Source organism: Triturus cristatus, chromosome 12 (assembly GCF_964204655.1).
Source record: "Triturus cristatus chromosome 12, aTriCri1.1, whole genome shotgun sequence".
NCBI lineage: Eukaryota > Metazoa > Chordata > Amphibia > Caudata > Salamandridae > Triturus > Triturus cristatus.
In genome coordinates, this window is record NC_140595.1 from 656687289 (window position 1) to 656831467 (window position 144179).

The 144179-nt window shown below is 43.4% G+C and overlaps 2 protein-coding genes and 1 long non-coding RNA gene across 4 annotated transcripts; 1 reads left to right on the plus strand and 2 right to left on the minus strand.

Moving 5' to 3' along the window:
• Positions 1–26528: 26528 nt before the first annotated feature.
• Positions 26529–45133, minus strand: COX4I1 (cytochrome c oxidase subunit 4I1). The gene is made up of 5 exons (XM_085638219.1): positions 44999–45133; positions 42978–43051; positions 36688–36855; positions 30358–30489; positions 26529–26820 (listed from the first exon to the last, which is right to left on the minus strand). The coding sequence occupies exons 2-5, from the start codon at positions 43048–43050 to the stop codon at positions 26684–26686; spliced, it is 510 nt and encodes a 169-aa protein (XP_085494345.1). The 5' UTR covers position 43051; positions 44999–45133; the 3' UTR covers positions 26529–26683.
• Positions 45134–45650: 517 nt separating this feature from the next.
• EMC8 (ER membrane protein complex subunit 8) lies at positions 45651–97955 on the plus strand. The gene is made up of 5 exons (XM_085638220.1): positions 45651–46649; positions 65838–65914; positions 88655–88724; positions 90325–90419; positions 94943–97955. Exons 1-5 carry the CDS (start codon positions 46446–46448, stop codon positions 95100–95102), a joined length of 606 nt encoding a protein of 201 aa, XP_085494346.1. The 5' UTR covers positions 45651–46445; the 3' UTR covers positions 95103–97955.
• Positions 97956–121016: 23061 nt separating this feature from the next.
• Positions 121017–143123, minus strand: LOC146776487 (uncharacterized). 2 transcript variants are annotated; one of them, XR_014972119.1, is made up of 4 exons: positions 142881–143123; positions 136761–136881; positions 123323–123414; positions 121017–121416 (listed from the first exon to the last, which is right to left on the minus strand). It is a non-coding gene; the product is annotated as an uncharacterized LOC146776487 (long non-coding RNA). The 2 variants fall into 2 exon arrangements; XR_014972120.1 differs by lacking the exon at positions 142881–143123 and adding an exon at positions 140238–140362.
• Positions 143124–144179: the final 1056 nt, after the last annotated feature.

Consider the following 144179-nt stretch of genomic DNA (forward strand, 5'->3'; position numbering starts at 1 on the left):
GATGGTTACTTCCGATAGCGAGGGACGATTAGATTAGATAAGGATAAGTGATCCTTGAGGCCCAGAGACGATAAGTGATGGTGAATCATCAGATGGCGAGCAGCAGACGGCAGCAGATGAGCATCGACGACGAGTAGCGGTGCGGCAGAAAGCAGCAGTTCCAGGAGTGAGTATGAACATAATGAGATGTTGTAGATTGCGGTGTTGATGTGTATGTTGTGTGATTGTGAGATCAGGCTGTGAGCGCGCGCAGCCCGGGAGTTGTGGTGTAGAATACACCTGAGATAGGTTTTGTTGACCACCCAAAGGGGATCGTGAGGTACCATCGATCACCTGGACCGAGATAGGGGGAGCGAACGTGTGTGTGTATGGCAACTTAACGCTGGTCGTGGGTTGTTGTGTGTGGATCGCAGTGTTAGTAACCTATCAGTAGCGATCTGTCTGGTCGGACGGGGGCAGACGGTCGCCAATCGAGGTCAACAAGGTCGAGAGACTGTGGACGAACAGTCAGAGGCTGTGGATGGACAGCCAGAGAAGTAACTTAATCGGTTATTTCAGTGTATGAAAGGGACGAGAGTAGGCGTGAAACGTGTTTGGAGAAGGGAACTGCTGCGAACGGAGGAAGGTGACGTCAGAGAGTGTCGCGCTGTGATAGGCCGGTTGGTGTGAGTCGCTCTGTTATTGGAGGATTTAAGAACAAGAAGTAAACAGAGCGCGAGATCGAAATTCACTCGTCATGAAGTGTCTTAGGGTTTTGCGAGAATTGTGTAGAGGCGATAAGCATGTGGTTGTGCGAGAGGGAGAAGAAGCCCCTCCCGAGGACACCCCAGCACATTACATGGCAAAGAATGTGGGGTTACATACTATAGTTTGGATCGAGAATTGGCACAAGATTACACAAGGTGAAGGGGAACTAGCTTTCCCGAGGTATGGCTCATTTAGACTAGCGGTGCTGTACCAGCTGAAGTCGGTGATGGGGTCCTTAAGACCCTTGCCAAGACCGGCACAGTTCGAAGCATTACATGCGTGGATTAGAGCAGCGCATGATAAGGAAAAGGGAAGAAGCCAGGAAAGGATGTGAAAGTCGATTAGGGCATTTCAGGATGCCAAGTGGGACGCAGCGGAGAAAAGATGGAGAGTGCAGACAATTGAGGAAGAGAAACTGTATCCCTTATTGATAGACTCGACGGGGATAAGGCATGTGAAAGCACAGGATGAAGAGAGTGACTCCGATGATGGAGTATTGCAAAGATTGTTAGACGAGAGACCACCTCCTTACAATCCAGATGAAGCAGATGATAGGTGGGGTGAGAGAGGGGAAACTAGAAGAGTAACAATCCAACCCGAGACCCGAGTAGAAGGGTTGGTTTCGTTTGAAACAGAGAGTTCACGGAGTCAGTCTGAAGTTAGTGGGAGGATTGAGAGGGAGATGAGGTTACCGGATGCATTGAGGATACCGGTCACCATTGGACCGATTGTGTCGATATACAGTCCGGAATCGGAGGAAAGAGAGAGGTCCGAACAGGTGGCAGAAAGAACGAGGAGAGAAAGCGAGGAAAGTGGGTTGGAAGGGGCGATGGCCCGACCTCCAAGCCCTGTACAATGGAGTACACCATTGGTAGCGGTGTCAGATACATCTAGGGGCGAAGAGGAACAGAGACCGGTGAGGCCGAAGAATCTGATGGAGTCGAGATCAGATTTAAGGTCATGGGTACCGTCAGAGAGGCATCTGAACCCGAATGTGGTCCAATCGGAGAAAGCTCGGGATAACTTTAGGAGTTATTCTGCTCCTATAGAAGCACCAGAAGAGAGGAGAGAGAAGAAACTAGGGGTGGGCGGAATTTGCATAATCGCGTTCCGCAAATCTCCGCGAAACAGTAAAAAATCTCCGCGAGCACGCAAAATTCCGCGAACACGCGGAATTGCTTGTTTGCGATACTTTTTTCCTGTTCGCGATCGCTGTTTGCGTGCTCGGGGTGAAATATCTCGCGAACACACATATTGAGAACGCGAACAAGCAAAAAATTTCGCGAAGTCGCAGAACGCAGATTTTTGGGCAATTTCGCGTTCTCCGCGGAACGCGAAATTACCCAAATTCCGCAAATTCCGCGAACGGAACGGAATTTACTGCCCAGGCCTAGAAGAAACCAGAATGTGAATATGACGAGAGACATGGAGCAAGTTGTCAGGTGTTGAAAGGAGCCTTGAAGGCAGGCATGATAGACATAGTAAGGCTCAAGGCGGAGGTAGACGAAATCATATATGGACGTCTACCTCTTGAGAGAATAGTATCCTACAGTCCAGATGAGCTGTTTTTTGTAGCGAAAGATGTGACTCGGAAAGCACGAATGGCACACGAAAAATTGAGGGGATTGGCGAAGGAATATGAGGTAGATTTAACCAAGACTAGGGTGTTGCAAGGAAGTCATAGGATGCATTATACCGAGCGAGAGTTGGAGGAGAAGAGGGTTGTTGGATTGAGGTCACATGCCAGAGAACTGGTTCTAGCCATGCGACCATGGCTGATGCTCGAAAACTGGGAGGAGAAATGGTCAAAGAAAAAGACCTCTAAGGGAGCGGAAGGAGGAACTCCGGGTGAGGGGTTGTTACTAGCAAAGACATTCCCTTTGAGGGAAGTGGCGAATGGAGGCTATGTGCATGTACCATGGAGCAGGGGGGATTTGGCATCATTCACAAATGATTTTCCCAGACTCAGGGAGAAGCCTGCAGAGTGGTACAAGCAAGTTGAGCGTTTTGTCGAGATTTCGAAGATGTTGTGGATAGACCTAAATACCTTATTCGATATTGTGGTTCCGGGAGATCTGTGGAACGCATGTAAGATTGCTGTTGATTGGCCGGACTATGAGAGGAATAGGATTACAAATGGTCCGTCGCCAGCGGTGATGAGGCTGTATGAGAAAGTAATTACCTGGTTGAAATCGAAGGTTTCACCCCAAGACATTGATTGGGTGAAAATAGACAGGACGGTGCAGGAGCCAAAGGAGACAGTACACGAGTTCTATGAGAGACTTTTGAAGGCTTTCAAGCAGTACAGTGGTCTAGACGAGTTAGAGACGAAAGATATGGGACAGTTTGTGTCTAAGTTCGTGCTGGGTTTGAAGCCCGAGGTTAGTCTCATGATACAACAGCATTTGATCTGTTGGCAGAATAAGCCCGTAGATGAAATCTTGCGGTACGCCAGGTACTGCACGGATGAGATTGAGTGGAAGCACAAGAAGATGAAAGATAATCTATTGCTCATTCAGATGCAAGCTGCCCAGGGACTGCCGAATGGGGGTCCAGTAGTAAGGAGACAGGGAAACTATCAGACAGGGAATCAGAACGTGCAGGGTCTGGGAAGGCCGAGGCCCGTAGACCCTAGGACAGGCATAGACGTAGCAATACTGAAAAAGACGACTGCTTGTCACCAGTGTCACCAGGTGGGACACTGGAGGCGCGAGTGTCCCCTGAACCCCTATAATCAGCCACAGATGGAGGGAGGAATAGTTCAGGTCCCTGGGGCGGAACAGGTACAGACGGTGACTACACCGAGAATGATGCAAGGGGGGACTGGCATCCCGCAAGTGCAGATTCCCCAGCCACCCAGGATACAGAACATACAGCAGGGAGCACGAACTTATTTGCAGATGCCCATGTTTGAAGTAAGCGAGGAGAAGGATATGGATTTGCTGGCCCGGTTGAGTTTGAGCCAGGATGATGATTGCATATTTAGGGCCATCTTAGAGGTAGATCAGAGAGGACCCTTTGTGGAAGCAGAACTCGATGGACACCCTACTACCTTTTTGGTTGATACGGGGGCTACCAGGTCAACTATAAGATCAGCGGTAGTTCCGGGTGTAGCCCTTTCTGGAGAAAGCATACAAGTGGTTGGAGTGGTGAACAAGAGGCTAGTTAGCCCCTTGACAGAACCGATTCCAGTCAGGATAGGAAACTTTAGGGATCGACATCAGTTCGTGGTGTGCGATTCTAGTCCTGTTTGTTTGTTGGGAAGAGATTTATTGTGCAAGCTCAATTGCACAATCTACTGTACCCCGAAAGGAGTAGAAGTGCAGACAAGGGATGATGATGCGACCTTTAAGGTTGCAAATCAGCGGGTGTGTGTGGGAATGTACCCAGCTTTGACAGTGGAGGAGCTTCCACAGGATTTGAGGGAGTCAGTGTCGGCTGACGTGTGGGACCTAAGTGGAGAGGAGATTGGCTTAGTCAGGGGAGTGGAACCGGTGAAGATACAGGTTAAGCCAAACGCGGAATTCCCGAGAACACCTCAGTATAAATTATCCCCTGAAACGATTGCAGGGATTAAACCTGTGACCGAGTCTATGATTAGGCAGGGAATACTGGTGGAGATCATGGGTAGTCCATGTAATTCGCCCATTATGGGACTGCAGAAACCAAGTGGGAAGTTCAGGATAGTGCAGGACCTGCGGAAAATAAACGACATAGTTGTTCCATGTTGTCCAGTGGTACCGAATCCATCTGTGATATTGTTTCAGATCCCATGCGAAGCTGAATGGTTCACAGTGATTGACTTGTGTCAAGCATTCTTTTCGATTCCTCTACACGAAGAGAGCAGGTTTCTTTTTGCATTTAGACTAGAAAATTGTGTATTAACGTGGTGTCGTATCCCACAGGGGTATACAGAGAGCCCATCCATTTTTAATCAACTCTTGAAGAAAAACCTAGAAAGCCTTGTGTTGCCACAAAACTCTGTTTTGGTGCAATACATTCATGATCTGCTTGTTGCGTCCGAAACAGAAGACGCTTGCAGGACTGATACAATTGCGCTGCTGAACTTCTTGGGAGAAAATGGTCACAAGGTGTCCCCAAACAAGCTGCAATACTGTTTACCTGAGGTACAGTATTTGGGGCACAGAATTGAGAAGGGTAAAAGGAAGGTGTCTCCAGATCGCATTGATGCGATTCTGAGAATGCCAGTTCCCTCGACGCAGAGGCAAGTTAGAATGTTTTTGGGAATGGTGGGCTATTGCCGCCAGTGGATCCCAAACTTTTCCTTTGAAGCGAAGCTTTTACAGCAGCTGACGCGAAAGGATGTAAGTGATCCGGTACCATGGGACGACGACTGTTTGAAATCATTTCTGAGGCTGAGAGAAGCCTTATGTAGCGCTCCTGCGTTGGGAATGCCGGATTACAACAAGGCATTTGCGCTGTTCTGCTGCGAAAGAGAAGGTTGCGCGTTAGCAGTGTTAACTCAGAATCATGGAGGTGTCCGTAGACCAGTTGCCTATTTCTCAGCTACTCTAGATCCAGTAGCTTCTGCGTTGCCCGGATGTCTTAGATCCGTTGCGGCAACAGGTGTCAGCATCGAGAGATGTGAGAGCATTGTGATGGGTCATCCTCTTACTGTACATGTGCCACATTCTGTTGAATTGTTGATGACTAGGACTAAAACACAGCACCTCACGAATAATAGGCTGACTCGTTATGAGCAAGTTATTCTTGCAGCCAATAATGTGATATTGAAGAGGTGTGCTGTTTTAAATCCTGCTACATTGTTACCTGTTCCAAATGTAGATGATAATGAAGATTGTGAGGACCATGATTGTCTCGACGTTACTGAACTATGCACCAAACCGAGACCTGACATTGTCGATGAACCGCTCCAAGTGTCAGATGAGATTTTCTTTGTGGACGGTTCATGTTTAAGGGACAGTGTCGGTCGACTGAGAGCAGCGTTTGCTGTATGCACCATCACGGGGGTGGTTGAAGCCGCTTGTTTAGAAGGAGTACACTCCGCGCAGGTGGCTGAGCTCATTGCTTTGACTCGTGCCTGTTTGGCAGCCGACAAGATCCGTGTAACGATTTACACGGACAGCCAGTATGGGTTTGGTGTGGTTCATGACTTCGGACAACTATGGTCCCAGAGAGGGTTTATGACGTCTTCAGGTTCACCCATAAGAAATAGTGACCATGTACGAAAATTGCTTGAAGCATTGCAAGGCCCTGATGAAATTGCCGTTGTTAAATGTGCTGCTCATACGAAGGGAAATGATTTTGTCTCATTGGGTAACAATTATGCCGACAAAGTAGCTCGGTTTTGTGCAGAGCAGGGATGTAATTTCACAGAGACTCACATTGAGGAAACTGAGGAGGAAATGGTGTATGATCAGATGTTAGCAATGGCAGACTCATGGGAGGAACTGAAACAGCTTCAGGAAGGGGTCTCGGATCAGGAACGAGACAGCTGGATACGAGCTGGGTGTGAGAAAGGAGATGTGGATATATGGGTTTCGAATGAAGGACGAGCAGTGTTGCCGGAATGTTTATTGAATCCCATGGCGAGATTGATACATGGTGCTGTACATCTTGGTAGAGACGCAATGATGAGAGTGTTTCGTCAGACTTGGTACAACCCGAAGTTTCGGGCAGTGGCCGAAACCGTGCGCCAGAGGTGTGTCACTTGTCAACAGATGAATGTAGGAAGGAGGACAGCTGTGACGTTGAGTCACATAGGGAGGTCAGGGGGACCTTTCAATAGGATGCAGCTGGATTTTGTTGAAATGCCGAAGTGTAATGGGTTGAGGTACATATTAGTGATAGTATGTGTCTTTTCCAGGTGGGTGGAGGCATACCCTACACGCAGATGTGACACACTCACGGTAGCAAAACTACTATTGAGAGAACTCATTCCAAGGTACGGGTTCCCGACGTCCTTTGAATCGGACAGAGGAACTCATTTCCATAGCGAAGTTATGAAGTTGCTTTGTGCTGCCTTGAATATAGATCAGAGGTTACACTGTAGCTATAGACCAGAAGCTTCAGGGATAGTGGAGCAGGTGAATGGAACTCTGAAGGCTCGGATGGCGAAGCTGTGTTCGTCTACGTCCCTGAAATGGCCTGACGCATTACCTTTGGTCCTTATGAGCCTCCGAAGTGTGCCTGATAGAAGGACTGGGTTGTCACCCCATGAAATCCTCATGGGAAGAGCGATGCGTTTGCCTGCAATACCTGCTACAGCTCTGATAAATATCACTGATGATATGATCCTTGACTATTGTAAAGGCCTTGCTGACGTGGTCCGTTCTGTGTCTCAGCAGGTGCAGACAGCAACGGTTCCAGCTGCGACTGACCTGTGCCACGACTTATGCCCAGGCGATTGGGTCCTAGTCCGAAAGCACGTGAGGAAGAGTTGCTTGGATGCGAGGTCCGTTTCAAGTGATTCTTATCACGAATACAGCAGTCAAGTGTGGAGGTTTACCGAACTGGGGGCATGCTTCCCATACCCGTAGAGTTCCAGCACCCTTAGAAGATACAGCCCCTCTCGAGAACGAAAATCCAGCTGAGCCGACAGAACCACCAGAGAGGGCCAGTCAAACTGTAAGGGTTGCTGAAGCAGCTGATGGTGCACTGAATCGAGCTAAGGAAGGACGTGAAAGAAGTACTGACCCAGAAACAGGCGAAGGAGCAAGAGGTGCAGTGGGCAGTACAGAATCGAGTTCTGCCGAGGAGGAGGCTAGTGCACAGGGTATCGAAGGGAAGACCGGAGGTGCCACAGAAGCAGAAAGGGTTTGGCCCGCAAGACAGAGACGGGTAAACCTGAGGTTGGTACCGGACACAGATCTTGCACCAGTTTCGGAGGAGCCAGAAGAAGAATCAGGCGACGAGGAGTATCCTCAAGGTACTCTGAGAAGGTCAAAGAGAACTAGAGTGCCAAGTCGGAAGTACGCTTCACCAGAGTGGGCATATCCAGTGACTGATGCCAGGGTTACCGAGCACGGGAAGATTGAGGTCGATGACATTGGTCAACAGTGTCCCGCTCCAGAGAGTGGAAGTGTTGCTGAAAGTTCCAGGATTGGAGATCGAAGGAATTCTGACTATCCACATTCCGAGTCCACCATTTCTGAGTGTCATTCGAGGCATGATCTTGGACAATTTGGAGTTCCCGACGTTCACAGCTGTGCCAGATCCACAAGAACTGATCATCCTTAAGCTCGAGATATTGCAGGGGGTCCTGGAACTGTTGGGACCAGCAGTTATGTTGGACTGATTTGAGAGGGTTGCAAACAGGGAAGACGAAAACTTAGATCCAAGTGGAAGAAGAATAAAATTAGGGACTTTCCGTTGTAGAACGAAGAAAAGTTAGGGAGGTTTTGCTAAAGTTCACGAAAGAGACATTGATGAGAAAGAGACTTACCATTTCAGAGACTGTATTGGACATTGAGTATATTCCGAAGATGGCAGATCCTGCAAACACACATCGTAGGGCTAGATTGATAATAGGCACATTGGTAGGAATTGTGATAGTCACTATATCTGCAGTAGTGATAAGTTCATACATGGCGGCTCACAGGCAGGAGGGGAAGGTTCAGGGAACACCTACACCTATTACCCCAGGACAGAGAGGTGTCAGTATCAGAGAACAGGGAACATCAAAGTTAAGTGAGGATCGCAGACTCCACATGGATTTGTCGAAGGGTGATTTTAAGCTTAATGCTTATGCAAAGTTGTTGTATGAATATGTTGATGCGATGGATGTGAAGGATTGTTATGTGTGCATGCAGTTGCCCGCTTCAGTGGATGAAGGTATCAAGTACCATCATCTCCCATTGACATATGGGATTTCTTGTAGTTTATTGCTCAGTTTATTTTACAACAGGAGGCAGTTCAAGTATTTCTTTTCAAATTTTGATACGGTACTTCCTGAAGTTCCAGCAATCAAGCATCTGAATAAATACGATTATTATAAGAAAGAGGACAGACTCCAGAAGTATTTTAGACCGACTGTGAAGTTGGATACTGCGCATGCTCACAGGCATAACCTGACATGTGCGTTATCTGGGACGGAGAAGAAATTCATTGATCAAGTAGGACAGATATAGAAAGTTGACCCAGACACGAGACACCGGAGATAGTTCAGTAGATTGGACTGAGGAGGAGAAAGCTCACAAGTCCAAGGGAAGCTATGGACCAATAGCGTTCGATGAAGTACAGAAAGGGAATTTGTGTATTGGGCGGCCTCAATCGGCCACAGAGAAGGTTGCAGTAGGACATAGCACCTGTTCTCAGACCTTCACCCTGGAAACTTTTGTCAAGGACTTTATGCAAGGGGTGGTACAAGTAATTCCGACAGTGTATTATGTATGTGGGAAGAATGCTTATGTCAGACTACCTGCAAATTGGTATGGCATATGCTATTTGGCTATCATATTCCCGAAGATTTATCACACAGAGGACTTGGAGTTGCTAGAGACGAGACAACATTTTAGAAGATGTAGGGCTGTAAATACAGGTGCAGTGATTGGTGATATATATGGAGCAATGATACCTAGTATGGGTGTGGTGTTGAATGACGTGAAGATCAGGAGGTTGGCGACTGTAGTTGATGAGTTGTCTATGAATACGGCGAGGTCATTGTTGGTGGCTGGAGAGATGTTGTCGATACGAAATATTGTTATGCAGAATCGCCTTGCGTTAGACGTGTTATTAGCCAAGGAAGGCGGAGTCTGCAAATTATTGAAGGTTCAAGAATGCTGTACATATATTCCAGACAACACGAAGGAGTTAGGGAAGTATATAGAGAACATCACAACTATTCACAAGGAGATTATGGACTTAACGGAGGAGAATGTGTGGGAAAAGATTGGACAAGGATTTGGAAGAGTGGGAACGTGTTTGCGAATTTGGGAAGAGGATTTCTTGGATCAGTGTTGAAGCAAATTATCATTGCTGCGGTTTGTGTGATTTGTTTGTGGGGATGCGTGAAAGCGTGGAAGTGGTATCAAGGAGGCAAGGTTGAGAGAGCTCTTAGAGCAAACGAGAAAAGGATGGCGAAGTTTCAGGAGCAGCAATACGAGAGTCTTAAGAGAATGGAGGGAGTTCGACATGGCAGAGTCATGACTAGTACGGTTTAAATCAGTTCTAAAGAAGATTGTAATGGTGTGATGACCGATGTCATCAAAGGGGGGGAACTGATGTAGCGCTTAAAAGGTTGAAAATCGTAGGGGTGCGTTATATTCACTGTTAGTCGGCACCCGCATATAATCAAATGTGTACTCAGGTATTTCGTGTGCAATGCATTGTATAATCTATATCGATTTCAATAGAAGTGTTAGCTATGTACAAGCATATTGTGAATGTATTAGAGAAATGCATAGAGTTAGTTTATTTGAACATAATGTGATGTTAAAAACGTGTAGTTTAGAATTCGTGTCTGTAGACTGTTTAGTTTGACCACACATGAAAGAAAGACGTAAATGTCAATACTGCGATTTAGTCATGCTTGTGTAACCGAAGTAGTGGCCAGAATTCGCATATATCGCTGAGGCGAAAGGCCTGGTATTTTCTTATGTTAGCCGAGGGCAATAGGCCAAAATGGATTTATTCCAGTAGAGGTTTTAGGCTGTAGTAAATTGCAAAGTTAAAAGATGCGAAGTATGTCTGCCTTGCATGATCTCACCCCAGGTGCAAGGACAGTTGCTCGTTAGTAGAGAAGCTCTTTGTTCATGAATTGACTTATGTAGTAAAAGCCAGACATGGGAGTGCATTGGAATGTGCCAATCGTAACTCCTAGTGCGGATGGTGTCTGGGACTCAAGGCCAGACGATGGAACTGGACAGCGCTCTGTGGAAAATTACTGAAAGACGACCCCGCTGAAGAGGAGGTGCGAAAGGGCGTGTTCTGGGACTTGGGGTTCTGTATTAGGGAAAGCGCCCCGAGGGTGGAGGCAGAACAGAGCAGCCCAGAGCAGAGAAGAGCTAGGCGAAGAGCTAGAGGGGGCAACTTAGAACAAGCTCTCTAAGTGAAGACTTCTTAGGAAGTTTCACTCTGACACCTTTTACTCGACTGAGGGTCTCAAGGGATTGCTAAGTAGGGATGTCATCTAGTACAGAGTAGGGACAGAGATGGTATGGTCCAGTGTCCCAAATATCGACATTGGCTTGGTAGTTTTCTACCTCATGCTTTTAGAAATTGTGCTTTTAGTTATTTTTAGCCGTATGCGGATTCTTCGTAGAGTAGCATTTGTGTTAGTGCCTATGTACTTGTTGTGCCTCGTACTGAGGAGTTTGTATCTTCAAATCTTTATGCTGATAATAAAAGCCAGAGAGCCAAGAGATTAAGTCTCGAGTCCTTGATTATAACAAATTGCGGACAGGATTTTCTGATAATTGTGTTTATTCCCTCCACGCTATTGGGCAAGTAGAAAGTTCCATCTGACCAGAGTGGGTTCTAGTAGATAATTGCGAGATACTAAGATGGGCCGGAGCAACAACATTGGATGGAGGGACATGCTTCAGCAAGGCACTCTGGGCAGGTACCTCCCTGCTGCGAACAGAAACTGTAAAGACATTGCATGAGCTTTCTGCAATACAGCATCATCTTTCAGTTGTAGGTCTAGAGTTGCTGGTGAGACAGGAGAGTTGGAAGGGAGGTCAGGTTACATATTAGGAGTGTATCACACTCAAAGATCATAGGGGCGGGCGGAGTTCCACAGAGTCAAATATAAAATACAGAAGAATCAGCCAACTTCCACCAATGGGCGAAAAATATGCTGCTCACGGTGCAATTTACCACCAGTAATACTGAAAAATCGGTGTAAATGGCACCATGCATTGCGCAAGAGCATGCTGCCATTTGAGTTTATTTTGCTGCCACTCGAGTAGAAAATGTACTTGAGTGACAGCAAATCTACTCGAGAGGCAGCCCTCTGGACTGTGACCCCCCCCCCCCCCCCTCATTAGAAAATCGCACTAGGGGCACTGTTCCCAATAAGGTGCGCGCATGTGCACCTCTGTTCCTCCGAGTGCATAGTGGCGTGTGTGTAGCACACACACACAGCACATACCGCGAGAGCATTCGCTCCGCTGCTTTTAAAAAGCGAGCTGCACAGATAAACGGGTGTTTCCTGGTTGCGGAATAGGCTAACTTGAAAAGAAGACGAGGGAGCAGCAGGTACGTCTATTTGGCAATAGAAATGCAGCAACTCTACAAACACGGCATGTAAAGCACACACTGTTTGTAGACTTGCCGAATTTCTCTTCTTAACAGAGCTGGGCTGCGGAGTGATTGTGTGACTTTGTTAAAGTTTTCAGGTTAATCACAGCACCCGTCAGGAGCTCAGTTAACCTGAAAACTTTAACAAAGGCACACAAGCACCCCGCAGCCCAGCACTATTAAGAAAAGAAATGCAGCAACTCTACAAACACAGCATGTAAAGCACACGCCATGTTTGTAGACTTTCTGAATTTCTCTTCTTGATAGAGCTGGGCTGCGGGGTGATTGTGTGACTTTCTAAACTTTTTTGTGCTTGGTATAGTGTGCCGCCCGACTTGTATTTCCCTGTTTCTGTCATAGCATACAGATATATGAAGTAACATCAGACCAACAAGTCAGACTATTGGCTTTATCAGTGGTTGTGAGTTGCATAAGATAAATAAGCAGCAACAATGGCTTGAATAAATTAAATCCATCTGAATTTGAAAACAGTGAAACGCCCCAGCCATCTTTCTAGTTGTGATGAGGCTGCCAATGACAGAGACTCGCTTGAGTGTCTGTTATGGTCCCGCTGGTAGTACAGTTATAACAACCCCTTTATACAAAATGTGACATTTTAACAAGAAGCAATTTGACTGTTAATGAGATTACCTTTTTGTACTTCCATATATTAAGGAGAAAGGGGGTGATCCTCTGTACAAAACTCAGCTCTGAAGTTCATCAGGTTAAGCAGACTGTCTTGTGATGGGAGCTTGCCATACATCCAGTAGTGCAGCTTCCGAACTGTGGTTGGGACAGAAAAGTGACTGAGGGGAATTCAACAGTTGGCTTGCTTCTAAATATTGTTCAAATTGTAGGGTGATTATTCTTTCCAGGTTTAATGGGGTCAGAGGCAGGAAGAAAGGGAAATATATGTATTTCTTTGTTTTTTTAATGTAGGTGCTCATTATGGCAAGTCTGAAAAATAGACGAGATGAACCTTGACCCAGTGAGACACTGATGATGGTAACTGTAGTCTCTCGAGCAGTGTCTTTTTTAGGGTCCTAATTGTTGTTCCATAAATCAATCAATCATGTACTTGTTAAGCAGGACTACTCACCCGTGAGGGTCTCAAGGCACTGGGGAGGAGGGGAGGTGCAGGTTCCAGTCCATCAAGGAGGAGGTCTATCGAAGAGCCAAGTTTTGAGGTTTCTCGCGAAGATGGGGAGTGATGTCGTCTGTCTGAGGTGGAGTGGTAGGGTGTTCCAGGCTCTGGCCGCGAGGAAGGAGAAGGAGCGGCCTTCCGATCTGGTCTTTCTGGTGCGGGGGATCATGGCGTAAGAGAGCTGGGCTGATCATAGGGTCCTTTGGGGTGCGTGGAATTTGAGTCAGCTGTTCAGGTATGCAGGTCCGGTGTTGTGGAGGGCTTTGTTTGCATGGGTGAGAATCTTGAAGGTGATTCTAGCCTCAATGGGGAGCCAGTAGAGTGTGCGCAGGTGCTGGGATATATGGCAGTGTCTTGGCAGGTTGAGGACCAGTCTTGCGGCGGCGTTCTGGATGTTTTGTAGCTTGCAGGTGAGGTTTTTGTTTATTCCGGCATAGAGTGCATTGCCGTAGTCAAGTCTGCTGATGACAAGGGCGTGAGTGACTGTCTTTCTGTGCTCGAGGGGGATCCATTTGAAGGTCTTACATAGGAGGCAGAGGGTGTGGAAGTAGGAGGATGCGACGGAGTTGATCTGGCGGTCCATTTTGAGCTCAGAGTCCAGGATGATACCGAGGTTGCGCGCGTGGTCCTTGGGGGTGGGTGGGTTTCCGGGGGCATGGCACCACCAGGTGTCGTTCCAGGCATCAGGGTGTGGGCCCATGATGAGTACTTCTGTTTTGTCAGTGTTGAGTTGTAGGCAGCTGCTTTTCATCCATTTGGCGACAGATTCCATGCCTTCTTGAAAGTTGAGTTTGGCTGCGTTGGGTTCGTTGGACAGGGAGAGGAGGAGTTCGGTGTCGTCTGCGTATGAAACAATATTGAGTCTGTGGGTTCTGACGAGGGGGCGAGCGGAGCCATGTAGACGTTTAAGAGCGTGGGGCCGAGGGAGGATCCCTGGGGGATTCCGCAGGTGGTTGGTGTAGGGTCCGAGAGGAAAGGAGGGAGTCTGACCCGCTGCGTTCTAACAGAGAGGAAAGAGTTGATCCAGTCGAGGGCCTTGTCCCGGATCCCTGCGTCATGAAGTCTGCGTGTTAGGGTACGGTAAGAGACTGTATCGAAGGCCGGTGAGAGATCGAGGATGATGAGGACTACTGTTTCTCCTCTGTCCAGGAGGGCGCAGATGTGGTCTGTTGCGGCGAGGAGGGCGGTTTCTTTACTGTGGTTTTTTCTGAAGCCAGATTGGGAGGAGTCGAGGATATTTTGCTCTTCGATGAAGGTGGCGAGTTGGCCGTTGATGGCTTTCTCGAGGACTTTTGCTGGGAACGGGAGCAGGGAGATGGGTCTGTAGTTTTTAAGGTCAGTGGGGTCCGCCGAGGGCTTCTGCAGGAGGGGGTTGACCTCAGCGTGTTTCCAGTCATCAGGGAAGGAGGCGTTCGCCAGGGAGCGGTTGATGGTGTGGTGAAGCAAGGGTGCGATGGTGTCGGCGGCTCTATTGAAGATGTGGTGAGGGCGGGGGTCTGTTGGGGCCCCGGAGTGTATTGACTTCATAGTCTTCAGTGTCTTCGGTGGTGAGGGCTCTCCAGCTGTCAATCATTGGCTTCAGGGTGTCTGGGTGGCTGGTGAGGGTTCAGTGTGTTGGCTGTCTTCGTTGAAGTGGTCGTAAATGTTCTTGATTTTGTGGTGAAAGAAGGTGCTGAGTTTGTTGCAGAGGTCTTGAGAGGGAGGGATGTTTTAGACTCACTGGTGGGTTGGGCGAACTCCTTGATTATGCTGAAGAGCTCTTTGCTGTTGTGCATGTGTGTGGAGATTCTGTCTTTGATCGCTGTTTTTCTCGTATTTCTGATGAGTTGGTGGTGGGCGTAGGTGGCAGCTCTGAAGTTGTTGTGGGCTTCTGTAGATTTGAAGTTCCTTCAGGCCTTTTCGAGGTGGCGGTATGTGCGTCTGGACTTTCGAAGTTAGGCGGTAAACCATCTGGCTTTCTTGGCATGTGTGTTGTTGTTCTTCTTGAGTGGGGCTATGGTGTTGGCGCTGTCAGAGATCCATCTGTGCAGAGTTCTGGTTGCGGTGTTGGGTTTGCAGTCTTCCACGGTGGTTGGGGTGGGGTTGCCGAGTGAGGAGGTGAGCTGGTCGTCTGTGATTTTGGTCCAATTTCTTCATGGGAGCAGGTGCTGGTGTCTGTGGATGGTGGGTGTTCTGAAGGTGAAGTGGATGCATCGACGGTCTGTCCACAGGAGTTCGGTGGTATGGCTGAAAGTGATGGAGTTTCCGGTTGTGAAAAGGGGGTTGAGTGTGTGTCCTCCTGAGTTTGTGGGTTTGCACACGATCTGGTGGAGTCCAATGTTGTGGAGGTTGTTCAGGAGAGATGTGGTGTGGGGGTCTAGTGGTTGTCGAGGTGGAAGTTGAGGTCTCCCAGCAAGGTGTAGTTGGTGGACGCGATGGCTTGCGGGGAGATGATGTCCGTGATGGAGTTTAGTGAATGGTCTGCGGGGTCCAGGAGGGTCGGTAGATGAGATTTCTTCAGAGGGTGGTGGTAGGGCTGGCCTGTATCTTGAAGTGTAGGTTATCCATCAGGTCTGTGGGCTCGTCAGGGAGTGTGCTCAGCCGGAGGGTGGATTTGTGGACAATGGCGATTCCTCCTCCAGGGCGGGTGGGCGGTCCTTCCAGGAGATCTTTTATCCTTGGGCAATGGCGATGTCCAGTCCAGAGGTGGTGTTGGTCCAGGTTTCAGTGAAGAATGCCAAGTCCGGGTGGTGCTGTTGAGGAGATCCCAGATTTCGGTGGCATGTTTGTGGAGGGAATCAGACGTTGAGGAGAATGCATTGCAAGGGTCTTCGGTTCGGTTGTGTTCTTGCGGGCGGGTTATGCAGGATCCGTGGTGCTGCAGGAGTGCCGGCAGCGGTGACAGTTGAAGGGTCCCTAGGTGTCAGCTGGTGATGCTAGCTTGCAGTTGTTGCGGCCTGTGTTCAGTGCATGGAGTGCCGGTGGGTTGTAGCGTTGGCGGTGTGGAAGTCCAGGGTTCCTGGCACTGGTCACGTTCGGGCCGCGGACGGGCGCAGACCAGGCCTTTGGTGCGCCAGCGGCCACCATTAAGTAGGGGTCGGGAGGGCTGGACAGCTGGGAGGCTGGAGTGGGGAAGGGAAGAGAAGGGCCGCAGGGGCAGCAGCGGCGGGACAAACAGGGAAAATGAAGCAACAATGATGAAGACGAGTGATAGAGTAAAATGGAGAAAAAAGATAAAAGGGTGAAACGGAGCAGAAAGCAGAAGAAAAGTGATAGAAAGAGAAAAAGGGTTAAAAAGATAAAGGGTGAAACGGAGCAGAAAAGACAGTATGAAGGGGGCAGAAAGAGGAGCAAGAGAAGGAGTCAGAGGTCCACTGGACCACCAGGGATGAGGCGCAGATCTAATCTGTGGGTGGAGGAGGGCCTCGAACACCAACACTACGGGAGTGCAGGGGCTCAAGAGGGCCTCATTTAATAGTGGAGCTGCAAGGGTGTGAGAGCAGTTTCACTGACAATGAATCAGTGGTCTGTTCTATTATATTCTTGAGAAACTGACCTCTAGAAAGATTGTTTTTTATGCATCATGAGCTGTGACCTGAGCATTCCATGGGACTAGGTGAAATACCAGTGCAGTGATGGTGCAGGTTTTCACAGATCTCGTCGGCATTGTAATGTTGGTCTAAGTTTGTATTTAATCAAGGATTTGAAAGTTGCATGGCAGTTCAGTCATCACTTTTCTCACCTATAAAAGCCTCTAAGTTATCCAGTTTCACTTCATCTGAACGTTTTCTTGATAATTTAAGCTCCTGACGTGCGCTGTGATTAACCTAAAACTTTAATAAAGGCACACAATCACCCAGCAGCTGCGCACTATTAAGAATAGAAATGCAGCAACTCTACAAACATGGCATGTGAAGCTGGGCTGCGGGGTGATTGTGTGACTTTGTAAACTTTTCTGTGATTGGCATAGCATGCCGCTCGACTTGTATTCTCCTGTTGTGGTCATTGCATCCAGATATGATAACAAGTAACATCATACCTACAACAAGTCGGACTATTGGCTTTGTCAGTGGTTGTAGGTTGCAGAAGATAAATAAGCAGCAACTATGGCTTGTATATAATATTGAAAAAGCTTCCACTTAAAGCCCTGGTGACACCATGACAATGTTGCAGCCCCCGAGTTTCAAAAAGAGAAGAGTAATCCAGAGAGAAAATGGCACTCTTTAAAGGATTTCCCTTCCCCTACAACGCTCATCTGGCATAACGTCATGCCGTAACTTCTCCACTAGTGAGAAGTGAGCAGTGTGAGCACGTGCACATCCATGTGCCGGTTATCACTGCAGTCCGGAAAAAAAGGACCTCCTGTGCCAGGGTACAAAACAGAGCCCGATAGATACCAGTTTCCAGGCCCCCTTTTAAAAACTGCTGGTGCTCAGCACCGGTGGGACCCGGCCCACTTAAAGCCCTGAACGGAGTGTCAATCATAAGTCACCCACTGTCATCTAGGAAGATCACACAATCAGAATGTGAGGAAGGGCACTTTAGGTGCTGATTAACAGAGTCTAAACCTGCCAGTTAGCACATGAGGCCTGGCACTCCATGTGATATTTGGAGACTACCAGGAGGAAATGTCACGAGCAAGGGAGCCTTCTCGGTGGAAGCCAAAAGCTGCAGGAAGCATTGGGTCTTGCATGCAGTTGGGTCACTCTGAATAGACTCCGTGCCAGTGCAAGACTAGTCCATTCATAGCGCCCGAGCTCGTGCCTGCCGGAAGTGGTTTGGAGAGTGTTGTAGGAAATGGGCAAGTGTTAATGCAGAGAATACTCTAGAAAGATGGAGCAGTCATTTACACACTTGCAGCTTCCATCTGCTCAGACCTGGATGTTGGCAAGATTCAAAATCTTGGCAAGGTCTAACCAGCCTTCCACCCTTCTTAGTTTGTTCAAATGAGCAAGGTTAGAGAGAGCGTTTAGAAATGAAAAGATGGCAAAAGAGGCTCCTTATAGAACCCCAACATCGATGTGCAGACGCTACTTTTGAAGCCTTGCCATACCACACTCGCTGTCTTCTCTGACATATCTTTTGTCCTTTTTGCTTCCATTCCCGAGCTACTCCTGCTGTCTCCTTCTCTTCTTTTTCCTCTTCCTCATATCTGTCCTGCTCCACATTTAACCACTTTCTCCTTCTCCCCATCCCATTCTTGTCTCCATTACCCTCTCGTTGCCTGTTCTTTGCTTCCACTTACCGGTTTTCCATTCTACGTTCTCCATCCCAGTTCTCCAAACCCTCTGGCTGCCTTTCTCTTTCAGTTCTTCTTACCAATTTCTCCATTACCCCCTTCTCCATTTCTTGTCTTTGCGCCCTGACTTTTTTTCTCCTTTGTTCCTCTCTCCCCCTTTCTCCGCCACTAAATCCTATTTCTCAACAGTCTCCTCTCCTTTTCCTTCTGGCTGCTATGTTAGAATTTTGAAGACACGTATCACAACCCCTATATATTAGATGGAAGCACATTTAGAATTTGGACCAGAGTGCCTCTGCAGTGTCGGTGACCTGGCCAAAAAGGAAATGAAAAAGCTGAAATTGAATAATACAAAGCTGTTCTGATCAGGGGCCCCAGAAATAAGTTTGGCAAAGAGCCCTCAAAACCCTTAAGATGTCCCTGTGCATTTGTTAAAGTTTTCATGTTAATCGCAGCGCCCATCATGAGCTGCAATTAACACGAAAACCTTAACAAATGCACACAACCATCCCGCAGCCCACCCCTATTAAGAAGAGAAATGCAGCAACATAGCTACCACGGTTTCAAATTGCAATGTGGGACTTTTCATAATTTCACTGTAATTTGAGCAGGGCCGGCTTTAATGCTGGTGGCGCCTGGTGTGACAATGTTTGTTGGCACCCAAATGACCCCCTCCACCACAGATACTCATTACCAACCTTTAACAGTGCCCCTCAAGTTTCCATAACCCCTCTCTTTCATATTTATTCTGTTTAATAGCGCCACTCCTACCAGTGTAAGGTGTAAAGAACTTTACATTGCATACACATTACACAGACACTGAATCATAGTATGTAAATCAATGTATAGGAAATGTTACCTCAGACAGAGAAATACAATTTGTAGGAGTCACAAAACATCAATACTGGTAGACCGTATAGTTTAAAAGTTTTTAAGCAAAAGTTTGGAGTGATATTTGGCGCTGCACACATGCACGGTCTGGTTCCTGGCACACATAGCCATGGCTGCAGCGCACAGAGACCCCACACTGCCGCACACAAAGGAAAAAAAGTAGAGGGAACATTGACTAGGGGATGCAAAATTGCGCTCGCTTTTCTGGAGCTTTGTGAGAGAAATTCTGCCATACGGCAATTGGCAGAATGTGCCCGGAACTCCACATTAAAGAGTAACGCCGAGTGACCTAAATTCCACGTGCGGAACAAAATATTTCACCCACCCCTAACTAAGGCTAGGGTCTGGCTACTTCAACTGAGTTTCTGCACAAATCTTATTCTTCAGTATCACGTTACTCATTTCTACCATCTCTGCTGATTCTGGGTGAAAGACAAAGTGATGATCTTTTCCTAGGGCAGACTACATGTACAACTGTGGGCACAGTGTGTTGCTCAATTACTGCTGACCTGGCTTAGTATTCTGAACCTAGGGATTACATCTCTAAGTAGCTGGTTACTAACAGTGAAAGAATCTCCACAGGCATAGGGGTATTCATTTACCTGCCCTGTGAACTTGCAAACCACAAATAATGCATAAGAAAAATTTGCACATTTTGTTAACTGTATGAAATCCACTTGGATGTGCACAAAGCAGCCCTGGGGCTGGGTGGATGAGCAGTGGTGTTGTGTAGATCCTAAAGATACAAAGGATCTGCACATTTGTTGGACAACATAAACTAAGGGATTGGTGTCTAGACTGATTCCCACAGCCCCACAGGATTGTCAGCCTATAAACAAGCTAGCTCACAGAGCCACTATAAGTCCACAAACCTTACCAGGGAACGAATAGTTTCTGGCAATCAGTGAACACGACAGCCCAGGACCCTTCAGAGATCGTGGAAACCGTAGAGTACTTTTCTCTCAGTCAATCACGCGCATTCAGTCTCGGAGAGATGCACAGAATAAACGTTGGGTACGTTTTCAATAAGCATTTATCGAACCAGCGTCATTCTTATATAAAACTTGTTTGCTGCGACAATCAATAGAAAGAAGCTAAAGTAAGATTACAAGCACCAAGAGAAATAGAAGGTAGAATTCTACCATGGTAAGAGTGAATATATGCAGGCATATAAAAATGACAGTAATCCAGTGTACTCCTACGATGCGACCCAACCAAGTGTTCCTAGCACATGGATGTGCAACCTTTTCTATGACAAGAGCTACTTCTGATCAATGAAAACAGCCCCAAGCTACTAAAGACTTAGACAATTGTTACAGTAGTGACCACATTAGAGACGATCTCAACAGTGGCCGCCCCGTGCAGAATTACAAGTAGTGACTTCCCATATGTAGGTCACAATACTGAGTGATGTAAAAATATAAAATCCAGAATATTGACTAATAAATCAAATATCATAAATGAACATATAAAGGAAAGTATAGATTTTCCAATTCTAAACTCCACACCAAATACCTCAAAGATGCATATCTTCAAGGTAAATAGATGTGGAGTCAAGAACGCACATAAAACTATACTCACCTTTATTTACTATCCTTCAGGATACTGATCTAGTCCTAGTATGTATGTGGGTGTGAAGCCAAGAATCCCCAAGGAGAGAACCAACCCATTACCTGATGACCTCCGTGTCTTGTGTCAGCATAGAAGCATCGCCTCTGGATACCTAGTGAAGGTGCGGTTCCGTTATACCACAAAGGTAGCCTCCGGGGTTATACCACAATCGATATGTTGATAGTACGATTATGATGATGAGCCTAAATCAGTAATTGCAACTATGCAAAGTAGCCCTAGGATGAAGATAGCGATGACTTTTGTACAGTGTAGGTTAATCCGGTTATGTACGTCATGTGCAAGGGATTTTACTAAGAATCCTCCTGCATAATAAATTAGGCTAGTTTCAAGGAAACCAATCGAAATTTATTCAGCACATAACTGGGTAAATGGTCAGTGCTAGAACCATTATTCAGAGCAAAGTAGGACAAATGGAGGTAAAAGGTCACTTTGCTATTTAAGCCTAGGTTAGGTAACATAACAGTGGGGTGGCCTTGATCCCTTTTCCTGCATTAAATGGCAGGTTGCACAAGATTGGCAATAACTGGGCTATAGAAGAACTGGATGGCATTTACCAAAGAGTTGTAGCAGCAGAGACATGCCATCTCTACTAACGTGGGCTGATCCATGATACAACCCGGCGAGTAGACATTTTGGTGCATCCACATGATCAGTGATATTTCTTCACACCCCCTCAGGGTCAATTTTACTTTGATGCTTCAACTAGGCTTATTTTTCAACTTTCACAAGCTTGCTCCTGGCATTGAGAGAATTCTTTTAGAGAAGGTACACAACCCAAGTTGGGTTTTCTAGCAAATACAGTAACAGCGTATTAGACAATGCAGCATTTATATCAGCAGAGTTAGCTAAAGCATTTCCTCTAGAAACATCATTGTGAGGATGTTGATGGGAAGCACATTTCACTACAGCTATCTTTTCTGGCAACTACAAGGCATTTAAAAGGTTTTGGACATACTACCCATTTTTGATGGTGGTCCCCATTGCATCCAAAGTAGCCCAACGTCATGGGTGACTCCAAAGACATACTTTGAGTCTGCACACAGTGACAGTTTTTGCCTTGGCTAAAATACAAACTCTGGAGAGCTCTACAAGCTCTTCAATCTGGGCAGGTTACCGCTCTCTATAACAATATATACAGTACAACCAGCATACCTGGCAACTAATGTACCAGAGTTATTCCCGACACAGTCTACAAAACAAATGAATTTGCAATTGGGTAAAGGCACGTATTCATTAAATATGTGACTTAGTAACTAGAGCAGTTGATAAAATACAATCGTGTGGTTGTCCCTCCTCAGTTGAAGGTGCCAGAGAAGCAGGGTTCAGCGTTGAACAATATATAAATTCACTCTGCAAAGCAGATGGCGGCAACATTTCATAACTCTCGAGCAGTGGATAAGTGCTGTATTTTCATGGTAAGGAAAAAGACAACCACAGCTGTAGGTAAATCAAGTGTTAGTGGAGAGCTGAACACAATATTTTCAGATGCTTCAAGAAGGCAGGCAGCCCAAACAACATGGCTTGGTGCAGTGTAGAATAGTAATAGGCTACAGGTCTTTTCTAATCACCATGTGTTTGCACCAATACACCAAGTGCAAATCCATTAGGTTCATGACAAAAGTGAACACAATGCAGTGGCAAAGCTTTAAACCCTACGGTGCTCATGACAGCACCAGTGCTCGTGTGCGCATGACAGAACCATTCCACCATGTGCACTAAATCCCGCTGCTAAACAGCAGAGGGATTTTTCTTTTGGGCCTAGGGATGTGGGGAAGAGCTTCCCCCAACCTCCCGAGGCTTTTTAAAAATGTCAGTGTAATGACAATCGCATGCATGGCGTGCTGACGTCATTACATTGAAAAAGAAACTTAGTTTCACAGTTTTGGTACTCGTGGGCCTCTCAGTGCCCGAGCACTGAGACACACAGGAGAGGTATCGTTGGAAAGGGGAGAATCTCCACTTTCCAATGGCATCCCTCCCTAGATGATCCCCAAGCAGGGATCTCCACCCACTAGGCACCAGGGGGGGGGGGGGGGGGGGGGAATGGGGAAGCAGACCCTTGGACAAGGGTATTTGCTCCACCCATTTAAAATTGGACACTTTTTTGCAAGTCAGGGGTGGCGGCTGCCCAGAGTGGGCGTGCCAGCACCCCCACTCTAAAAAACAAACGTTTTTCTACCTCTCCCCCCCATGAGGCAGATGGGTGTAATAGCCCCTGGTCTGCTCCCCTTTATTATACATAGGGGTGGGGCACGCCCAAAATGGCCATGCCAATGCCCCCACCCACAAAAAACATTAGCCACGCTCTTTGCCTCCCCTGGGGGGGGAAGATGGGGCAGTAGCCCCTCATCTGGCCCCCCGGATGGGGACAGAAAGCCCACTTGTCACCTAGGATTATACCTTTTGTTTTATATGTAGGGGCTGTCCAGAATTGGCACGGCAATGCCCCCAGCCTCCCACCAAAAAAATGCCAGTCTGTGCTCTTGGGGGCATATCTGGGCAATAGCCCTCAATCTGACACTCCCACCAGGTGGCAGAAAGCCCACTAGGCACTGACTTTTTTTTGCAGTGTGCCTAGCTGTGGATTTTGAACCCTCTCGCTGCTGGCAACTAGGGATACCTAGTAAACCTGTACATTTTGAAGACTAAAACCCAGGTGAATCCAGGATGGGGTGACTTGAGTGCCTCTCCCTAGTTTCTGTTACCCAGAATCTTTTGCAAACCTCAAACTTTGTATAAGAAAAAAGAAAAAACATGTTCCTCACATTTCTGTGATGGAAAGATCTACAATATACAGGGAGCCACAAACTTCCACCTACCCACCTTTCCCCTAAGCCTCTCAATAAAACTGGTACCTCACTTGTGTGGGTAGGCCTAGTGCTCGCGATAGGAAATGGCCCAAAACGTACTATGGAGACTTCAAAATTATCGATAAAAAAAAAAAAACTCGGTTTTGCAAGGGAGTCGCCTGGGTTTTTGGTCCCGGGCTCAGTGGACATCTAGGGAAACCTGCCAAACCAACACATTTCTGAAAACTAGACACCCAGAGGAGTCCAGGGAGGTGTTGCTTGCTTGGCTCCCACGTTTTCCTACCCCAAATTCCCTGCAAACCGTAAATATAGCTGGAAATAGAAATATCACATTTTTCTTACGTTTCTGCCTGGGATCACCGTGCCGGCACAAATATCCAACCACCCAGCGTTCCCCTTGGTCTCCCCATACAAATGACCTCACTTGCGCGAATCTAATGCAGTCAGCCCAAAAATGCATATTAAAAAATATAGCGCTTAGAGCTCGCCGTGCTAATCCCTATGTTTTTAGCCCTTCCAGTTGCAGGCCCTTGGCCCACCCACACAAGTGAGGTATCATTTTACTCAAGAGACCGAGGGGGAACGCTGTGAGAAGCTCCAACCTGTTGGTGAGCTTCTTGTGTGGCGCAATAGGCAACTCTACGAAGAAGCCACCAGAAAGATATTTGCTGCAGTTTCCTCACTTAGTATGGTAGAAGTGGGAGAGGAGAAAAAGCATATACAAAGCTCTCAGACCAGTTCATCCACAGTGCATTGCCCAAGGACTGGGGGTATGGAAAGCTGGAGACGAAGTTTAGGAATTCGCACAAATGCCGAAGAGGTCTATGCCTGAAATACCCCACCAATGGAAGTAAGGAAGAGGGATTTGTGAGTGAAGTTCCCACCTGTGAACTTGCTGCTAGGTCCTACTGAGCAGGTCAGCAAAGTCATTGTCCACCTGGAGGACTTCCACTGGGAGATGTACTTGGTTGAGGGTCGCCCAGTGCAAAATTCACTGCACCAATGCCAACAGCTGTGGACAGTGTGTGGTACCTTGCTTTTGGAGATAAAACATGGCGGTGATGTTGTCTGTCCAGACCAGAACTACTTTGCCTTGAATGTCTTGGAGAAAGGCTTTGAGGGCTAGCAGGACAGCTAAAAGCTCCAGATAGTTGGTTCGGACACCCCATTGAGGAGGTGGCCACAGACCCTGGACGGTCATGTTTTCTATATGTGCCCCTAGCCACCATGCAAGTGTACCTGGTGACGGACACCTACAGAATTGGATCTGCTAAGGGCCTGCCCAGCAGCAGGTTGTTGCTGTTCTACCGCCGAAGTAAGCAATTGGGACTGGCCGTTATCAATAGATTGTCCCAGTGACCCTCCGCTGGGGACCACTGTGCCAATAGGCATTCTTACAGTAGACATTTAATGCATCGTCCATCGTCTCTTCCTCAGCTTTGATTCACTCCTCTTTCTGCTCCAAGGACTCAGTACAGATCTCTGGACTAGGCTGATGAATCCGCACATGGGAAAGCTAATCATATTCCTCCTCTTCAGTGCCAAGCAGGTCCATTTCACTGAAGACATCCAGCTTCTCCAACGATAAGCAGTGCATTTTGTTATGGGCTCAGCCCCAGTCTCTCCACTGCTGAACAGTCTGCTTTCTCCTGAAAGCTGAGAACATGTCGAAGTAGGCCTCCTCATGCTCTGGGGAGAGAAAGATTAGATGCTGTGGAGGTCAGCCCAGGGACGCTTAGAGTGACAATGAAAGCATCTCTCAACTGGCATACATTCCACTACCCTCTATGCCTCTTTGTTCTCCAGAGCCGGTAAGGAAAGTGTGTTGCAATATTTTTAGTAATTACTTTGGGTAGGTTTGGGCTGCTGGTGACATTTAAAAAAAAAAAATGTAGAGCTTCCACACTGACCATCGTTGCTGATCTAGTCTTGCCCAGACGCTGGTTTAGCAATTACTCTTTGAAATGGTTACCAAGAAATCTATACGACAAAAGTGACGTCCATGGATATGGGAGCTATTGCACCCGAACTGCTAAATTAGAGACAATTTCAGGATACCCACCACAGATACCATGCCCATGGAGCAGTGATCAGAGAACATGGCCCAGAGATCAGCATATGTCTATAGTGAACATGGACCACAGGAATCATTATTGGAGCGTACCACCTAGACATGGTAATGCTACAGCATTTGAGTTTAAACTCTGCTAGAACCTTCCAATCTGCTTTGGAGATCCTTTATACTGTCTTATTTATCTTTGGTATATATTAAAATGTTTTCTAAACTGTGGCTCTAACTGGACACCTTAGAGTGTAGCTAGTCAAGGTCTAAATCTAAGTTCCTATACAGAACCACCTCATTCAGGTTGACCTTACTCCAAGGTGTCTGCATCCTTCCAGGTGGATCAGACCTGCTATCCGGCCAGTCCCCTGAAAATGGGACACTGCAGTCTGTTTGGCGCATTAATACTGGAAGAACGAAGGTCAGACCGTTGCTCCATTACAGGCAATATATGTGGATCGTGGAGGAGGGAATTAATTACCGTGCACCTCATTCTCAGCAGTAAACTACATGTCAATTACGATGACCACTGTTCTTCCTCAGCAGAAGAGCAAGCATTCCTGGGTGGGCATAAACACCTAGCCTCACAAGTAACAATACTATACTAAAAAAAATAAAAAAGATTAATGCAACTCTGCAGCCTAGAAATCACGTTTCTATTTTCTTCATAGAATGTAAATGGTTTAGCAAAAAGCTAGCATTTTATAATTTTTAAATGTTTAGCTCAATTCTAAACCTTCGAATGTACTCGCAAAAATTGTTGTGTGTGCACTCTGTGGCGGGAAAAAAAACAAAGAACTATTCAAGTAAAACAGAAATTTTATTTGCCATGTAATTACAGGTGATGACTTACTCCTGTATGCCCTCGATGGTGTTACAAGTGGACAGGCAGGTTTGAAATGCAAGCAAACACAGGTTAATTCTCAGATTAGCACAACTATTCCCAAATGTTCTTTTTATTTCTTCCATTCATTCTTCTCGTAGTCCCATTTGGAAGAGAATCCTTCAATTGGGTTCACTCTCATGTCCAACATTCTCTTGGTCTGCTTCTCGATCCAGTCGTCGGAAAAGGTATGAGGAACGTCACCAAACACTACAAAAAGGAAGATAAGAATAGTTACTTTCTCTTGGGTTTCTCTATATAAACCCTTTGGCACCCAGGCCTCATCTCCCATAACGAGGTCTATCCAATATATTATAATCCCATTGAGCGGCGAAATGTTATAAATGTACCCTTTCACCAAAAAGAAGCATGATGAGTTTGAAGAGCTAGAAACAGTCTTTAAATACTGTAGCTCGGTTATATCAGCTGTGGTTAACAACCACCCTTCTTCAAGTTAACTTTATCACAATTGGAATTAAAACCTATTAAGCGTGCATCATCGAATTAGAGAATAAAAACTATTCAACGTTTAAGTAAACAGATCCAAATGCAGAAAATCAGGTGAATTACCACAAATTAGATGATTTACAGAGATTTAAATAAAGTAAATTGTGTACCCAATACTTTTACAACTTTAAAGAATAACGTGATATGAAATCTAGCATTTCAAATATTAAATCAGAATTAATTCCAATAAGTTTATGAACAAGAGTTTGGTAACGTATTACGAGGAATTTACCAACTGAAACCCGAATTTCATTTGTAGCTCCTTCCAAACAAAGCCTAAAGGCCTCAGACACAGTCCCGATTGTGGAGCTCAAATACATTTCTAAGGTAACCAATTACATGTAGAACCTAAGTCTTCATAGCTACTCATAACATTTCCTTGTTTATTACGCCACTTTCCCACAATAGCTCTGAGACAGACATACTGTAAATGAAAGAGAAAAATGTTGCCATCTCATTTTCAAAGTCTAAAAGGTAGCACTGAGGTGACGGCCTAGCAAAACTGAAAAGTAATGATCAACCAACCTTTGATTTACTCACCAAACATAACAGGCATTCAAAGTTAGTTTTAGTTTGGTGCTGTGGAACTTTACTTTTATTAAATCGCTAAACAATGCCATTGGCAGACATTTTGGAATGATGTTGCTCACAAAGAAGAAAAAACATGTCACCATGATCATGAGCGTGTCAAGAAGCATATGAATGCAAGAGTTTAATCACAAAGAAAAATCCTTCTAATATGGCTTAAATCAGGACCACGGTCCTAAATGTAGTCCTATATCTCAATACATTCCACGAGCACGAGAATTCTGAAGGTACACTGCGGGTTAGCTAAAGTTCTGGTGCAAGTAAGACATGGTGCTAACCCAATACTTGGCTATTTATAGAGGGGGATGTTTAGGAGAGTCGAAGGTTTAAATAGATGCAACAGATCAGACTCTAGCTCACCTATAGTCCATGTGGGCCATAGTCCTGATGAAAGCCTTGTGACGTCAATAAACAATAAAAATAGACAGCAACAAGTCAGCACTTTTGTAGATATGACAATCATTTTCTTTAGGTCTGCCCTTTGAGGCAGCTTTAGCAGTCTCAGACTATTTTAATGGACAAATTCATACATATAATTTTATACGTAGAGGGGCTTTTGGTCAGAGGACTTCATCAAGTCATCTGTTGAACTAGCAATTACAGTTTGATTCCACCCACCACGGCATGCGACATCAGTCTTTGACTCCCTTCACTTAGAGTGGCGGCACAAAAACTGTTTACACTGCTCACTTCCTCTTAAAATAGTACATTTGAAACCGCTTTGTCAGTGAAAAGAAAGGGACTTAGATAGTTTGTATATTTACTTTAAATACCAGATATTTATTTTTACTGCAATTTTGGAACCCACTCAGATGGCGGTTCATGATGTTCTCTCGTTTTTAATTTAATAAAGTGTTTAACATTTCAGCTGCCTGCAAATTGAATGCTTGGTTATGCTTGGATTTGTTCTCAACTCCTTCACAAATAAGAAAATGCACGGCACAACTGAAAGACTTAAATGGCCACATAAGTGGATTACTCTCAGGTATGTGACAGCCACATTTTTTTTCTTTTAGCGGCATATGCTTCCGATAAACAAATAACCATGGTACAGCTTGCTAAGGCCAGACCTATTGGCTTTGCCAATGCTTTTTTAGTGTTGTGAGAACTGGATACATATAAAGAACCTTTCAACCCACAACTACCTAATTTTAGATTCCCGATGGTCCCTATGAAGCAGCTCACCTAGTGCGAGTGAGGTTTAATTAAAAGTAACCTTGGTAAACTCTTTAATGGAGTGACACAGAAAACACTTAACTCCCTCTTTCATAAGTATAACTAGGTTATTCTATGCCTAGATATATACAGTTATCTGGGGAGTACAACCTACTATACCAGTCTTCCTTTCCTCTCTATACAGCATAGAGATGGTGCAATAGATCATGTATTACCATAGAGCGGTTCCCTAGTGACACAAACCATTCAACATTTGTCTCAGATACAGAAAGGTCACTAGAACCCAGGGATGTCAATTTATCACCATATTACATCGCTCCCAGTTAAGAAATATTAGAGTTTTATTTTTTAGGAGTTAGCTTGAAAGGAGAACTCGTCAAACAGACGAATTTCTATTGAAAACAAAATGAAATACTGGTCTATTGTGTTTAGTTGTTTTCAGCAAAGAGAAAAATATTTACAAGAGTTTTAGAAAAATGCTTTAAAAAAAAATCTTTCTATAGAAAACAGACATTGTTCTGGTTCTCTGCATGAGCAGCCAACAATCAGCAATGATCATCCCAACGTTTTTATATTTTCAATATCTAGAAGAACTTGACGTGGAAACATGCTGCCATGTATACGTATGAGATTAGCCGAATGTTTGCCACACCTACTACATAGAGATGTGGGCAACAATAATTGTCGCTGAAATCGCCTGCACTGGGCTGATTTACCTTTGAAGTGGCAAGATGCAATGAAATAGCTTCAGCACAGATTTCAGTGAAATACAGAAGTCTTTCACTGATATCCATATCTAAATCACGAGGCCATTGCTACTCAGTATGTCATCTAGTGCTGTAATTCGAAGGCCTAAACTAAACTCCAAAATAGATTAATTTTCCACAGAGACTTGTGCAGCAGGAATTGATGAAAACAAATGTCTAATGCAGCATGTATTTGAAGAAAATGTATGTGGGGGCTGATATTTCTGACAGGGCTCGCCATTAAAGTAATTATGACCCTCATGGACTATAGCCAGAAACCGCTGCACTGATTCACACCTTCAATTAACAGGATGTGTGTGTGTGTGGGCGAGGGGGGGGGGATTAGTAATTATTTGTTGTAGATACAAAGATCGCGACTTCAGATATGCATCTTTAAATAGTTTGTGCAATGCTAAAAGTAACTAGGGAGTAGTATGTTTGAATAATATTTTGTTAAGACTGGGTTCAAAATTCTAGACCCCCCGAGGATAATTTTATATCTCTGGCTACTTGGTCTCCAACAACTGACAGCACCCAGTCTTTGTAAGTAATGGTAAATTTAACCCGAGACATATGATCTTGTGGATCAACATTCGCAAATAACATGATTAGGCAACACAGAGGAACAAGGATTCAAGCAGAAAACTTATTTGTGTATATCAACAGAAGCCACCCAGCAAGCCTCAGTACTAAAAATAAGACCCGTTTGGTGGGCAGCTCATTGACTTACCATATTTTCTCTGCCACATGACAATTAGGGCAGTGAGCCCAATGAAGAAAAGGCCCCCTCCACAAACAGTCTTCCACTCGCTTGATCCCTGATTCATTTGTGCGTAAGTTGCGTTGAATTTTATACGATACACTGAAAAGAAAAAAAAATGCCATTCATAATTCACATCGCCTTTGTTGTGTTTCTCTAGAGTACTGAAGTTTCCAGATTAATAGTCTCAATCCAGCTGCCAGTTTCTTCCCTGCTCTCACTTTAGCATTTACTGTAAAAGAGGTTGAACTTCTTACAAACCCTATTCCTACAGCATACTGACAGACCCAGCCTGGTGTATTCTGGAAATGTCTGCTGTGCCCAAAGTAGGCTGTAAGCCGGGGGAGCGCCCGGATCTTAATAATATACTTTTTTTAGTGGATGGACTCGGCCAAACTAATGAGATCCAAGAGATGTGCAGCAGAAAGGGAGACTGCTCTCTTACGAAAACCATTGAGGACAAGAGGCATCACACACAAGGTAATACCCTAGATCGCGGTTCTTAAACTTTTGTCTTCTGTTGAACTCCTAGTGAATCACTGTTGAAGATGGAATCCCGGCCTAAGCAATTTCTATGGTTTGAACCATTTAGTTCACCCATCGTCCATACTATAGTGGAAGAGGTGTGGCGCCGTGGCCAGGGCGACTGACTACGGAATCTGGGGATCGCGGTTCGATCCCCAGCGCCAGATTAGCGCAACACCATGTGACTCTGGGCAATAGCTTGCTTTATCTTCCTGACGGCCCCCGGCGCCCAGAGACCCTTACGGGTGATTGTTCGCGCTTTACAAATGTGGATATTATTACTATTGTTTGCTTTACTTCAAATTCTTTCGCATTTAGAGAGTTTACAATTTTTACATTAGGCTTTATTAATCTGCTAATATTCAATCTTCTAAACAGCTAAGAGCCACCTGAGTAGGCAATGAGGACCCCCTAGGGGTCCACAGACCACAGGTTAAGAACTGCAGCCTAGAAGGCAACGTGCTAAGCTCTGCCGGCATACTCTAAACTGGTGTGTAGAGCTTGTTGGTCACTTCAGAATGATGGACCTAGGGAATAGGGGGTCCATTGCTATCAGTCATGCACAACACTCTGAAGGTTCAAAGCGGAAAATGCTCGTGTGCATGGCTAGTAAGAGGGAAGGCTTGCCGTACTTTAGGGTTTTGCTCCTACCCAAACTGATATTATGTGGTCTATTGAGGCAACAAAGTAGTAACCAAAGCAGGTGAAATGTATAAGCCACCGGTTTGTTCATCTTGTCAAAGGGAAATTCTAGCCTAAATGATATGGTAGGTAGACATGTCAAATTGTCACATGGAAAGGGCAGGAGGAAGCCCAACAACTCACTCACACTCCTAGAACTCAGCCTTGAAAAGTCTAGGTATGTCCTCAAAGGTACATGTTCAAGGAGAGAAGAGGAGAGCCTGCATTGGGCTACATACACCTTAAAACTGTGGATGTTTTTCTCACTCTACAATCTTCGGCACGTCAAAGAAAAAGAATATGCTTGCGAACCTGGCTTTCCCTGTGACCGGACGACGCTAGTTAGAACCTGCTCCATTTGTTGTGCTACTCTTGCCTTGTGATAGGAGGTCAGAAGATGGCGGTTTTGAATTATACTGTAGGATACTGCACATGACCTGATAATCTACCCAAGTGAACTTATTGATCAACCGCTTCAATGTGAATCTTTGAGTAAATTATTGCTAAACGAATAATATAGACTATTGTAAAAAGCATTAATGTTAAATAATTTTTACTAATGGAGTAACGCCCTGGTGCCAGAATTTCAGGAAGGGGATGTGGAGAGCCTACTCAATAAATGCATCTTTGCTGCCAAATCCTTAGTGCTAAGCACACAACCAACATTGCATCAAGAGCTAGACTAAGCTGAATCCTCCCTGGCAATGCCCCTTCACCAAACTGAATACCCCTGGATGAACACCGCAAGCAACAAGACAACCAACTACAAGTACGCGTAAAGGCCAGACAGGTTGTAAAGAGGTCTTTAACAGTTAACAATTTCCCTTTATTGGTAAGTCTGTTCAGCTCGTTAGCACAAGAAAGCAGAACACGGAGGAGAAAAGGATAGGGCAGCAAGGTCTATCTGATAGATAACAACAACAAGTAGAATGGTACATAAACCATGACAGCAATGGGTTGAGAGCAGAATAGGGGTTAAGAGCGTACACAACTTCATCTTCCTAAGCTAATACAAAATGCATTATCTGTCTATTCCAACTTAAGGTGCTGAAATAATTCGGAGGAAAAACATACCAAGAATAATACAAAGCCCCTTTTTTAAAAAAATAAATTAGGAAAGATTAAATAGCAGCTTCATATAGAAAAAGGCTTATTTTACTCGCATTTGAACTCTAGCATGCAAGAAGAAAAAAAAACACACTACTTTGACTTCTATGGATAAGAAAATGAAGCTAGGCAGATGGGCCTTTCCTTGCAATGCAAAAATGCTACCCGGAAGATTATAATAAAGGAGTAAACACTATATCTAAAGTGATTGTCATTTGTGGATAATAGCAGATGTTAACCCCTTCAGCGCGGCGTGGATTACCGCGCTGTGCTGAAGGGTTCGTGCGCGGGCGGGGCCGTGACGGAGAGGTTCCGTCATCCGCACAGCGCGACCGACGCGCATGACGGAACCGCTCCGTCACACGCATCGAAGGGGTTAACGGTGCACTGCACTGTCAACTAAGCCACACATGAAAATATTCTCATTTGAAAATGAGTGCTATGGGTAAAATCGACAATGAATCCTCGTGTAAATAGGTATGCATTCAGTAACTCATTTAAATTCTAACTTAAAGAAAATGGCTAAATTAACTTTTTTCCTCAGATCTATATTCCTGTATGTTCAGGGACCAATGGGCCATCAATGTCCATATCCGTATTTTACTATTGTTAATGGAGGGTTTGTTGGTAATGTGATAGTGGTGCAATACATTTCAAGAGCATTGCAACCTGCAGCATGCACAGTCCATAAGGACCTTATCAGGCATTCCAAAGGGGTCCACCCACATGCATGGAAAGAGCGTGGTCCTCAGACAGGACCCGATGAGGATCAGTCGTATATAAAAGATATAAAACGAGAGGGGGGAATCAGAACAGTTCAGTTTGAGACTATTGAATGTCTCCATTCAAGGTAATAAAATGTTTGCACGTCCCATCTAGACACTTACTCAAGTAACAGGGCAGTTTGATCACTAGTATGACCCTATCCACTTTGGTCGTCTACAAAACAAAGATTCGATGTTTACACCAAGGCCAGCTTTGCCAAGGTAGACACAGCTGTCAACTAAGTGGAGTCCCCTTTCATTAAGTGGCAAAACAACTTCTTCACTCACCCAATCAATCAGTGTCTTAAGAGGGCATTTTGCAAAACTTTGGGCCCGATCCACAAAGTCAAACTTAAACTTACAAGTTTTTTTTTTGTTATGTTGAAAAGTATTTGTAAGGCGCAACTTTCACTCCGAGGAGCATCATGGCGCTGAGCGGATGGTTTAGCAGACCGGGAGGTTGAGGCTGGAGGGATGGTTTAAATGAGCGCTCTACATAGTGCATCTGGGGCCCTGCAAATCCAGGTTTTCAGGGCTTTCCTGAAGAGAGTTTCAGTTTGGATGAGACAAAGGTTATTGGGTAGTTAGTTCCAGGCTTTGGAACCTATCACTGCAATGGATTCCCCCCCTTTTGAGACATCTGAACGCTGGGGGTTTCAAAAGATTTGAGTTCGATGATATGTGGGTGCGGCATGGTGTATAGAGTGCGAACCTGGGCCGGAGGTACTGGGGGCCTGAGGAGTAAAAGGTAATTATGAGGATGTTAAACAGCAGCCAATGGAGTGCTTTCAGAGTTGCAGATGCTGATGACTTCCTAGGCCATTTTAGTACTAGTCGGGCTGCAGCGTGTTGTACCATCTGTAGTTTGTGAAGGACCAACTAGTTTGCTCCTGCATAGAGACTGCTGCAATAGTCAAGTCTAGATGTAATTGAGGCCACTGCAACTACCCGTCTCGCCGTGATGGAGTGCAAGTCAAAGAACATTTTAAATGATTTTATCAAGTGGAAGCAAGTGCCAGCCACAGCTAGGGATTGCTGGTGGAAGGACAGAGCAGAGTCAAATTTGACCCCCAAATTTCTGGCTACCGCTACTGTGTTAGGGGGAATGTTGGCCGGCCACCATAGACTGGTGGCGAAAGTATTCCCTTTCCCCAATGGCATGATTTCAGTTTTTTCTGAATTACATCTCAGATGATTATCTTTCATCCAATGAAAAACCGCTGTATGACATTGATGAAGATTTTCCTCAGCTAGTGTAGTATTTTTATCCAGGACCAGGATTGTTGTCCGCATACGAGATGGTTTCGATGTTAAAGGACCATATCGGGCCAGAGGGGCCATATAGTATTCACATAAATAAAGTAAGTAAATAGCACGTTTTCAACGGCAAGGAACTCCTCACATAAAAAAGTAGGTCTGTCCACATCGTAAACTTACTATTACCTCATAGTTTGTGAATACAGTATTTTTTTAACTTGGAAAAAGTGTAAATTTACCTTTGCGAATCAGGCCCAGAAGTCTGCATCCAGCAGTGAAAGTAGCCTACTACTTAGAATGATACCCTTTCTTGAACATGGTTATGAAATGCCAAAGCTTGAAACGGTTAAACTAGTGTCGAGCTTTGGAGGAAATGAGGCGGTCTGAATTGCTATCCAAAAATCAGTAAATGAGGCATCAAAACCATGAACCCCTATATTAATTTTTACAAAATGTCTAAAACACTAATGTAATAAAAACAAATTGAACGCCACCTCAGAATACAAGGGATTGTTGAGTTGGTCAGGGTAAGCAAATGGTCTTCAAGTACAGGAGTTTACGTAGCTTTATCATACCATTTCATGAACTGACTGTGGGCCATTTACAGGGCTGTAGGATATTACACAGCGGAAAGTCCACCATCACATGAATCATGGAGGTGTTCTTCAAGATAAACGTGCAGCCTCACATTTTGCCTTCCTCTCAAATCATATCATTTTTATTGCTGTGCTAACCTTCCTTGTGCCGGGGGAAGAGCGGCTTTGCTGGAGACTAAATAGGAATGGGCCACGACTCAGGACCAAAAGTGGTGATGAGCTCCTGGGTTTGCCTTTATATTCAGGTATGCTCTTTTTTGGTTTTACTACCCTTAACCCCACGTGCCCAGTTTTCTTTTTCTTATTCGATTGAGGAACTGATGACCACACTTTTTATTTATCTGTCGCAACTGCTGCATTATGTTACCTCGAGAAATAGTACAGACACTCCAGGCAGCATGTACTAATAAGTAGAAAGGCACATATACAATAAAAGATGACTTCCAAACCAATTTTGTGGAGAGTGCATATCGTTTTAATCCAGCTTCAATTCCAATTCCAATTTAATCCAAACCACAAACGAAGCAGAAGTGTTTTGTGACTTTTTATTTTAAACAGCTTACATCACCTTTTTATCTGAGAAAATAATGCTCAGTCTGCATGAAACAAGGATGATGTTATGGCAAGCTTTAAAGTTTGATACAATGGAAGAATCTCATTTAATGCAAAGGTAATGAGAACTTGTTTGAATAGATCTGGAGAAAATTCTTAGTGGTCTATGAACAAACAAATCGAGGGTAATTCTAGAGCAGTGATACTCAAAGTGTGGCCCTCTGGACCTTTACATGCTGCACCGCACCCTGCCCGGCCTGCAACTCCAGCTGCTGTTTAGTTACTGAGCACAAATATTCAGAAAAAAAATGTTAAATAGGCAAGCATTTATAATCCTGCAAATAATAATTTAACACGTTTTTAGACCTACTTACAGCATGCTGGACCCACCCCAACCCCTTACCGCCACCCTGCTGACATCAGTGCGGCACTCGGTCACACCGCAGACCGTACTTTGTGGCCCCTGGGTAAATGTTTGTGAGTACCCATGTTCTAGAGCGTCACAGTCCATGGTTAATTCTTGGAAATTTCATGCAGTGTTCAGGGAAAAAAGGGGGTGGAGGGTGGTAAAGACCACACTTAAGTAATTTACTTGATCATTTTCACATTTGCCTTTTTCACCTTTACAAAAATGTGGTTAATGTTGTTTAAACCTATGTTATTAACCCAGATATTGCTAAAATAGTACATCACTGTCACTATTGACATGGATGATCTGTATTATGAAACATTAAAATTGAAGTGCTCCGCCAGCAGAATATTTAGGGATTTTTGCAATTCCTAACACAAGAACATTACCGAGTCAGCAGGATACTTACATTCAAGCTTCTCGCTGTTGTTGAGAGAAGTCCATGATCCCATCTCTTTTTCTTTCAGTGCAGTCTGCTCAGCAGTTAGTTGACTTACGAAGGCAACCTCTGGTAAGGGAGTAGCACGACTGTCTTCATACATAGGCAGGCTGTAGGCCTCAGTCTTTATAACGCCCGCTGCAGAAGAAGGTGGGGAAAAAAAGGAAATCAGATCCACTGCAGGCCAAAATCACTGCTCAGGTACACACTACATTGTCAGCTAAAGATATGAGAGGTTATTTGTATTATAGTTCTCTTTTGGTAACCTCAATGAAAGCAAGCATTATCAATGGAAAGAAGTCTCGTGTGAGACCTTTTAGATTTGCCAACACAACTTTATTTTTATTCTAGAAAGCTGCAATGAATGTGCGAGCATTAGCGGAATCCATTGCTGAAACTGTGCTCATTAAAACATAACAAAATGCACTTAAAGATGCCAGCCACGATGTGCATGCATCCGCTGTGGCCATTTTTGAATGGATTGTTATAACAAATTCAGTTCAAAGATGACCGATTTAAATATGTGCATCAATGTTAAGCTATCTTTGAATGCATTTCATTTTAAACAAATCCTGTTCAAGGACAGCAGCCCTGAATGTTTATGCGTCTACAGTGGCTATCTTTGAATGGGATTTGTTCAAATTAAACAACATGCATTGAAAGATGCCCGACGTTCGAGTGGCCATTTTCAAAAGGTCAAAAATAAAGTTTTTAAGAAAGCTGCCCACCAAAGGTGCAACGGGTAGCAAAGAATTAGCACAGGCAGAGTAAAAGGAGATGGTCTCGAGAATTAAACAGAGAGGAAAGGGGGGGGGGAGCAGAGGGGAAGAGGAAATAGTGCCTTCCATTCATTGCACAGCAAGATCTGACATTAGCAGTGGAAGGATGCATTATGCAGTCATAACACAGAGACCGGGGAGGGAGGGAGCCACTGAATAAGGAGCAGGGATCCGAGATAGACCAAAAGGTCATTCAATCATAAACAAGGTGTTCATCCAAAACAGACTCCAGATATTTTAGCCAACAGATCTTCAAAAACAATTACATTTAAAAAATGTAGTTTGAAAATGAATTGTATAGGGGAAAAGCAATACTGAACTTTGTTGTCCATGTTTACCATGAGACTATCCAAGCCTCAAATATGTAGCAACTGTAATAAAGAATGAATTTAAAGAAGCTGCATAACATTATAAAGTTGTTTTAATACACTTCAAATATAGTAGTGCGTCAATGCTTTGTAAAAGCACTTTCCATCAAAACTATATACACTTGAAGTTGACTGTGGACCTATTACTGGCTAAATAATCAAACACCATTTATTTGAAATACAAAAAATGGTAGTAGTTGTATAGAAGACGGCACATCTCAATCTACACAGTACAGGGAATGTATATTTAATTCTTTGTCGTTCTTACACAAATATAAATGGTGCTATAACGGTACACAGGCACCCTACTACCGTAGGTGCCTAAAACATGGTAGTATTAAATACTTTCGGGTAAACATAAGAAAACTACCCAAGCACTCAGAAAGAAGTCCAAATAAAGTACACAGTTATATAAACTGGCTTGTCTTAAACAATGCAGGTTCCAATGAAGGACAGGATTCAGCAATATTTATTGTTCCGTAACATATATTCCACATAAAGACAGCCAACACGTCTTTCGTCACAGTGAGGTGACTTCTTCAGGGCTAAAATGTAATTCGACCGACAGTAAATAAACATCCAAAGTAGTCAATAAAGTAGTCAGGGCAGTTGGTAAAACTTCCGTAAGTTCCACGGAAGCACTGGCTCGTGAGTTCCGGGACGTTAAGATACGCGGTTGAAATTTTCTTTGCTCAGGAAACTTATCAAGGTTACCAATACTCAGGATGTCTAAGGATTTATATTGACAAATTAAGAAAGTGACATATGCAGATCTGACATATGTTTCTTTGAATTGGACTCTTTGGACTCAGTCACTCAAGTGACTTCACATATTTCGACAAGTACCTTTTAGACATCCGTCGTATACATTGGAAGTCATTAACTGGACTTACGGAAGTTTTACAGACTGCCCTGACTACTTTGGATATTTATTTACTGTCATTCTAATTACATGTAAGCCCTGAAGAAGTCCCCTCACTGTGAAGAAACACATGTTGGCTGTTTGTATGTGGAATATATACTACAGAACAATAAATCTTGCTGAATCCTGTCCTTCATTGGAACCTGCATTGTTTAAGACATGCCAGTTTATATAAATCAATTTACTTTACTTGGACTTCTTGGGTACCTAGCTTTCTTATGTTACCATTTATTTGAAGCAACATTTACAACTAGTTTTCGAATATCCACATGTGCTTCCATTACATCTAACAGTGACCAGCTTCAGGCTAAAAAAGGCAAATGTTGCAAGTGCATCAATATTGTGCAGCAACATTTATGATGGGAAGAGCTAGTAAAAATGCTGTAGCTGCAAATGCTGTATAAAAAAAAAAAAAAAAAAAGAAGAAATACCAGTAGCGTTTACTAAAATGAGTAACATCATCAAGATGTAAAATCATCATCATTCTTAACTCACTATAAACCCTAACATATGGAAGAAATACCAGTCTACTTCTATTTTTTATTATAGAACCGGTAAAGAAAGCACTCAATTACCCATCGGCGTTAAATTTGATGCTTCTGAAAGATTATACCATCAAAAAAGGTAAGCACATAACAGAACTGAAATTAAGGTGTCATCAGCAATCGTAATCCCGAGAGGTTCATGCTATGTGAAGCGAACAATGAAAGCAAAACTTAAAGATTTTCAGTTTAGCACAATGAACACTAAAAACTATTCTTCACGCTACATTCTCATAAGTATACCACATTGAGCTATCAGACTCCCCTCCACCTAAAGTGAGACCAGGAGCTTGACATGTAAATGAAATGATGAGAGGTGCCTGAACAAACAGAAGTGGAAAAGAATGGCAGAGACAGAGATTGAAATCATTCTCTCACTCCTTGTTCTCACCAGTATTGCTTCTCTTCCTCATTTCTCGTCCTCAATTTAGGCGAGATACAAGGCAATATAGGTACAGGACTTAATAAAAAGAAAATGAGAGATGTGTTCTCTGAGGGTAAATTGATCTTCCTCAAGATCAAACTCTGGCATCAGTGCCTCTTTTCTAGACAACCCAATCTGCCGAAGTGATGTGAGAAACAGGGTCATGGGCCAGTCCTCCCTTTCATCCACAGCACAGTAGCTGCTAAAAGGGCAATGCATATGTAAGCTTGAACAGGTATCAAACTTATACAAAGGACCTATGGTTTAGGCCAGACCATTGTGGATGCCTTTACAGAAGCCAGGACACAGCCATACCAAGTTCGGGATAATACAACACAGTGGTTTGTGTAAGCCTCATTTGAGAGGCTTACATAAGGAACACTAGACTCACTATTGAGCTCTATTATTAACCAGTAGTTTGCTAACATTTTAACTAGTGTTAACCCCTTGCATGCCCGCCCCTTTCCCCGCCCAGTGCCGCACTTTGTATTAGCGGGCGGAGTTCATGACGAGCTGGACTCGTCATGGGCACAGCGCCACCGCAGCCCATGACGAGTCCAGCTCGTCATGGGCACTGAAGGGGTTAAACCAACTTGCAACTAACGCTTACTCCTATGCCTGGTTGGCAAGCCTAGAATGCCTACATTTGAAACCCAAATATTACAAAATAAAAGCACAAGTTAAAGTTAGGGACATAAGATATATTGATGGAATTGCATTTTCAGATCAAGAACCTCCTGCACCCGTGACTACTGGCAACCAACCAAATTAAATCAATGATGGCACTCTCAGTCACACAGATTAAGCAATGCTTAGGTGTCTTTACAAAAGATAAACACATAACTATGTCAACACCATTGGGTAACCCTCACTACGGTTACAGGTGTGGCCACGACATAGCAAAGAAAATCAGTTGCTTGCACTTCCTACTTTCAGGAAGTGCGTCACCTTGTAACCAGAAGGGTTAGTGAGCCCCAAGTAACCTCTCCAGAGTAGGGAATGTTTCCAATTTTTTTCAGACACTTCTGTGTACAGTCCTGACATGCCATGATATCGGGATCCCTCAAATTTAAGGCTTATATTGATTCAGGTTGATGCCATTAGCTCTACATGGGACCCCAACTGCATTCTAACGATCGATGGATCGTCTATTAAAGTCACATCAAATGTACGCTGGAGCTTACTTAGCCAAACATCACGGTTTACAGTCTATCTTCGTCAGAACATTTCAATCATCTGTCTCCTATGGGTGTCCCTTTGAAATCGAGCATCGACTCTAGGATATTTACAAGAAAAAAAACAAGTCAGCTAACTGGACCACACATTCAGAGCAGTGGTCTGGTCAGCCTTAAACCAACCAACCAAAATCCAATCAATCTAACGGGCTTCAACGCACCATAGCAATAGCTATGTTTAGTTTATTATGGATTAAAACAAATCTTACAATGTTAGAAAAAAATTAAATCATGTCAGATCAGTTTAGCTATGTACAAGTGTTTGATCAAGTGGCTGGGTAAGGTTGACTGTGAAAAGCTTACCAAGGCCACAAGGCAAACCTTCAACTACTATCAACCTGACAGATAAATTCCAAGTACAGGAGTTCGAGTATTATTGTCTCAAGTACACAATCGATTTGAAAGAGCCACTGTGTACATCAGTTGTAATTATTTGCATATTTCAATGTGCATCATTTCCCTAGTCACTGTGGAACTTGATTATTTATGAGTTTTATGTGTCCAAAGTGCTGATGTTGCATTTAGGGCCTGAGCTGAGGCGAAGTCATATTCTCTCTTGGAACTTGAATGCCTAGTATTAAAATGGGTCAGAAGTGAAGAATTCCTGTTAAAACACCCTTTCAGGTCAGCAAATAACAAGGTCTATCCCCATCACCACACTGCAAACAACTTCATTTAACATAGATGCTGTAAATGTCCAATTCTTCTCTATCCGAGGTAGTCAAATTTAAGAACCATAGGCAACAGATTAAAGGTTTCTTTTACAGAGGATGCTGTGTGAGAGTTATGGGGCACCACATAGTGAGGAAAAGCCTGTTACACAAAATGCCATTGAGGAATACAGTGATTCAGAAGTCAATCATATCTTTGATTCGGGTAGTGGGGAATCGGGGAACATTCCTACTTTAGGGGCAAAAAAACACTCTGGTCTTCTACACGGTGGGTGTCAGTGGGGTGTTTGTATGTGCTTTGGTGTATTTTACCACTCCTCAAGTAGGACTATGTACTCTCCATTAAGCTGCTTGCCCTACCTAAAATTGGAAGGTACAATGGGAAAAAAGGTGGCAACTGCGGGCAGACCACCAAATTCCATGTCTGCTTGGCAACAGTGATGTAAAAAGTCTGAAAACAAATGTATTGTTAGTTTTTGATCATGCTATTTGTTAGATAAATAATCCCCAACAGGTTCCAATCAACTCCAGTCTCCGTCACAGTGTTAAGGTGACAATCACCTGGAACTGACATCACTTGGAAAAAATGGATACACAGAAAAGACAAGATTGGGCCTTTGCTACTGACTATCAACAGCTGAAGAAGGGATGCTCTTTAAAACAAGAGAGGACAATCTATCCTTGCCGTTGTCACTAATAAAGGTGTTGAACACAATTCATACTTGACATTAGTAACTTTTTTTTTTTTTTTTTATTCATATGACCCCCGTTGTTTTGAGTCAATAGTGCATTTCTGAAATTCCAAAAACGGGTATGTCCTCTATGGTCAAGACAAAAATCATTGCTATAATACAAATATGAGTAATGTCAGGCATCTTTACACAGAACAGTCTTTACCTTGTTTTGTCATTATCCGTGTGACCAGAGTTATGTGTTCATGCATGCTTCACAATCACAGGGGCCGCCTTCACAGGGGCCACTGTGTTTACAATACAAATTTGCAAGCCTTCGTTTGTGACGGAGCACAGAATAACTTTCATTGTTGCCGACGATGGATCTCATGGTGATAACTGAACGCAGCAATAGAGGAACTTGTATCATCTTTAGTAAAATAATTTGCAAATACATATATTGCATTGCGTTTCTTAAACTACTGAAGAAAATAGTTTTCTACACCACAGCTTCATTATGTCAAAATGAAGTAAAGACAAATAAGTGTGTAAAAGACGTTTGCATTAAATAACTCGTGCAGAAACACTCAAGCCCTTGCATTATATTAGTTGAATGTGTTAGGTGTTTCTCCTTGACAATTTACTCACCATGACCCCGTAGGCAGACAGAGGTCGAAAGGGCTCGCTTGCCAACCAAACTAAGTGCTCGAGAAGCCAGCATTCTAAAACAAGAAAACAGGGGTTAGCCTTTTACAGCTGCAGACGAGTACCGTTATTTCGACAATACCTTCAATGTTTACCCATCCCTAGCGCCAAAGTTTACGTATAAAGTACTCTTGAAGAACAAGGGCCGATAAGAAGGCCGTTTTATTCAACTAATATTAGCTTGATAATTAAGGTCAAATTACTGCAAGAGGACAGTGTACAACTAACTACATGCAAAATGTTAAACAAACTGCATAGAAAGTAACCGTATTTGGACAAAGTCATTTTCACAAAGATACATTGCTTCTCAGTTTACGGAAGAATTGCCAAAACAAAATACCTGAAACCTAGCAAACGTCCTCCTTGGAATGACCTTATATTGTCGATTTGCCCTTTGCTCTCTGTTATGCTTTCCACCGAGTAAAGCAGAAAAATTCGCCTAATTGTGCTAACCCTATTTTAAATTAAAGCATATGTTTAGGCTGGAACACTTTAATTAAGACGCGATAAATAAAATATGCGCTTGGGTTATGATTGGGTAAGCTTATGTCACTAAGATACTGCTACACTGATCAGTACCCATGACTCAGCCAAGTTTATGATTTTTTTAAACAAAAAAATGGCAGATTTCAAAAGAAGCCGTGTACTTGTAAAGCTGCTGGGCTGTGCTAAAGTGAGTTACGTTAGGTGTGAAAAACCAATTTAAAAGAAAGCAGGAGTCACGTAGAAATATAAATTATTCCACAACACTGCTAGCTATTATCAGCACGAATCGTGCATCTAAATGCTCTGCAAGCAGTAGTATAACATTTCATTGACTGGTACCACTAAGATTTCTAAAAAAAAAAGTGTGTTTAAACCTTTTTGTACACATGCTCAATCTTTCGAGGAGGAAACACTCTATAGTCTTCAATGCAGACAAAGGCCAGGGGTATTTTTTTTTTTAACGAACACGAGAAAATAACTTCTATAGGAAATTCACGGCTCGTTGTGTATTTTTTCTCATAAGTGTCAAAGCTCCGTTCATTTCAGTATTAAGCTAAGCACCTTAATTTCTGCAACTGTTATGGCCAACACTTCAAGGTGAAATCATGCACACCCGATAAACCTGCTAAACCGATTATCAAAAAAACTGAAGAAATCCGTGACCATATCAAACACTGCTAAGTCTTCTGTGGTTGGCTCCAGGAAACTGTTCCTACTCTATTGACTCAGAAACCATTCATATTTCAAAGAATTGCTCATTTCAACCTTTAAAAATACAGTGAAATGACGGTCAATAAATATATTTCCCTGCCCATTCTGTTTCAAAGGAATGCTCTTGGTCGGGTCAGTACTCAGTTGTGAGGAGTTGAAGGCTATGGCTAATCTCAGCTAGCGCACGGCCCGTTGTTGTCGCTCAGTCCGGTGGAGGCTAGAAATCGGTAGATACTTAGCTCCTCTCTAGTTCAGCGAGGTTATTTAAGAAAAGAAGAAGTGAACCGGGTCCTATTAGCACGCCCACCTTACGTCAATTGAACGGTCTGGGGGTGCCATACGCATCTATGTAGGGAGTCTGGTCAAATTACAAGCGGCACAGACATCGGGGTGTGAGAATCTGGTCACACTCTAGTCTCCAATTCAATCTGTAGGTGAAGCAGTAATCCAAGCTGGCCCGATCGATTTCACGGGTGCCTTTCTACTCCTAAAAAGATAAAGTAGGGCAGGTTTTGCCTCTTTCAAGGTCAACGCACCTAAAGCTACCATGTACACAGCACGAGCGAGAATAAATCACTCGGGTATACACATGCCCTTGAAGTCACACTACATCATTGAGAATACCAATACAGAATGAGAACACCGCCTCCATGCTCAATGTCACAGTAAGCAGGCATCTGGTAACCCTTTGGTTTACTGGACCATCTTGGACATCTCTGAAAGAACCGGAATGGCATCAGTAGAGAGAAAAGGCACCGCCATCCTACCTGCTGCCGCCGTCAGCCCGCACAGCTTAGGAAACCGGAAGGACGGGGAGAAAGAGAGGGCAAAGGCAGGAACCACCGAGGCGGTGACAACTCTGCCGCAGGAGAAGGTTGGAAGCACGCTTTGCATGCTGGGATAGAGGAGGACCTTTGGCACTGACATTGTGAAAGAAAAAAAACGACTGAAACAGACACTCGTTTGACTATGTTGAATCAACTCTACAGCTGCTGATGTTCACACATATATCTCCATTATAATGTATCCAAAAGTACTTCTTGTTAAGTAATATTAAGTTATTTGTCAAAACCCACGTATTACTAATCAATAAATGTATATATATATATATATATATATATATTTTATTTTTTTAAATAATAGTGTCTTAAAGCATTGTATTACTGCAAGTGCAGACAGATATGGGCTTACTTGCATTTAGACACGCTCCTTCTTTTATACGAAAATAAACATTTCCTCTTTTGCATAAAATATATTTTCTCATCACAACCACATATTACTGCTTTAATGTCGCATTTTAGTGGGGAACTTAATTTTAACATATATTTACTTCCGTGCAGTTCTGGTAAAGGCTAGACTACTGGTAACATTATTTCGCTCGCTATTTCCATATTTGGCGTTGGTGATCAGTTGATCTTTTCTCGAATCTGCCTCTTCCAAGATGGCTACCGAGTTACCTTTTGGATGATATTACTTGTGCTCTGTATTTTTATAATTCGTACGGCTGTCGTGAAGGTACATGTCTTTCCCCGTTTACGACAAGAGTGTTTTGCGGCCGTTCTTCCCTTCAGTGCAGTGCCGGTGAGGGGGAGGGAGGTTGGCACCAGATAACGAGCTAGGCCTAGTGTAGTTCGTTACGGTGGCATCGTGAAAGGGGTGTAGGGTCATAGGGTGGTCTGTGAGTGCCTCTCCTGACCAGTAGGGTTTATTACTCTGCCCTAGGGGGGTGTCACGCGGGGAATTTAAAGTGACAAGGGACACTACCCAGTGACAGATCTCCATGGTCAGGTGGCTCCCTCTACGCCCAGACAGAATCGTTGAGGGCAAGGTGGGAATCTTCTATCAAGACGTCTTAAGTAGGAGATCTAAGCCTGGCTCGGCTCTCGGGTACAGGCCCCCAGATTAGGTAGGGGTCGCCAGAGCCCATTTCCTGGGGAAGTTGTGGTGCCTACCAAGGACGTCTCACCCAATGTACTTCCAACTGGCTGCGCTGTGAATTCCGTCATAAGGACTGCAAGGCAGCCTATGACAAAGGAACACGATCCAATACTGAAATCTATACTCTCCGGTGTTTGTGCCAACGCTGAAGTGCAGCCGCTTTCGCCTCCTCACGTTGTCACTCTCAGAACCCTGACGTTGACCCTTATAGACCCTTTTGTTTCCGTTCTAATTGTCAACCTTTCGCCCAATCCCTGGGATTCCGTGTTATAAAGAATGACCGTGTTTAAACTTACCACCCAGGCCTACTGTAAAATAGTGTTGCATGGAGCCAAGTATCCACACTCCGCTGTGAATGGCATTCTGGTGGCGGAGAAACACAAGCGCAAAGAGGGGCAACATGTACTCTTTGTGGACTGCATCCCCCTTTTCCATGGCACCATTGCCCTGGCACCAATGCTTGAAGTCGCCTTAACTTTGGTATGTATGTGATATTTTATATTGCTTGCTTTTTAGATGATTCTCTGGACTTAAATGGTAGACATAGTCTCCTGATCAGTGTTTACAGTTTTTGTTAACTGCACCACAGTTGGTTTTCCACACACTCTTTACCAGTGCCCATAATACGCACTACTTAGCTTTAGTCTAAATATCCACAGATCACCACTTCCACAGCGACCAGGAATTCCAGTTCTTCAGGGACCCTCAGGGAAAATGCCCTTATACAAGAACTCTCAATGCCGATAAGAGCAAGCATAACACAAAGCTGGATGCAAATCATGCAACCAACTGCTACTTGGAGATAGAGATCATGCAGTACTACCACCACTCCATGTCTAATTTGGTATCAACATTATGTAAGAAATTACAGGACCCCCCTAACCCCCCCCCCCAATCATGCAGTTCCAAACACCCAGTAAAGAACTATAGGATAACCGAAATTTCTCAGCCTAGATCTAGTGGATTTATTATACCGACCAGTGCAATATGTTAGGAAATGAAGCAATGGGACTGGGGACACGGAATCGTGGGGACAAGTGTTAGAGGCATAGGACCTAGCCATAGCAGAGTTGCAACTTCGACCACTAAGAGCCTTGTCATAAAACTTTGGAAACGGCAATTACTCTAGCATTATGATCTATGATAAATAGTTAACATTGCAGACCCTAATCCCAAAATCAGAAATGAAAAATACTTGCTTACATCATCAAACTGATAGACCAGAGCACTGTTGTCGCTTTAATTGCACATAGCCGAAGTTTGCAACACACTGTTAAGTAGGGAATGTCTGGTCATCGTGTCTAATCTACCAAGAAGGGTCGATCCTCCGTATCAGGGTAAGGCCAGATGGATTCAGAAACTCTGCCATGAACAATTTCATCAAAGGCACCCTCTTTGTGTTTTCAATGTGTAATATTAATGCAGTATGTATAATTACCATTACAGTAGTAAATGTGACTAACAAAAATAGTACAAATCTGTAAAATACTATGCTTACAGGACAAAAATTGCCTAAAGAAACAACATGCAAGCCAAATTAAAAGATCAAAATCAAATAGTCAAATCATTAGATTGAGCAAGAGAGTGCTCTTTACAAAACCAAAGTGTGCTCAGTGTCGTAAATGTGCTCCCATAAAAAATGAGCCCAAATTTGCTACTTGCCAATAAATTTGAATCTACATGTAGTAAGTAAGTAATTTTATTATGCATGATTAATTAAAACCTTTGCATACATGGAATAGTAAAAAGTTTCTTATTCACAATTCAATAAATAAAACAGTATTAAAAAGCCATAGTTATGCGTTATTTAAAATCACACAATTGGGGATTACGCTCCTCAATGAGTCTAAAGTGCTTGTACAACAGAACGAGCTAGGCTGGCAATAGCTTTCCTCAGTTGAGCAGCCAATACCCATTGTTGGTTGAAGTGCCATCGTTGGTTTAAAGTGCATGTGCGACTGTAAAGTGCTTTTGTTAGATTGCTGGATCTAGCTTCAGGTGCTATTGTTAGTTTTTTGGGGCTAGCTTCAAGGGGTGCCCGGTTCAGCTATATTTTGTGGCCAGTGTCCACTTGCTGGATGTTTTTGAGTCTCTTGGTTACTGTTTCAAAAAAAATTGTGAGCCGGCAGTTTAGCTGTACCTTGGTTGAATTGAAGCACAGTTTTACTGCCTGACTGCAGGTCCTGGTGCTGTGCCGCTTGAATAATGGTCGTAATAAAGTGCTTCTTGTGTCCTTTAAATTAGGGCAGATGCAGAGGACATGGATGATATCCTCCTTGCCTCTTCCACATAGGCGACAGGGCTGTGGACCTCCTCTCCTTTCCCATGGTGGAAGATGTGGGATGATCGGAACGACTCCTAGTCATAACTTTAGAAATGTTTCCTTCATCTTTATTTTGACTCCTGTTTTCAAGTAAGATTGCGGTTTGAGTGCTTCGTAATCACTGAGCACTATCCAGCCATGTACCCTTTTGGCAATCGTTTCCTTGTCTTCTAAGACAGATAACTTTTGTATTGCTTTTTTAACAATTTTTTCAAAAGATACATGATCTGTTGGAGTTCCCCAAAAGTCTGACAATCACCAGTAACTTAAGGGAGTCAAACAAATATTCCTTGGATTGATGATTTTCCATGGCAAAGCGACTCGATCCAGAGATTGGAGTTTAGAGATCCTGCCTTGGCGCTACGGATCTTGTGCCAACTTTTTATGTACGCGCCCCTTCTTTTCACCGATTGTTTTTGGAGCACAAAGTCTAGCCGCATTTGGGCCGGTGAAACATATTTTGGTAGATGGAAAATTGCTCTGTAACAATTAGCTATTACTATCCCCAGAGCTGTAGCATCTTTACCCTTTAAGAAATTCGCTCCCGTATGTTAGAGTTGGCTGCAATTTTGCACACAATACCTGTAGCAAGGGATTGAGAGTTCGGTCAGGCAGCATTTTCTTCAGTGGTTACATCGCTAGATAGGTCATAATTCCCTTTCTCCGCAGGGACTCCAGCTGGGGCTTAAATGAGCTTTTGTGGTCCAGAAGTATTCCAAGGTATTTGTAGCTGGTTGTCTGGTCCAGACATTCTCCGTCTAAATACCAGTGTTTTTTTTTTTTTTTCTTTTTTCTTTTTATGATAATTTACTGCCATGATTTTTGTTTTCTTTATAATTTATTTTTAGGGCGTTCCGTTGTGAGAAGTTGTTTATCATATTCAAGCGGTGTTGAAGACCGATGGGGGTCCGACTTATCAGCACTAGGTCGTCCGAGTCTACATATAGGGTTTTGAACAATATGAACAGTTCATGTATCCGTGCTAATATTATTGTAATAATAATTGTGAATACACATTTCTAATTAGTTAATTAGCTTTCTCATTCTCACAGTTAAAGTAACAGAAAGTAGGATTACACAGGAAGCACCAGCTCAGTTACCGGTTTAGCACTAGACCAGTGCACTGCCTCTGGAGCAGTGTAATCACCAGCACAGCCCATATTCATCTCAGCTTTCTTAATTGTCTCTGGTGGAATTCTTGGCATGACTTACCACAACCATTCTCTTTACCGTGAGGCAATTTACATCACCACAAAGGACACAGACAAAGGACCATGATGGAGACTGGATACAGCACACCACTTTCATCCGCATGAGATCAATCAAGACCAAACTAGTGGCAATGAAATGGCAGACCGTATTGGTTTGGAGGTTGACATCAAGACTCAAACCACAGCACAAAGACAACCCACTACACATGCATTCACAAAGGCTAGGTTGGACCTCCCACCAAACAAGTTCATCCATGGGAATACATTGCACCTTCTAAATCACTCAGCCACCCCAAATGTGACTTGGGAATGAACTCTTTCCAAGGTGAACCCCAACTGGGAAAACTCACAACCTCGGAATGATGTCCGCGTAAAGTTCTAAAAAGCCAGGTAGCTAGTGAATGTTCTGTAATATAAATAGCAACTTAACAATGTTGAGCTATGTTTGAGCTATTAAAAACACGACCGCAATCCTAGTGTTTCAAACATCAATGTAACAAATAATCTTGTGCAAACCGAATTTACTGATTCATGTAGTGACCTGAATGCCTTTTCGAGCTGGAGATCTATACTCTTAGGACAACAATGAAAATTAACTTATCTCTGCTCCTTAACATTGATAACAGTTCCTGTTGTAAGCGCACATCTTGGGAATTTTCGATGGAAATCCATAGAAAACCTCAGTCAGTTTAAGAAACACAATGGGGCTATTGTTCAATTAAGAAATACAACTTGTTATTATCATAAAACTAAATGTGTAGTTAATTAGATTTCTGCTTTTAACTGAACAGATGGCGGTACCCTTAGCATCTACAGATAGCAAAAATGTGTGTAACATTTAGTTTAATTGTATTTTTAATTTTCAGAGCAATTTCAGAAAGGGATGAAACCGATGTAAGTACAGCTTTGCTTCACCTCCTACAGTTAAGTCAAGTTGTAATTACAGAACCACATCCTCAATTCATGTGAGCACAAAAAACCTCATAATAGTTTAGTCCTTATTAGGCCTAACCGGCAAGGCGTAGCCAGCTACCGCAGCAAAGCTGTACAGAGGAATCATAGCAAAACAGTTCTAGCTATACTGGTCCTTTGGGCTCATTGTGAAGAATGATTCCCATATGGTTGTACTCTTCTGTAATGAAACCGGAACTCAGGATGAATTAGATGGCCCTTTGAAATTCAGGGTGATGAGTTTACTTTAGGTGGATTAAGCTTGGCAGTGATTTGTCTCTTTCCTCATCTGACAGCATTGCCGACTTTCTACTAGTTATTTTTTTCTTGTGCATATTGCTCCTTTAAGGAGATCTTCACTGAGTGGGTGTTGAATTTCAATGCCCGCCTCCTGAGTTCTGTAAATGTAGGTGTCTGGGACATTACACTTTTCAACACCTCACTGTCAAGCCAACAACTTAATTGAGAGGTATGACCATACTCTAAAGGAGATCCTGGAAAAAACGTATGCAGAGGTGCATGGCTGAGGCGGAGCGAAAATTGTCCCGATCTCATGTTTGCTTACAGAGTGATTCCACATGAATGTACAATTTTCAGCAATTCTTATTTTAAGGCAGGAGACTTAAAGCTGCTCTTGGTTTGCTCATATCTCAGTGTAAAGATTTGATTTAGAAAGTAGATGCTTCATTAATCCAGACACCTACCATCCTTAGGAAGACAATGTCTTGTATATTGTTAGAAATGGGATTCTAGTTGGCCATGGCATGCGCCTAAGCCAGGCAGAAACCACCACTCTAGTCCGGGCAAGGGACTTACTTACTGAAGATAACCCCTGCTCACCCCCTTGGTAGCTTGGCACGAGCAGTCAGGCTTATCCCAGAGGCAATGTGTAAAGCATTTGCGCAACACACTAGGCACACCACAACAGAAACTCCACACAAGGTTATATAAAAAAAAATAGCCTTTGTATTATCCAAAACACATTAGAATCATAATCACACAATATACACTGTGCCAACTGGCACTGGGCAATATTCTCAGGGGATTATATACATGACAGGGCCAATAAGACAACTGCCAGAACCATCAGAAACACAAGTAGTAAAAGTAGCACAAGTAGTAAAAATATCACAACCAGTAACTACTGGCAAAATACTGTACTCTGCATTATCACTAGCATAAACACATTATGCAATCTCATTAGGCCTAAAAATCATAGCATGACATTTGCATTATCATCACTTCAGGCATAAAACACATAATACATAAGTCAGCAGTGCACCACAGTACACTGACCAGGTGCATACATCACCTTAGGGCCTTGCGCCCTATCAGTACACCCATAAAGTGCACACAGCACCTTAGAGTAATCACTGAACTGACCCCAGGCCTTAGCGTAATCACTGAACTGACCCCAGGCCAACTGGCCTTTTACTGGGGCTCAAAAGCCCCATGTCCCGCAAAGTTAGGGCGCAAAATGAGGCCTCTCGAATGGCCCCCTGGCTGCCTCAGCAGCGAAAACACAGTGCGCAGATGCCCAGGGGTGTGGAGTACAACTCCACCCTTCCTGAATAAAAATAGTATGCCCCCGTTGTTACAGCTGCCCTCAACCGGCGGGTCAGCTGTGCCAAATTAGCCTGGGCACCACTGTGTTCTGGGGGCAGCCCCTCTCTGGGACTCCTAAATATCAAATTGCCCAAACGTTGCAGCTGCCCGCAACTGCGGTGCACCTGGGAAAAATAATGCAGGCACTGACACTACACGTGCCTCAGGAGCACCAATACGGCTCCAGGCACCGACAATGTGCCTCGACCAACCCCCCAACAGCTGACTCTCAGCCCCCACTCACCGGGGCTCTGTGGGGCTGTTTTCAGCCTCCTCTGGTCTTCTGGCACTGCAAAGGTTCCTCGACAGGTCCCGCTCTCAGCCCCCCTGTACCGGGACGCCTCTCGTGCCCCTGGCGGCAACTGTAATCCTTTGGAGAGCCCCCACTCACCGGGGCTCCTTCTTGGACTCCTTTTGGCAGGGGACAGTCACCTGCAATGTGCCTCGACCGTCCCCTCTCCACCAGGGCTTCTCCTGGCCACACCCGGGCAGCAGGCCCTGCCCACAACCAGGCAGCCTGCCTGGCTTCCGGATCACCGTTCGATCGAGGCGGCTCCTTTTCTAGGTGGCTCCTCACTGCGGGGTGGGCTCCCGCCTCACAGGCAATAACGTGGGGTAGGCTCCTGCTTCACAGGCAATGCGGGGTGGGCTCCCGTCAATAAAATAAACTCCAATGCGGCTGCAATTGCGGGGTGGGCTCCCGCTGCAAAAATAAAGCAAGCAGCGCACAATGCGGGGTGGGCTTCTGCAATGGCACACCACAATGCGGGGTGGGCTCCCGCTCGATTGGCAAAACGCAGGATGGGCTCCTGCTCCAATAAACAGCGCAGGGGAATCCCACACGCTGGGGTTCCCTCACAGCCCATCGCAGCCCAGCATTGCAGACACCCGCGCTCCTTCTTCACCTGGCAGTCCATACATTGCGCTCACGAGGCACTAGGGCCCTCACAGTTAAAGGGGCAGATCTGGGCCCAGGGAGGCCAGCACACAGGGCCCTCCAGCAGGTAGGCAGTCCCTTGCGGCAGTTCCTCCTGGGGCTCAGCAGCAGCAAGCCCCCACATCACAGGGAAACACAGGAACAGCACACACATGGGGTCACAGCCCCAATATTTATATCCCAAATTCCTTTGTCTGCCCTGGCACAGGGTTTGGGGGAACCAGTCCTAACTGGTTCTGGGGAGTGTGGATCACTTTGTTTACAGGGCTCCACTTCCCCTTTTGTCAGATTGGGGCTCTGTCATCAGACACACCACAGGGGGCGGAGCCAACATTCACATAGGCAGACACAGACCTATTCAGGGTTATGGGACTACTCCACCCACTACTCCAAATACAAATGCCCTATTCAGCCTAGCGCTGACTCACCCTGTCTCTCCTGGAGCCACACACACCTCACCAGCCCCTGCCTCTCTAATTATTATTTAATTATTTATTTAAAATATTTATAGAGCGCGGCTGTCACCTGGCAGGTATCCTGGCGCTGGTAACTAACTCCTGGGTTTTTAGACGGGGGGGGATGAACTATGGCTGGCGGGCTTAGAGGGGTGGAGGAAAGAGCCATGTTTTGATTCGTTTCCTGAAGGGTAGGAGATGGGGGATTTGGCGAATATCGGCAGGCAGACTGTTCCACAGCTTGGCTGCAGCTACTCTGAACGATCTTCCCCCAGTCCTGGCCTTCTTACATCTAGGTACTTTCACAAGGCAGGCGTTTGTAGACCTAAGTGTTCTGGTGGGGATGTACCACGAGAACAGACGTTGAAGAGGTCTGGGTCCTGTGCCGTGTAGTGCCTTAAAGACCAAGCAAAGGGCTTTGAAGGCAATGCGTTGCTTCAAAGGCAGCCAGTGCAGCTCGGCCAAGGCAGCGGTGGCCGAGGATCTCCTGGTCCAACCAAGAGCCAGTTTGGCTGCTGCCGACTGAACTCGTTGGAGTCTGTCCAGCAGTGTCGCTGGGGATTCAAACAGAAGGGCATTACAGTAGTCAAGGCGACTAAGAATAGTGCACCTGACTATCAATGCTCGGGCAGAAGGTGGTAGTAGAGGCAGGACTTTGCGCAGTGAGCGCATAAGGGCTGAGCAGGTGGCGACTGTTCTTGAGACCTGCGTTTCCATGCTCAGTTGGTGATTTAGCATGACGCCCAAGTTGCGAACACTGGTAACAGGTGGCGGGTTGTTAGAGTTTTCCGGGGGCCAGAACTCAGCAGGCAGAGGGCGGGGTATGCGGTTCGCGGGACAGAACAGAACCTCGGTTTTCGAGGAGTTGAACTGGAGGGAGTTCCGGTGCAACCAGCCTGCGGTGTCTCTTAAACAGTTATGGAAGGCTTCTAAAGAGATGGAGTCTTCGCCCTCCCAAGAGAAAAGGAGCTGGGTGTCGTCCGCATAGTTTACTGTGGTCATATTGTGCGATTTGATTAAAGTGACCAGTGGTTTCAAGTAAACATTAAAAAGAATCGGGCTGATGGAGGAGCCCTGAGGAACACCGTGAGGGACAGGGGAGAAGACCGATTGGAAGGGGGGAAGGGATACAGCCTGTTTCCTGTCACTGAGATATGAATGAAACCAGAGCAGCGCCGTGCCGTCGATCCCTGCCTCTCTCAGCCTCTCAAGCAAGGTCCCATGATTGACAGTATCGAATGCGGCAGACAGGTCTAATAAAATCAAGGCCACGGCTTGGCCCCTGTCTGCACGCATTCGAAGCTCCTCCATGGCAGTGAGCACAGCAGTTTCAGTGCCATGGGCTGGGCGAAAACCAAATTGGAATTCGTCCAACACGTGGTGCTGCTCGAGGTGGGCTGAGAGGCAGTTGCTGACCCAACGTTCAAGCACCTTCACCGGAAAAGGCAGAAGTTATATGGGGCTGAAGTTGGACAAACATTCTGGATTTAGCGTAGGTTTCTTTAATAGCGGGGTGATGAGCGCCTGCTTCCAGGGGATGGGGACGAGACCACAGCTGAGAGATTGATTGCAAATCATCCGGAGAGTGTGGAATAATTCGTGCCCACATGCTTTCCAGATTTTCGGAGGCAGAGGGTCAAGGGGAGATCCCGAGGTGATGCCCAGTGCCACTTTCTCAAGTTCTGCTTGAGAGATCAAGGGTAAAGCCAGGAGCCTATTCATAGGAGGGCAGGCTGACCTCGGAGAATCAAGATTGGTGGAGCCAGCTTCGGGAGGGGTGGGGTGGATATGTAATGGGGGCGTTGCCAGATTGTTGATGATAGTCTCAATTTTGTCGGTAAAAAACTGAGCAAGGTTATCACAAAGGGTCTGAGAAGGGGGAATGGAGTTTTTGACGCAGTCAGGATGTATAATATTATCCAGGATCTGAAATATACTTTTTGGACTGTTGGCCGCGTTGGCTATGGTGGAGCAGTAATAATTTGATTTACTCTCTGCGATGGCAGATTTGTAATCACGGAGTGAGTTTTTCCAGAGGGCTTTGTTGTTGTCGCAGTATCCGTGTCTCCACTTTCTCTCAGCCTGTTTACAGGCTGATTTGAGGGTTTTCAGGGAGTCATTGTACCAGGGAGCAGGTGCTCTACCTTTGGGTTTACAGTGTTTTAGAGGGGCAACCGAGTCCGCGATGGAGGTAATTCTCGAGCTGAGGGATCTGTAATTGTTTTCCACCGAGCTGGTAGGAGAGAAACTATCCTGCACCTCGAAAACTTTGGTGGAGGCGCTGAGTTTTTCTAGAGCTTTCCAGTTTCGATAAGAAAATTGTGGTGGAGAGTGATTCTTGGGCTTTCTTATTGTGGCGTTGTTGATGTAAAGTTTAATGAGCGAGTGGTCTGTCCAGCTCATAGGCAGAATGTCGCCTACTTGAGATAGACCGGGACTTGAAAAGATAAGGTTAAGACGGTTGCCTGCGGAGTGAGTGGGGTCCTTTATCAGTTGGTGAAGCCCCATGCTCTCACAGGACAGCAGAAGGTTGTCTAAACCTATGTCTAGGCTGCCATTTGGCCAGAGATTGAAATCTCCTAGAATAATAAGTTTGTTATGGGAGGTTGCCATGTTTGTGATGATCGTGAGGAGCGCTTGCTGTTGCGAGAGGGAAAACGCCCCAGGCGGTCGATAGCAGATGATCACCGTAAAGGTGACTCCTGGGTGGCAGTTTATAGTCAGACCAAAGAGCTCGATTCCGGGTACAGGGTCTATGTCAATGGTGTTCAATTGCCACGAGGCTCGGAAGATGACGCCAACTCCGCCACCGCGGCCTTTGGATCTGGGGAGATGTAGGATGTTAAAGTTTAAAGGGCAAGCGGATGCTAAGTCGGTCTCACAGTTGGCATGTGTCCAAGTCTCGGTTAGAAAAAGTACGTCTAGGTGGTGTGACTCTATAAGGAGATTGATTTCAGTGGCATGCTTCGGTAGAGATCTGACGTTCAGGAGGCCTCCTGCGATTAGGCCCTTGTGGGTGAAGTCAGTTAAGGGAGAAGCAGTCTCTTCAAAGGTGAGCTTACCTTCGTGCGCGAACCCTCGTAGATTGAGCAGTGCGTCCCGCCAGACCTGCAATCCAGATCAGGCAGGCAGACACATAGCACACAGATATGCCAACTTTAAGAAGTGCCATTTCTAAAATAGTGATAATAAATCTGCAAACACCACTGCGCAGCATTTATTATTACTATTCCATCCATACCAAACTTGACCACGCTGCTCCTCCCATATCGGGAATTACCACTGAAACTCTTATCAGGGAATCCCCAATGCATTCCTAAGGGAGGGCAGCCTCACAGCAGTGAGAAACCAAAATGGCTGTTTGTCACTACCAGGACATGTCACACACTTAAGGTACATGTCCTACCTTCTACGTACAATGCATCCTGCCCATAGGGCTAGCTAGGGCCTACTTTAGGGGTGACTGACATGCAGGAAAAGGGGGGTCACAGACATGGCACACACTTAGGTGCCACGTCACAGCATTAGTAACAATGCGCGCACAGGCCCTGCAATGGCAGAGGCATGAGACAGGGTTGAAAGTCTACTTTGGTGGGTGGCGCAATCAGCGCTGCAAGCCCACCAGTAGTATTTAATTTACCGGCCCCGGGTATCTGAGATACCACTTTACAAGGGACTGACAGGTTAATTAAATATGCCGAACAGGTGTAGACCAATCATACCATGTTTACCACAGAGAGGACACGCACAGCAGTGCTAAAGAGCCCAGAGACCTAAATCCACCAACACCATGTCAGAAAACAGGCTAGCAGAAAGGCAAAAAGTTTAGGGATGACCATGCAAAAAGGGCCAAGTCCAACAGATATCAATATCCTTCAGTATTCCTAATATAATATAGATGGGGCCAGCACCCAGAAAGAGACATATTTGCTGTCTTACACTGGAGAAGTGACTCTTAATTCAGTCCTGTATACTCCGAGCTGCTTTCGGTTCATTGTTCAATTACCCAAATAAATCAGCTTCTTAAGAATTGTCATTACTACACTGAATAAAATGAAATCATTGCACACATACTATTGACTATGGTTGGGTGATGTTTCGAAATGGCTGGCATTCTGATTAAAGTTTGTCAGGGAGCATATGTATGGGTGAACTCTGTGTTATTACTGACCTGCTAGAGAGGTGCGGTTGTTGTGGCCACAACAGCACAGTAACATTTTCATGAATGAGAGAGAACTATTTAAATAATTCCTACCTTTTGTTTAATTACAGGGCAGTGTCAGAGAAAACCCGGGCTGTCACTGCTTGGGGTTATTTTGTGCAGAACTTCGGATAACCGTTTGATAAAATAAGGATAGAATGCCTACTTGAAATGGACTTGTTTTTCCTAGTCAGTTATTAAAGTAAAAAAGGTATGATCTTGCTCTGTATTCTAAAAATTATCTAGCTAGGTTCAACACGCAACAGAAGACTTTGTGGAAGAAGAATGCTGCCAGCCACACTCTGCTTTATTGGAGATCTTATGACAAGTCAGTGATCAGTTTAGTAAAATAGAAGCCACTTCAACTGAATTGTACAAAGTAGCTTAAATATGAGTTCCTTTAAACCTAGACACAAGATAATGCTTGAAATTGTATGGTCTAAATATCTATTTATGCAAAAGTTTGTGGATCGGTATCCACTCATGGCTATTCCCTTCCTGTAATGTTCTCTTTGTTCAACTGGGAGGTTGTATGCAGTGTGACTGATGTACTAAGGCACGCTTCTCCAATGAGTAGCTAGTGAGCGACTGCCAGTGTTCCAACTACTTTTAAGTACCTTTCCTGTGTCCAACCCACCTGAATGAATTTGAAACATTTGCTTGGCTGAATTAATATATGTGTATCACAATTAGAAAGTGTATATTAGAGATGACACTGTGTATATTGTCTGAACTCACTAGCTGATGTTTGGAGAAAAATTGTTGAATTTCCAAATTATATTTAAATCTGATGTTGAATGATAATTCATGTGGGGTTGGAGACGTATTACTAACATTATTACCTTGGTGCAACAGCCATCACAGCTATGGCTGCTATGGATTACCCATGTAAAGGCATTACAAACTGAAAAATCCCTTTTTACTTTACTACTGCAGGGGTGTGGAATTTAATAAAATATCTACTTGTCCATGGGGCAGGTTGCTTCATGAATCTACTTGTTCTGGAACAAAATCCACTTGCCCCTTCAGTGCCATGTAGTGCAGTGACAAATTATGGCAGCAACCTCATTATATAAGAGCTCTGATATAGCCTCTCTGATTATGCCAGGGCTCATACCATAGTAGTGTTTAAATACTTGGAATCCCCTTATGTTGCCACGTTTTTGCAGATCTACATGTTGTGGCAGAAGGTAGTGGTAAACAATAGTCCCAGGGTTAGAATGCCCTTTTGAGTCTGTATAAACCTACTAACTTGCATTTTTCAAGGGTTTTCAACAACTCTTCTCTCTTTTCCCGTACTGAGAAATGTTGGAAATTTACTCCTGACAATGGCAGATGTAAACCTTCTTCCAGGGTTGGGAGAAAAGTGGTTGGAGGGAAAGTGAACTTGCAAACACTCAGATTTTCGCACGAGGAAATCTAGACATGCATATTTGCTCATGCAGAAATGCAGTTCACAGATATTATCTAGGAGTACTATTTCTTGTACTACTTTTGTAAATTCTTTGGAATTCACAGAAGCCGTATAGGTGCACTTAATGCAAGGACATATACCATGGGTTCACTTTTGAGTCTTTCTTTAATAATTGGGCCTCTAATTTGGTCTGGTGTTGACTGACCTTTTGTGTTTTATTAAAATTCTCTCTCCCTCCCCCGTGAGTGACAGCATTCTGCTCTTTCACAAGGAGCATATCTGCACACAAAGTAGTTTTGTTCAGTGGCAGTAACTACTGTGGCAGTGTGTGCGTTTTGAGACCTAAAAACAATTTTTGCTTTTGCAATGTTTGTTATAATGGTGAGGTCTCACACCAATAAGGTTTTACAAAAACCAAGCCAAAGCAAGTCACTCATTGACAAAACTAAAAAGCTGACCACCAATTTCGGACCTACTGGCTGTGCCAATGTTTGTTTATTTTTGTTTCCCATAATCTTATTGAAACTGGTTACACTGATTTTCCATTATGAATATTTTTGGTAAATACTAGCATGCTTCAAGACATCTTACCAAATGATGCTGCAAAGAAATGGTACCTGAAATTTTACAGTAGTTTAGCAAAATGTTTTTTTTCCTGCTTTCGTTTTTTATGAACATTTTATTTTGAAAGCAAAGAATCATAAATCTTTCTTTCAAGCTTCTGCAAATCAGAGAGCGTTCTGGGAGCATTATACATAGCCTTACTTTAATAAAATTTGAAAACGTTGTGGGAAGTTGGCCTGGTATATGATGTTCACTAATTAAAGTGACCACCTTGTACCATGCCAAGCAACCCTTATGGTGTGGTTGTAAGTCAACCTTTTCGGACCAGCTGCCCTAGTGGTAGCGTAGGCTAAGCAGTCTTTCAGGCTAAACTCGTTTAGGCATGTTAAGCAAGCTGTTTTACCATATGTAACCCCCCTTTATACCAATGAAAGGACACCACACAGATATATATTCAAAATATATATGTATTTATTACTCAAAGTATCCCCTAGACTCTTTATGAGCACAGGAGCACAAATCGTTAAAAAAGAAAGTATTACAATATACAGAAGTTGCACTTTATATGGATAGGCCCTGGTGGCCGCTCAAACCATATACTAAAATAGTGGTATAAGTACCACGAACAGGAAAGGGAGAAGGCCTAGGGCCTCTAGAATCTCTGGGCCTACAAGGAGCTAGCTTTAGTTAGTGACCAGGAGGTCCACGGGTCGCGTGTGCAGTGAGGAAAGTTACACGCGGGCGCCCACAGGTTTCCAATGGGTGCGTAAATGTTCAAAAGTTACTGCTAGAAGGGTCTCCTGGTTGGACTACGAATTCAAGACTTCAAACCTAGACACTAGAGATGTTACTCTACACTTGTGCACCGGAGTGCCAGCTTTACCTCACCCACAGGAAGCGGGTGCATAGGGCACGAAGTGCGTCGGGTTTCGTCTATCTGTTCAATGGAGCCTGATGACAAAGATGCTGCAGGCGGTCGGTCCAGAAGAGATGCGGTGGATCCAAGGGTGGATCGGAAGTGTAGAAGACCTGTAAGCAGAGGGGACAGTGTTCACAGTCACTAGCCAGTGACCGGCGTGGCACCAGGTAGGTACCAGGCGATGTCGGGTGCAAACAGGTGAAGAGGTGTAGCTTGTCTCTGCAGCCACGTGGTCCCTGAAGGTCGTCAACGTCCAGGAGTCGGTTCACGAGCTGTTCCACGCAGGCTCTCGCTGTCGGCGGTGTCGGCGACTCAGAAGAAGCAAACAAGCCTTGGCAAAAGCAGGAGTCGCAGGAATCGAAGAAAGCTTTTAGCTCTGACCAGCAAGGTCAGAGGGGCTGCTCCTTTGGAGGGAAGCAGGGGCCAGTCTGGAGCAACCAGACCAGCGTCGTAGTTTTTCAAGATGGTCGCCAAGATGGCCACTAGTCAACGGACCAGTAACCGGTTAGGCGCGTCGAGTCGCGAAGTGCAGAGGGGCCCCACGCAGATCGTGGAGATGCTGGAGGGCTCACCTTTGGTGCAAATGGTGCTCGGGTGTTGGGCTTCTCAGGACCCAAAGCACAACTCGGAGGGAGCCTCTGTTGTCGCGCTTTCAGCTTAGTCGAGTGTCTTCCAAGGTGGCTGGCTCCACGGGTCTCGGTGCCTCCACGAGTTCCTTCTTTGCAGGGACTGTGGATCGGGCGGTGAGAGGTCTGGAGGTCCAGTCCTTGTCGGTCTCTGGGCTCGGGCTCCGGCAGGAGGCGGCGGCAAAGCAGACGTCGATGTGCTGGATGGTGCTTGCGTTAGCAAGATGGTCACTCCCTGACCATAGGGGAGATTTCCTTCAGTCTTCTGTGCAGCAGAACGTCGAAGTTCCCGTCTTCTTCTTAGTTTCAAGTTGATTCCAGGATGTCTGAAGTCTTAGGACACAGCTCCTACCTTTAAGCGGATTCTAGGGGCCGGACTACCTGCTAGGTCCCTCCCTAAGGGTGGGACCAGGAAGGGGGGTGGTTACACCCCCAATCCTTTGTCCAGCTCGCCCCAGGTCTGGGGCTGGTGTGCCCCAGGACCGGTTAGAACTGGCATATGCACCGAGGCTCCTTGTGAGCCTCAGGCATGTCTGTTTCTTTTCAAGCCCTACCTGACCAATACACAAAATCCTGTCTGGGGTGGTGCTCGCACCTCCCCTGGCAGGAAACCCTTTGTCCACGTCTCCCAAGCTGGAAGGACTCCCAGCAGCAGGAGGGCAGACTTGTGTCTGTGGTGGCAGCGTCCATTTTGTGGAGCTGAGGCTATGTCTGATTTTACCCGGGTTTCAGGTTCTGTACATGTCGTGTCCCTCTAGAAGGGTGGAATGCTAACCCCGTCGCCAGAATTGGCGAGGGGTTAGTATTCCAATTCGTATGATACCTTACTCGACATGTTTTGATAAAGCCAAACCAAAGATAGCATTTAACTGCGAGGTTCATAATGCACTTAAGAGTATATGGTATGGCGATATCTGGAAACGGTAGAAGGAAGTTGTTCCGACCACTGCAGACAGGCTCAGCTCATGCCAGAGCACCATCTCACATGAAACCAAGCACTCTGCCTTCAGGATTGTTAAGGCCTGCCATAGGAGTGACTTATAGGTTAACATGTGTCCCATTTAAGGTTAGGTATAGGCATACTACACCTAAGTAAGAGGTGGATACACCAACTTACCCCAGCTGAGTGATCAGCCAGTTGTGTCAAATTGGAAGGCCAGACCAGGGGTGGCATAATACATGCTGCAGCCCCTGGGAGGCCTAGGGTACACCTATGCCCTGGGTACCTAGGGTACACTGTACAGGGTCCAATAAGGTGATCCTTACCAATTGTGTATGTACCTAGGGTACATGGAGTCCATTTTAAAGAGAGAGCAGATAGGCTGAGATCCTGAATGGCAGGATCTCAGGCCAACTAAGTCGAAAAACCAGCTAGACACTAGGCAAAAAGTTGGGGGTAACCATAGTCAGATATCCACCTTCCTACAAACGTGTATACATTTTTATACTGGAACCACTGTCAGTACTGCAGTCAGAGCTTACAACATTTAATTTGAGCGCTCACCCTAATAATAAAGGCTTTCAATTAATGAACCATGAATACAAGTTTGAACAGCATTAACATATGGACAAAAATATTACCTTAACTGCAGACCGTGCCCTTCCCTGATCCATAATGTGGTACTGCAAACTGGCAGCCAAAGTGTTTACGCTTCAGGGGGTTGGGCCTACTTATCCCAAGGACAAAATACACATGAAAACTTGTTGCCCTTGACCCCAAACAATATTTGCTGGGCATCCGGATATAGTAATTCCACATCCCTGACTACTGGCAATCCTTTCTTCACTGACATGCTTACGGCTGATAAACTTGCATAGGGTTGCCACTACTGTAATTAATAGTTTGGGATGATTTTCACTGACCATAAGCAGTTCTTATTACACAAAAAGTTGGAGACCCCAGTCCTATGGAGTGCCTAAACTAAATAGTGGCCCTTCCCCATATGGTCTTTGTCCTCCTTTTGGGACATGACCACTCCTGGTACTGTGACCTGCAGTGAAAGAAGTGAACACTATAGTACTTGGTGCGTGGAGAGTGCATACCTCTGTCAGGAAGGAAAAGGACCATCACAACTGACTCGGTTCATCATGAAGGTGGCCTTAAGGAAGTGGGCAGCTCAAAAGCCTCAGGCACATTGAGGCCCAGCTGACCAGAAGAGACCAAATACCTTTCTATGCCCTCTGAATATTCATGACCTGCAGGGAGCATGCTGCAACTGTGAGTAAGGTGCACCCATGTTGTTATCCAGAATGAAGTAACAGTTGTTTTCCGTATATATACTCTAAATATGTACACAATAAACGCACCATCTGGTCATGTTTAACACATCTGTTAACAATGTCCATAGAGGCTAAAACATTTAATCAGGAAACTTCTCTCTCACATAAAATCTAATAGATAAACCCTGATTGATGGGAGATGATGAGCAAAGAGACCGTATTCTTTTAGTCCTTTACAATTCTGAATTAATTGCAGTTTCCTTATAGTCAATTTTCAAACAACATTTTAACTTTTCACACCAAGTTTTTGTTCAGTTTGTACCCTTCAACTGAATAGACAGTAATTCTGGTTATTGCTACAATGCCTATATCTTGTTTAACAGTGCCTTCATCTAAGGTCTGTTACGATAGTTAACATTATTAAGCAGAAGTATATGGCCTATGCTAGAGTTATTATATACCTGGCGACACCTCATCAGCTCTGATTTTGCAATAGTTCCTAACAATAGATTGTTGTTAGTCAGTTCTCTTTGCAAAAGGGAAAGGCAGGGTATTGAGACTCTTGGGTGTGTGCTAATTTTGTTGTTACTTGGAGAAGGCAGTGCATTTTGTGGTTTTCACAAGCAGTGAGTATCTTGCGGATGTTGCAGAGGGTGAACAACGAGCTGATAGCCTCAATGCTGTACAGGTGTCTTCGGTTGTGCTCAGATATGGATCCTTTTGAGATTCCCAGAGATGATAAAGCACTGAGACTTGTATGTAGGATTTGGTGGTATTGGACTGTTGGTACTAGTTTTGTTGTCTCTGTGCTTTTCACAGTACGTAGCATTTTGCTGAGTTCATCCTTTAGGTATATGAAGCCTTATCTTAACAGGACCAACGTGATACTTTTAATTCACTATGCAGGGATGAGGATCATGTTGGTTCCTACAGCCTGCACACCAGCAATGTCAGCAGGATTCCTCCCATGAGACAGTGTGTCTTATCCCAGCATTCACAACAGAGAATCTGATACAGTTGCAGGAGTCGCTAGTGTGCACCTCTTTGTGTAGTGGCACCTGGCCACTTCAACCAAGTTAATTTGCTAAATACCCAAGCCTGCTGAACAGTCTTACTCTAAGGAGGTCTGCTGATGCTGGAAATGGCTTTTCAACCCATATCATTTCCTGAACCTTTTGTCTTGCGTTCATTCCAAAACGTGACCTTTCTTTTTGCTTCTGTCTTTTATATATTTTTTTAAATGATAAGTGTTACCAAATGTAATGCTCGCCTTATGCAAAGGATAAATGTGCTGCACTGATTTGGCTTTTGTAGTATTTAAAAGAAACACTGAACAGAATAAAAGATAAATATTGGCAGGTGCACCTTTCTTGCCTATGTGGGGAAGCACCATCTTCCACAAGCCTCAGCCCATACTAAAAGTTCTATACTACTGTTGGTGTTTCTGTTGAATTTTAGCCTCCAATTCACTAGATGTGGTCTTCTGACAATTACACAAGCTCAACATCAACAACTTTAGGCTGACTGTTGTTGGGGAGAATTGAGTACAGTGTGCCAGAGGAAACACATTTCAGAACTGTATCTTTAAGATAAAAAAGCACACATGCAGCGAGCACGTCTCCATATGGTTGATCCTGTTGAGCCTAGTCGCATGAGGATTTAAGTACAGAGTGCATTATTTCTCTCCTTCAGAGACTGAATAACAATGGAAATGTCACTGCCGAGAACACCTATCAAATGTGTGCATAGTGACTTCATGGGTGCCCCATAGTTTCCCATATGAGGTCAGGTATGTTATTGCTGGTATCTGCATCTATTTAAAGTGGTTTAGACCCATGCATAGGTTCATAAAGTTCCACCACGTGCTCCTGGGCCCTTAATCTTCTGAACTTCCGATCCAAAACAATCTACCTTTTTCCTAAAAAAGTGGATTGTTCCACCTACAGAGGCTGTATGTTTATGGTCACCATTTACAAAGCATACACCTCAAATGTTATAATTGCTTGGCACTTCACTTTAGTCTTGTTTTAGCCCGCCGCAAAATTCTCATGTAGTTAACCCCTGCCAGGTTTAATAGTGTTAGTTTCAACTCAAATTCAGTCAGGTAACATATGTTGCACAAATAGCATGAGCTTCATGCCAGTTTTGGTTTACATCAGCTGGAAGGTGACGATGCCGAATGGGATTTTTGCTTTAAGCAGCGTTTCTTTTATTCTTAACTTCTGTCGTTCTTTTTTTGTAGATTGATTCTTGGTGCAAAGAAAATAACTATGTGATAGCTGGTTACTACCAGGCCAATGAACGTCTCCGGGACCACAGGTGAGTTGGTAAACTTTGTTTACTGCATTGGGAAGTGATGTCACACTACTCCACAGAACATTTTGACTTTCGGTGAACCTTCCTTATGGGGCTGGGAGCACTTATTTTTTTTTTTTTCTTTTTTTTCAAGTGTTTGCTCCCAGTATTTATTCTTAATTGACACAGAGCACCGTGATGTGAAATTTAAATGCATATTATAAGATGGAGCTGACTGGAATAAAACCCGTATGTTCTCTTGCTGCCACCTTGGTAATCTGTTCTTTCAAGCAGTGGTGAAATAGGTTCCTCTGTTTCACAAGCTATGCCACTAAGTGCCGACCCACCGTTGTTGATGCCTGGTGTGCATTTGGGCGACCGTAATCTGAGTTGCGTACAGTGTGGTGGGTAGGTCACGACTATAGAAACATTGGGGTTTATGGTTTGTTTCTTGAGATCGTGAAATAAAATGATGCCCAATTGCTCATTTTGGTAAATTGGGTTGTTGAACGTAATAATCTCCAATATTCTGCAGAGCGACGTGTGGTGGAACGTGTAACCTGTAAGAAGAGAAAGATTTTCAGAGAAGATTACGTGTGCAGTTGATTAAACAACTAGATTAAAGATCTACAGACCTGTCAAAGAGCAATCAAATTTAATTGCTTTTAGTCACATTATTTGAAATAACCGTTTTATCATTTGGACCTTGTCGGGTATCCAGCATTCCAAAATGCATTGTCAACTAGCTATGCTCTTTAAGGCTAATGTATAACCTTACTGGTATTCTCCTTTGTCTTCAACAACGCATCTTTAAAACATTATTTCTGTAAAACCCCTTGTTATGCTAGGCAGTAGGGTACACTTTATTTAGCCTGAATCCTGTAGCAGATATCTTGCAACTCATAAAAACGTTGCCTCTGGTACAAAAGACAGCAAATTTCTGTTTTCTTCTTACCTGCGCATACATCTGTGATAGAAAAAAATGGATATTACCTTTATAGGATTACCAAACAAAGCAAGAGATACATTTCATCTTGCCGAAGTAAATTATTTCCAACTTTCTCTTTATTTCCCCTGTTTATCATTAAGTAAAACATTGCTTTACTCACCCACATTAAATTTGTCCAACTCATTTTAAAACACTAACTATCTGGGTGCACATTACTTTCTGTTTTTGTGTATATTTAGGTGCATAGTCAGCAGAAACAAAAATACTTCTCGACTCGTTAACTTTAGTTCTCTACCTTATTTGTGATCTTCAGTAATCTTGAAATAAAGTGTAATCTCAGCGTCTGTTACCAATCCAGTCCATTCCAAAACTAACCTCCATTAGATACTAATTATTCAACGTCACTCTTGTATGAATGAGTTTTGCCCTATCTTGACACCCAGGTTTTCTGCATTGTATGTGCGAGAATTTCAACATACAATTAGTGAGTTCAGTGAGGTTTGTTAATGTTGTAGATTAGGTTAGGTCCTCAAGGCATTATGCATGATCGATGCAGAGTGCAAGGATCTATCCAAAGTACCACATAATGATTTATAATCTATGCTGCTTCACAAAACCATCTTTGCCTTAGATTATTAAAACTAAGACAATTATCCTCAATTAATAAACCTTCAAAAACACGTGGTGCCATTCGAGTTAGATTGAGATTAACTGTTCAACAAGCGTGTTTTCGTGAAGTTCTCAATTGCATGTCTTATGTCTCTAGTAAGACTGGATGGAGCCAAAAGCCCCAGTCAAGTGGACAATTCCTGCCTACTAGCCCATTATGTGCCATACTCTAAGCTTTTCCACAGCCCACTTTTGCCTCAGAATATTATAAATAGGCTAGTTATTCCCGATTAATGAATCATAGAAAAGATATGAGATACCATTCTACTTATATTGATATTAAATCTTCAAAAAACGTCTTTTATTGAAGCTCTCAATGCAGAGTAACCCCCTGTCTTGTACAGCCAGTAAGGGTGGATGGAGCCACAATGCCTAAAGAATAGGATTACTTCTGTGAAATTTGTGTTCATATATTAGTTGCCCGTAACTTGTAAATCTCCACACAAATCACATTGAAACAGTAATTTATTTTAGAAATCTAAATTGCTTTGATAAGTCGTAGCGTTTCTGAAAATAAATATGAAGAATATAAAACCTAACCTTTAAAAAGTATATAGTGGATTAAGGACTTCGCCCCTTACACCACATCACACTAAATTTACTAGCAGCAAACCTAAAGTCTGTCAATATTTTGGGGCAAGCCATCCTTTCCTTTCATTTTGGTCATGTCACTTTTCACCAGGGTGACTTGGGTTCTTTGGGGCTTAAAATAAATTAATTCACTTGAGCATAAATAGTGTCTGTAGGAAGCTGGCTTTTTATGTAGTGGGCCAATGTAATGACATATGATGCAAAAAGTCCAAACAGCGAGCAGCTTAGTCTTATCAGAGGGAAGTATTAAGCATTTATTGCACACACAGAGTCAATTAATGAGATACACACTCAAATAGAAATACAAAATTCATTTAGAAAAATAACACAGATTTTGATATCATTTTAAACACCAAGATCATCGGAATCAGGTAAGTACTATGAGTTATAGTTTTTACAGTAAAACAATAAAATGCTCGAATAATGGTTTTTGAGGTATGAGCCTCAAACGCAATAATGTTATCCTATGGGAGAAACATACACTGCATACATGTACTTGCGAACAGTTGTTGAAGGTGCCTTTTAGTACTGAAGGCACTTAGGGGCCAAGGACCAAAGAACCACCAGCAGTTTGGATTTACCTGCCCTGGTGTCCGGGTGCAGAGGTGCTGGTCGAGTTGATTGCCTCGAGCACTACACGTTAAAGTCAATGGAAGGGTACCTGTAACAAAAACGCAGCAAGTGGGGACTTGAGGTCAAGTCCGGCAGAACCCAAAGGGGGCTTGGCTCGCGAGGGTCTCTGGAGCAAGAAGACAGTCATTTTCTGTGGACCCGGCCTGGGGGGGTTATGGTTCTGATGTGTTTTGTCCGGCGGGTCGCTTGCGTTTTATGCTTTCACAGTTGTCATCTGGTTTGCAGAGGAAGGGAAAACAGGACAGCTGGGCCACTCTGGTCATGGGTCTTTCTGGCCTTTAAGTTACTCAACTTGCAGATCGGTCTTCCACTGCAGTAGTGTCTGGTCTGCATACAAACAAACATTAGTTGATGCAGGTACTCTTGTACCAAGGGTATTTGTGCAGAGAGGCTACTAGAGGGTCTAGCATCTCGAAACTTGGTGGATAGACTGTTGTAGGTATTCTGCTCTGGAACACAACAGTGCTTGGGACCATAATACATCAGTATGCAGGGACTGTGTCGCCATACCAGATCGGCACCTATGTTGCCAGAGTCCGACTAGCTTATAGTGCCTCACTTGCCCTCCTAACCTTCCCAGAGAGGCAAGTGGTTTGGCTGCCCAGAACACAACACTCTCGACCCTCTCGGGGATCTCGGTAGCAGGTCATCCCCTTTCGGGCTGTCTCTCGCACTTGTCCACCATACACAAAACTGAGACACGAGAGAAGCTTACATTTATTTAAACTATCGTACTCTAATAAGCAATAACTGCACCACAATTGGAAAACATACAGGTCAGTATTATCATTCGCATGATTAGCAGACCATATACAATGAAAAGCCCTGTGATATTAGCTGACAGATTTGCCTAAACCCACCCCCCTATATAAGCAAAGTGCTATAATCTAGATCTCTGGGCGTAGTGTCAAACCCCATACCTTAGCATACTTAGATGGATGTTGTGCATTCCAGCTGAAGCAGCACTCTTGTCTCAAAACCTTAGCTCTATCTGCAACTCTCCGCTCTGTGTGTTTTCAAAATGGCACACCTCGGGTTATATGCGGAACATGTGTGTTCAAAAACAGCAGCTGGGTTTCTCTATTATGTCTAGATGCCATTGTTCGACCACCGAGAATAACAAGGAGCAATGTTGTTTGATCTCCCCTAGGATGTTCCGAATAAGTCCCAGAAAAAGAACAAAATAAAAAAAACGTGCTCACTATGTGTGAAAATACAATGTGGCACAAAAACAAGCATGATATTTGGTAACGTGTGCAAAGCAAAAGTGGACTACAAAGTGCATAATTTAGCTAACATAGGAAAAATGACAATGGGCTTTATAGGGAACACACTACAAGACGGGTCTGACCATCTAGAGCAACAAAGACCTCCTCCCGACATGTTGCTCCCTCGGTGGGCCCGATGGCCAACAACACGGTGTACCAAGTAGATGCTGTTGGTGCGTGCAGATTCAGGAGGATTGCTTCTCCACCCCAAGAGAAATGGAAAATGGTTGTTGAAGTGCTGGGCAGTCCGCCAATGGTGTAGGAGTATGCACAGCTATTGGATGAATTGAGGCTTTGCAATGGTTGCGGTACCAGCAGCCAGGCCTGGTTTGCGGCCAATTTCAGAGCAGATCCTCTGTTCTTGCGGTGGCAGCTCTTCTTTGTCCTTCTGTTTCCAGGTAGACTAATATGAAGCTCTGGTGTTGGGTGGGGGGGGGGGGGGGAAATACTGAATTCAGGGGTGTTTAGGGGAGTGTAGGGCTAACGGGCTACCTACCCCCTCACTATATGGGCACTTTCTGTGAGGAGGGGGCATAATCTTGACCGAGATTCTTAGTTTCACCAAAACCAAGATGTTGAAACCCTTCTTTGACTGTCCATTTCAGGTGGCCCACCTTAGGGGCGTGCCTAGCCTATCAGAGTGACACACCTTCTAACTAGATAATTCCCCACCTGCCCTGGGTGCTGCCCTGGTGCTGGATGGGCCCCAGGGCAGGGGGTGGCATTCCCCAGGTTTGATGGGCAGCCAGGGTCGCATATCAAAGGCACAGAGGATTTGAAGCCTCTGAGATTGATATGCTAACTCACTAGCCATTCTGCTGAAGGAGGTGTGGACACCTTCCTCCAGAGCAGGCATTGCTTCTTGCCTCTCTGCACGGGTTTGACCTACAGGGGGTCAGAAACTTGTCTGCGGTTGCAGGCTGGACAATACCAGTTAGCCATCACACTAGAGGGCCAGTAGGTTTTCAGGGGGCATCTCAAAAGTGCCCTCTGGGTGCATGTCGAATTAATTCTGATTCTGGCATCAGTGCAGATTTGTTGAGATGAGATGTTTGATACAAAACACCATTATTTTCAGTGAAGCCATTCGTTATGTAGTTAGGTAACTCGTAATGATCAATGTTGAGTAAATACCTTAAGATGGCTTCCTTATCACTTGCAATGCTTAGCAATGGAACTAGGCATTACAGAGACACATCTACTCATGCAGATGTGGATGTGCCCTTACATGTAATAGAACGCACCATGCCTTAGGGTTCTAAGGCCTGCTGTAGGTGAGACTTGCATGTACTACACAGAGTGTACAGGGTCATGGCACACAGGTAGTATGCTGTGTCATGTTTTCAGAATGGTTTGCACCATTTCACGCATCCTGCAATGGTAGTCTGCATGCAGTTTATGTGAGGGTCCCTTTCGATGGCATAATACATGCTGCAGCCCATAGCGACCCTCTTTAGTACCAATTCCCTGGGTACCCTAGGTACCATTTACAAAGGTGCTAAACTCCTTGCCAATTGGAGTACAATTGAGCATATTGTAGTTTTTAGGGAAAGAGCTCTGGCATTGGGACCTATTTAGCAGGGAGCCAGTGCACATCCAGTCAAGAACATCCGTACCAGTGGGTATAAAATGGGGGTGACCATGTCAAAAAGGGATACTTTCCTACAGTGTCCATATCAGTGTAATGACTTTTTAACGGAATGGCCTAAAATGAGTTGCACGTGCAGGCCTGTGTGGTCAAATTCAACAAAAAAGGACTTCGGTAATGATTCTCAACAGAGCATGTGAAATGGTTGTGTTGTTCTTCTTACATAGGCTCTTTGAATAAGGCTTCTTTTCTTAATAATGCGTGGCCACTGTTGGGTTCAGCCCCTTAAACGACAGAATTCAAACCAAGCATCATTAAGCTGAGCCCATATTCACAAACCTTTTTTTCATTGAGTAGGGTGAGTTATTCCTGGAAATTAAGGAATACGTCCACATTAATGCAAGAGTAAGTCCCATCTACTTTTAGAAAAGTCCTTCTGAATGTTGTCAGTGGTGCTGTTTACTTGGCAACCTGGAGAACTAGGTTCTTACTCTAGCTCCCTCACTTGACAAAAAATTCAGGAGGTTCTCGGCAAATAACTGACAAATCATGTGATTCAGAGCAAACTCCCTTATCTTTCCCCGCTAAAAATTGCAAACATATACAATTTAATTCAATTGTAAATAGCAGAAATGTAATGCAACTGTTTAATTCAAATGTGTAAATCCACAGTTGATGTGTATGATCTTGTGACCTTCTCTCAGCACCCTATTAATGTGCACTAATACATGGCTACCTTGTTAGGTTTGTGATTATACAAACACCCATACATATATACATGCAAACAATCATGCCCTTGGAGTCTGTGCAAATGGTTGATTGATTGGGTACTTTAGGGTTATTGAACCTGCTTCCATTTTGCCTCTCCATATGGTGAAATACTGTCTGTGCTGTTTATGAAACCAGCTATTCATAAGTGCGCTTTTAACTGGGCACCTTACATATACTACACATAGTGTACAGGGTCATGGCACACAGCGAGTGTGCTATGTCATGTTTTCAGAATGGTTTGCACAACTTCACGCATCCGGCAATGGCTGTCTGCATGCAGTTTTTGTGTGGGTCCCACAGGATGTCATAAAGTATGCTGCCCACAGCGACCCTCTTTATACCCATACGCTAAGTACCATAGGTACCATTTACAAGGTTGCTAAACTCCTTGCCAATTGGGGTTCAATTGAGGTTTTTGTAGTTTTTAGGGAAAGAGCTCTGGCACTGAGACTGGGACCTGTTTAAAAGGGAACCAATGCACAACCAGTCAAGAACATCCGTACCAGGGGGCATAAAATGGGAGTGACCATGTGAAAAAGGGACACTTTTCTACAATGCCCATTCCAGTATAATGACTATTGAACGGAATAGCCTAAAAGGATGATGAATTTTAGGAGTTGCACATGCAGTCCTTTGTTGACAAATTGAACAAAAAAGGACTTCCGTTGTGATTCTCAATGGAAAACATTGAAAAACACACTGCATTCCTCATTTTCAGTACATTAGTTGGGCAATGGAGCATAACGCCATATATTTTTTTTGGGCGGTTCAACCCCAGGAATCTTTTGACCTAGGCACCTATAAGCAAGTGGGTTAACCTTCTCGAGTGCATGCAGTATGGATTAATAATGTGAACCTTTTGAGAAAGTTAAAACCCACTTGCCCGGTTGGTGTTTTGCAGTATTTCGGAATATTCCATCGGATATCTAATGCTGCGCGAGTTCTAGGTCATTAGCCATGTGAGACATTCTTAACTAGTAAGTGCTGAGTAAGCGTATCTGGAATTACGTGTTTTATTCCTATATTTGAGTATGAGAAATACAATCTATAAAATAACCATTCTTTTTAGCAGCCTCAGCAGCTTTGTTGGACTAGTTGAAATATTAGCATCTCACACTTAAGACTTCCATTCCCTGGTGCTGCTGAGGAGAGGGTTTGTTGAGTAGGAGGAGGAGTTTGAAAAGATAGCCATGTAGTTGTAGGTGGATGATTCAATAGATGGTGTAATGAACGAAGCCTGGTATATAAACTGCAAAGGTAAAAATAATTTTATGTGAAAGTAAAGTGCTAATAAAGTGTATGTTTTGAATGATTTGGGTGAGTAATGTATCACTTAATAATGAGCAGTGCATTTGAATGCTCTTTTTAATCCGACTTATTGATAATATTCGAAATAAGAAAGCAAAAATACTTCTGAAATTAACAGTGGAACCTTCTTACTAGCAGCACCTATCCTATTATCACTCCCAAATTCATATCCCTTTTATGTTTTTTTATATCAAGGGTGTGTGTGCACACCGATCAGCACCCACTGTCACAATGCTCGTTCCCGCAGTAACTTAATCAGATAAACCAAAAGGACAGGTGCACCACACAATAGCAAAGCCAATCAAATGGGACAATTATACAGTCCAACTCCAATCAATAGACGGATAAAAGTTCCTTGATTTTATCTCTTTTTTTCCGTGTTCATATAAGATTGAACATTGCAATACGACAAGCCGTCCCTCTGTCTGTATATAACGCCGTCGGCAGAGGGACAGCTTGCCCGGGATGGATTTTACTATTCTTGAGTCAACCATGACTTGAGCCTATTGAAGGACCGCATTTATAAAAACATTTACGTAGATACGGATTTTTGGACGAATATACAGAAAGAATAAAACGTGGTAGAGGGGACGAAAGCAAGACGAAACTGCAAACTACCCAACAGACAACTGATGAGCCCTGAAGAAGTCCGCTCTCAGGACGAAACGCGTCGGCTGTGTTGTATTGCAATGTTCAATGTTATATGAACACGCAATAAAGAGATAAAATCAAGGAACTTTTATCCGTCTATTGATTGGAGTTGGACTGTATAATTGTCCCATTTGATTGGCTTTGCTATTGTGTGGTGCACCTGTGCTTTCGGTTTATCTAATATTCGAAATAAGCTTAATGTCTCAAAACTGATGGGTTTTAAAGGAATTTGGTTGCTTGGAATTTTAGATTTATATAAACGCGGCACTTTCCCCATGGTTCATGGACGGACTACATATGATGTGATATTAAAAATAGCATTATTATGCTACCAGAAGGGCTGAACTGATTGTTTGAAATTAGCATATTCTTTTATTTCAGATTCATTTAAGCTGTGAGCGAGAGGATGCTCCGTTGTAAGAGTTATTTTTGTTGTGTATCCTGTTACTCGCTACAGAATGTTGGGATGATTACCATAGGCTGTGGAACAATCTGCCATTTCACCTCTACCAGTTGCATTCCTTGCAGCACTGGTGAAAAGAACTAAAACCTCCCCTCTTCCGTATTCCTGCCACCAACTAACTGTTCGACCCTGAATGTCCGGCAGGGCAGCAGTCAAACTCCTGGAGCACACTAACCTCACCCTCTCATCGGTAGCCGTTGTATGCATGTCCTGTGGGGGCACCCAGCGACCGTGCCTGCCGCTTGCTGCCCCTCTTACTTGTTAGGTGCTCTGCCATCCTAATATAAATACCTATAAAACACGGAAATGTATGGCCAAGGCTGCCAAAGCACTCCCTGCATCTGAAACAAAGTCTGGTTCTGTAAAATCTGAGCTCACTCCAAATCAAAGTGTTTCTTTCGGAGCAGTTCCTGGATACATGTTGAGAACTGTAATATATCCAAAAGTGTATATGTATATATATATTCAATGAAAAAACCAAAGGTTTCACACATGTTATAGTTAGCTGGACATTTCACTCGTAAAAAACCATTGAAATTCCCCCGTTATAGTTAGTTCAGCTAACTATAACTCGCGCGCCCGCAATGCACTACTGATGACGTCACATATTACATCACTCATGACATGGTCAGTGACATCACTCATGACATTACTGATGACATCTCAAATGACATCACTGATGACATTATCCTTGTGACAGAGTGGTAGACCTCCTCTCACCCTAATATAACCTTTGATACACACATTTAAAAATAGAGACTGAAATTTTCAAAAAAATGGACATACCAATAACAGTTACAACAACCTATTCAGTAATTCTAAGATCCACATACACATCCACTCATCCACCAACAATCCTATACAGTCACTCATACATGTACTCACACATCATATGTACTCATACACCTAAACATCCTGTAACACAATGCCACTCATTCATAGAGTTACTCACACATAGTCACTCATGCTAATAAAGAATCAAACATCCATTTACTTGCATATACAGTTATACACACACCACCACACTTACTTTTACAGAAACTTACACATACTTAGTCTTTTAAACAATCACTTATAGAAACACATACTTATTCATACAGGAAGTCTACCAATCTCTCACTCTCACATATACTCACTTATAAACACCAATACTCACATATACTAGTTTAAAACATATGTAGTTACTCATAAAGACACTATTGAGACAGTCATTCACTCACTAACACACCCATACACACACTCATCCACCCACACGGTCCTGCACACATGCTGTCTTCAACACATACAAACAGTGAGTCACTCATTCATGCACATATGCACTACGTAATAACCCCCACCGAACCATGAAGACACTCAGACACTCATACTGATACTCAAAAAACCAACTAATAACCTATATAGACACTCATGTAGCTACTCACCAACCCATGCAGCCATTTATATACAAAGTGAGAGACTGATACAGGTATTTACACATTTAAACATTACTCACTTAGCCATGTATTCATAAAGATACACTTAATCAGTCAGTAATACAATCAATTTTTCAAAAACAAATCATCAATTTAGACACTTATATACTCATTTATTCTTCCATCGACCTTGAGATATACATATATTAAACATATTTAATTTTCAGAAAAACACACATTCACTGGATGATGTCATCAGTGATGTCATTTGAGATGTCATCAGTGATGTCATCAGTGATGTCACTGACCATGTCATGAGTGATGTAATATGTGACGTCATCAGTAGTGCATTGCGAGTTATAGTTAGCTGAACTAACTATAACTGGGGAATTTCAATGGTTTTTTACGAGTGAAATGTCCAGCTAACTATAACATGTGTGAAACCTTTGGTTTTTTCATTGAATTTCTAAGGTTTTTTAAATGCTAATTCCTAACTATAACGTGTGTGAAACCCATGGTTTTTTCAGTGAATTTGCAAGGTTTTTTAAATGCTAATTCCTAACTATAACGTGAGTGAAACCCATGTTTTTTTCAGTGAATTTGCAAGGTTTTTTAAATGCTAATTTTTTTTTTTTTCTTCTTTTTTTTTTACATATTTTTATTTTAATTGTCTATCCTTTTTTAAAGACTATGGTTAAATTTTAAAAATTCTACAATATGTTTTTATTTTACAATTTTTTTAAAATAAACAGGTAAAATTTATTAGCAATACTTTTTTTTTTTACCGTGCGCGTACGGTAAGCGCACGCCTCGCTGTAATTACGTTAGATTTCTACGCTGTTTGCGTTCATTTACGCAATTTGCGTAGATGCACGTCACGCGTACGCTGCACGCGCACGTTACGCGGAAGTGAAGGGGCGTGCCTGTTTTGCGCATGCGCGTGTCTTTTTTACGCGCATGCGTACTTTTGCCGTAAGCGCACCGTAAGCGTACGGTAGGTCATGTGATCATGAAACACAACTTTTGATTGGTTGAAACTACTTTCAGTTCTAGAACTCTCCTACACCACACCCATTCCCCTCATTTCTGCTTGTGATCCCTTAGGAGAAGGAGCTGGGTTGTCTTTGTGATACGATGGCAGAACAGCAGAGCTCTTCTGAGAGTGAGGCTAGCAGCACTACCTTGAGGCAGAGAGCGAGGAAACAAAAGACCTCTTACATATGGGAGTATTTTTCTTTTCCAGAAGGCCAGCAAAAGGTAAATGCACCCTTAGTGACTTGTAAGCTGTGTAAGCGTGTACTTTCAAGAGGGAATCCCGACAGGAAGTATTCCTTTGGGAATCACACCATGATGAGACACCTTAAGGATGTACACAGAAGGACACATGCTCGACTTACTGAAGGTAACCCTTCAGTAAATCAACCAAGCACATCTACAGCAGCTCAGCCTGGACCATCATCTGCAGTGCTGAGTCCTTCTTCTGCAGGTCAGGTGAGCCCTTCATCTGTGGTGGGAGCATCTCCTTTTTCTGGTCCTCTGGAAATTAACCCTCGGTTTGCGAGGGTTGAAGTACGGTGCGCCACTTGTCATGATCTAATTAGTTATAGGGAGACCAGTATTTCCCTAGTGAACAATAAAATAGATCAGCACACTTGTCGTACCATCTAATATTCCCAATCTTTCTTTCCTCTGTCCCTGCATGAACACAACGGCTCTTTTAAGAGCCAACCTTACCTTTCATCTTTTTTTTATATATGTTTTTAAACTTTTTTTTTTTTTTTTTTTTACCGTACGCGTAATTTTTTTTTTTTTTTTTTTTTAAAAACACTAAAAATCAATTATCACATTACAAGGTCCTTGAGAGACTACAATTAAAAATTGAAAATGTGATTGTAGAGAAGTGGAAAAAAGGGACCATGATATAATTGACTTACCATACCCACTCAAAAAAATATTTATTCATTTAAATTTTTTTTTAATTGCTTTAAAAATGGTTCTAGTTTTCGAAAATTTTCTATCTCAATCTGAAAAAAAAGAAAAAAGTATTAATATTTAATAAAACATTTTATAATACAGTACACATATTTACATATTTTTCAAAAAATATTTTTGCCTTTTTTTTGCTGTTTTCAGAATATATTGCATTTCACTATAAATTGTGAAAGCAATTGCATTCATCATTTAACAGCGGGCAAAAAAAAAATTAACAATCTCAAAGATTGTTTTAAAAAAGCCCACAATCTCTTTTTGCATAAACATAACTTTATAGAAATGCATAATATTCTTAAAAAATATCATCTAATATCAATATTTGTTTCTTTAAAATACCGTCTGATATTTTTGTTTCATAAGTATAATCACAATAATATATCTCAAATAACTCCACAATACATCTGGTTCCATTTCCTTTAGGCCAAATAGTAATTTTAAAATTCTTTTTTGGTTAAATTTCCAATGGTAATCCAATAAAAATCTAAAGTTTAAATTGTACAGATCTCACCGATTCTCTGTAACATTTTGGTTACCGAAAGATTTATTAATAATTATATAAGTCCACAATAGAATTGTTTACCTTTCCGCATGGCCAAATAGTAATTTTAAAAATCTTTTTTGAAAAAATTTCCAATGGCAATCCAATAACATTCCAAAATTTAAATTGTGCAGATGTTACCGATTTTTTTCTAAATTTTTGGTTTTCCAAAGTTTCCTTAAAAAATGGAAAAATTCCACATTACAATTGGTTACCTTTCCATTAGGCCAAATGATAATTTGTTAAATCTTTTTATTTGTAAATTCCAAATGGTAATCCAATAAAATGGTAAAATTGTTTTGTCCAGATGTTGCCAAATCTCTCTAAAATTTAGGTTTCAGGAAGATTAGATAGGAATTTGCTAAATCAAAAGGCAAACGTTGCTTAAAAATCAATTGGGAATCATTACACAGTGTCCAGCCTTTTTCACATTTAAGATAAACTGTGTAATGACCAGAAGTTACAGTAGGTCCTTCATGGAAAATTATTGCAACTGTTACAAAAGTTTTTCCTGAAATTGATAATTGCTGTCCTGTAAACTTCTTTATTAAAGTATCCAATTTTGAACCATCAGCTTTACATCGTTGCATCATTAAAATTACATATTGTCCGTATTCCTTTAAAATTAACATGTCAGATTTACACTCACCGCTTTTTCAGACCAGCACCATTTGTAACCTGGGTGACTGCCTACACTCCAGCAAGGGCAACCAGCCTTAGTGATGCTGAATGTATTTGCATTACTGACTGAAACCTCAAACCCCACTCGCTTGTGAATACTGTGCATGATTCCACATGGTAAGCAGCTGGGTGTGTGCTAAGAGTCTGCTTCTGCACCAAAAAATGGCTCCCCCTTTCCATCTAATGCAACTGTGAAATCACCAGAGCAATACGCAATAAATCTCTGCTGTAATTCCTATTTGCACACAGAGTCATGTTTTCACATTAGTCACAAAACGAAATTTCTTTGCCAATTTGAAAGCACACTTACTACTCTTTTTTTTGGCAAGTGATAAACACTTTTACAGACTGACACATTTTGAATCCACTTTTCAGATTCTTAAAAAAGCACATGTCCAAACTGCTTTTTCAGACCAGCACCATTTGTAACCTGGGTGACTGCCTACACTCCAGCAAGGGCAACCAGCCTTAGTGATGCTGTATGTATTTGCATTACTGAGTCCAACCTCAAACCCTTAAACTATTCTTTTTTTATACCAGTACACCTTAATTTATCGTGAAAACATAGTCCATATTATTTTACATGTTCCTCACATTTAAATTTCTCCCAAAACAGAAAATAATAAACACAACTTCAACAAAAGGAATCCCATTTCTATTATTCATTTCTTAATTTACCATATACATCCCCTCTCAAACTCTAAACTCACCTTTAAAATTAGTTAGTTGTGAAAGAAATGTGGCACTCAAACAGCAGATTATCAGAGCCAGGATCTCTGTTCTTTACACCTCTCTCCTCTCAGCAGAACCAGATAATGGCAAACTTTCCCTATCTTTTTCCACACATATACATGTTAATTTCAAATCTCAGTGCTTCCCCCTTTTTTTCAAATGTAATCACACATTTCTATTGGTTGAAAACCAACCCTTTTCCAAAAGTACCCTTCCCCCAACTTGACTTCTGCCTAGTACCCTTCCCCCAACTTGACTTCTGCCTGCTACCATAGCAACAGCTCATGGAACACTGCTGTGTGGAGTTAGGTCAGAAGTTCACCAAACAATGTTTCAATTCCACAGAGCAAGAGTGCTTGACTTTTCAAACCTAACAGCAAATCCATAGTACTGTTCTTTGGTAACACATTTTTCTGTACCAATACAAAACATGCTTCTATTAATTTACACATACAGCCTAGTTTTTATTCTAGAATGGTATGAAAAAGCCAATCAGTTCTTTAAAAAAAAAAAAATAATATGTATGCCTCCATTTCCAAACTCCATTTCTTTTCATATTGCCATTCTACTGAAAGACACCTCCTGAGTGCATCCAGTTCTCCTTTGAAGATGTTCACAGTGTGGATTGTAGGGCACAGCTATGTCTTCTGGAGTGAAAAGTATGCAGAGAAAACAGATATGGTGAGAGACCTTGCTTTGCCAAATGTAGACATTAAATGGATTGGTCAGAGAGGGTTAAAGTGGCACCAATTGATGCCATTGGTGAAATCCTTCATGCACATCCAACACCCTGACCTCATAATAGTGCACTGTGGTGGCAATGACCTAGGCACTTTGACTGGGGTAGGTCTGGAAATGCTTATGAAGGACACCTTTGCACAACTGTTTTCACTTTTCCCTAAAACTGCCTTTGTGTTTTCTAACATATGCCAAAGGCAAAAATGGAACTGGTCCAATCATTTCTGTCCGCAGATTGACAAAGCAAGAAAGCACGTCAACAAATCTGTTTCTGCTTTCCTCCGTGACTATGGTATGGGTTCCATTTACCACAACAACTTGCGTTACGACATGCAAGACATTTATAGAGGAGATGGTGTGCACTTCAATGATGAAGGGAACAGAGTCTTCCTCTTGAGCCTAAGACTCTGCATCGGTACTTACTTGTAGGTACCACTAAAAAATCACTTCATAAACACAACGGCTCTTTTTAGAGCCCCCTAATATCTAAACACTTAAATCTGATTTTCATTTCTTTTTTTCTTTTTATTTTTTACCGTACGCGTACCCCGCGATTTTTTTTAAAATCAATAAATGTTTTCTTTGTACTTTTCTGTCCTTCTTTGACCCCCTTACAAATGTTAGGGGGTCTGTAACTCTCCTCCTTGCCCCCTTTTCTTGTTATCACTCTTTTTTTTCTGAGTGAAACACACGAAATGGCGGCCGCCGCTTCCTGGTTTCGACCGATTCGAATGTTTACTAAGATCTAAGAGCCAATCAGAATCGCGCACGCCACCGTACGCGTACGGTAAGCGTACCGTAAGCACACCGTAAGCTGGCTCAGATATATATATTGATTTAAAGGCTATTTTCTCAGAATCTACTGAACAGATTTACACCAAACCTACAAAAGGCACTTCCTTGACCTGAGGACTACCTCTCTGCCAAATTTCTAGTAATTCTGTTCAGCCGTTCGGGCTGTAGCCCTGTCTAAAGGTCCTATGGAAAAATGCATGGGAAAAACGCGTTTTGGGACCCCACTTTTATCTCAGCCCCCGCTTGACGAATCCCCCCGAGACTTCCAGGGTAGGAGCGGAGCGTAGCGCCCCACCTATTTTGAAAAATTCGCGAGGATTCGTCGACCGGCGCCAAAGTTATTCAAAATAGAATGTTGCGGATTTCCTATGGAAACGTGGTCCTAACTATAACTACCTACTGGCGACCGCCAGTAGGTAATATATATATATATATATATATCAATGAAAAAACCAAAGGTTTCACACATGTTCTAGTTAGCTGGACATTTCACTCGTAAAAAACCATTGAAATTCCCCCGTTATAGTTACTTCAGCTAACTATAACTCGCGCGCCCGCAATGCACTACTGATGACGTCACATATTACATCACTCATGACATGGTCAGTGACATCACTCATGACATCACTGATGACATCTCAAATGACATCACTGATGACATTATCCTTGTGACAGAGTGGTAGACCTCCTCTCACCCTAATATAACCTTTGATACAAACATTCAAAAATAGAGACTGAAATTTTCAAAAAAATTGACATACCAATAACAGTTACAACAACCTATTCAGTAATTCTAAGATCCACATACACATACACTCATCCACCAACAATCCTATACAGTCACTCATACATGTACTCACACTTCATATGTACTCATACACCTAAACATCCTGTAACACAATGCCACTCATCCATAGAGTTACTCACACATAGTCACTCATGCTAATAAAGAATCAAACATCCATTTACTTGCATATACAGTTATACACACACCACCACACTCACTTTTACAGAAACTTACACATACTTAGTCTTTTAAACAATCACTTATAGAAACACATACTTATTCATACAGGAAGTCTACCAATCTGTCACTCTCACATATACTCACTTATAAACACCAATAGTCACATATACTAGTTTAAAACATATGTAGTTACTTATGAAGACACTATTGAGACAGTCATTGACTCACTAACACACCCATGCACACACTCATCCACCCATACAGTCCTGCACACATGCTGTCTTCAACACATACAAACAGTGAGTCACTCATTCATGCATCTATGCACTACGTAATACCCCCCACCGCACCATGAAGACACTCAGACACTCATACTGATACTCAAAAAAACAACTAATAACCTATATAGACACTCATGTAGCTACTCACCAACCCATGCAGCCACTTATATACAAAGTGAGAGACTGATACAGGTATTTACACATTTAAACATTACTCACTTAGCCATGTATTCAAAAAGATACACTTAATCAGTCAGTAATACAATCAATTTTTCAAAAACAAATCATCAATTTAGACACTTATATACTCATTTATTCTTCCATCGACCTTGAGATATACATATATTAAACATATTTAATTTTCAGAAAAACACACATTCACTGGATGATGTCATCAGTGATGTCATTTGAGATGTCATCAGTGATGTCATGAGTGATGTCACTGACCATGTCATGAGTGATGTAATATGTGACGTCATCAGTAGTGCATTGCGGGCGCGCGAGTTATAGTTAGCTGAACTAACTATAACGGGGGAATTTCAATGGTTTTTTACGAGTGAAATGTCCAGCTAACTATAACGTGTGTGAAACCCATGGTTTTTTCAGTGAATTTGCAAGGCTTTTTAAATGCTAATTCCTTACTATAACGTGAGTGAAACCCATGGTTTTTTCAGTGAATTTGCAAGGTTTTTTAAATGCTAATTTTTTTTTTTCTTTTTTTTTTTTTTTTACATATTTTTATTTTAATTGTCTATCCGTTTTTTAAAGACTATGGTTAAATTTTAAAAATTCTACAATATGTTTTTATTTTACAATTTTTTTAAAATAAACAGGTAAAATTTATGAGCAATACATTTTCTCTTTTTTTTTTTTTTTTTTTTTTTACCGTGCGCGTACGGTAAGCGCACGTCTTGCTGTAATTACGTTAGATTTCTACGCTGTTTGCGTTCATTTACGCAATTTGCGTAGACGCACGTAACGCGTACGCTGCACGCGCACGTTACGCGGAAGTGAAGGGGCGTGCCTGTTTTGCGCATGCGCGCGAGCGCGTGTCTTTTTTACGCGCATGCGTACTTTTGCCGTAAGCGCACCGTAAGCGTACCGTAAGCGTACGGTAGGTCATGTGATCATGAAACACAACTTTTGATTGGTTGAAACTACTTTCAGTTCTAGAACTCTCCTACACCACACCCATTCCCCTCATTTCTGCTTGTGATCCCTTAGGAGAAGGAGCTGGGTTGTCTTTGTGATACGATGGCAGAACAGCAGAGGCCTTCTGAGAGTGAGGCTAGCAGCACTACCTTGAGGCAGAGAGCGAGGAAACAAAAGACCTCTTACATATGGGAGTATTTTTCTTTTCCAGAAGGCCAGCAAAAGGTAAATGCACCCTTAGTGACTTGTAAGCTGTGTGGCCGTGTACTTTCAAGAGGGAATCCCGACAGGAAGTATTCCTTTGGGAATCACACCATGATGAGACACCTTAAGGATGTACACAGAAGGACACCTGCTCGACTTACTGAAGGTAACCCTTCAGTAAATCAACCAAGCACATCCACAGCAGCTCAGCCTGGACCATCATCTGCATTGCCGAGTCCTTCTTCTGCAGGTCAGGTGAGCCCTTCATCTGTGGGGGGAGCATCTCCTTTTTCTGGTCCTCTGGAAACTAACCCTCGGTTTCTGAGGGTTGAAATACGGTGCGCCACTTGTCATGATCTAATTTGTTATAGGGAGACCAGTATTTCCCTAGTGAACAATAAAGTAGATCAGCACACTTGTCGTACCGTCTAATATTCCCATTCTTTCTTTCCTCTGTCCCTGCATGAACACAACGGCTCTTTTAAGAGCCAACCTTACCTTTCATCTATTTTTTATATATGTTTTTAAAACTTTTTTTTGTTTTTTTTTTTACCGTACGCGTACGGTACGCGTAATTATTATTTTTTTTTTTAAAAAAACACTAAAAATCAATTATCACATTACAAGGTCCTTGAGAGACTACAAAGAAAAACTGAAAATGTGATTGTGGAGAAGTGGAAAAAAGGGACCATGATATTTTTGACTTACCATACCCACTCAAAAAAATATTTATTCATTTAAATTTTTTTTTAATTGCTTTAAAAATGGTTCTAGTTTTCGAAAATTATCTATCTCAATCTGAAAAAAAAGAAAAAAGTATTAATATTTAATAAAACATTTTATAATACAGTACACATATTTACATATTTTTCAAAAAAAGTTTTTGCCTTTTTTTTGCTGTTTTCAAAACGAAATTTCTTTGCCAATTTGAAAGCACACTTACTACTCTTTTTTTTGGCAAGTGATAAACACTTTTACAGACTGACACATTTTGAATCCACTTTTCAGATTCTTAAAAAAGCACATGTCCAAACTGCTTTTTCAGACCAGCACCATTTGTAACCTGGGTGACTGCCTACACTCCAGCAAGGGCAACCAGCCTTAGTGATGCTGAATGTATTTGCATTACTGACTGAAACCTCAAACCCCACTCGCTTGTGAATACTGTGCATGATTCCACATGGTAAGCAGCTGGGTGTGTGCTAAGAGTCTGCTTCTGCACCAAAAAATGGCTCCCCCTTTCCATCTAATGCAACTGTGAAATCACCAGAGCAATACGCAATAAATCTCTGCCTGTAATTCCTATTTGCACACAAAGTCATGTTTTCACATTAGTCACAAAACGAAATTTCTTTGCCAATTTGAAAGCACACTTACTACTCTTTTTTTTGGCAAGTGATAAACACTTTTACAGACTGACACATTATGAATCCACTTTTCAGATTTTTTAAAAAGCACATGTCCAAACTGCTTTTTCAGACCAGCACCATTTGTAACCTGGGTGACTGCCTACACTCCAGCAAGGGCAACCAGCCTTAGTGATGCTGAATGTATTTGCATTACTGACTGAAACCTCAAACCCCACTCGCCTGTGAATACTGTGCATGATTCCACATGGTAAGCAGCTGGGTGTGTGCTAAGAGTCTGCTTCTGCGCCAAAAAATGGCTCCCCCTTTCCATCTAATGCAACTGTGAAATCACCAGAGCAATACGCAATAAATCTCTGCCTGTAATTCCTATTTGCACACAGAGTCATGTTTTCACATTAGTCACAAAACGAAATTTCTTTGCCAATTTGAAAGCACACTTACTACTCTTTTTTTTGGCAAGTGATAAACACTTTTACAGACTGACACATTATGAATCCACTTTTCAGATTCTTAAAAAAGCACATGTCCAAACTGCTTTTTCAGACCAGCACCATTTGTAACCTGGGTGACTGCCTACACTCCAGCAAGGGCAACCAGCCTTAGTGATGCTGAATGTATTTGCATTACTGAGTCCAACCTCAAACCCTTAAACTATTCTTTTTTTATACCAGTACACCTTAATTTATCGTGAAAACATAGTCCATATTATTTTACATGTTCCTCACATTTAAATTTCTCCCAAAACAGAAAATAATAAACACAACTTCAACAAAAAGAATTGCATTTCTATTATTCATTTCTTAATTTACCATATACATCCCCTCTCAAACTCTAAACTCACCTTTAAAATTAGTTAGTTGTGAAAGAAATGTGGCACTCAAACAGCAGATTATCAGAGCCAGGATCTCTGTTCTTTACACCTCTCTCCTCTCAGCAGAACCAGATAATGGCAAACTTTCCCTCTCTTTTTCCACACATATACATGTTAATTTCAAATCTCAGTGCCTCCCCCTTTTTTTTCAAATGTAATCACACATTTCTATTGGTTGAAAACCAACCCTTTTCCAAAAGTACCCTTCCCCCAACTTGACTTCTGCCTGCTACCATAGCAACAGCTCATGGAACACTGCGGTGTGGAGTTAGGTCAGAAGTTCACCAAACAATGTTTCAATTCCACAGAGCAAGAGTGCTTGACTTTTCAAACCTAACAGCAAATCCATAGTACTGTTCTTTGGTAACACATTTTTCTGTACCAATACAAAACATGCTTCTATAAATTTACACATACAGCCTAGTTTTTAGTGTAGAATGGTATGAAACAGCCAATCAGTTCTTTTAAAAAAAAAAAAAATATGTATGCCTCCATTTCCAAACTGTCTTTCATTTCTTTTTACCATTCTACTGAAATACACCTCCTGAGTGCATCCAGATCTCCTTGGAAGATGTTCACAGTGTGGATTGTAGGACACAGCTATGTCTTCTGGAGTGAAAAGTTTGCAGAGAAAACAGGTATGGTGAGAGACCTTGCTTTGCCAAATGTAGACATTAAATGGATTGGTCAGAGAGGGTTAAAGTGGCACCAATTGATGGTGAAATCCTTCATGCAAAACCAACACCCTGACCTCATAATAGTGCACTGTGGTGGCAATGACCTAGGCACTTTGACTGGGGTAGGTCTGGAAATGCTTATGAAGGACACCTTTGCACAACTGTTTTCACTTTTCCCTAAAACTGCCTTTGTGTTTTCTAACATATGCCAAAGGCAAAAATGGAACTGGTCCAATCATTTCTGTCCGCAGATTGACAAAGCAAGAAAGCACGTCAACAAATCTGTTTCTGCTTTCCTCCGTGACTATGGTATGGGTTCCATTTACCACAACAACTTGCGTTACGACATGCAAGACATTTATAGAGGAGATGGTGTGCACTTCAATGATGAAGGGAACAGAGTCTTCCTCTTGAACCTTAGACTCTGCATCGGTACTTACTTGTAGGTACCACTAAAAAATCACTTCATAAACACAACGGCTCTTTTTAGAGCCCCCTAATATCTAAACACTTAAATCTGCATTTCATTTCTTTTTTTTTTTTTTTTTTTTTTTTACCGTACGCTTACCGTACGCGTACCCTGCGATTTTTTTTTTAAATCAATAAATGTTTTCTTTGTACTTTTCTGTCCTTCTTTGACCCCCTTACAAATGTTAGGGGGTCTGTAACTCTCCTCCTTGCCCCCTTTTCTTGTTATCACTCTTTTTTTTCTGAGTGAAACACACGAAATGGCGGCCGCCGCTTCCTGGTTTCGACCGATTCGAATGTTTACTAAGATCTAAGAGCCAATCAGAATCGCGCTCGCGCACGCCACCGTACGCGTACGGTAAGCGTACCGTAAGCGCACCGTAAGCTGGCTCAGATATATATATTGATTTAAAGGCTATTTTCTCAGAATCTACTGAACAGATTTACACCAAACCTACAAAAGGCACTTCCTTGACCTGATGACTACCTCTCTGCCAAATTTCTAGTAATTCTGTTCAGCCGTTCGGGCTGTAGCCCTGTCTAAAGGTCCTATGGAAAAATGCATGGGAAAAACGCGTTTTGGGACCCCCTTTTATCTCAGCCCCCGCTTGACGAATCCCCCCGAGACTTTCAGGGAAGGAGCGGAGCGTAGCGCCCCACCTATTTTGAAAAATTCGCGAGGATTCGTCGACCGGCGCCAAAGTTATTCAAAATAGAATGTTGCGGATTTCCTATGGAAACGTGGTCCTAACTATAACTACCTACTGGCGACCGCCAGTAGGTAATATATATTGACGCGGAAATCACGTCGGGATAAATTGTACTTGTATACACTCATATGAATAAATTTGCTGCTTTTATAGTTCTTATCTCGTTGTAATGGTTTTAATTAACTGATACAAATAAAGAATACTTACTTACTAGATATAGCTATGTTGTTGTTGTATGGTATCTATTTACACATCATCCAGGTTTATCTTCTTTCTTCCACTCAGTCCAAACCAGGTAGCTGAGAAGGTCGCCTCCAGGATCGCAGAAGGCTTTAGTGATGCGGGTCTCATAATGGTACGTGAATGTTGGCGTTTTTTCCCTACTGCTGTTAAGGCGCTTTATAGGGAAACTGCACGCTGAGGACCACATTTGGCAGTTTGTTTATTTTAATACATTTTTTAAGAATTCACCAGGCTTCTGAATGTCTTTTTATCCCCTCTTTGTCGCCCACCTTCAGTGGTTCTTCCATGGTTCTGTGTGGCCAACAACCAATGCAGGATATTTTCGGACCAAGTGACGGCAAGTTGTATAATACTGAAGGCAAGGAGAGGTGCATAAAGTAAAATTCAGATTGTGCACTCGAGTTTTTCTAAAATTTCCACCCCAGTGCAGTGACTGCCAATTGGTTTACACCTTTACAACACCTAATACTTAAAGAAGTGCAAGCCTGTTTCCAGAGCAGACACTCCCACTGCACCTTGGGTAATCCAGATTGGACACTGGCAGGGCAGCACCAATGGATCTTAAGTTCTATCATTGGTTGTAGTTTAACCCATAACATGAACGATTTTAAAATAATATGTTTGTCTTATGATACCTTTGCAAGAAAAAAAACAAAATATATGACATTTTAGAAGTTTTAACTTCACTCTGCTGTTCCTGATGGACATTAGATGCAGCCAGACTGCATGTCTTCAGACCTCTTGTATTGATCAGGTTTGTAAATCACAGCCAGTGGGCTGCCTTCAGTACTAAAATATGCCGTATCCTGGGCTATTAAAACGTCACTTCATGGTTTGAAAACAGTGTGAAATTGTTCATTTTAAGAGATTCTAAGGATGCATTGGTTTTTACATACTATTGTTGTGTTGTTTTGTAAGTCACTAAACCACCAGATGTGTCCAGTTTAGCAGCCTATGTCCTCCAACATTGACAAATGTTTTATTTTAATCTGCGAAAACAGTTCTGCTGTTCCAAGCTTCAGAGTATTACATGGCATGAGAGAGTCAGCAGTTATACCCAGAGATTCCATTCCCAAGGAAGCCATGATCATTGCCAGTGACATTATGCGATTGTGCGGCTGTGGCGTTTTTTCACATTATTTCAGATTAGCTTCATTTGCCACATAATCCACCATCTGATGCATAATCTGCAGATTTTAACCCCAAAAATTGTTCTAGTTCAAAAGGTTTAAAAGTTATTAAAAACGCAGCGACACGTGTTGCCGCGCAGTGAAATGCCCTTGCAAAGGTTGAATGGTCACCTTCCTGTTGTGATTTGCTGTATTTGGATGTTAAACTGGTATTAATAAGGTACAAACAATACCCAGATTGTGTTAACAAGTTTAAAAATGACAAAATAATGAAGTAATAATATCACAAAATGTGTTGTATTACGCCACATAATTTGCCTTTTCTTGCCGCAGTTTACTCAACCCTGTTGCATAAATTGGCCCTGTTGACTATTTCCAGTGACCCTGGCTGTGATACAACCGTAACCAACAGAGCATTACTTACTCGCGATTCTCTATAAGTCAAAGAAGTTGGCTCAGTTTCTTTTTGAAGAGTTTCATGTTTACAGCAAGTACATTTTGCATACACAATATGAGTGCAAAAATCGGCCAGTCTATGTCAACGTTTGTAGATGCATCTCTTTGTTTCTCTTTGTATGTTAGGTGGATAATACAAAATTAACGGTGGACTGCATAGAACCTACTATTCATGTGTACGAGCACCACGACAACAGGTGGAGGTGCAAAGATCCCCATATGTGAGTACCTCTTGAAGTTTGCTTTCCTCTGTGATAAACATGGAGATACTTCATAGATGGTCAGACATGTTACTGGGATCAGCCAGTATAATGATCTGGGGATTTCCATTCATATCCATGTGTTGTGGACTCCTCTGACAGAGCTAGTAGTAGTGCTAAGCACAAGGTGTAAGCATTGGGACGCCTCCCCTGACAGTATTCAAAAACTGCATGTTTTCGCCATGCGCTGGTGGGTAGGAGACTGTTCAGGATTAAAGTTGGAAGGGGTTGGTTGAGAAGTGGGTGGGTTTGAAAACAAAGGAGGAAATCTGATTTCAAAAGGACAGCTTTGGAGGGAAAGGGTGTGGTTTTAAAGTGAAAGAGGCTATAGCTCATGGAAAGTAGTAAAGGAGGAGCGTTGGTTGAAGGGTGAGGGTGAAATTGAAGTGGGAGTGATTGAAGAAGAAAGAAACTTGCTGGTTGTTCTAGCCAGTGGGCACATGGTGGTGTGACATCAGAACAGGGGGAGGGGAGATAATTCAGTGACCCACTGCAAGGTCCCCTTTATTGACTCATGCTGAGATGGTGTCTGAGAATCTGAGCTGCATGCAGTGCTCAGCTCAACATTATCGCAGCATTGCTCAAGCAATTGTTTTTTGTGTTCACTGAACCGTCATTTAGATTGTTGTAATTGTGGGATAGTAGCACACAATGCTGGTTCATGCACCTCTGATTGGGTACAAACATCCACAATCTGCACGTATTTCTCATTCCGAAAGCGCGCAAATCTAAATCGGATACAAACTGTGCACATGCAGGTTGTGGGCTACACAAATGCTAACAAGCAATAAGGATTAGCTTACACACTCACTCCCTCTTAAATGTCAATGATGGTTGGGGCACTTCAAAGTCACATTGTAAAGTTCCTTTATATATATCCAGACCCTTTCCTCAACACAAGCTAAATATAGATTTCAAATGGCAACGTGGCTAGTCGCTGCTCTGGAAACCTATTTCATCAGAAAGAAGGTTGATGGAAGTGTGATATTTGTTGTGTATTTGTGTTTTGTAGAAAGGAAATTTAATGGGGTTAATACGACTCGTATAGGTCATATTGGTGTCTAGAAATCTAATTGATGTTTGATTATATATTTAAAATAAAAAGTAATTGGTATATATGGATTGCTGTTCTCTGTTTTTTAGGTCTCGCCTGGGGTTTGCAGCGCACATGCGCTGCACTCGTCGTGCGAGAGCTTCTTGGAATCAACATGGTTCCAGAAGTAGTGTGTCCGCTCCGCCTTCAATTTTCATTGCCGTTCGTCATTTGACGTCACCAATTATGCTAAACGGGGTGTAATGATTGGCCAGGAGGCTTTTTAGTCCCTCCTGGTTACCACCCTGTCCACTTTTGGCCCCACCCACCGGGACTGGATCTTTTACAGGTGGCTTTACACACACTCCTTTAAAGGACAGTAAGCACTCTTTTCTTTTCATTTGCAGCACCGTCCCCACACTCGTAATGGCCGCTCGGACAGCCTCTCCTGCTTCAACCCCCCAACCCTCGTTGTTTCTCCATCCCCTTGCTTACTTGACCTGTCCGTCCTGACACACACTGTTAGTATTTGTCCTTTAGTTGAAGAAAATCTCTAGAAGCGCTGGGCTCTCATCGCCGTGCATGCAGCTGTTAAAGGCTTCCCCAGGGTTTCTGTAGAAAATAGTCGCTTACGAAACACAAACTGCTTTGCTTATCAATCCGAAGGGACAAAACAAGACCCACTGAGAGAATTTAAAGGCACAGCTCCCCCTTTTTTTATTCGGAGCAAGTCGAAACAGACCAAAGCAGAGATTTCAGCAACTCAGAGTACGTCACCAGATTGCTACAGTGTGCAACCGTCTCATTGTATGGAGAACGAGTACTGCTTTATTGAACCTTCCCTTCTGCGGGAACAGTGTTGGGTAGCAGGAGAGGCACCAAAACACAAGCCGTTGCTTACTGCCCAGAATGGTTCCTACTGGCCTCTCGTCGCTTGTGGTTTTTCAGTTGTATATTTGATTGCTCAGAATTACTGTAACTTTATTTATTTAAAGTTTGAAACTCTTGAAAGGAAGTTTCCATCCTGTGTGGAATATGGAATCTGCTCTGATTTAAGAAACGCCGACTTTTACAGATATTTACTTGTGTTTGCTCTTTGTATCACTTCGATTGTGAATGCACCGTGAACAGTATATCGAGCTGCTTCCCATTCGATACAAAATACAAAGTCCAATTAACGTGCCTTCGTAATGGCAAACCTAGAACCAGGAGACGGCGAAGTCTGGAATGAGGCCGCAGAACTGGTATTTAAATACCGGAGAATGTGCCGAGGAGATGGATCCTCTGCGAGTAGAAACACAGCGAGCGGCTCAGGCTCTGGAGGTGAACCATGTTCACCCCGAAGGGCGAGACGAGGTGCCTTTTTAGGTCGAGCTGCAAGGGACCATTGTGTAAGTACAACTTTTATTTAACTTTCACAGCACGGCTTTCTCTTCTTGTATTTTTATTTGAATTACCTGCAGACATTTGCATATCGCCCTTTTATATTAACAACACAGGTACACAGTCCATTTGTAAACTTAAGCGCGGCGGGAGGGGGGCTGCCGACACCACTGTTCACCGTGCACCCGTGTCGTTAATCTAGAAGGGTGACCATATGTCGTCTTTTGTAAAACAACTGCTGGCGTTTACTCTTGCATGGCATTCAGTCAATGCATTAGTTGTGCAGCAGCCATACGTTTTTATAGTTTGTAGACTCCTAATTATATCCCCTCAGGAGCCTCCGCTTGCTACAGGCCCCACCCCCCATTTCAAAAGCGCATGTTTCCTGTTCTTTCAACTCTTGCAAAGGCTCAGAAGTAGCATGCCACAACTGGCCTTTGTGTAAGTACAACTTTTATTTAACTTTCACAACGCGCTTCGCTCATCTTGCCTTTTTATATAAATTACATGCAGAGACTCGCATTTCGCACTTTTAGATTAACAGCACGGGCGCACAGTCCATTTATAAACTGCGGGGTTAATGTTATGTAACACGCTGAAGGTGCTGGGAGAGGTTGGCCGCTGCGGCCGCTGCAGCCGCCCCATTTGGTTTTTAAGGTTTAAACTGATTAGATGGGGTGTTTGCATTTGGTTCTCTGTCGATCTGGTCCCGGTGCTTCCATATTTTTTTAACATAATCATCGCAAGTTGGGGGAATGGATATGGTTGAGAGCAAATCTGGTTTAGTGGAAGCTTTTGTGTGCCTAACTGAGTGCGGGCGTAGTTGTTTTCGGTACTCTGCAGCAGCAGGCATGGGCTTCTTGCAGTTAGATTGAAGTAGCGCAGCCATCGGGCATTTCGGGTGTGTGTGATAATGAATGTGTGAGAAATGGGACCTGTGCCTGATTCTGTGCTCTCCGGGTGTGGGTGGTCATGCAGTGGTACCGAGATGGTGGCAGTTGTGACGGGCATCACGTTCTGCAGGGAGTGCTGACCTGACCAGATTGTGTCCTAGTGCGCGAGCAGTTCTGCTTCAGTGCAGCTCCATTCACTGCAAAGCTACTCAGGCAGCAGATGGCACAGCAAGCAGCCGGGAGAGGCTCTTGAAAGAAATCACATTCGGCTTTACAATGTCTTCACAGCTTTCCATTTTCCTGCATTTCAGTACAGTGCTAGTGGCCCCTGACTTACTTTTAGAGTACTGCACATCGTTCTAAGCACTTTTACCCCCTTATTTTTTAGGTAGTTTGGATGTGAACCGTATACTAGGGCGAATGTTCACGAGAGTTGTAAATGGCTTTTTAACATCTCATAAATATTTGAAGCTGTAAGGGGAGGATTTAAAAGGGTAAGCGAGAAGCTGGTCTCCTGCAGAGAAGGCAGCTGGGGCAACAAAAAGCACCCTTTTAAATGTTCTCGAACAAGCGACCGAGCTACTCTCAAGTTGAGGCATTTTCCCTCCCAGCAGAGACTGCTGATGCTTCGGGAAAGGTTGTCCCTTTCTCGCGCTTTACCTAGAATTTATTAGCATTGTCTGATGGTTATGCCGAGGAATTGCATCTATTTTGTAGTTCAGAAATATGTGTGGAAATACTATTGGTTTCAAAGTAGTGGATTGGGCTGAACATAGATAATGCCTTCTTGGCCATATATAAGGTAACAAAAATGCTTCTGACACTTTTTTATTATAACTTTTCAGCATGCTGCACAGCAGTCACACTTCTCTCAACATTGTTTAACGACATTAGCAAAGTCGATATATCTAGCTAAACACTTATAAGGTGCCAAAGGCGAGACCTATTGGCTATGCCAATGCTTGTTGTTTTTGTTTTCTGAGTGAAGTGGGATTTTTCAACCCATTGACGAATTGTGTAATGTCCAGGGGGCATTTGTCGATGTATCCTTTCTTGCCCCTGGCACTTCAAACTTCCCAGCAATCGAGGCCTCATCAGCTGAAATTTGGACCAATCAAATAGCAAAACTCTAGCTTGGATTTCAACCCTTAACTTGACTTCTTGTTTACTTACAGTGACTACTATGAAGACTGGGGCGAAGTTCGGAGGATTTCTGGGTCTCTCCTTGAAGACAGATCGTACGAAACCCTGGTAGATTTTGACAACCACCTCGATGACATCCGAAATGACTGGACAAACCCAGAGATCAACAAAGCCATTCTACATTTATGTTGAAGAGTTACTGCTCTCCGGCAACTCCCACAGAGGAGCAGGACTAATTTAAATGTGAAAAAGAGTAACCTGACTTTTATCTTGTATAGGCATATACCGAGCTGGGTTCCCTAACCCAGAAAAGATTGGAGATTTTATTAAATAGTACAATCTTTCATCAAAGAAACTTTACAGACCTTGCGAAAAGGACCTACATAATGGATTCAAACCCAGTCTTGGTGAATGTTTGGTTACTTAACCCTCTTTATGCAAATCACAATGTTCTCTTTCTAATCATCTGAACTTTGCTATGAAAACAAGAGCATTCCAGATTGAATTGTAATACACATTTTGTAGATTGCACGTCGGTTATTGGTCCTAAACTGTTCTTTTCATAGAAGTTGCTGATGCTCGAGAACGAAAGGCCATCCCTGTAGCTTAGTGCCCTCCCCAAAGGGCCATCCCTGTAGCTTAGTGCCATCCCCAAAAGGCCATGCCTGTAGCTTAGTGCCCTCCCCAAAAGGCCATGCCTGTAACTTAGTGCCCTCCCCAAAAGGCCATTCCTGTAGCTTAGTGCCCTCCCCAAAAGGCCAACCCTGTAGCTTAGTGCCCTCCACAAAAGGCCATCCCTGTAGCTTAGTGACCTCCCCAAAAGGCCATGCCTGTAGCTTAGTGACCTCCCCACACGCTCTTCCCATTGGCACCGTAAACACTTCCACAAGGCCCGGCTCAGGTGTATGGCTAACTTACCAAGCTGCACTTTTGAGACATCTTAGTGCCTCTTCTGTCTACCTCCTCTAATCCGTATTTCTTTAACCTCAAGGCGTGTGGGCCCCAGTGAACAGTGTATTCTGTCTGAACTCCTTGCGTTACTTACTAGCTCTTCATATAGGCAATGCGCTGAAAATTATCTATGCTGGGGAATAGTTCCAATCTTCAAATGCAAAGAGACAATGCAGTTTAAACAGGCTAGACAACTACATATGAACATTATCCATGTCGTACAGGTTAAGGACTCTTTTCTGGTCTGGCTAGGGATTTAAGTAGCTCTTAATATTGCCACCACATGGCCTGAGTGCAACAGAAATGATTAGTTGTTTTATATAAGCTATGCTGATCCATCCCTACTTAACGTGTGGTGCAGGAATTACCTCTCAGGCTGCTGTTTCCCTGCACTACCCGCCCACCCTCACAGCGCCTTGAGACGAGAGCGTAGCCAAGCATGGCACTAATGGGGTGAGTGAAAAATGTGAAAAGGCTTCTTATCTTGAGGGTATGCATTTGTTGTTCTTCATGTCCCCTTCTTGTGTCTTGCTGATGGGTTGACGTCCATGGTAGAAGGGTGTGGCGCGTCAATAGTCATGGGATATGTTTAGTTTTGACAGGTTTATAAACTCTGGTCAGACACTAATTTTTATCATGCCAATGTTAATGAGCCTTTGCCTGCTGCATTATGGCGCTAAATGTATATCTTAGTGAGTTCTGGTAATAAGCCATGATTAGGTAAAATCCACTGTGTTGAGGAACTGCACATCCTTCAGGATTTTCATTTCTTTCCGGTATCCAGAAAGCTCATCAAAGAGATTATTTTGTATTAGAGCTGTTCTGTTCCAAGGTTGGCAGATATTACGCAATCCTCCTACCCCCCTCCCAGCACTAGGTGACACAGTTATCACTGTTTGGCAACCAAGAGCTAGAACAGGAGCTCCTGACGAAAATTTGGTTTTCTTTTTGTGATTACTGTGTTCAGCTGGTTTCCAGTCCTACGTGCCACACAAAGCTGGTACCTGTGAAATATACATGTTTTGTGTTCTGTGATGATCTAGAGTTGACCAGAGAAGTCCTATCTTTTCTCACTTGTGTTGGTTTCTTTATCTTTTTCTTCATGAAGGCCAGTCTTTGTGTGAGACGATTCCTCATTGGTGGTGCAGACACCTCCATCATCATTTCACATTCAGGAGTAGTTCCAAAATGGAGCTCTTTTCAGAAGATGGTGTCCTGCCTTGACGCAGACCCGGAGGGATCTTCCATCGGCTCATGCTCTCACCTCCTTGGGGTCTGACATTGGGTGATTTTTGGCTGCAGTGCATCTAGCAGTTGAGGTCTAAACTTGGCTGTCATATCCATGTGGATTTTGAGCAGTGTTTTGGCGCGTTGGAAGTTTTTGTCATACGCCAGCCTTTTCTACTGGTACTAAATAGGAGGTGTTGAAAATAATTCATAACAGAACCAAAGCGTCACGAGAGGCTATGTGGGGAAAAGGGTTTAATCTTGAATAAAGTGGTTCAGTTGTATTTTGTGGACAGTGAAAATTATAATGATAAAATGTTAATGATATTGCAAACTCCATGACTTGGCTAAATAATGTCACTATGAGGCGTGTTTCAGGGCTGCATTTGGTTTGAGTTTGGAGTAAATGGAGTTGAAGAAAGCAAATCCACATAATACATAAATGTCTATGAAGGTTCACACCTAGTGTTGTCACGACTCCCTTTGAAATCCCTCATGCGGAAGTGACGTGCTTTGCTTATGGGTCATTCTTCACAACGGGTAAAGTTAGCGCAAAAGCAGTAATTCAAGAGAACAGTCTTTTTTCAGTTTAAAAGGACCATGTGGGAATTTCAAATCTGAGCTTTATACTTTTCTGGGTTATGTACTTTTTAATCACTTAAATATTTGTAAGATTCTAATTCAGTCCTATTTTCAGTTTTCCTCCGAGACCCTTAATCCACCTTTTTTGCAGTATCCAGTTAGGCAATTCCAGGACTATATTCCACAATTCTTTAATTACGTTTTCTTTACATTGTCAATGACATTAACTATGCTTGGAAAACCTTCTCATGTACCAGAAATAAAGATGGATTAATTCTCTGATCACTAATGACTCTGCCTGTGTTGTTATCTCATCTTTTTTGCAGTACAAATGTGTTTTATGGATTCACGGCGGTGCCTGACCTAGTATCCTGTGGTTTAAATCCGAGAACTTCACTTGAATTCTTCGAACGAGTGTACTCGATGTGTATCTGTGATTACGCTCCTTTGTTGCGACAACCAGTGCTCCGTAATTCCCCATAGTCTGTACCAGGTGTGTACCTACCATTGGTGGTGCAGGAGCCCATTGAACCTTGATAATTGCTATATTTTACTATCCCAACAGTAGTCAAAAGGGCCATTTTATTTCCTTGCCTCTGCCAATGGCATCCTTGCTAAGCTGCTGGTTGGTGCCCTCATCTTCCATTGTGAAGGTCAAGAGCTGGATATTTTACAGATTTTGGTGGCTGGTGCGAAGCGTTAATAGCTTCACTTGGTGCGGGGAAGGCAGCAAGCTTGCTATTTGCATCTTGACTACATTTTATGGTGATTTAAAAAAACAAAAGATTGTAAAAGATTGTTAATATTGATCGCAAATTTCGAACTACACATCATGGGGAAGTAGGGATGTGTGATTGTAAAATGTTTTGGGTTTTTCCAAAATTCATTTCGATTTGTACAATGGTTGCTGCGGGTACCATACCTACCATCATTCCAATAAATACCTCTTTGTACATCACAGCTGTCCCTTTTTAGCAAGACATTCCTGACTTTTAGCCCTACCTTTGGCAGGTTTTATGTGCCACTCATTCACTGAGGGCCATGTGGATGCTTTACATTGTAACAATGTAACTGAATACTTATAATCAGAGGAACTTGAAAACAACTGAGGTCCTTGATCTGTGAGACAAATCGGTGTCGTCAACGGTCTGAGATCTGGCTAGAAGGAGGGAGAGATCACTCGCGGGCTCTGAAAGGAGAACCGCAGCAGGGAGCAGAGCAGAAAGCGAAGACCTGTCAGAGTGGGGGAAGTTACCTGTCAGGATTGTTGTTGAAATTACTTTATTGATTTAGTTTAAATCATAAGAGAGCAGCATAACCGCTAAAACACTTAAAATTCATAAACAAGATACAGATTAATTAAAAAAATCTCGTAAAAAATTGTGTGATAAAAGCTTTTAAAAACGGAGTACATTGGTACCGTCGGTCTTGTAATATTGAGTCAAGCTGTTAGATACGTTGTTCTTATGTAGGCTGCGAATTGATTGGCTACACTTTATCACTTTACTTGCTTTGCCGGTTCAAGTTCTCTATCTCTCTTTTCAAGTTCATTTGCAGCTAAACTCAAAAACTTTATTGCTTTGCATGCCAATTGTATTGTTGAGCCTCCTAAACATTTTATTACGGCGGATCTACAAGTCCTTATTTGTTCTCTTTTCATTATTGGCCGCAAAAGTTCTTATTGTATGGATAATAATGCTGGACAAATACAAAGTAGGTGGAGCAACGATTTGTCTCCTTGTCCACAAAGACGGCAGTCCATTGAGGGCCAAGTCTGCTTCCATTTTGGGATTAGGTCTTTAGTTGGATAAACTCCCATTCTCAATAAAGTCAACTGCTGCTTCATGCGATTTGCAAAATGTTCCAACAGGTATGGTTGAGGCTTTAACATTTTGTATGTTGGCGACACAATCCATGCATTGGTTTTTGAAGTCAATGAAGCTTTATCCATTTCCTGAGATGTCCGATTGATCGTTTTGTTAACTATGTTTGAACTCCGGGTAGGATAGGATTGTGTGCCAAGCTTCCTCTAACTTTAAAGCTTCGATCGATTGCTTTAAGGATGGGTAAACAGAGTTTGTGTAGTTTATGTCTTCGAAATCTGTTCTGCAGAATGCTGCAAGGCATCTTGCCTGTCGTTTCAGAGTTCTATTACTTTTCACCGTAGGAAATGCACAAACGCACACTCACGCCAATACATTTCCTCCATGAGTTTGCCAATTTTTTGTGCTTTTAATATTTTTGGTACAAAAGGGGGTGGTGATGGACGGAGCATCAGAACCAATCAAACACTCACACCCAGTCAACAGATCTGGGTTTGATCCATCACCGTTCTTTAGCCCACTCTGCCACCCCAGTTCAGACATGGCCATATGCAAATCAGTCTGACCCTGTGCCTCATGGGAACAGTCCAGCCCGAACTGCCAAGCCATGCCTTCCCTGGACCGGAAACAAGCTTCCTAGGACCGGTTTCTGGCATTTCAGCCGTCTTCAGCCAGGCTTGCTTGAATCCAGTGGCAAAGTGAGCAAGGGACTCACGTCAGAGCATACCCTGCCAACTTATGGCGAACAAAGCGGTACAAAAGGGGGTGGTGATGGACGGAGCATCAGAACCAATCAAACACTCACACCCAGTCAACAGATCTGGGTTTGATCCATCACCGTTCTTTAGCCCACTCTGCCACCCCAGTTCAGACATGGCCATATGCAAATCAGTCTGACCCTGTGCCTCATGGGAACAGTCCAGCCCGAACTGCCAAGCCATGCCTTCCCTGGACCGGAAACAAGCTTCCTAGGACCGGTTTCTGGCATTTCAGCCGTCTTCAGCCAGGCTTGCTTGAATCCAGTGGCAAAGGGAGCAAGGGACTCACGTCTGAGCATTCCCATAAGGCACAGTGTCAGACTGATTTGCATATGGCCATGTCTGAACTGGGGTGGCAGAGTGGGCTAAAGAACGGTGATGGATCAAACCCAGATCTGTTGACTGGGTGTGTGTTTGATTGGTTCTGATGTTCCATCCATCACCACCCCCTTTTGTACCACTTTAATATTTTTGGTAGTTCACCTCGCACATTGCATACATTTTTTTACTGCAGTGATACTCTTCCCCCATATCGGCTTTAAGGGAAGCGCAGCATCCTGGGTTTGCAGAACAGAGAGATGGGCTGCTATCCGCATGTGATGCCATAACCCTTTCATGGACAATCTCCTTGTTATGATGGACGTCCTGCCAGTTTTTTTTCTTTGTTTCTTTATTGTTTTGTTTATGGGACATCTATTATTCCTGCTTCCACTTCTCGTGGGGGGTGCAATCCTATGGTTCAAACGGGGCAGTGCTTTAAATGAGCAGGTGCTGTCTGGTACTATGTGCCTGCACGTCTTTTATTTGAAAGGAGAGTAAGTGCCTGCACTTCTCAGAACTGCTACAATACTTTTAATTGGAGAATACCGGCACAAATGGGCACTCTAGATAGTGAGTACCAGCGCTTAAAACTGGGGAATGACTGGTACTCTGAAAGCAATCCGCACACTGTTTCAGAGTAGAGCGGTAAATCAGGTAATCCGTTTAGAGCCCAGAGCTCCTCCACCTGAACACGTTTTAATAGCACCATAATAACGTGTTCTCTCCTTGGCATCTTCAGACATGGGTTCTAATCCCATTTTCGTCATGTGACCAACGAGCTGTCCTGCAGCATTATACTCGTTATCTGTTAGGTGGCCGCTACCCATTCTCCATTGAGAACTGTGCTCTAAAATACAAGCAACACAATTTAAAAGGTGGTGTACACCTAAAGCATTATAGAGCCAGTCGCTGGTCACCAGAGCGGAGAAGTTTCTTGGCCGCGTTGATTTGGTCAGCACAGACAATGGCATTTTCTATTCCGACCGCTAGATGGCAGCATATGAACAGTTTGTGAGTAATAGTCTAGATTGAAAATGAATTTTGAAAGAAAGCATGGTTGACTTTTCTGACTCCTATCAAAGAAAATAATTCTTTTAAAAGATAACTCAAAACTAAAGAATGTTTTTGAGACACTACTACTGTACTTGAAAGAACAGGCTATTTCAGAGACTGTATCTAAAGCGTTGTAATGTTTCTTGCAATGATTATTTTTATAGAAGGTGCTTAAAGGGAACTGTGACTAGTCCAAATGAGACACATACAGATAATATGCGACTTCATTCAATATTACTCCAAGAAACAGCTTCATTTGTAGGATTTAATCATTGAAATGTACATCTTTAGTGTTGTGCTACTTGTCTTTTGAAGCACCCCGTCTCAAGGCCGTCTACAGTTCACTCCGCGCCTTTTGCCAGAAGTAGCTGTGCTGGATTAACACTGATAACCAGGTCCAGTGGCTGAAGACAAACTGCTCACGTGGCTGCTCTGTCACGTGGACCTTTTGATCAGTTCAGTTATAAGAAAACATTTTCGACTTCCATCTGTAGGGAAAAATGAAGGAAATGCATGGATGAATTGATTGTCTCGGTGATAAAATTACCAAATCGCTTCAAGCTAACACTGGAATATTCTTCATTCCTTCATTGCTGGACTTCACAAGCAGCACATTGCTGTATGTGTAATATCTCCCTAGAATAAAACCTGGGAGTCTGTGAGCCCTAGTCCATCTGTCCTTACAGCAGTAGCCTTACTGGGTGGTCTCACCCTGAATGTTCTCCAGAGGGGCACTGCACACATATCACGTCCTTTTCATTCAACAGCGCAACAGCTGCGATGCTCTAGAAAAATGTAGCCTGGAACTAGTTACAAATCCTGCTTTTGAGGGAACTGAGATCCATTGGTCCTTCTTATGGCAGTACCCGTGTATAGCGTTCCTAGGGTTACTGTATTTCGAAACCCTAAAGGTTTGGTACGTCATCGATCGGGAAGTGACTTCGTCTGATGTCTCCTGTGATTGCGCTGGGTCTATGTTGGCAAGCCAGGTCATCTTTAGAAGGGATTTATGGCTATTATATAGTAAACTCTGTTGATCAGATGGGGGTGTCCGCTGATCCTTGATGGTTAATGAGGAGATTATTAATGTTCTAATTAGCTCAATATGTTGGATCCTGTGGTCTGTCCCACGTGTGCACTTTGCTGGACTGAGTGGTATTGGTGTACACGAACAGCTGCCCGGGTCACTTTGTGCAGATAATGCACAGATTTAGCACTTTAGAGATGGTTATAGGTGCCTCTCCTGGTATAACCGTTATGGTAATTCTAAGTATTTCAGACAGGCTGAGCAGGGTCTCATATCTCCTGCTGACGCAGAATCTTGCACTTCAATATCTTCTGCCGAATCAGAATTGCTGTGCATTGCACACATCCCAAACAAGCAATTTCGCCTCAGAGACGAGAGATCTCTAGACTACACAGATAAATGTTGACATTCTTTAGGGTGAATGTTATAAGGCCTTCTAGGACCTAGCGAGGAATAAATGGTGGAACGTGGAGGCGAGACACCTCACTACCCAGGGCAGAACTGAGTTTTCTCCCTTTGCCAGTCACATTGATGGGGTCCTTCTTTCGTTCCCGTGAGAGATGTGGACTAAATAATTGAGCTTGCTTTATTGCTAGAATTTGAACGTTGGACTCTTTAACCTATGCTGATTAAGGTGATCGCCTTACTCAAACCTTGCATACCCCCTCATCCCTGCAAATACTACCATCCATGATAATTGTTGATAACAAGATCCTCACTAAAATTGTGGTAATTAGGTTGCTTCCTTCTCTACTGGGGCTGGTTAGGCCAGAATAGTTCGGTTATATTCCTGGCAAATCCACGGCAGATCACCTGAGAGCTTTGTTCGCGGAGACTGAGGCAGATTGACACTGGTATTGCAGAGGTTGTCACTTCTTGGACGCTGCTAAGGAGTTTGACTCCATCGAATGGCCATATTTATTAACTATGATGGAGAGAATGGGTACAGGCTCAGATATACCACAATGGGTTGCACTGCTGGTATCTTCCCCATGTCACCAATTCCTTTTGCCCTCGTTGTGGAGCCGCTAGCCAGTATCTTGAGGGAATATCATAATCGCAGCGGCATCAAATTCTTACTCCTGGTAAACGTTCCTGATTATTCCCATTATTCGTGCGGTAAGCACTTTTGGAAGGATCACGCTTGTCAATAGAGTGAGCTGAGTCTGTGATGCTGCAACAGGTCTGGGACATCATGCACCTGCTCAAGACTTTCCAATTATATGGCAGCTAGAACCAATGTGATACCTTTGCATTCAGTACCATTAAGATCTGGACACATTTGTTAGGGACATCTGTGGCACATGTTTGACGCCTATAGCATCGTTAATGGAGAAGTGGATCACACTGCTGCTATTGGTAGCTGGGAGAATTGCATTCATGAAATTGGTGCTGGTCCCTACATTACTATAACTGTTTCAAGATATCCTGGTATTTTGACCAGAGCATGTATTTTAATCCTGACCAGGAAATCCAGGAATAAAACACAGAGAGGATATGCCAGAGCCAGTTTTAAATCTGACGTATGCACTTTTCTTTGATCCCTGCTATTACTTGTTTGTATCGTCTTCGCCCTCCTTTTTTCTCCAACCCAGGCGTTGGTCTGCGCAGGGATGTTGTTACCAAGCACAAAGATGAAGCATGCCACAATTTGTGGGTGAGGGCAGTTTTAACAAACAGAGGGTGCGTCACATTCCTCTTTTGCTGTGGTCTTCTCTTACCTCCTGCACCCTTCTTCACAAGCTCGGGTCACTAATGGCCAGGCTGGTGCGGGTAGGCCACCAACCCAGAATTGCATTGAGTAAGATGCAGTTTCCGTACAAAGAAGGAGACTATGCAGTCCCTAATTTGAAAGTTTCTATTTTTAGTAACTCAAGCACAGTTGGCACACCTTTGGTTTCACAGTCCCTAACAATCTCCTCATCAGGACCTGTAGGGGGGCCTAAGAGCAGGATTGCCATGTCCTGGAGGCAAGACATGCGGATTCTTGCTGAGGATTGGTTGAGAGATTTCTACGTGCTGTGAACATTCTGACATATGTGTCCATGATCCCAAGTACCCCTCGGCCTGTGAACATGCAGGGCCCACTACAGGCATTCTTTGCAAGGAATGGTAATCAGCACTGACATTATGGTATGTGCTGCAGTCCTGTGGGAGTGCTGTGATATAGCCACTTGTTGTTAATTTTGCAGTCTTTGAGTTAAGCCTTGTTACTGACACCTCTATAGGATGAGTGATAGTGTAACTGTTTACATTTACTTGACTGCTGTAATGCATTGTACTGAATATCATGCTGCCTTATGGATTTTTTGGCTTGTGTTACCTTATCATAAACTGAAAGAAAGAACTTCACTGGTTCATCCACCAGGCCTGAATCACCTTCATGACCAGTGGCATCATGTACAAAACTGCCCCATACTATGCTTCTGCATACTTGGCTAAAAAATCTAGCCACCTTGGGTGTACAAAGCCACACAAGGAGCCAAGACATCAACTGGCAGGCAGTGGCGTAATGACACTTGAGGGGGCCCCCCGCTCCTGACTTAGTCCTGAGCTCTCAGTCCAGGGACCTGTCAATGCCGGAGGGGGCCTCCCGGAAGCCCCCCTGCCCTGCGGGGGCTTTTGTTACGCCACTGCTGGCAGGAGATAGGAAAATGCTGAAAAAAAGGGCTCCATTGTCGATGCACCCAGAATATGGAATGGCATTTCAATCAACATCAGAACTGCTTCCACCCTCCTGCAATTCAAACAAGCATTTGCAATACAATAGATTGCGCATTTATGAGAGTTTAAGCTATTGTCATTTACAATAGGAATAGCTCAAACTCTTGTAAATGCCAGACCTATTTCACTTCAAAGAAGCGGCCGCCATAGTCCAGGGCTGCTTGCAAGTAAAAGCGGGTGTGGCGAGGAAAGCACGTTGTGCCCGCAGTAGGAGAAACACATTAAAAAAAAGAGTGCTTACAAACGAAATAAGACATGCCGTGTCGCATCCGAAGTAAAGGGGCCAGTCGCCATGGGTGTTTACAAATGTAGACAAGGATGGACTAACCACCCTAACAACAACTCGCAAGCCACCTTTTAGAAGGACAATGACACAAGCCAATGAAAAATGTTGGCGGGACTTCTCTTACATACTGCACCACAACAAGTCTCGCAGAGCAGTGCATGCGCGCTCACTCAGGATCGACCTAAAAGAAACTGAAGACGCATCTCTTTACGGCAAGCTACCACCCAACCTGTAAAGCACCAACCTTCTGACCTCACCTGAAAGCTTTAATTATATCTATGTGGACTTCACACTCATGGTCAGGCTGCGATTGCTCTCCAGCTAGTTTTGCATTACATAAATATCTGTTCATTCCTATTTACTGGGAGTTACTTTCTTAGTATTAGCTTGGGAGGAGGCTGGGCTCATGCAAGCTAGTCATTCAAAAACGGAAACTGGCCGCTCTGCAAACATTTCTAGAAGTAGAAAAAGAGCCGCTGCACCACCAGAGTTCTGCTCTGTGCAATAGCTCGTGGTAGCCTCCCAGCTAGGCTTATGAAAGAAACTACATGTCACATGTTTTCCCATTTAATAAGTTAATATAGATGTTATTTTCCCAACGTGTTCTGACCCAAAAGGTCAGCTAGTTTTCACTGGGTGTACTTAGAGGTTTACATTTGGTGGGACAGGCATATTAGCACAAAATTACTGTTCAGCTGTTTGATTTCCAACTGCTTACATATTAATTCAGGGGCGTAAGAACTGTCAGCTTGTGGGTTCTATTGGTGCATCTCTGAATCTTGAAAGCTTTTCCATTTTGATTCCAGTTCTACTTTCTAAACTGTAAATCATTTACTCTGAGTTTGATCAAATAATAGACTAATGTTCCTCTGACTGTAAACCTTCAAACCTCTCGCCCCTAGCCTGCTGAAGTGAATTTCTCAGACCTCTTCTCAAGTTGAATCTAGACTGCTTATAGAAAAATGAATGATTCTGGAAAATTAAAATATAAGCTAAATATATTATCAAAGGGAGGCACCTTGTACTGCTTGTGCAACAAAGGCAAACTTCTGTTTTCTGAGCTCTCCTCGTGGACGCTGCTGCATAGAATTTCTTGTGTAGCAGAAGTGACGTCACATCGCTTGAACCCATAGATGAACTCAGAGGCTCGAATGTTGATCCCTCTGACCCTCCGCACTTTCTTATTTGCTGGTGAGGGGCGAAAGCACAACAAATAATATTTTGAGCCCTGTTTACTTTACCCTATCCGGTCTTCATAACTTCTTCAATCCGCAATAATAAGTCAAAGCCAGGATTGCCAAGGGGCACGTTTCTGACCCCGGCTACCTTTTTGTGGTATCCACTTCTCCCATCCAGCACATATCCGGCATCAAATGACAACCAATAGACAGAATTCACCAATGTGGATGAAGAGAATCCATTGCCTTCCAGCCTGAACAGTAATTACATTGAGCTCTGATATAGTATTTTTGTTAGATGTGGTCTAGTTGCTAAATTGCTGAACGGACAAAGATATCTGGGTTGTAATCCCACGATTTGCACTTCACCGATAGCGGGGAAAATCATGGTGTCCATTTTATGTGGGCAAGCCATCCAATTCTCAATTGTGGCCAAGCCAGAGTCTGGCCTGGCACCGACGGCCAAAGCACTAGTTAAACCACTGAATGAATTCTCATGTAAACCATGTGACAGAAGTCAAGTCTGTCAACAGGATGAGGTTCATGGCCTACATTCTCTAAAACAACCGATTCTCATGCAAGGAGAGCTATGCTGGTCAGCAGTAGAGCCAGCGAGAGGGGAGGGGGATATGAAATAGAGAAGCAGAGAAAGAGATAAACGGAGTCACTGGATATCTTCACTCTACCTGTTCCTACAGCTGGGTTCCACCTGATCTGCAGAAGCATTGATATCTGAAATGAAAAAATACCATCTATGTGAACCACTTTTTAAGTTCCGATTCACTCACCCTGAGTTTTCTCATGGTACGCCTTCTGACAATCTCTGTATTTTTGACTCTGTTGGAAGGTAAATCTCTGGGATGAAAAGAGGAAACATAAATGGAATCTCTGTTATTGATGCAAGCCAGTGCTTGAACTAGAATGCTTGTTTCCATCAATACCTGCCTTCAATGATTTGCAAATTAAATGTGTGCTCTAAATGCTTTGTCATGTAACAAGGTCATCAGTTGTAATATTAGGAATATACGTTAGTATTGAACCTTCCTTTGTGATAACAAGCAATCACTTTACCACTATTGTCAACGCCTTAATACCGTATTGCACCTAAGAAAACACGAACAGTCCGCAAATCATGATCCTTCTTACTCCTTTAATGAAGAAATTAATGCAGGTTAGAGTATTAATCTCAAATGTTGAAATGCCTAAGTCTAAATCCTATCCTGGAATAATTCTGAATATGAAAGTCTTTGATACCTTCATGGCATAGCGTTTGCATTTCAACTTGGGCAACAGGAACCTGGCTTTAGCAACTAAGAATCTTAATTGTTTAAGAAAGAACGTTTTGATATACAAGGAACATTTACTCCACGAATCCAAGATGGCCACCACCATTACAAGTCTTGTGAGAGTCATGTATTACCAATGGGCTTGTAGTCTGTTCTGACGCTATTCATGTTCTATACTTAGCGCGTGCATTGCAGGCACAAAGCCTCATGCAACACGGCTCCCAGTCTTTGTATGCACCTTAGAGCTACCTTGCCTTGGAAGGATTGCAAACCCAAAGCTGCTTAAAAAGGCATTATTTCCTCTGATTTCAGATTATTCAAGGTTTGTTCACTAAGGAGTGAATTGTTCATCCTCTGTCTCCTAAAAAGGCTAATTGAATGACCGCTTGGCTAAGGGATGATCAGAAACAATTACTGCTCCAAATGACACATTAGCAGTCATGACTGGTATTGATGTCCGAGTAAAAAAGTGTAGTTATGCAAATCAAGTTAAATGTGTTCCATGGGTTATGCTCCTAAACTAATGCTTCAAAGTAAATATGGGAAAAGAAAAACGTGCATGTTCCCTGTAAAAGAGAGTTTGAGTTAATCTGCTGTTAACTTCTTCTTTAATTTCTGCCTTTGAACGTGAACTGGGTTATGCCAGTACTCTGGCACACGGGTAGGAGAAGCTGATATTGTGTCCTTTGTAGTAATCATTTGCTTTTCGTGACGGTTGGTTTGTCTCGAACTATGTGCTATGTTAATCATTGGCACATTTATAAAGGGAAAAGGAGATGCCAACGACACGTGTCCACTAACAAGGTAAGTGAAGATAAAACCCAAGATCATTCTTGGGGTTTGACCAGCCTGCCATGGCTAATGAAAAAAATAATTGGTTTAATCACAGGAAAGGTTCAATAAAGAACAATGCTTGGCAAAAAAATAATACTTGTTGGGGATCCCAGATGTCTCCTGATGAGTTGTCCATATCTACGTAAATATACAAATGCTCTTCTCTCTCTATAGATATATATATATATATATATAATCAGGCTCACGGTACATCAATGATACCAGCACTCTCGGGACCAGTTTTCCTCAATATTTATTGGGACAAAAACAAGGTCAAAGTAGACAGGAAATCAAGACTTGAATTGTTCAGTGACAATGCTCCTGATGCGATAAAGAAAAATGAAATTGGTAACAACTCTAGGATTATCACGGAGTATTCTAATGATGCTTCGGACATCAGAAAGGCATTCAGGAAGAATTGGCACATTTTGAAATCTGACCCTATAATAGGGAAAGATTTACCTAGAGCACCTTTAATGACATTCAGAAGAGCGAGAACACTGCGCGATAGCCTAGTCCAGAGCCACTGCATTCAAGAAAGTAGACCATCGGCTTTTGGTAGAGTAGCTGGTTTCTTTCCATGTTTGAAATGTAGGGCATGTAAAAACAGTGAGAAAGTTCTAAACTATACTGTGCCCGGTCTGGACGAACCGAGAAAAATCAAGAAACTGATGAACTATAACACAAGCTATACGGTGTACTGCTTGATGTGTCTGTGTGGTTTGCGCTACATAGGAAGCACTATACACCCCACTGAAGTGCGTATCTTAGAACATCTGAGAGCTATCAATAACAGAGATGTAACTTATCCGGTGGCACGACACTTTGAGGCATTCCATCAGAGCAACAGGGACCTATTGAGATTTTTCTGCATGGATCATGTACCACCGAATGTGAGAGGTGGGGATAGACAGTTGCAACTCTGCAGATTGGAGTCGACACACATTATTGACTATCAAATGAAGATGCCACAAGGTTTGAACAGTGGGGAAGAAATGGCTGTTCACCTGTAGACGCATCATTGATTTGAGAGAATAGGAATGTGTTTAGGGAATCTGGAATTTTAATGGAACAACATCAAATAAGATAGACATGCTAGTTGTTTTGAAGCCCAGAAATTGGAGAGCAGAAACCCATCCAGGGTGAAATCAGTTTCTGTGGGATAATTGCCCATTCAGGGTGTGATGTTAAATAACTGCGCAAATAATGTTAATATAATTTTGAAGAATGCCCATTCAGGGCAACAATGGAATGTTATGAATTGTGCTTGACTAAACAATGAGAATGCATGTTTAGAAATGGCCGACACTGTGGGACTGAAGTAAATCCGATGTTGATTTCACAGTATTTACGTTTGCCTCATGTCGGCGCTGACCACAATTGAGAAAGGCGGTAGCCGAAACGCGTTTTGTCGTGTTTTTGTCCCAATATAACTGTTCCCGAGAGTGCTGGTATCATTGATGTACCGTGAGCCTGATATTTACACGCATGTCTGTCACCGCGTTACAGAGCACCCAACCGTGAGTAAAGGGGGAGAGACGGAAACCGAAGCGCGATAGATATATATATATATATATTTTACAAATCGCATTTATGGGATGCCTGGACCTAGGAGTGTAACTGATGCCAACTTTGGAAGTAGAGGCGTGAGCAGCAAGCATTAAGTTTACAATGAGACTTTTCTCGTGGCAAATTTGTAGTCCATGTTTCTAAGCGTTTTCTCCAGCAATGACTAGAAAATGTACAAATTTGAAAGATGCAGTGAAATTCTAACCCATGAATTGGGCTTTTGAACTCTGCCAAGGTTAAGGAATAATAGAACATTACAATTTTGAATTCTCCTCTCAGTGAAGAAAGTTTGCAAAAAGAACCAACATATAACTTGGAAGCTTTCCAGACAGTCTTTTCCTTGGTCTACTGATTTCAAAGAAAATGGTAAGATTCATATTTCCAAGTAAATACAAACGTCTTTCCTGTTCCAATATGGAATACGTGAATATATACATATTATAATTAGTGTAACACTAAACTGCCTAGAAAACAATGTGATCACAGGTCCCAAAGATAATCTTAAATTTTTGCCAGTAGGTTGACACCTAAATTGGGAATTGGGTGTAGATTTACAAATATATCTACACATTTAGACTGGTATATGCAAACTCTCTGGGACATGGCTAGTGAGATCTTGCCAGCGGTTTTGGATGAACGTAAATTCTCCTTGGCTCAGACCATCCATTACGGCTAAGATGTGGCCAAATCTGTGATTCATCCTAGCCTTGACACTACTGATTATTTAGGACAAGCAGCTGGCACCAGTGTGTGCTCCTTCACCATATGCATATGTGTTCCACAGGTTTCATCAAATCTTTATTTCGGCCACCAGGGCCATAAAAGATAACAAAGTACAACATTACAATACAATACAAAAAAAAAAAAAAAAAAAAAATTCCATGAACAGCAAATTTTTAAGAACATCAGGCAATTAGCTCGTTTGCAAAGACTTGATGTAGCGCATGCGAGTAAACCACATGGAAGTTAAAATTTTTGCCACCGCACGTACTATTGGGGGGGAAAGGTCTGTTTTTAATATTCTGAAAGCGGGGGCATAATGTCTAAACCCCATATTGCTGAGGAGGGGCCTGAGCCAGAAACTCCTTGCTCTGCGATAGGTCGGACAAAAAAATATGATATGGAGATCCGTTTCCTCAGGGAGTAAACATATGGGGCAATGAGCAGTGTGGTTTGAATGTGCCCACCGGCTTGTGTAGGCCCTTAATGGCAGTGTGTTATAACGCCATTGCATAAAGAGTTTCCTCGTTAAGGGCGGGCCCATATCGTCGTAAATAAGCTCTAGTTGGAAAAAGTCTTTAAAGCCTAGGAAATATGCTGTTTGAGAGCCCACTCGGGCACTTGTAGTGGCAACACTCAGATGGTAGTCATAGTAATCTTTGGAGATAGACCTGCGGGAAACTTTGAGACAGGCCGTTGCCGGATCAGACCATAGCTCCGGTCTGCCGAGTGCCTCACAAATTCGTTTGATATAGCTGAGCCATGGAATTTGAGTACTTTTGCATAACCGTAAGATCTCCATCAGCTCAGCTCTGTATTTCAGGAGATCCTGAGACGACCAAAGTTTGCACCAGAAGGTCAAAGGTTTAAGACCGAGGACCTCTGAAATTGGTCTTAGGCCCAAATCCAATCTAAGCGGCATGAGTGGGGTGCTATTCGGTAAAGCAGTCAGACGTCTGAGAAAGTCATTCTCCGTGATTTGGAGTTTCTGGCCCATGGTATGACCCCATAGCTCAGCTCCATATGTCACTGATGCTCTTGCTTGTATTTTGTAAATTTGCAAGCGAGGCGCAAACGGCCTGTACGTTAGTCCCTTCGCCATTCTTGCAATGCCCCCCACAAGCTGGGAAAGTTTCATGTTCATCTTGGTTAAATGGGGGTCCCATGACATGGACTGATTTAATACCACCCAGGTATTCGAACGTATATACCCGTTCTAGCCTAACTGTCCCTATAAAGGGCGGTGCTCGGGTCCTGGGGGGTGGATTGAAGATCATGTATTTCGTTTTTGCGGCATTGATCTCCAATCCACGGTCCGCACAGAAACACAAAAACCCATCTAGAACTCTCTGCAGACCCATGGGAGATTTAGAAAGCAGCAGGGTATCATCCGCAAACATAATTGCTGGAACCCTGCTGCCATCTAGCTTAGGGGCATCGGTGTTGTTCAGCTCATTTAGGAAGCTTATAACCCCGTTGACAAAGAGGCAAAAGAGGGTAGGTGCGAGAACGCACCCCTGGCGTACCCCCCTGTCAACGGGGAAGGCCTCAGACAGGGAGCCGTCCCTGCCACACCTTACCCTGGCAAAATTCCCCTGGTGCAGTCTCTTCAAAGTTGTTAGTATGTCAGGCGGGACCCCCAGGTCCGCTAGGACTGCCCACAGTTTGTCTCTTGGGACCAGATCGAAGGCGGCCCGCAGATCCACGAAAATCGTGTAAAGACTGCCGCCCTCGAAAAGAACCGTTTTCCAGTAAATGAGGTGCAGGCGAAAAATTTGGTCAGTAGTCGAAATCCCCCTTTGGAACCCTGCCTGGTACGGGCTCATAATCTCGTTGTCTTCGATCCAATCCTGGAGGCGGTTTAACATGAGTCTACCAAAGATCTTTTGGGGGACATCAATAAGGCTAATAGGTCTGTAGTTGGCCGGGAGCAGAGGGGAGCCCTTCTTAAAGATTGGGACAATCTCTGCGCCCAGCCAACTACCAGGAACAGCCATGCCTTCAAGGATAGCATTAAAAAGGATCGTGAGATAGGGCGCCCAAACATCCGGCTCCTGTTTAAGTAGGTCACCGGGGATGCCATCCAACCCCGGAGCCTTCCCAGATGCCAGGCCAACTACAACCGCACGCACTTCACCGACCTTGAAAAGTTCCGTCATCCCTCCTTGGTGAAAAGTGGGAGTCGTACTATTGTGGGCATCCTGTGGAGATTTATAAAGGGACTGGAAATGGTCTTGCCAGACCTTTGGTGATATGTTTGAAAGCGAGGCCGAAGCCAGCTCCTCTAGGCCGGAGTTGACACAACACCAAAATTTGCGAGAGTCTCCTCTGGCCAGGAAAGTAGTCAGTCTTTCCCACTTATCGTGCTCCCATTCCCCCTTGGCATTAGTAATCAGAATTTTGTAGGCTGCTCTTCTTGCCCTGATTTCATCTTTATCCTTTCCCTCTTTGATAGAAAGCAAGAGTTCGGTTTTTGCCTTCCGGCAAGTGTTATTATACCATAGGGGAAGGGGACTTTTCCTTCCTAGCCTATTTGATTTTTGAGTTAGGCATTCAATAAGGTGTTTAACCAGGTCTTCATGGATCTGACCCAATTGCATGAAAGTATTCTGGGAAGCTTCCTCTATTTTAAGTGCCTCAAGCTTTTCAAAAATAGGAATGACCTGTGCGTATAATAAGGGGAGCTTCTCTTGGTGTGAGGCTAGGTGTTCCCATTTTAGTCTGCGCCTATTATTAGCAATGTCCAAATAGTTCTCCACAGGAGTCCCTGGAATACCTCTGGCCTCCAGCCCAGGATGGTCATATACTAGTTCAAGGGCGTTATGATCACTGTCCTCCCTGGCAATAACACTAAAATCCCTTAGACATATCCATGAAGACAAAGGGACCATGACATAGTCTATACGGGATTCGCTGCCCTTTCGATTAAATGTACACCTGGAGGGGATGTCTGACTTTAGCCTTCCGTTACAGGCTCTAAGACCAAATTTCAAGGACAAGGAGGTGATTTGTAAAACAAGGGGGGAGCATGCTCTTACGGCCGGGGCGTGTGGGGGGGGAATGGGCCACAGGAGATCTTCGTCCGAGGTCAGCCCCTCCAGTATGCCTGGGAGGGGCTCATACTGGCAATTTAGATCGCCACCGATAATGAATGGGGTGTCCTCGGGAATTGCTTCCAGGACCATCACTAGCTTCGCGATGGTGGACGATTCCAGTGCTGTGTTCACTGGCCGTGCATAGATATTGACCAGAAGGAGATTATGGAGGTTGGGCCATTCCAGCAATACAGCTAAAATGTCTTCTGAGTCAGTTGGAAAAATAGAGGCCTTGCACCCCAAGTCAATAGCCACCCATATGGCTAATCCTCCGGACGGGCGACCTTTTCCCCCCCATGTCGCATGTGCTGAGAATGTGGCGAAGCCAGTATGGTAAACATCTTCCCTTGCCCAGGTCTCCTGAAGGAGGCAAATATCTTTGCCCCCAATAAAGGAGCTCCAGGCCGGGTTGATCCATTTGGTGGCTAGGCCCGCGACATTCCAGGATAAAATCTTGAGGGGAGACAAAGCAGCCGTCGTGGGTTGTGAAACTGGGCTACAGGCCGGACCAGAACATGGCTCCAAGTGCGGGTTGGAAGGGAGAATAGGAATTTGGGCATTGCTGACCATAGCCAAGATGGGCAGAGGGCAGGTAGTCCCCACAGGACCGTCTATATTTAAATAAGTAGAATAGTGCTCCTGCGCAATCGAAGTGTCTGAAAGCAGAGGGGGGATGCAAGAAAGGGTTTGGTGCAGGGCTACGCCACCCCCCCGAGTGGGTGGTCAATCCACCATATCTAAGGAACTGAACCTATTATATGTGGGGAGATAGTCAAAGCAAGGAGGAACCAAGGGACGGGGGTCCCCGCTAAGCCCTTGGCCAACCCAATTCCCTCTCCTGCCTACCAATGTCCAGCGTTCTTGCACCTGGGCAGGCAATATATCCGGATAGAAGAATGTGAGTGGTTGGGGTTGGATAGAAGAACCCTGGGTGTTTTGGGGCCACCTACATATATGTGCCACCGTCCGGGGATCTCGGAAGTTAATCAGTACACAGTCTCCCTTGATAAGTTTGCTGGTGAACCCTAGCCACGGAACCCTCCTCACCATAAGGACCTCGCTGTGAATACCCTGAGGTAGGGGTCTGTTTAGAGAGAGCCAGTGGATAACCTTATTTTTTAAGGCATCGACTGGTTCTTTGGCAAAGGGGCGAAGTTCAGGGATGCCAGTTAGGATGACGGTATATGGGGCAGCTTCCGGGGGCAAGTGGATTGACCTGTATCCAGGATCGATGCCTTGTGTCCCTGATAAGGGTTCGGGTGTCTTCCCGTAGGAGTTAAAATCAGTGGGGCAAGGTGCAGGCAGAAGTTCAGATGTGTGGGGGATGGGTGCGGTTTGAATAGATGGCTGTAAGGATTTAGGCGGAGGGCGGACTTCCTTTGCAGGGGGAGTTTGGGAAGTAGTTACATGTTGCCTATCTGGTCTCGGCGCTTCTAAAAGTGCTTGGATTCCCTTCTGGAGATTCACTAGGGATGTTTCTACTAGAATCAGACGGTCCAGTAGTGGCGAAAGTGAGTTCTTCAGGAGAGAACTTAAATCCTGGAGGGAATAGCCGACCGCACATGGTGTTGAGTTATGGCTCTGGAAAGTGTGGGCAGGTAGGTCTATAGGATCTAGCCCTGTTTCAGTTGGTCTTGGGTGATTGAATGCACTCCTCGGGTTGGGTTTAGGAATCTTGGGCTTTTGCCCTTTAGTTGTTTGTGCCTTTCTTTTCTCTTCGACATTGCACCCTCCCGCTCCCCCTGACTGGGTGGATTAGTTGGAGAATTACTACGAGAAGAGTTAGTCTGGTCGGCGGTTAAAAGAATAAGATTAGGTTGAGCGGGGGTTGGCCTTGGTGGTGGAAGGGAAAAAATGCTAAATTCGGTTGCGGCCGGAATATCAGAATCAATGTCAGGAGTAGTCAGGGTGACATATTCAGGTATAGTGGAATCAGAGGCAACAGTAGCTACCATGGGTTCCTGTGCACGAGCTGGGGAGGTAGCCTGTGCAAGGGGACCCAAAGAGGATCTTCTGACCCAGTCAATCTCCTGGGAGATGCGTCTTTCAAGGACAGTAATCTCATCAATCAGCAAAGAGCCAGCCTTGGCGAAATACAAATCCAAAGTGCCAGAGGCAGCTCCAGCAGCAAGCGCAGATTTACTTCTGGTTTCCCTGGCAGACATGAATGAATTCGAGCATGGAACCTCAAGAGGCCCTTGGACTACCACAATAAATAACAATAGTGGGGCCCTGGGCCTGGCTCGCCCGTTCTCGAACGGCCTCAAACGGCCCGCTCTTTGCCCGGTCTTCGCCCCGGGCTACGTCCCGGGCGCGTTCCGCTGGCGCGTGTGAGCGAAATGTTTATACTACAGGAGGGGTCCAAGAGAGGGGCGGGGCTGGGAAGAGTCTCCAGGTGTGCCAAGTTAGTGAATCAAAGAGCACCCTGGTCCTCGCAGTCCCGGCTTCTCCGGCTCAGCGTCGGCCCTTCCACAGGCAGCGCAGCTTCCCCTCCGGTCGATGGACAGTAGTAGATCAAACACCAGCTCCAGAGTATCCCGATGACAGTGTCAGTTCAGCGAGCGGCAGGTTTCTCAGAAGCTGTATAGACCTCCCTTATGGATGTGCCGTTTGATGGTGCACATCTATTCTGCGTAAAAGCAGATTCTGCCTTAGAATGCTTTAAGGAGAGTAGGGCCATGGCCTGCACTCTGGGTCTTTTGGCCCCTGCCAAACAGTATCCTCACCAGGAATCTGGCAGACAAAGTGCAGGTCACCAAGGGCATCAGTACTGCCAGTCCCCCTTCAACAATAAAAGAAAATCGGATAAAATCTATGATAATATGGGTTGTGTCGTATATGCAATATAATCATATCTCTATTGGGATCACAACCGATGATTCTCTGATTTAGTGATTTTCTTTGTTGAGTTGGAATAATTTTCCTTCTCTGTTCTTCTCTATCCCAATTCTTCTGTTTTTTATGAACCATTTAATCATGTATTGAGATTGATTTTCACTGTTGGTATTTTGTATTATTGTGAGCCACTTTTTCATATGTTTAATTCTCATTGATTTTAATTGCTTTTATATTGGTGAAATTATTTTCCAACTGTTTTTTAATTGAAATGTACAACTGCTTGCTAGGTGGGATACCTTTGTGAATTATTTTAATAAATGAATTTGTGTACAGTTTGTCTGTTTCATTGAAGCCGATTTTTGCCCTGCAACTTGTTTATAAGAAGTTTTATGAGTTTGAATGATTGGTGTCTTTTAGAGATCCAAGGGAGATCTCCTTTTTTCTGACTAACGGTCTTGCTTGGCACCCCACTCCCTTGGTATAGGGGTCCCTCTCTCTTTGTTTGATACCCCTTCCATGTGGCTACAACTGCCAAGCAACGTGAGCTTGCCTTTAGTGGTGGAGAATGACCTTGAGGGAGGCACAATCCAGCACTTTCTGGTGAGGCTTCACATCCAATAGATGGGTTCCCCAAACCATACAGCATGACTATGTCCGACCCATTCTTTCTACCTCGCCACAACTTCCTCCCACATCATTACAGCTCTCAGAAGAGCATGTGTCCATTGTAGTACAAGAGATAAGAGCTTCATTTTCCAAAGGAGTCATCAACAGGGTTTCAGACTATGATAAGGGCTGGTTGTTACTCTTGCTTTTTCCTCATGCCAAAGAAAAATGAAGGGTTTTGACCTATCTTTAGATCTTTGCCCTTTGAATGCCTTTTCAAGAGAAGACAAATACAAATTTCTCATTTTGGCCAAGATTTTGCATGTCCCGGATCTGAGCAACTGGACGGTGGCCTTGGACCTTCTGGATACATGCTTTATATATCTATCCTGCTTCGCCACAGACATTAACTGTGGTTCAGGGTAGACTAAAAGCATTGTTAGTTTGCTGTGCTGCCATACTGCCTCACCAGTGCTCCTCGAGTGCTCCCCAAATGATGACCGATATCGCTGCCCATTTTTCATAGATTGGATGTCAGGAAAATGGTTTATTATATGTTGGGCTCCCGGTTTTCCGTTTAAACGGATTTTTACATATAAATAGAGACGGAAAACAAGTTTTCCTTTGTATTTATATGTAAAAACGGGAAAATACAAGCACATTTTGCGGCGCTGACATGCTCCAGCAGAGTTGCCTCGCTACGCCCTCTTCCTGACTTACAGGAAACCGTGACTGTTCTTTCCTCTTCTTTCCGTCATTCGTTCCCCTGTGATATGAATCTAAACAAAGAAGAAACACTTTTGCTGCAAATGTCTTTCTCTGAGATTTTTCTATTCCAAAATGCAGCCACGGGAGGAGAGAAAAAAGGTTTTGATATATGAACAATAAATACATAACTAAATAAAACAAGACAGAGTAGTCGCAAAGTGGCCAAATTGGTTTTATTTACACCCAAACACATTAGCGCCACCTTTCAGTGCTTGCCAGTGAAGCGCTACTCTTCTTTTCATGTCCTTAGCTTTTCAAGCAAAACACTCATTGATTTCTGAATAATGAGTGTAAACGCTTTAATTTGTATTCCCTATGAGTGTTTGCTTTTTCCAGAATGTTGTTACTGTTTTTTCAGGCAGCATATTACTCTACTCTAGAGCATAATTTGAATTGAGTTGCTCCCAGGTGTTTATAGCAGGGCACAATTGGGCTGTAGCTGAAGGCAGTGTGAGTTTTATTTTCAGTGGGGCAGTATGGTGTTCAGTGTGGGAGAGGATGTGGCCCTCTGTGCCAATGACAGAAATTGCAAGGCTCTGAAACAAATGGCTTGTGATAGCACTTTTAAGCGTATTTGGGACATTCTGCGAATGGCAAAGTTTTCAGATGAATGTATTGTGTTGACTAATAACAACCGGGTGCATGTGTGCATTGTCAATTTAAATAAATTGAAAAATACTAGCTGCAGCATTATCTTTTACTTGTGGCAAAAATGAATGTGGATAAATACAGATAAAATGCCCAAAAAATAAATATGGATAAATACAGATGGAAATGGCAAAAAAATAAATACCCTCAAACCTGGAGCCCTAATTATATGGTATGTTTGTGCGAGCTCACCGTGTAATAAAGGCATGATTCTATATCATGTCAAATCAGGTTTGTTTGTAAAACCTTAGCCTAGTCCTCTGTAGCGATGGCTCAGAGTAGTCAGCTTTTATCAAATGAAGTGTAAAGCATTAAGAAGTACCAAACCGCTTAAATAAGAGGAAAAGGCAGCACAATAAAAATCTACCATCATTCCTGTGTACATTGTCACTTCTTAGAATACCGGTTACAGGCTTAACCTGTAGCCAAACCTTGCATGCTGACCTTAAACCTTGTTTTTTTGTAATAACTTGGTTCAATATTCTTAGCAAGACAGCCTTTTGCTTCATGCCCCAAAATGAATTCATAAATAGAATGAGTTTCTGCAAGGTTCGTCCCTCCCGGGTTATCAGTGAGCAAAATACCCATATTCTGTATCATACAAGCCCAGTAATAGAAAGTAAAGCTAGGTAGTGCCCGCCCCCCTCCACCCCCCACACCCTTGGCAAGACCATCTATCTCGCTGTGCTTCTGGGACTCCGATATCCTCATAGAAATCTAGAGCAAATTCTCTCTAGGCTAGATAGCCATACTTTTTTTGATTTCTAAGGCAACCGTCCTGAAGATATATATCTTTGGGAAGATGGTAATTTTCAGTGCGTTATTTCTACTGAACAATGTATATGATCCATTCTGTCCAAATTACCTTTAATAACCCAATAGCTGTATCAAATTCAATTTTACTAACCTATCTACGGTTGCTGTGAGTCTTACCCCAAGGTATTCTGGCTCCGAGACCAACCATAGATCTTCAAATCCTATTCCCTCTGCACACTCAAATTGTGTTTTACTTTTGTTTAGTTTGGACCCAGAACATACCCCAAACTGTCTAGCTAAAGCCTCAAACTCAGGAAGTGCAGTAGATGGGTCAGTCGTGAGGACCGCTATACCGTCTGTATAAGCAAGGGCCATACATTCCACTTGATTTGCAACCACAGATTTAATACCTGTGCTGTTCTCTGATTTTTCCAAAACGGGATCTATTTAAAGAGCAAATAAGAGCAGGGAGCATGGACACCCTATTCTAGTACCCCTTGAGATGGTAATGCTTTCAGACTCTTCTCCCATTATCCGAATAAGAGCCCTAGGTAGGTGTTTTACACAAACTCCTAATAGCCTGAATACATTTATCCCCAAAGCCCATCCTCTGTAGAAACGCCCACAGAAACTGGCGAGGTATGCGGTCAAATGCCTTCTCGGCATCTAATAAGGCAAGACCAAGTGGTGACCCTGTGGCTTGGGCAATATTGAATAGCGTAATAACCCTCCAAACATGATATACTTTGCTTCTTCCTGGAATGAAACCATGTTGGCAAGGTGAAAGTAAGAGAACAATGACTTTACCTAATCTATTAGCTATCACCTTCACATAAATGTTGCCAGCGCAATAACAGAGCTGCTAAAAAGGGGGCAATCATTTACGTGGTCTCTCCAGAAGCCAATCAGGCGCTGCAACTGTTAAAAACCAAAATTCACCACTTCACCCACCCTTCAGCATCCAAATCCAGACAAGCCCTATTATGTTGAATCCAATGCTTCACAGGTAGCCGTTGAAGGAATTTCATCTCAAAAGAACCCAGGAACTGGTCACATGCATCCTATAGCCTTTTATTCCAAAACACTTCTAGCAGTAGAGCAAAACGATACGGTGGCAAAAGAGAACTTCTGGCCATCAAACTTGTGTTCACAGAATGGAGGCATTACCTACAGAGGGCTAAACATACAGTCATAATATTCTCAGATCATTAAGATTTTCAATTCTTTAGGTCCGTTAGAGCTCTTAACCCCCCCCCCCCGTCAATTGCGATGGCTGCATTTCTTTACTGGGTTTGAATTCATCATCACCCTTCACCCACGGGCCAAGCAGTTGCAGTCTGATGCTCTTTCAAGACTGGGGTATGCCCACTCTTCCCATTCCACATCAGACTACCCTATTATCATTCCACTGGAAAAGATAGTTTCAGTCGCTGAGGGTGACACCTTTATAACGGCCCTACATGAGGAATATAAAAAAAATAATTATTGAAGAATGAATCAAAACACCTAACTATACTATCACAGACAAGATGTTCCTTCACACTCAGAAACAGTACATCTCTCCTATAGAATTGAGATGTCAGGTAATCCAATGGAACCATGACACAGCATTAGCAGGACACCCAGGTATAATAAAAACCTGAAGGAATTGTCAAAAAACCTTCTGGTGGAACAACATGCGGAAGGATATACAAGAATACATATCTGGTTGCCCAACTTATGCATGAAACAAGAACACTCATGCTACACCTGCAGGCCTACTGCAGCCTCTGCCTATACCCCCAGTTCCTTGGCACACCATTAGTCTGGATTTTATTATTAACCTTCCAGTCGTTGACATGTTATCAAAAATTGCACTTTTCATCCCCTTCAAAAAGATACCCACCACCGTGGAATTTAATTAAGTATTCATTAATCATATTGTAAGACTGCATGTTCTAACGACTAAAATCACCTCAGATTGCTGAGTTCAGTTCATATCTAAAATTTGGAGAACACTCTGTAATTAGTTGGGAATAGAGGTAGTCTTGTCATCTGCTTTCCACCCACTCACCAACAGGCAAACTGAATGGCTCAACCAATACCTAGAAAATACATTAGGATGCATATTATCCACGTACACAGGACGATAGGATCAGGCCTTACCCCAGCTGAATTCACTTATAATAACAGCACCCACTCAGCTACAGGTTACACACCTTTCTTCTTTATGTCAGGACAACATCCTCTGGCCCTTCCCATTGATATATCAGGAGTCTCTACTACACTCCCTTCAGTCACAGAAAGATTAGAACAATTGCATGAGAGTCAAAAACCCGCTAGGACAAGTTTAGCAAAAGCCATGAAGGCACAAGCTGACAAGCCTAGAACCCCAGCATCTATATACAAAGAAGGAGACGGGGTATGGTTATCAACCTCACACCTACAACTAGAAGGCCCAAGGAAATTACGACCACAGTTTATAGGTCCTTATGACATTATCAAGATAATTAATCCAGTAACCATCAAGCTAGGGCTTCCCCAGAATACGCTATCCACCCAGTGTTTAACTGATCAAGCCATACCACCCCGCCACACGAAAAGATACCCCACCCGTTCTGATTCATGGCCAACAAAAGTACGAACTTCACCGTATCCTGGACTCTTAACAATTTTTAGGGAAAACTATATTACATTATAGATTAGAAGGGTTATAACCCTTCAGAGTGTTCCTAGGAACCGGCCTCCTCAGTTTATGCCCCCCCCCCCGTTTGGTGAGATGATTTGATGACCTCCACCGGACCAAACCATGGCCTGTAAGACTGCCTGTGGGAGGGGCGACTGTCAGGATTCCTGCCACAGCTCATCTCTCATGACTATCACAATATACCAGCATGACTCATATTATTCCTCCCAACACTTATGAATGAACCAACATCTTGTACCCTGACTTTTGACCATATTACGTGCTGTTGGTAATAGCTAGTTGCAGTTAGTGTTCACCTGTTTGTTTCAAAAGAATTCCTAGCTTTTACAAATGTTTTAACATGCATATGCAAGGTCAGGTTTCAGGTGCCACGGAAACATCCAGAAAATCCACAATAAGCATCAAGCAACTGGCACAGATGACCTCAAAGTGAACCTTCGAGACACAGCCCTTATCAGTAATCCTCTGCACCTGTTTGTTGCTATAAGCAATTAGAATGCAACCTTTGTGAACATTCTAAAACACTTTATAGAAGGCAGCCTCATCAAGTTAATTATCTGCACCTGTTCCTTGTTACAAACAATTAGAATGTGACCTTTATGAACGTTCTAAAGCAGTCTTATTTAAAGACCGTCCACACTCCTCCCCTCATTTAGCCTCTTCGCCTGCCACTTACCCGTTTCCCAGCTTCCAGCACTCTGTCTTGACAGCTCCCTTACTCCTTCCACTTCAACCTCACTTCAGAGGACGTCCCGCATTAGTCTTGCACTTGGATGGAAAACCAAGAAGAAAAGGGGAGACACATTAACAGACTTGATTTGGCTACGCACTGAGCTCAGTTGCAATATCGTGCTTGCACACAAGGTAACCAGCGTTTTTATCCAACCTGTAGATTCGGTTGCCAGAAATGACTTGGGTGAAGCTAACCCCATCCAAATTAGCTTGTGGGTTTGATGCTGGAATCATACTCACTACAGTTTTGAAACTTTGATGAAGGCACCTCTATGGACTATCTAAAAACAACTGACAACAAAACTAAAGGTTCTTTGAGATATAAAAAGCTTTCATGGGGTGATACCTTAAAAGATATAGCTAATACTAGACTAAAGCCTTATTATTTGTTTTTTTATAGAAAACATATCTGCTGGTACCATTCATCAGATTGGTGTGAATGCCTGCTGCAATGTTGCGGTTGAATAGATGACCCACAGCGTTTTTTTGCTCCACACGCTCTTTCCATCCACACCCCCTTCCCAAAGGGATTTGCCACCAGAGCAGTGTCTCTTTCTGAAACCTAGGGCAAGTCTCAAGAGGATTCGGGAACTAGTGTCGCCGCCCCATTGGAATCACTAGGGATCCAAGTAGGTGGCTTATTACAGTTTTCCTTTCTCCTACCTTTGCGTGCCTGCTTTACTGTACAGCACACATACAATGTGGGAACAGTTCTAAAGTAAGTTTAGGCATAGTATTTTGTACTGGGGATGTGTGTGTGTGTGTGTGTGTGTGTGTGTGTGTGTGTGTGTGTGCGTGCATGCGTTTGTGTTTTTTTTTTTGCCAGGCAGCCTAATTGAACAACAGCACTAGGAAAGGGACGAGCAGTGGCAAATCTTAATACGTAAAGTTCTGGGATGCTCTCTTTCCCTAGCAAAGCACAAAGCACTATTTTTTTTATTAAATTCCCCCATGTGCCTACTAAAACCTTAAAGTTACCTGATTACTCTTTCCCATAAGGGACATAATTTTCTGGTCCTTGTCTGTAATTTAACAGCCAAATGCATTCTGGAATTTATAATTGTGGGTCACGTCTACTTAAGAAATTGGGTTATAGCTCATGTTTAATAAGCAATCGCAAATCCAACATGTCTCGCTTTTTGGCTGCTAATGGACTCCTATTGGAGACCTATTGGCTATGCCAATGCATGTTTTCTAATGTTGTTGCTGTGTTTAACTAACAAACCTTTCCCCCTATTTCTGATTAAACATGTAGTATTTAGTACTGTGTGTAATAAAAGTATTTCCGCTTTTTATAAGAAAAAGTACTGACTGGACAATGATTTATTAAGTGTCATTGTTGTGTAACAGAGTTCCCAATTAAGAGTCCCTTGCTGACATAAGCCACTTCTATAATATATGAACCTTGGCTCCCTTTAGTGTTGCTTCTTCAGCCACTCCTCCTTGACAGCCCCTCCACTGTTTTCAACCAACTTTAAAAAAATGCACTTTTCATCCCCTTCGAAAAGATACCCACCACCGTGGAATTTAATTAAGTATTCATTAATCATATTGTAAGACTGCATGTTCTACCGACTTAAAGCATTGCTGCCAGGAGGTGTGTTCTGCATGGTGCTGCTTCAAATACTTTAAAACTGGAAAATCTGTAAACAGAATTATTTTAGATGCTGTTTAGGCTCCACATTTGCATTTTATTTGCCTTTAAATGCATGTGCCTCATTTTCCCAGGACATATTGTCTGCACAGAGGCATAGCTTGGTCAGTAAAATTGAGGGGGCGAGCTTCAAATTTACCAACAATCACACTGGCACATACTGTTAAAATACATTATGCAACAAGTAGGGTGCACAGAGGGGATTAAGAGGCAGGGGAAATGAGAGGTTTGGAGATTGGTAGGGATACTACGTGAGAGAAAACACATTATTTTGTTAAATAACCAACAATTTTGAAGTCTTCCCAAACAGAAAGGGAGATAGTGTATATGTGCATTTTTGTCTGTGTGTGTGTAAAGATTATTGGTGAAATCTGACAGGCACCTCACCATCCTCAACAGAAAGCACCTGTACCTAACAATTTTTCATAAAATACATTTATTGAGGTCGGTGTAACACCCCAAACAGCCCACCTGAAGCTACGCCCTTGTGTCTGCAACACAATTTAAGCTTTGATGGACTGTTGTTATCACATGTGACACAAACATGAGGCAATTTATCAGTTATGTTTATTGGTTCAGCAACTCTTACTATGACAGCAAGATTTTTTTTAATGAAGCTGCTCTGTCTTTTGCCTTTCTAATGTTAGAGTCGAGGTAGACCTACTTTGATTACTGTAAGAAAGTAATGGCAATTTACAGGAGGGCTGTTTAACAATACAAAAGTCCAATTGGTCGCACACTGCTCCACCTACCAGCGTGTCGCCCCAAAGAATTGTGGTCCCTGAAGTCAGCGTCAGCGGGTACGCCTATGCCCGAGTCATGAGTGCAAGCAAGTGTTGCGTTAGCCATCCCTGGACACGTGTTTCGAGGTAGTTGCCTCTCGTCAGCAGGGAGTAGGTGAGTGTGTAGGGTTGCTGTGTAGGCTGCTAAAATAAGTGTTCTCAGGTAAAGTACCTCTCGTAGCGCGCAGGTGCGTAACCATGAGCTCGTCAGCTCCACCGGCTCAAAGAGCCTGAATAATAGCAAAAGTCCAATTGGTAGCACACTGCTCCACCTACCAGCGTGTCGCCCCAAAGAATTGTGGTCCCTGAAGTCAGCGTCGGCGGGTACGCCTATGCCCGAGTCATGAGTGCAAGCAAGTGCAGCGTTAGCCATCCCTGGACACGTGTTTCGAGGTAGTTGCCTCTCGTCAGCAGGGAGTAGGTGAGTGTGTAGGGTTGCTGTGTAGGCTGCTAAAATAAGTGTTCTCAGGTAAAGTACCTCTCGTAGCGCGCAGGTGCGTAACCATGAGCTTGTCAGCTCCACCGGCTCAAGGAGCCTGAATAATAGCAAAAGTCCAATTGGTCGCACACTGCTCCACCTACCAGCGTGTCGCCCCAAAGAATTGTGGTCCCTGAAGTCAGCGTCGGCGGGTACGCCTATGCCCGAGTCATGAGTGCAAGCAAGTGTAGCGTTAGCCATCCCTGGACACGTGTTTCGAGGTAGTTGCCTCTCGTCAGCAGGGAGTAGGTGAGTGTGTAGGGTTGCTATGTAGGCTGCTAAAATAAGTGTTCTCAGGTAAAGTACCTCTCGTAGCGCGCAGGTGCGTAACCATGAGCTCGTCAGCTCCACCGGCTCAAGGAGCCTGAATAATAGCAAAAGTCCAATTGGTCGCACACTGCTCCACCTACCAGCGTGTCGCCCCAACAATACAGGTAGTAAACACGATTCTGTCAGGACTGGAGGCAAGGATTATGCATCTCCTTCTTCACTTTATTAAGTCAGCAGCCTTTAAATAACATACATAAGAAAAAACATTAAAGACTACATATGCCATGAACCATAGGGGATGAGTCTCCATAACAACCACAGTCCAATCCTAATTCAGTCTGATGTATATAACTATGTGATGTCCCTTCCTGTTCCTCTTTCTTCACCGCTCGACAGTAAAGTTGTTGCCTTTTCTTAACTACCCTCATTGAACGTGATTATTGATTGATAATTGATTTGTTTTTCTTTGTTTACGGCTTAGTACTGTTGTTGCTGGGTATTTCTAACTCCCTTCACACACTGTAGGCATTTGCCCGACGCCCTCCACGCTCCCATGTGGGTCCTGAAGGGGGGCTGTTTCGCGCCAACTTCGCTTCTGTCAGGCACGTTGCAGCGAGTTGGGGTGGCTTGCGAGTGCTCTCGTCATGCTTACACATGTGCTTGAGAAAACCCTGTGGAGGATTTCCCTTTAGGGATTCCCACAGGTTTCCCAGACCAACCCTCACATTTTGAAACTGCTTTGCAATTGAGCCCACATGAGTAGCCAGAGAGCTTCATCTCCACTTGGTGGCAAGTATACTGTACTGCAATCGTTTTACGCGGTAATAGAGCCCTTGCGAGGGGGTTGACCAGTGCATTGTTTGGACGTAATACTGCTCACACCCTCAATTAATATGGATCCAAGTAGATAAATTGGCTAAGAGCATTCCGGGGTGTTCGGCGACCCTTCATCGTTAGGAGCAGGCCCTAGTGGTAGTGCGTCAGGGGAGAAAAAAGCCTCTAAGCATGACACTGGGCACTTGGAAGGTTTCGAAATGCTTATATAGACCTTCCATAAGAGTCTGCACACGCACATGCACATGCACATGCACCCTGCCAAAAGAGAGACGAGCCTGGAGAATATAGCAACGTGGTTGCCCCAGATTTTCACCTGAATAGAGGGTTTCCCTATAGAGGGGAGGGTGAGTCAGATGGGAACGTCTCCTCTGTCGAGGATTAAGATTCAGGCAGACCTTGGCTCCTGGGATCCAATTCCTCTGCTTCCCTGGATGAGATTGTGGACAAACAGATATGTTTGATCCTTCTGACATTTACCATCCCTGGTCATCTGAGTGGACCCCAGATCAAAAGGTGGGAGATTAAGTAGCCAGCAAAATCCGCCAACCTCTGGAGAAGGAAGTCAGGATGAGACTTAGGGCAGAGTGTCCCAGGCCCTCATTGAAACGGAAGGTAGCAGCCATGCCTGACCTAATTGAAAAATTGTGCACCTTCTTTGGCAAATACATGAGGGACCCTAGGATGGGCATAGATCGATCTTGGAGGACATGCCAAGATACAATTCTAGACTCAGTTGGTCCCTTCACGCAGATCATTCAGTTGGTGGAGCAGTCTAAACAGTCAGGTGTTTCGATGTTCATGGAGATAGTGGCTTGTTGGGCGCAGAGGGATATCTACTTGCTAAGCAATGCAAACTGCATGCTAGTGGCCAAAAGATGGTGATCCCTCCTTATGAAGATAGACCCCAAATTTGGGGAGCTAGCAACCTCAGAAGCAGGGGTTTTAGCTCAGGGTAATCTATTCGGGGAACCTTTTGCCAAAGAGCTAAGCAGATTTGTGGCAACCTTTGTCGTCCTTAACAAGGCGCCCTCCTCCATCAAAAAGCTCTTTCCCGGGAAGGTTTTTGCAGGAGCCAGATGAGGCAGGGGCCACTCCTCCAGCAGGTCATACCAGCAAGGCCCCTCTAGAGGCCAGTTCAAGAAAAATAGTGGCTGGAACGACTGTTAGCAAGGAACCTTTTACCCCAGCAATGGCTCAGGCAGAGGAAACAGAGACCAAGCTGGCGTAAGAGGCACAAACACACCAGGAGGAAATTGCAGTAAGCAATATCCTTTCTTCCCCTCAAACTCTAGGGCAAAGACTCCTAAAGAATGCTCACAATTGGGGGAAGATCACAGCAGACCCATGGTTCCTCCAAATGGTGGGGGGCTTCCACATAGAATTCTATGGAGCCCCAGTTCTGGAGGTATGCCTGAGACCTCTGGTCTTCTCAACCGAAGAGATTAATCTTATAGATTCAAAAGTAGCTGAGCTTCTGGGAAAAGATGCCATTTACAGGTCACTACTTCATCCAAATGGCTTTTTGAGCAACTTTTTCCTTGTAGAAAAGGACATGGCTTCAGGCCAATCATAAACTTGAGAGAATTCAACAAGTGGCTGGTGTACCGCCACTTCAAGATGGAGGGTATCCATCTTCTAAGAGACATTCTCCTTACATGGGACTGGATGGTCAGGCTTGATCTCAAGGACGCCTACCTCCCGGTTCCCATTTACCCACCACACCAGAGATTTTGCCAGTTTGCATGGAGGGGACAAGTTGTCATGTTTCAGGTTCTCCAGTTCGGCCTCTCGGTGGCCCCATTGTGCTTTACCAAGCTACTGCAATCAGTGGTGGAGACCCTCCGTACAAGAGGTGTATGGATGATCATCTATCTGGATGGCATTCCTCATTGACCATTCTCATGTGCAAATCAGACACAATCTGAACATGACTATTGTGCTTCTCCAGAACCTGGGTTTTGTCATCAACAAGCGGAAATCTGAACTGATTCCAACCCAACAGATGACCTTGCTATGTTTTCTCTTCGATTCAGTTACGGCATCCCTGAGCCTCCCGACTTCGAAGGTCTCCATAATTTGGAAGATACTCAGAAACATCCTGAGGTGGGTCAGAATCTCCCTTTGACAAATGGCCCGGATAGTGGGACTCCTCTCGTCATCCATATAAGCCATCTTCCCGGGGCCACTGCACTACTGAGCCCTAAAGAGACTGAAAGTGACACACCTAGGGAGGGGGCTAACTTATTCAGAACTAATCTCCTTGTAATCCAAAGCCAGGACGGGACTCCAGTGGTGGATCAACCACATGGATGCCTGGAACAGGAAAGAAATCTTAGGAACAACGCCAGACATCGTCATAGATTTGGATGCAAGCTGTCTGCGCGGGGGGGCCAGATACGGTGATGTCGATCGTAGGCAGATGATTGGAGAAGAAACTGAAATTAAATGTAAATTGCCTGGAGTTCTTGTCCGGATCCTTTGTGGTCAAGTCGCTCACCAGGGACAGAGTATTTGGCTGTATCCTGTTGCAGATGCACAACCTCTTGGTGGTTCAATACATCAATTGGCTGATGCCCTCTATTGAAGACCCTGTCAAATTTGGCAAAGGACTTCTGGCACTACTGCCTCCAAAAGCAGATTTTGTTGACCGTGGAATATCTCCAGTGATCCATATTACTGTAGCAGACTGGAACTTCATGAACAGCAGTGACTGGCAACTGGATTGCACAACTTTCCTGGCCCTGATGGACAGATGGGGTCGATGCGACTTGGACATATTTGCATCTCGATTGAACCATCAGTTAACACGAAACGTGAGCTGGCAACTGGATTAGGAGCTTCAGGACTGGCCGAAGGAACACCTGTATGCCTTTCCAACATCTATGATGATTCCCAGAGTAGCGTCTCAAGTCAAACTACAAACAGCATCACCAGTGTTAGTAATGCCAATCTGGAAGTCACAGGTATAGTTCATGAAGCTAATGGAACTCTCATTGTATCTCCAATAGAACTGCCCTCATTCCCTTCAATCTTCTGGAACCAGCAGGGTTGTCTACATCTTTTGATTCTACAGGGACATCTCTCCCTCATGACATGGAGGATTTCCAGGGATGCTGTAGAGATGACCCCCTTTCAGCAGATGATGCAAACTTTATCCAACAAGCCTGGGCTGCAGGCATCATCAAGAGATATTGCTGGTCTTGGAGACGATGACATTGTTGGTATTTGGAGAGACATCTGGACCCCTTGGGGGCAGAAGGTACTCATGTATTAAACTTTTTGGCAGAATTGGCCCTGTCAAGGCTGGCACACCGTACAGTCAATTCCATTAGGCCAGCTATCTCAACCGAACATGATACCATTGACAGCAGGTCGGTTGGGGAACACCCTGGGGTCTGTAAACTAATGAAGCGCATTAGACTTTCTAGACCCTCTGAGCCAAGCTACTCGGGCCTGTGGAACATTATTGTGGTATGAAGACTAATCTTGAGCTGGCAGGATAATTAGTAATTGTCTTCAAAGGAACTATCTGCAGAGCTCACCATCTTATGTCTCATTTCATGTAAGAGAGTGTCAGATGTGAAAGCATTGGATATTTCACCTAGAGTTTTCACTCCAGAAGGTGTTACATTTACCATATCTAGGAGAACTAAGACTAATACCAGGTCAGTATCTTATCCTGAATTTTGGGGAAACGCTAAGCTATGTGTGGTAAGAAGCATTAAGGCATATAAAGAGATGACAGCAGATATCAGACCAGCAGGTGGAGGCAACTTCCGATTGACATGCAGAAACCGTTTAAGGAGGTATCCTCACCTTTCATTGCCAGGTGGTTACGATGGATCATGGCAGAAGCCAGTGTGGAAATACAAAACTTTGGGGCTCATTCCAGAAAGGGGGCCGTGGCATGTAAAGCCATACAGGTAGGTGGCAGACTGTAGATTATCATGAGTGCGGTGGACTGGTCACCTGAGTGGGCCTTTAAGAAGTTTTACTTCAAACCAATTTCAGAGGCTGCAGCTCTGGTGTAAGTAAGATTTGAACATGCATAATCCTCCCCTCTGGTCCTGACATAGAATGAAAAGTTTCCTAGCTAACGATAAGGAAAGTTTCAATTCTATTAAGGACAGGGAGGTGAGAATTATCCCACCCGGGAACATCATGGAATGATCTCCTGACTCTCCCTATGGTACCTCATTATCACTAAGCAAAGGTAATAATAGATTTCAGTATCTAAATGTATATATATAGTAATGTGGATGTTTCTCTTACGTTTTAAAAGAATCAATGTAATGGAATCATAGATATGACAAAGACTCCAGTGTAGACGAGGAACAGGATGGTACAGCACATATTTATATACATCGCACTGAATTATGATTGGACTATTGTTGTTATGGAGGCTCGTCCCCTATGGTTCACAGGATGTGCAGTCTTTATTGTTTTTATTATAATTTATGTTCTTTTAAGGCTGCAGATTTATTAAAGTGAAGAAACAAATGCATAATCCTTGCCTCCTTGTCCTTAATAGAATTGAAACTTTCCTTCTCGGTAGCTAGGAGATGTTTCATTTTGCCAAACTTATTGGCAGGACTGTACTAACCCTTCTTGCCAGAGTACTTATTTGCAGAGTGGACAGATCTTCTAACGGGCTACAGCAGCACTTCTCAGCAGGGCTGCTCTACCTTTCGGAAAATGATACTGCCTTTCTCCAGCTTCCCTGCCCTGATTTTAATTAAACAGCCTCAGTAATTCAGAGAACAGCTAATGTACTTTTAATAGGACAGTGCTAACATTTCTCAGCAGGGCTACAGTACTTAAAATGGAAGAATGGCTGCACTTCTCAGAAGAGCTGCAATACATATATGTTCACAGGACAGTAACAGGCCCTTCATGCTGTGTTCCTGTACTCTTTCAGTTCAGAAAAATATTTATTGAAGAAAAAGGTGGCATAAAACAATACATAATTTTAAGCAAAGAGCAATATAATACAAAGGTAATCAATATAAATATACAGGCGAAAAAATATTAAATAAGAGCACAGCAAAAGAAAATTATAACTGATATAACTTACAAAATTCTGAAAGAACTAGGAGAATAACAGAAGAAATCATGGTAAAAGTCATGGAGGTTTAAGAAATTCTTGCTGAGATGGGAGTTGTAGAGCACATTTCAACGCACACTTATCAAAAAAGGTAGTGACAGGTGACCATCGCTGGAGTCTTTTCGCAGACGTGCGGAAAGGAAAAAGCAAAAACGTGTCCAGTCTATGATGATAACAAACATCATACCACCAAGCTTTGTATGAAATTTTTGCAAAGTCTTTCCAATTCCTCGTAATTTGCTGAAAAGCAACGGCTATCAACAAATCTACAATTTGAACATTGATGTCACAATCATCCCATACTGGGGAGATGCTCCCCAATAAAATGTCACCTATAAAAAATGGGAAATTCGTGCCAAATATTGAGTTAATTTGAGACCAGACCTGGGTCCAGAACTTATGCACAGAAGGGCAAAGGAAAAGCATATGAAAAAGAGTGGCATCAGAAGACCTACAAGACCAGCAGGTATTTTGTACTGCAGGGAATCTAATGTTTAGAGAATGGGGAGAGAGCAGAATCCTGTTGTATACATAAAATAATGTTTGTGTTAAACTTGCCGTTCGTGAGGTTTTGCAAATTTTAATCCACATCTTGGTCCACGTTTGTAAGGACCATACAACATTGAAATCCGTCTCCCAAGCAATTTCAAGTTTGGACTTTTGCCTCGATATTCCTGTGGATTGAAGAAATGAGTATAGGACAGAAGCTTTGGGTTTAGTACGTAGGATAGGGGATAGGCCAGTGGGGGAGGCATTAATGGGAGAGACAGCGGAATTACCGATAAGCTGATTGTATATGTCAAGTGTTATAGTGCGAAGAGTATGATATTTAGTTATACAAGAGGCAGGCAAACCATAAGATTTCTGAAGGGACAAAAATGAGATAAAGCCATCCTATGAAAACAATTGATGGACCCATAATAAACCACGTTGCCTCCATGTTTTCCAATAGAAGGGTCTATTACGTATTAGTAAAGTTTTGTTATGCCAGATAGTTGAGGCCAAAAAAGAATCAAGAGTATCATAAGTCAAAGGATATATAGGGTGGAGAAGTTTGGAAGTGAATTTAAACAGGGGAGTGGATAGTGTTTGGGGATTACGAGAGAAAGAAAGATATTCAATAAAAGAAAATGGGGATAGTAGCGAACGTTCTACAGATGTCCATAAAGGACAGTCTGCTGTGGAGTCAAGTAACCAATATGAGGCTTGTTGTAGTAAGAATGCTTTGTGATAAGAAGGAAAATTAGGAAAGTTAACGCCTCCTTCGGTTTTAGGCCGCGACAACTTAGAAGCCGATAATCTGGGCTTTTTATCATTCCATAGAAAAGAGGATAGCACCGAATTAAGAGATTTAAATTTTTTTGCATGAATTGGGACCGGGATATTGGAGATAGTGTACAAGATTATGGGGGAAAGCCTCATTTTTATAGTATCTAAACGGCCCTACTAGGAAAGATAAAGGGGGTGCCATTTACTAGTAAATTCTGAGATTTTTTTAAAGCATTTATTCATACACAGGGTTACAGTATCTTTTATTGTCGATTTAAAATATAGACCTAGATATTTGATACGTGATGACTTCCAAGCAAAATTAGTGGAGATAAAGTCGGGTTTTAAAGTAAATTTAGTCAACGGTAGAATTTCACATTTATCACTATTTAATTTATATCCTGAAATCAAAGAAAAGTCCCGAACTTCTAGTAGAAAAGCGGGAATGGATTCAGTGGGATTGGAAATGAAGATTAAAATATCATCAGCATAAGCTGCCAGTTTGATGTTGGCATTAGGTGTCTGAAAACCATGTATATGTGGGTTTTGGCGATTTTCGAAAGGAAAGGCTCAAGAGCTAGGTTAAAAAGAAAAGGGGATAGGGGACAGCCCTGACGTACTCCTCTACCAAGATTGAAATAGGAAGAGATGAGGCCATTTGCGCAAACAGCGGCACGTGGATTGGAGTATAAAAGAGAAATTAAGGAAAGAAATTTAGGGCCAAAGCCAAACCATCTAAGGGTATAAAAGAGATAGTGCCATTCAACTCTATCGAATGCTTTCTCAGCATCTAGTGCTATAGCTGCAAAGGAATGTTTTAAGTGCGGGGCTTTAGACAAGATATTAAAAAATAATCTTGTATTATCACTGATAACTCGTCCTTTCACGAAACCAGATTGTTCTTTGCCTAAAATGGATGGCAGAATAGGATCTAGGCGTAGGGCAAGTGCTTTAGAAAAGGTTTTATAGTCTATGTTGACAAGTGAAATAGGCCTGTAATTTTTACAGAACCGTAAATCTTTGCCTTCTTTGGGGATTAGGCATATGTGAGCATCTGAAAAGGAACCCTCCGACTTTCCCAAAGAGATAAAAGAATTAATCAAAATGTACAGTTTAGGCAACAAAGGCTTAGAGAAATGAAGATAAGATTCGACAGTGAAACCGTCAGGTCCCGGTGCTTTATCCTTCTTTAAATGCTGGAGTGCAAGCATAAGTTCTTCTTGTGTGATGTCTGTTTCTAATGAAGACAAAGCAGGGGGGTGTTGCTGGGTTGTATGCAGTGAGGAAAAGAAAGTTGAGAGAGTGCGATTAGAAGGGTTTGTTTCAGAGGCATATAATGACTGATAAAAAAGAGCAAATTCTTCCAAAATATCTACATCTTTGAGTTTTAAAATGGAATTACTATCATAAATAGAGTCAATATTCAATTTGTTATGTTTTGTTTTCAGATATCTAGCTAAAATTGTCCCTGCTTTATTCTTCCCACCATAATATTTAGCGCTAGATTTTAGTAAATATAATGAAGCATTTTCAGTTGATTCCTTGTTAAAAAGTAATTTTGCTTTTATAAGGGTATCAAGAACAGCTTTCGAATTAGATGTGTAAAAAGAATGCTCCAGTCTCTTGATATGCTGTAAAAGAGAGTTTGAACGCTTGCGAGCAGTATTACGTCTACGGGCCACAAACTGTAGAATAAAATCTCTTGCTGAAGCCTTAAAGGCATCCCATATGATGGAGAAGGACAAAGAATTAGTATCATTTGTGGAGAAGTACTCCTCAACAAAAACTGCAAAGGAAGAGGAAAATGCTGGATCAATGAAGAGGGAGTTATTAAATCTCCATCTTCTAGGGGTATTAACTTTGGGCAAAACATCTAAATCAATTAGAATGGGTGCATGGTCCGATAGTAATATAGGTCCTATCTCTGCCTTTGTAAGTACTTGTGACAAAGTATGGGATATAAAAAAATAATCAATACGTGTTTGAGAGTGGTGCACCGGGGAGAAAAAAGTATATTCTCTAGTGGTTGGGTTACAAGTCTAAAAGCATCTAAGAGTTTATGCTGGGTGATCGCATGTACGAAGGATTTATGAGATATATTGGGGATAAATGAGACTTTGGAGTTTCTATCCACAAAAGGATCAAAAACCTAATTGCAATCTCCAGCTAGTATGAAATTGTCCTCCATACAGAGAGTAAGCTGTTGATTAATTGAGGACCAAAAAGATGCATCACCACCAGTTGGACCATAAACGTTAAAAAAAGAGACTGGAACATCCTTCAACATCAACTTAACAGAAAGACAACGACCATCAACATCAGACTCCTGTGAAATGAGCGTAAATTTGAGCGACTTGCGACATAGTATCATGACTCCATTACTTTTACCGTCACCTTTGGAAAAGAAAACTTCTCCCACCCAACCTTTTTTTAGTTTTAACGATTCATTCTCCGTGAGATGAGTCTCTTGCAAGAATATTATGTCTGCATTTAACTTAGCCAAATGAGACAGAACTCTTTGTCTTTTAATGGGAGAATTCAATCCCCTAACATTCCATGAAATTAACCTCAACGACATGACAGAACAATAATGTTAACATGAAGAATAATCATAAAAAAGAATAGAGAAGAGTAGCAAAACGAAAGCTAAGTTATAAGGAGTCAGATAGAAGAAAGAATATAGATACAAAATAATAAAAGATAATATCAGAAGTCTGAAACGAGAGCAAAAAGAGCAGAGAAAGCCAGAGCCAAAGCTGTGATCTAGTAAGAAAAGATAGGAGCAAATGAATAGTAAGGATAATAAGTAATCCAAAATTTGGGATTAAGCCACCTTAAGAATGAAAGAAAGTGAATCATGAGAAGAATTGAAAAGTGAAATGCGAAGAATAGGAGGTTAAACATCACACAGGATAAGAGGGTAATCGGAAGTGCAAAAAGAGTAGGAAAAAGAAGAAAAATAGAAACATATAAAAAATGACAACATACCTACACGAGAAGGGACCAAGTGAACACGAGGGGGAAGGCGGAACCACATGGAATGGACGAAACATCCAGGGATTGGCTAAACGGACAGCCGGGAGGACATCATGAAACACAGAAGGAGCATCTGCGGAGGCAAAAAAGGAAAAACATTAGAATAAATATGACAGAATGAGGCGAAAATGGCAATAGGGAGAGTAAAAGAAAATAAGCGACCAAAGGAGAGACTCATATAAGGACAGCAACAGTGAAATCAGAAACCTTAACCCTTCAAAGGGCACATTCTAGAATATAAGAAAGCATATTATGGATAACAGCAATATAACTAGCAAATACAATGCGTTGTCACATCAAACATTAAGAGATGGAACAAAACCAGAGGAATCCATAGCAGTCGGTCTACATGAATTGATATAGCTCTGCAGCCGCAGAGGATCCTCATAAGTAATTGTTTTGTTATTGTGTGTAACTTTGCAGAGACAGGGATGAAAAAGGCCATATCTGGCTCCTAAGGAACGGAGCTCTGATCGCATGTTTAAGAAGGCCTTGCGACGATTTGCAGTAGCTTTGGCGTAGTCCTGTGCGAAGAACAAAGACGAACCAGACCATGTAATCTTTGGCGAAGCTCTTACTGCTGAGAGGACTTTTAACAAATCTGTGTATTCCAAAAAGTATAAAATAACACCTCTTGGTCTTGATATGGACGAAGTCTGCGATGGAATACGGCCTAAACGATGTGCCCGCTGAATATTAAGGGTCGTTCCGTCAGGCATGTGGAGCAGCTTCGGGAGGAATGATTTGAAAAAGGAGATAGAGTCCGACCCCTCAAGACCTTCTCCCAGGCCGTAAATGCGGAGGTTATTTCTTCTATTGCGATTTTCCAAATCCTCGACCTGTTTCTGGAGAACGGATACTTGAGAGTGGAGATGAGAGACCTTGACTGACGTTTCTTTAAATGAGGAGACATTTTGTTCGACAAAAAAGACTCTTGCCTCCAGCTGGGACCAATTGTCTGTTAAAGTTTGCAGTTTTGTGTTAGTTTCTTCCATGAAAGGTCGAAGAGCTCTTATCTCCTCCAAAAGTAGCTTCATCGATACAGGCAAAATTGGCTTGGGTGGTGACGGAGGGTCCTTCTTTAGGCGTCTAGTGTTCGATTTCCCTTGAGCTGTTGACGGGGGCTCCATCGCAGTATCTAATTCTTGAGAAGAGAGGTCTGAGGAGTCCGTTAGCCTAGAGAATTCAGAGAATATTTTCGAATTTTTAATGAAAACGTGTGTTTTGGCTTGGAATTTATGGAGTGGGGTATCTTCGTTCTGCCCATAAAGCCGTTCCACACACTCTGTATTAAAGCAGGCTGTGCAACAAACAGGCGTAACGATATAAAATGTCGCAGAGGAAAGTAGACTTACAACTATACGAAGTAATACGCTGGGCAGTGAGGCAGGCCAACACCGTTGAGGAAAAAAAAAACACCTTTTCAAATAATGGAAAGAATGCCAGTCATTCGCCAAGCCAGCCTCGAGCCTGTTAAGGAGTCATAGAACAAGGGATGTGAAGAGAGAAAACCTGTCAGCTGATGAAACGAAGGCGCTCTCAAAGTGTCACAGTCCAGAGTACAGCAACGACAGCAAAAGAATATTAAAGTAGGTGAAAGCAGTCATCTGTAAAAACCATCCATCTGGAATCCTCTAGAAAAACTGCCAGCTAACCTCTCTCCTCAAAACAAGAGCGTGTCAACTATGATGAAATGTCAGGGTCTGCACAGCTGACATCGGCTTCTGAGGACGGAGCATGGCTGCATTGCCGTAGTTTCACCCGTGCCAGCGTTGCTTAATGAAATTCTGACAAAGGCTATTAAGGCAGTGCCCTTCATGCCACAAACAAGCCCCATCTCAGTCCTGGAAGAAACACATGTCACTGACACCTGACAGGAGCGTTGCCCATAGAGACTTCACCAGAAAATTGGGTATATAAAAGAGATACTGCTCAAAACCAGCCTCTAAAACATTTGTATAGAAGCGTGAGGACTTGTAGGAGCAAAAGAGCAAGTTTGCAATATGTTATGAGGAGACGCCCAACGCGCGCGAAATAACAAAATGGCGGTCGCGCTTCAAAAATAGCCGCAACGGGGACTCACTGTCTCTGAAAGCATATTCGGACGACGCTACAGGGTCCTCAAGCCTCTCCCTGTAGACTTCTCAGCTTCCTATGCCCTCGCATGTCTCCAGACGAGCGGCAAAATTGCCGCGGAACGCCGAATCCTACGGGCAAGTCGGGAGCCTCACCCACACGCCGCCATTCAGCTCGGGCGCCAAGCCACGCCCCCTGTGTTCCTGTACTCTTAACAGAGCAATATAGACTGTGAGTACACTACTTCAATCATTTTAATTAGTCATCGGATGTCTAAGCAAGGTTACCTTTTCCTTTAGATGGACAGCATCAACACTTCTTGACATGTCTGTTTATACCCAAGACCACAGGAATATGTAACCCTGTGGCCACATCCTTTTCTGCATTATTATGGATTTGCCATAAATGCCACATAATCCATCATCCACTACATAATCTGCAGGTTTTAACTAATAAAAAAGTATTCTATTTTAAGATCAAAAGTTACTGAAAATGTGGCAATCTGTATGGTTGAACAGTGGAAAGCCTTTCTCAAAGATTGAATGATCACCTTTTGGTTGCTTATTGCTGTATTTGAGATTAATTTGATACAAATTTGGTGAAACATTTCCCAAACAGTGGTAACGTATAAAAATAAAAAAAATAATGAAGTACTGCGACCCTAAAATTTAAAAAAAGCATGCAACAAGCTCAACTCCATGCAGTCTTCCACATCTTACAAAACAATTATAAAGCGTGTATTTACAAGTTCAAACCTGCCCCAGTTTGCAAGCAAGTAGGGCTTTTTTTAGCTGTCTAATTCACTAATAGGAACCCCTTTTATTTTGGTGCCAAGCAAATTTTTCTGTGCCAGTCCGACCTCGGATAGTACCACCACTTCACGACAGGGCTGCTATACAGATTATAAAACATCCCCTGTATTTCCCAGCAGGCGGCCATAGTTTTGATTGGACAGCACTTGTACTCTTCAGCAGGACTGCCATCCTTGAACACCACGGGCACTTATAAGCAACGCTGCTGCACTTTTAATAAAACTGCAGCTGCACTTTTCAGGAATGTTGTTGGTATACTGTTAACTGGACAGAGGAGAAACTTCTCTTCGGCACTTTGTGAAGGATAGTGTCTGCCCTTCTCGGTAGGGCTTCTGAACTATACATGGCACCATCAGTAGCAGAACGTTACAGGTGTAGGCAGGTATGACGAAGAGAAAGTCATTTTAATTCTAGCATTCTATGGCCATTTTTTGTATGGGGCAGAATGTTTTTACATGAACACGGTTCATGTAAGAGCCTGTGCCAGTGACGACCCCAGGCCCTCACACCCCATGCCAGTGACGTCCCCAGCCCCTCATACCCGTGCCAGTGACGTTTCCAGCCCCTGACAGCCATTGCCAGTGACGTCCCCCGCCCCGCGCTGCTCTCACGTTGGTCATTGTCTGTCAGGCTGTAAAGCTTTGCACAGCAGCGTCCTTTAATCCTGTAAAATAGGCTTAGCCCTAGCAGTCATATACCAAGAACACCCTTAAACGACCCGTGTGCCGGCATTCCCCGCCCAGGCCTATGTGCGCTTAGCGCTGTGTGTTCGGACCCTGGCGCGTGCTGGTCTCACGCCCCTGCACTTCCGGTCACTGTGACCACATTAAATATCGCGAAATCCAAACCCCAAAGAAGCTGTTACAATGATGACGGGTGGCTGAAGGGTCCCCTCCCAGGGCGGCTCTTGCAGCCTCATGCTGGAGCTAGTCTGGCCCCTGCAGCGCCCCCTGACGCCTGCTGACGCCTTGCAGGTGAGCCACAGTGGGTGCTGTCCGGCACTGCGCGAAGCCAGCTTCACGCGTCTCACACGGGACGACCAGCACGGCGATTACAGGTATGTTCTAGCCCCTGCTGTGCCTGACGCGGTGGGTACGTGCGTGTGAGTGTGGCGGGGGGCGGAGGGGGGCACCTACAGAAAATGGGTAGGACAAGGGAAGTGAGACGGGAGGGCACGAGGGATAAAGAGTTTGGCTTTTCTTTTTTCAGTACGTGAGAGTGAGAATCAAGCCTCGAGGGTCCTCGCACAGACAGACACCGGTTTCTGGTGCAGTTTCGGCCACTTGCTGCGCGCGCCCTACTTAATCTCCTCCTTCAGTGGTTGGGAATGGGAAAGGAACCCCCAAATCAGTCGGCGTTTCAGGATAGAAGCTTCTCCAGGTTGCAAATTAATTTTTCTGTAGAGGAAAAAGGGAGAAAAACTTCTTAACAAATGCAATTGCACTCATGGAATACATTTTCACATGCTTAATTGCATAATGTATCAACTTAGTCGTATGAAAGTGCCTTTACATCAGCAAAAATAGCAATTGAAAAATAAAAAAAATAGCACTCGGGAGTGCGGCTTGGAGCCTGCGACTGTCATAGTTTCCCTGTAATGCGTCTGCCAACTGATGAGCTTTCTGTATACTTGCAAATCTATAGCCTAACGTGAACAAAAACTATTATTGTTTGTGAACTAAACCATGTCTCGATCTTACATCCAATTGCCCCACTACTTAGCTTTCATTGAGGGTTCCCTGATTCTAGGTTAAGGGATGCTGAAGGGCAAGAATCCTTGATTCTCTGCAGCTAAATTTGGGGTTATGAGTAGTTTACCATGGAATGGGGAATAACACATGGAACAGGGAATGGCAGGTTCAAATTTGCTTACTTTTCCCCTTCAATGGGGAATAGGTTACTCAAATCGGTATCAATTCATCGCCTGCTTACAGATGGCAGGGAACTGTGCGGGGGATTTTGTTTGAGGCCCGCGGCGTGGAAGGAGAGTGGGAGGGGAGCGGGCACAGCATGTAAGGGGAGAGTTGCGGGTGCTTTTAAAAGAGCAGGGTGGGCATGGACCGGCCACAGAAGGTGCCCTCAGCACCGAATTGCGAGGTCCACATTTTGTAGACCTGGTATGGCAGAGTCTGGTATTTTTGGAACGGGTAACTCCAGAGACAGCAGGCGAGTTGGACCTCCCCAGGGTTCTGATCCAGGCCATTCGTAATGAGATCCTTAAAGCAAGAATCCAGCCACCTGCTGCTCGTCATTTCTAGGCCACGGATGTGGCTCCCATACTACACTGAGCAATCCAGCTTGGGCAGCAAACATGCGCTCCTGCAGTACAGTTCAGAGGAGCGTTCGGTTCTCCCCACCCACCCTCCAAACACATTTTGACGCTGAGCTAAAACATTATATAAAATGAATGTACAAAATGTATCGGTTTTACCGACAGTTCTGCAATATTCCAGTACCAAACATGGACGTCATTTAAGAGTAACCAGGGGTTGCTGCTGCTGCGACCCCTGGCTTGCCATTTGCTATCCCTTGCACTACTTTTGCGACCACTGGCCTCAGAGGTGGCAAAATCAGTGTCTGGAAGACAGGGGCGGCTCTTCCTAATGGACGCTGGTTGGAGCTCCACTTGCCTGGTTTCTGCCAATCTTTTTTACTGTACAAATAGTGAATAATATTACTCACTATTAGTGTAGTAAAAATGGAGTACATTAGCTGGAAAATGACCCTATCTGAAAGCTACGGTATGTAAAAAATGCTGTTAAAAGTATGTTGTTTGCCTGCTTGTGGGTGAAAGTATGTTTATGTGCGCGAGAGTTTGTGAATGTGTTAATCTGTGTAAGCATGTGTGTGTGAGTCAAAGTAAAGGTCAAATGGCGTGGCGTGCGATGTCACTTCCACTACCCCACGCATTTTGGTGAACTGACGTCCATGGCACCACACTGGCATCCTTTGCCAGCCCCACTCTCCCAAATATATTCTGGGGATCGCTCCAAATGAATTTTAAAGAAATTAGGCAAACATGCACTTTTCGGAACAATGTCCCAATAAATAGATTTTACAGGCAGTTCAGATAATACCGCAGTGCAATTTAACATGTCTGCCTATTAATATTTCAACTGTTTTTTTCAACTCGTTTCACTTCTACTTTCCACTTCCATTCAGTTTCCCAATCCTTCCGTCTTACCTTCTTACAGTATGAGTGAGAGATATTTGAAAGAGAGAGGATGGGAACATCTCGCAATCTCCCGCTTTAGACAGCAGTGCTATACCTCACATTGGACAGATCTTACAGGTTCAGATAGCAGAGCTGCAGCTCCGGTCAAACAGAGGACAGGCTCCTTAGATTGCAACAAGTCTGGAGGCTAAGGATGTTATGTTATGGCTATTTGTAAAAGCGCACTATCACCCAGGAGTCTATCCTGGCTCTGAGCAGGTGTTTGCCTAGCCCTGCCTACAGTAGGTTGGCTACATGAAAAGCGAGGTATTCAGCTTCTTGTGCAATTGAAGAACAGAGGAGGCGTGGGAGGCTGTTCCACACTTTAGGAGTGATGTAAGAGAACTCTTGTCAACCTGATCTGGTTGTGTTTATGAGTGGGATGTGTGCGAGTCGAAGCAGAGATGTCTGGGTGATTGATGAAAGGAGATGCAACTGTTCAGGTAGATGGGGCCTAACTTGTGTAGTGCGTTGAATGTGTGTGAGGAGTTTGAAATGAGTGTGTTTGTGTATCAGGAGCCAGTGTAGTTCCCTAAAGTGTGATGTAATGTGAGTTCCATGTGCGAGGCTGAGGATGAGTCTGGCTGCCAAGTTCTGGATGCTTTGTAATTTTTAGTGAGTTGCTTGGTGATCCTGTCATGGAGGGTGTTCATGTAGTCCAACTTACTGGTGGCTAGGGTGTGGGTCACGGTTTTTCTAGTGTTGCTTGGGACCCATTTGAAGATCTTCCTCAGGTTCTCCAGGGTCTGGAAGCAAGATGCAGTGATGGTGTTTACTTGTGCGGTCATGTCTAGGTTTCTGTCGATTATTCAGAGGTATCTGGCATGGGTACTGTATGTGTGGGCCCATGTTTGACTGGCCACCAGCTGGAGTCCCATGGTGAGGTGTTCTTTTCAAATATCACTACTTCTCTCTTATCGGTATTGAGCTTGAAATAGTTAGCGATATCAGTCATGCAGGTGGTGAGCTTGTTTCTCATGTTGGAGGTCTTGTTCAAGAGGCAGAGTATGATTTGCGTGTCATCGGTTTGGGTGTCAATCTTGTGCAGGCACCTAATGAAGCTGGGGCATGAAAGCATATCAAATGCTGCAGAGAGGTCTAGGAGAGTGAGGGCTGCCATGTCTCCTCTGTCAAGAATCATGCGGTTGTTGTCTGTGGTGACAATGAGTGCTGTTTCGGTATTATTGTTATGCCTAAATCCAGACTGCATGGTGTTGAGGAGCTGGTGCTTGCTTGGGTGGTCAGTGAAGCATTTGTTGATTAGTTTCT

Excerpts from the sequence above, each read along its gene's own strand:
- COX4I1 (XM_085638219.1), bottom strand. The coding sequence starts at position 43,050 with ATGCTGGCTTCTCGAGCACTTAGTTTGGTTGGCAAGCGAGCCCTTTCG. Across the intron at positions 30,490-36,687 it reads CAACAGCGAGAAGCTTGAAT|TGTATCGTATAAAATTCAAC; the intron begins GTAAGTATCCTG and ends TTTTCTTTTCAG. Across the intron at positions 26,821-30,357 it reads CATGTGGCAGAGAAAATATG|TGTTTGGTGACGTTCCTCAT; the intron begins GTAAGTCAATGA and ends TCCTTTTTGTAG.
- EMC8 (XM_085638220.1), top strand. The coding sequence starts at position 46,446 with ATGACCGTGTTTAAACTTACCACCCAGGCCTACTGTAAAATAGTGTTG. Across the intron at positions 65,915-88,654 it reads GAACGTCTCCGGGACCACAG|TCCAAACCAGGTAGCTGAGA; the intron begins GTGAGTTGGTAA and ends TCTTCCACTCAG. Across the intron at positions 90,420-94,942 it reads AGGTGCAAAGATCCCCATAT|TGACTACTATGAAGACTGGG; the intron begins GTGAGTACCTCT and ends GTTTACTTACAG.